This window comes from Amia ocellicauda, chromosome 3 (assembly GCF_036373705.1).
Source record: "Amia ocellicauda isolate fAmiCal2 chromosome 3, fAmiCal2.hap1, whole genome shotgun sequence".
Lineage (NCBI taxonomy): Eukaryota > Metazoa > Chordata > Actinopteri > Amiiformes > Amiidae > Amia > Amia ocellicauda.
The window spans coordinates 39959302-40103480 of record NC_089852.1 but is presented as its reverse complement, the minus strand read 5'-3'; the positions used below and the strand labels follow the sequence as shown (position 1 = coordinate 40103480).

The 144179-nt window shown below is 37.8% G+C and overlaps 1 protein-coding gene across 1 annotated transcript; it reads left to right on the top strand.

Annotated features, from left to right (window-relative positions):
• The first annotated feature begins 52936 nt into the window (after positions 1–52936).
• On the top strand, positions 52937–143847 carry cntn5 (contactin 5). The gene is made up of 22 exons (XM_066699414.1): positions 52937–53063; positions 62763–62886; positions 63348–63523; positions 75218–75313; positions 85072–85275; positions 90383–90485; positions 96634–96815; positions 99697–99833; positions 100112–100241; positions 102909–103059; positions 114873–115000; positions 115191–115366; positions 121793–121913; positions 123255–123413; positions 125688–125837; positions 128181–128251; positions 136365–136599; positions 137032–137141; positions 137547–137733; positions 137935–138047; positions 138541–138709; positions 139927–143847. The coding sequence occupies exons 2-22, from the start codon at positions 62768–62770 to the stop codon at positions 140028–140030; spliced, it is 3021 nt and encodes a 1006-aa protein (XP_066555511.1). The 5' UTR covers positions 52937–53063; positions 62763–62767; the 3' UTR covers positions 140031–143847.
• The last annotated feature ends 332 nt before the right edge of the window (positions 143848–144179 follow it).

The following is a 144179-nucleotide window of genomic DNA, read 5'->3' as shown; positions in this document are numbered from 1 at the left end:
TTGATTATTACATTTTGCATTTATGTTACATTTATAATCTCTACATTTATGCTTCAGCACTAATCCCCAATGCCTCTAACTTTTATATTTTGTCCAACAAAATGAATGTGAAAGTTTTTTCCTTATTTACATGTATATTATATTAATAAATAATTATTTAGCCTAGCTGTTGAGCTACAACCAGATGTGCATGGAATGAAAAGTTAATCAAGCCTTGGGGAGGAAAGCTGTTATGTATCCATTATGCATGTCCTGTTACCTAATGAACAAATTTCAAATAATACAGTTTTATTTCAAATATTGTAGTGAACTGTGATAAATAGTTTTTAATGTGAGAATGTTCTTCAGAGCAGCTTTTAATTACATTAAATTATGCAGAATAATTCATTGTGTCCCAACTGCTTACACAAAAGTTGACTCCTGTTACACTTCATCACATTGTTTTTTATTCGTATTATTACATTGTAAATTACATAATTAACTATCTATTATACAAGGGGATATTTCATTATAATCAGTGCTTATACAAAATCAGTGACAGGAAAGTGTGGCTGTGTTTTTGTTGTTGTTACATAGATATGAAGTTAGGGACATTTTTGTATGGCCCCCAATATGGCTTACTGGTTACTGGAGTGTAGAACCATTTTTCAAGTGTCAGGTTATGAAATAAATAATACTCTCTCAGGAGTGACACTAAAGGACATTCACTGTTTCAGTTGCTGTTTTGGGAATTATTAAATAAATAAGGAAGCAGGAGAGAGAGAAAGTATGTGTAATTTGCTTTTGATACCTCTCTGAATCCTCCTAAAAACCCAATCAATTTGGAAAGTTTCAGTTTTCATTCCATCCAATTTCAGGGCTTTGTTTTAGTTGGCGACTATAGAAATGTATTTTGATTTATTTATTTTACAGGAATTGCACTGTCTTACACATGGAGTGCCTTGTCAGTTTCATTGGAAGTGGATTCAGATATAGTAAAGAGCTTCTCTTACGGAAACAAATAAACACACATTCAAAAAAGGCAGATGGTCCGATTACAGTAGCAGCAGCACTTGCTAGTGATACAAATGAAGGCTTGACCTACATTCACTCTCAGCTCAGCTTTCAGCAGGCGACTGAGGCACTTTGGGCAGCAGTTCACTGTGAATGCGCGGGCAACAGACCGGAGATGCTTCTGCAGATCAATAATGGGGTTTAACCCATCTTGACCAAACAAAGTGTGTAGGCAGGAGATTTTCTACTGTAGCAATTATCATTAAACTTACATTAGCCTCTGTGTGCAGTCACACCGGTTTATTAGGTTTACACTATTTACTTTGCAGATTCGTGGTGAGATTTTTTATGCAATTTTATGTTCTTGTTTCCCTGCAGTTGATTTTGCAACAGAAAAAAACTGTCCAGAAACCTGTTGAAGACTCAAAGGAAGCTACTTTTTGATGATAAAATACTGTCTTACCTGCCAGAATATAACTGGCCTTCTCCATGGACAATTGCATGCCGGCCTTTTTGAAATGTTTGATCTGCTATAACATAGTTTAGTCTTGAAGCAGTGATGTGTGCTCCATATGGGCCTGGTCAGCACTGGGAGAGAAACGGAGGCGTTTATCTGCTGAGTCACTTGTGGGCCCTTGTTTTTTGTTAACTCCCAAACTTAAAATGCTGATTTGAGTTGATCTGGTGCTGGTGGGTAACCAAATACTTGATTTGTTTTACTTCGGCATCCAGAGAATCTTCCAGAGTGCCGTCTGCCAGGCCCATTCATGGATGGCACATCTCTGTTCACTGAAGACATGTCCATGCAGGGCCTTACTGAGCAATCACTGCTATGCCCCAGTAAATGGGCAAATCACACAGTAACGTTGTTTGGGATCGTATTTTTCCATTTTGTCTTTCTTCTCCTCCCAGCTCGATACAAACATGTTAACTGTGCCGCAACTGCTATAGGAAGCCTACAAGCTCTCCCAGCCCCCTTCCTTTTCCAAGTGCTAGTGCTTTTTTAATATGCTGCCTTGGATGGGGACAGATAGATAAGCATTTCATTCACAGATTTCATGCGCATTTCTTCATCACAGCTGTGCTCCCTCGCCACACTTATAATTTGACCACGGTGAATGCTGCCATGCTCTATTCAGGTGTGTTCAATCTCGGTGTGATGGGGATAATTGCCTGCTGCCCTCGCCTGGGTAATTGTCTTTTGATTGAGGTCATCAGGACAATCAAGGCAGTGAGGGGTGAAAAATCAATGGCAGCGACCGAAACATCAACAAGAAAGGGGGGAGGAAAAAATTGAAAAATATCAGTGAACGCGGCAGACTCTGGAGACTGGAGCCCGAGTTTCATGTCGTGAAGTTAAGACTTTATTTACCACAGCAGAGGCGGGAAACTTTCTTTGTGCTGACGATTGAACCCAGCTGGTAAAGCAAGTCACAACACTAGCAATTCCTCTGCTGAAAGAGCTATCGGTACGATTCTATCCTGAGATTTACCACACTGTCGCAGTAATCAGGGACTTTAAGAAGAACTTGGTTCCAAGAGACCTTTCAAGGCCCTAATGGTTAAAAAAATGTAAAATCAATAAAACAAATCCTCCCATTTGTGAAATTTGTGCAGTATTACGGTTATACTATGTAGCTACAGACTCGAGCGATACAAATAAACAGGATGCTTTGCTTTCTAATTAGTTTGCATCAATATAAATGCTCACAGGAAGGGGAGGACATATGAATAGGCACAATTGTGTAGAATTTTGTTGTCAATAACTTTATGAACTTGTTAGGTGTCTTCCTCCATGATCCACTGCTTAGTCTGTTCCTTCATCATGTGCTATATTTTTAGCACCGAATCCTTCATCAGGCATAAAAAGCTTCAGACTCCCTCTCAAAAGTAGTTTCTATATTATGCCAAGTCAATTATTTTACTTTGAAGTATTGAAATCACAAAACGTTGCTGTATAATCAAGGAAATGATGATAATGTTCCCTATTGATATTGAAATATAAAAATCAATCACATGTAAGATAAAAATGACACATGAAACCCATTTCCTGATGTCTGCAATCAGAGGGTGGGGAATACGCAGAATTAAAAATGACAGCATGCATTAAATATTTTGACATCATCCGTCTCTTAAGTGCTGGCAATTTTAATTTTAACAGAAGTGCAGGGTGCTGACAGAAAGCAGACTATTATCCTACTGCCAGGACTATAATAAGACACAGTAGAGGAATTGTAACAAGGGGATTTCATGGGAAGATTCTGAAGGAAAATCAGGCCTCACAAATCCTTCTTTTTTCAGATTCCCTTGTTGGTGGTCCTTTTGAATTCTCCTTTTGTAAGATGATTATTTGTAAGATACGAAACCTGAAAGATGTACGTTTCTATAGCCTACGGGATCCACAGAGAGTATCACGGCACCGAGCCGGAGGATTTGCACATGCAGATGTAGTCCTTGTATACTAGATTATTTTTCTACAGTAAGCTACTTTCACCCTATAGCTTTGTTTATGATAGAAATGATATACCATTCAAATCTATCAGAAATATTACATTTACATAGGCATTGAGCACCAATGAAAATTAACTCAGAGGTTCATGTGCATCGATAGAAATGTGTTTTCTTGGTAACTGGGAGAAAAAGACTTTTACTAATGCCTGGAAAACTTACTTGTATTTGTAAGAAATAAGATAGCACTTTTGACTGACTGACTTTTTTGTAATCTTTTATTTATTTATTTATTTTTATTATTGCAAAAGATTGATTTAAAACACAGGCTAGGTATCTATGATTTATTGTGTTTCAGAACTTTTTAAGATCTTCCTGCAAGCCTGATTCAAGGACTGATTTTATTATTTTTTTATTATTTTTATTTCTTGGTGAAATACAACATAAGTGCAAAACAAAGTACAAAGATTTTAGCACATTATGTAATTATCATTTGGATTAGCATTTGTTTTTATTTAACTATATTTATTATATATTAAAGTATGTGTTATACTGACTGTGTGTGTGTCTGTGTATGTATGTGGGTATTTGAAATTTGCTTCCAAGCTAGCTGAGGAGAAAATAATTGTTGTGTTATACATCGCCGACTGAGTCTTCTCAGAAGTAAATTAATTCTTATATTCTTTCCTGCGAGAGCACTTTGAAGTTTCTGCAGTTTCTAATTGTGACTTATCTCGGCAGGCGTGCATTGAACTGAATTGTTATATTGGAAAGAACAAAGACTCTGTCCTTGTGGTCCCAGAGTAGAGAAGTTTACCCTCAGTTATCTGCTCACAGGTTGACTTCAATGTGCTGAAGGAGGATCAAAAAACATTTTGATGCCTTTGGTTTAATGCTAGGGGTTGATCAGGAGAGCGTGCTAATGAGTGACACCAGGCCATGTGTACGATATGATGCACATCGATGGTTTCCTTTGTTTTTGTTGTGCTCGGTTGATTTAACTGTGTTTCGAAGACAAGAATCCCTAACAAAATTACAGGACAAGCCTCCCTGTACCACTGATAAGTTGTACAACACATTGTGTATTATGTAAGCTGCTTGATCCAGTATATTTTGTGCTAATGTTCAGAATCTTCTGAACTGTGTTACTATATTGCAGTAGCTGAAGACTTGACTCTAATCCATTGCATTACCCTGATAAAACACCTAGCCCTGTAATAGCCCTGAGCATAGCCAGAAGCCCTGCCCATACGGAGAATATTTTAGTCTTACGTATAGTTCCGCTGCACAGAAATATCCTCTGGGTGGCAGTTCATTTGTCCCAAGGTATTTTCAATTTATTGTCATACGTTCTCTTGTAATGTTTCTGGCAGTGAACATGACATCATTAGAGTTAATGAATGGTATTAAAAGAAGCTGTTTGCTTTTGCCACTGGGCCTTTTTCTCATTACAGCCTGGCGATATCAATAGCATTATCTTCCTGTAATCAATAATACCATCTGCAAAATTGCAGTACTCGCCCACAAAGATCTTGCTTTCTGTCACAAGCCACACCCACCCTCCTGTCAAGGCAGCTGGCCTTATAAAAAGCAACAACTGCTGACATTATTTAATTTCTCAAATTCTAATGGATCGTAATACACATAACAGACCTTGTCCTGCTATTTAATATACATATATGATTACTGTAAGATAATGCTGGCATTTGGCATTAAGGTTTCAGTCCTGATTTAACAAAACCATACCATTTACATATCTATACGGTAATACATCAGTCAGTGGCTCATTTCTGCCAAGTTTGATCTAATACAGGTTTAAGTTTTCTGGTGTCTGGTTTTCAGTGCATCCATATTCTCTGAGGAAAACTTTGCCTGACTGAACACTAAAATAATCTTGAAAAGAAGCCCATATTAGCATAGCGTTTGTTTGCTTCTGTTAAGGTTGAACAAGTGATAAGCGGTATTGAGTGTAATCCTGGGTTTATCACGTTTCCAAGTTTATCCCTTGGAGCACTTGGATTAATTCTTCCAGTTTGTGTAACACAAAATCATCTTAAAGAGCTTAACAGCATACAAAATATTTCAAAGACTTGGGAGAATAATTTAGCATGAATAAGCAATGTTTGTCCTTCTGATTTTCAGTATTCCCCTAAAAAATTAAGGTAATGTGTGTTTTGATTGTTTTTATTTTATTTTTCCCTCCATAGGGGGATCATTTGTTGTTTTGAGGCATAAGAGGCAGGGAGTTTTTTAGATTTAAAAGGACAAAAAAAGAATCACAACTTTAATGAGTAATTTAAAAATACCCAACATTGATGTAAAGTGAAATTTATTTTAATCCCAGGAGATCCCCTATACTACTACTACAACTTTATTTATGTATTTATTTAACTAAAAACATACACAATAATCTGGTCTTTAACATTAGATTTCCTTTTTCCTATTTGCCCCTTGCTGGATCACAGGAAACAGGCACCCCTTGCTGGGCTACAAACAATCCACGAAAGCTGTGCCGCTACACCCTCCAAACACCTGCATGTAGCATTTATCACATCTGCTTCTAGCTAAGGAAATAAATATTAAAATGCAATGTCACATTATTATTTTTTAATTGAAAAATTGTAGGTGAAAGAATATTTTACAAACAGTAGCATTTCGGGTAATACTGTGGGATTAAGGCAAAGTAATTATGTGCCATAGTACATTTTGGCTGACACACAGAACACACCTTCCACAGTGAAGCATAGACTTTTGGCTAATTAGCATTTTGCTCAAAATCTTATCCTTAATTAAAATGAGATTAATGCTCAAGAGAAAAAAAGCACTACCAGGAAATCAAACTCATTTCAAAAGTTCAGTGTATCAGCAAGCTGCAGAATATCATTTCTTTTGTTATACTTTTAACTGTTAACACTCTTAGATTTAAGCATTCGTGAAACACAATCAACACACCTGTCGTTGGAGAGAGTAGAGTTCACACACACACACATACACACACACACACACACACACACACACACCTAATAATAAAAATGTTGGTTGCTCTGAGTGTTAGGGATTTGTAGTCATTAGACATTCCTTTTTTTATTAAAGTAAGATATACTTTGAAAGGATTTTTACAAGCTTTCTGACCTGTGTTGAGGGTGAAATTGATTGATGTTACCACTGGGGAAAGGTTTTAACTTTATGCCACAAAGAGCTTGGAAATGTCTGACTCTGTATAATATTACCCATGTACAGGATTAAAGTGGGCTGTAGATTGCTTTGGATTTAGTAACAGATGCTGACCTTTTTGTAATTTAAAGATATCCAGCTGTCCTCAGTGCTGAGCCCCTGCACCTTATATGAGCTATAAATTATGACGTTGGAAAGCAGAGAATAATGCAGGGCCACACTTATATTTTTGTGAGAACATTTTAGTCTGTTGCTATTACCATCTTTAAATGCTTAAATATTGAAAAGGGGGTATGTAGGCTCAGTTATAGGAACAGTTAAAAGAAGAGCAGAAATGATCAAACTAGAAACAATACCAGAAATGTGAGTATTACTGATGCACAAGGACACACATTACTGTTTATTGTTCTAAAAAAAAAAACAGTTGGTGCATCTCTCCAGAACAAAACTGAGTGCATTGAGAAGTGCGGCACAGCAAACATTTTTTTTTATACCAAAGCATGTTGAGTACATTAGTTAGGTACAAAACACTATTTATTTTCTTTATTTACTTTATTTTGTCATTGCATGAGGTTGCTTTGTTAGTGGGCAATTATATGGATAATAAAAGACATACATTACAGTATTCATGCCCTTACAGCATGCGTCCAGAATAATTACATGCTGTTCCAAGAAACAACGAGTAATTGAGTCTACATGCATATTGTCAAACACCATTAGATGATACTGATAGATATCAAAGTGAAAGTTCATCTTAAACAGCATGGTCGAACCAGCTGATAGAGAAAGTGGAATTAAGGGCTTAATATAATCACACAGCATTTTCCGAATGAGAGCAGTGTGTTAAAAAAAAATAAAAAAAATACTGGCAACAAACCGCATTGGCATATGGTCTTGGTGTAAATGCCAAAGCAGGCAAGTTGAGATCTTTTAAGCCTGGTTGCCTTGTGAACACTAAAAACACCAATGTGGAACAAAGGCAAAATAAATCCTTGTAAAAATGTCAGATAAAACCTTAAGTTACTTTGGAGGCTAACAGAGGTGAAAAATAGGGAAAAATACAGACGTGGAAAGAATGTCTGTAGTTCTACCCACTGAGTTGAATGACAATTATCTTGCAGTTTTTTTGGACAGCATCTTTTGCTTCAAATGTTGTATTTCAAGCTTGACAAAAAATAAGAAATTGCCTTTACAGCCACAGATTAGTACTACTCTCCCAAGATAATACAGCTGCGTGCAGAACACTTATTTGGAGCAGGTGTTTTTATTGTGGGGAATGGGAGGACAAAAGAGTTTATATGATGGAGTTTGTGTGCAGGTTACTATTAGGTATACTGACACATGCAATCTAGTAAGCAAAATCTATGCATATTTGCAAAGATACTGAATCCAATTCCATGTTTCCATACAGAAGAGATTCTTTCTTCTGGCCATAATTAAACTAAAAAGTTAAATATCTTTCATATGCTTTATACTTTTTTCAAATTCTTTATGTAGTTATACTGTACCATCAATTCATTTCCTAATGGTATTGCCAAGGTGGTGAGAATATGACTAATAGAGTGCATTGAGTCTGCTTTGATTTGGTGAAATTAAAGTGCTACTTTGTTATGGCTGTATGAATAAATCAATACGACAAGCAAAATCAAAATCAAAGGTCTTCAAGTTCAGGTAAGCCATACATTTTAATGTAGGTGAGAAGTTCAGTTTTGTAATTCACAACTGACTGATTTTTTATGTCTACACAAGGATGTTGTACCGTTTCCACAAAACAGCATTGATTAACTCCTGGAGGTTTCATTTTATATTCAGTTTTGAGCTGTTTAATACAGAATTTATTGCTGTTGTTCACAATGGAGAACTAATCACAGACTTGCAATGCTGGGATTTTTTTTTCTTTCATATACTGACTTTGCATTACAATCTCCTTGATCTCCCATATGTAAAATGACTGAAATTCAAATACAATGCTAATAGACTGTAAAGGAAGGACACCACATGTACCCCACTACAAGGAAACCTAGATATGTTTATAGCCCTCTATTTGCCCAATTAATGGTCACTGCTTACACCCCAGTACACAAACTCCAGACTCATGTATTGGCCAGTAAAATATCATTATTGAATCCTTGGAGACAAACAAAACATGACTGATTCAAGCACAGTAAGACACAGGAATGCATAATACAGGAATTATAGACTTGTAAATTCAGTGTCCACTCTGCATACAAACAAGCCTATTTTTCCATCTCCCAAGGTAATTAGTTTACTAATAACATTTTCTCAGGGGGTTAGGGCTAGCTAATTTGGGACTAAAGGGAATGCCATTCGAATGATCTCCCCAGTGTGAAGACAGGCATTTGCAAGTGTCGCTTAAGACCCATTAAGCTCTTGCCATAGTTAAGTTCTAGTGTGGAAATGGCATTAGAGGAAGGCAGCATTGGGTGCAGGGCAACGGCATATATTCACGCTGCTTGCAACACAAGAAAACAAACAGTGATTATAACAAGATAGCACCTGCAGGGTAGATGGAAACACTGCTGTGCAACCGTAGTAGTCTAAGAGCTATTTATTATCTGAGCAGCACAGACAAAGAATGCTGGGCTTCACTGCCTACACAAGGACCTTTTTTATGTATAAATAAGAAAAACATTTAATCATCCCACCCCCCAATGGAAATGGGCAAAAATGTTACCTGAAATAGACCAGGCATCCACAACCCTGGTGCTGGAGAGACGTAATCTTTTAGTTATTAGTAATTGCAAAAGTCAGCAAAGTACCGACCTGAAAAATACAGTGACCTGTTCTGCTTAAGCACGTAATTGGTCCAATTAAGTAATTCACAGCTCACCTCCAACAAAAAGCCCAAGACAATGCATACAGACCCCTGACCTAGACACTAGTGATCTTTCTTGACACAGTCAGGAACAAATTAAATTGAGGGAAATGGTTATTTTGACCAGTTAGATCATTAGATCAGTGAAGCAATTTAAATTTGGAAGTCGCTGTGTCCTGTTTTTCACCTCTGTTAGACCTAAACTGCAAATATACTGTGGAACATATGTATGTAAATATCTCTTTCCATTCAGTTAATGATGGTGAATGTTAGAGTATTTTAGTTTATAAAGGCAAAGTGGTCAAGAGCAAAGCCATTGTTTTTGTGGCCGAAAGTCGTATTTTAAGATTATAGCGATTTAAATACATTTGAGTCCTTCAGACTTTTCGTTATATTTCAGCTTTTGACATTTTATGTTGTTCAGAAAATGTCCACACATACCATGACATCTCGGAGCATTCAGGTTTTCCATTGAGATTAAAATGGAAAAAGAGAGAAGTTGTTTGTCAGAATGAACCAGTCTGTGCCTTTCATCTGCATGCTGTGTCAGAGTGTGCTCAACCTTAGCAACTAACTTGGTATCAGATGTATTTGTATAGATTTTGTATAGGGCAGCGGTGTGGAGTCGTGGTTAGGGCTCTGGATTCTGGAGCCGAAGGTTGTGAGTTCAGTTTCAGGTCGGGGACACTGCTCTTGCAACCTTGAGCAAGTCCCAGCTGTATAAATGGTTAATTCAACATACAACATTTTCATAATACGAATGTGATGTATTGTAACAATTGGAAATCGCCCTGGATAAGGGTGTCTGCTAAGAAATATAATACATCATCACAGCACCCATACATTAGACCCTCGTGTACATATTTAAGTTGTGAATGTCCCAACCTGTGTTAGGTTACAACTTGTTCAAAAGTCTTTTGCCTTCCCAGAGGTACGTAGAATTAGAAGACATCTACTTTGGAGGTCATTTTAATACATTTCAGAGTGTACATAAGAAAGTATCATAATACATCTTAGTGACTTCTTTTTCCATTTGTGATAAATCTATCTTACTGTCAATTACTTTTCTCATTAGTTGAAGACTGATCTTCACTTAAATACAAGGTAAATAGTGAATGAATTATATCACAAACATTTGAAAACGTAATAACTTTAACTCCTAGACCTATATGAAAGCTCATTTTCATTGCAATCAAAACTGGGCTGGCTGGTGTTCAGACATAAGATGTGTGTTTTTTTTCCTTTTCTTTTCAGAACTAGCATTCTAAGAATTGGCTACATCATTGATTTCAAGTGAAGCAGATGTCACTGTATGGCTGAGGAGACGTATCACTTTGTGTCTGTGTGATCGCTTCAAGTTAATCAAGACGCTCCACATAGCCAAGCTTTTAGTATATCTACCCAAACAGTTGGCAAGAACATGTTTCTTTAACGTGTAATAAGGTTGCGGTTTGCAAGAAAATTGTTCTATAATTAACCTTGTTTGTGTAAATGAATGGAGTCATTATGCCTTCGATGAGCCATTATGCTGCTGGTATGTTCGTCAATATTAATTATTGCCAGGGTAATGCCCTCTTTGCTTTAAACCCATCAGCCTGAAACTCACACTCATCTGTGTATCTGTAACTATGTAATGGAATTTAAAGGGATACTTTAAAATGTGCCATTGTAGCAGTTGAGTGCATTGTAACTGTACATCAAAACAAATCAACCTGCTTTTGAAAGATGTGTATTCATTCTGACTAGATATGAAGAGTTGTCAGCATATTTATTTATTTTTCTGTGTTATGCCAGATTTTTTCCCCTCAACGTTTGTGATACAGTTTAGTATTTTTAGCCCCAGAGACCTTGTATTACAAAATAGAAAACGGATATCGTTTCTGATGATGTAAGCGAATGTTAATAATGTATATACAATTGACTATATCATTTTATATTTCTTTAAGAAAAGCACTGGACTGTAGCACTGGACAAACCTTCCATTTTATTACTTACAATGAACTTGAATCTCTTGAACTTTTTATTTGGCTCATTTACAGATTTATTTGAATGGTCCACAAGGACATGACATTACAAGCAATGCCTCAATAGCCATGTCTTCTAATAATGAATTTAATGAAGAGTAAATCACAGTTATGTATATTGTATACTGACTATGTATGAACAAAATGCATTTCAATTGTTTCCATGACAAGCACCTGATTGAATTATTCTGCTTGGATCCCTATTTGTTCTCATTTGTTTCATTGTTCCTAGTTGCCACAGAATGTGTTAATGTATCTGAGTAGCACTTTTTGCTAAAAACGCAGGGTATAGCTTGGCTTTTTGTTTCTTTAATGTGATTATGACAATAACCTTAAGCTAGAAAATAAAGCAAATTTGCTTTTGCCCTGGGCTCTCCACAGACTCATAACTCCACCAAGGAATTTATTTTCAGAGGAACGCTACATTTTGTACAGTTTCTCTTAAAATGAAAATTACATTTTGTGTGTGTGATTAGTTTTGACTGTGCTCAAAGCTCTGACCCAGGCTTACACCCCGTGGAATCTGTATCGCTCTTCAAAGGCCCTTGTGTGCAACTCCACACTATTTTACATTATTATTTATTGATATGAAACAAATAAATACAAGATGAACCCCCAAATAATGGCATAATTCTGTATGTTTGTAACATGTCTTTGCTCTGTAAGAACAAAGTTCAAAATAGTATATAGAAGAAATCCCATTTAAGTTTGACTTTTGATTTGGTAATTATTTATAGAAATGTACTTTGTTCTGCTTGATTTAATGAGTTTCTTTTATTCTAGATGTGTTTCTATTCATAATACCTGGGAATAGAGAAAGGGCTTTTAGCTAGAGGACCTATTTTCTTTTACGCTGAGAGCTGGGAATAATCAATTGATATACTATTGTATTTGAATACACAGACAGACAATTTAGTAAATGTAGCAGAGCTTCGAACTATATATTCAATAAGAGGTGAAGCTATTCATTCCCTTCCTGCTCTGTATCTGTTTCTACCGTACATATTTCCATTCTCACATTCAGAAACAAGGTGAAGAAAATGATTTACTGACAACTCACTAGGACATGTCCCGTAGGGTTTATTATTAAAACAAAAATCAATCCCCATAATTAGAATTATTGCACTGCAGTCCAGGATTATGTTGGAAGCCCTACCTTGTCTGTTAAGCATCATAAAGCTTAACAAAATTCAAGTTGTAATGGCAGCTTAATAAGAATTTGATTGATTTCAATTTATTTAGACAGGATGATTTAATATCTTACACTAAGTGATGTGGCCTCCGTTTCAGGGTGCAGCAATGGCTGAAGATGTCTACATTTTACCATTACAATTTTTTAATTAAATATATTAATAACTTGATCAAAAGTCCCATACATAGAAACATGGAAACTTGTGTACACAGTATGTTAAGAGTTTAAATTACTATTACACACCTTATTAGGAGCATTTGCACTGAAGTGGGATTTGTAAAATGTATAGAAATGTATTGAAATCTCTCGACAGTCTTGAATGGACGTGTGCAAAATGAATGGTCTCTTCTTCCTGAAGATTCACGCTTTTTGTTACAAAAGACCGTGTGCACAGATTCCGTAATTAAGTGAAACCTCAGAGATGTAAAAGCTCATGCAGTCCCAACATTGACAATAGCTCTCCCAGTCCTCCGTGTGTGGGCAGACTCTCTTGAGTAGTGCTATGAGAAAGCAATTGTCCTTTCTTAAAAGGCAGGGAATACATTTGCGAGTCTCATATGTAATGTCTGCACATGCTCTGAAGAATGCGTTTGGGTTCTATTTAAATTTGTTGATCTGTTTTATTTTTAAAGAATATTCTGAATTCCCTCACCCTCACATGAAGCAGTTTGCATAAATCAGTGGGAAAATGCCTCGCGATTCAAAGGTAGTAACCCTGAAGGTACATAGTTGCCCATTACACAGTATATGCTGCATCATAGCAGTTATGATGTTTATTTCCACCAGAATTTTACAGGTAATTACAATTACTGTAAGCTCCATCTTGAGGCCATTATAGAAGGATTTTTGACAGCTCTGAGTTTTGCTGACACTAAAGCCACCCACCGTAAGCTCACTTATGGAAGTGATCTCTGCTCTACCTGAAGTGTATACTGTACACAGACAGAAGCCTCATCCAATGCATTAATCCAGTGCTTAGTTGTTTTAATGTATAGATTGAAAAATGTGTATACTGTTATTTCTTGCATTTACTGAACTATAGTTTCTGAAATGTTAATTATGTCTGAAAGTCACACTAAGGACTTATAATAAAGAAATACATATTAGAATTAGAGATTTCTACTGTTTATAGATTTTCTTTATTTAAATGTAATTATATTTAGAAAGCCTGTGTATTTACAAATATGCTTTACTAAATAGGATCACTGACTGTGTTGCAGACTCCAGATGTTGTCCTATAATCAGTCTCAATCTTCCGTGGAGAAATGAACAGCATTACAAAATCGATGCTTGTTTTTTCTCCCTGTAATTAATTATATTAATTAATTTGAATGCAGAACTTCTACAGTTATTGTATAGGTTTGGTAAAATTTCAACCATAGGGGATCTACAGTTATTATGGTTGCATCATTTCAGAGAAAGTTTTCTTCACCAGATGTACCTTGCAGCTTTTGGCTGTTGGCCAGAAATCAAAGCATTATGAGTCACTCTTTAACAAGGTGAAAATGCTCTTAACAGACATGATAAAAGAGTGAGGTCGAATATGATACATGGCTTTCATGTGATGTGACCCAGACTTCCAGATACTGTAGAAGGTAAAGTGCATAATTGAAAACATTGCAACTTTTTGCACATATTTAACATTGCTTTTACTATGAAGTCACCAGAGGTTGCTTTGCCATTTTTTAGACTTCAGTAAGGGCATGGAGTGGACTTTAATGATCACTGTGCTTGTCACTCCAGGTCTCACAAAAGATTCCTATGTGATCTTCATTGTGTTGGTACAACCTGAGATGCATTTATTTTCAATACCTGTATTATAGTACGATATGCTTACACTTTATCTCTGCATTGGTCCCAGAGGATCCTGAGCAGCTGTCTGGAGTACCATTGATAACAATCTCGCTAATTTTCCTAAGAGATCTCCCAGACAAGCCCTACATAAGATTAATTATCAGATTACTAACAGTGTGTGCCCAATCAGGCTTTTTTTACACAGTATATCAGTATTGTATATGTGTTTAACCCATGTATTAAAAATAGTTATTTCTAAATACACAATGTTCAAATGTATTCATACACTGTGAAATATGTAAAAACTGCACATTTAAATCTGCCACACCTTTCACTAAACTTCAGGAAGAAGCCTATTCTTGCTAAATCCACTTCTGGTTACACTTAATCAGGGATAGGATTACATTTGGAGGCTACTGTACTACAGCAGGAGGACAGCAGATGAACACTTATTTAGATTGTGTATTTGTGTAGAATTTCTCCTTCGTTTATTATTATTTGCACGAGCAGCGCAGTAGAAAGACACCGGGTGAAGTGGGGACAGTCCTTGGGATGATCATTAGCAAACTTAATCGGTATCTCTGCCGTACAGCTGAGGCAGAGCCGTGTTTCTATGTGCATAGACAGTGAACGATAAGCGATTCAGCCTTGCCATGCCTCCTGTAGGATCAGGACATTACACGAGAGAAACCGAATCCCCAGGAGAGGGGAGCGTTTGAAGGTTTGTTCACCCTGTCTGTTGTTCTTGACAACAGCGGTGATTGGTGAGCACTCTGGGGTAGCTGAAGCCAACATTATTGATCTCTATTCGTATTGGAAGCCCTTCTGGATCTCACAGTGGCTTACGCTGTGTTCCTATTCCCCAGAGGTCATTACCTCAGTCTTGTCTCCAGTGCAGACCATATTAATCTCTGCCCCTTTGGGAGAGATTGCATTTGATCTGATTTTTTCCTCTCCTTAATTTAGAAAGCAATCAAACAAGAACTGGCTGCAAATGCCAACTAATAATATAGACTTCTCTTAAGAAGTTAACTACATACATTTTATTTGGCATTTGTAATATTTATCAGCCAATAGTCTAGTTGTGCACATCTACTATTCTTATGTAGAATGGCAGCTTTAACCTGCATGGCGTGAAAAAATCGAACTCTGCTGAAGCTGCTCAAAGACTTTTTGTTTAGCCTGAGCTGTGCCCATTTCTTAACGCTTCAAATCAAAGGTTTCCAAGGTTATCACAGCATGTAAGCCAACCAAAGTGGCTGTCACCTCTCCATCGGTTTCAATTTGAATGCTTCAGGGCCAATATAACTGGAACGTCAAGCCCATCTCCTGCGGCATGCTTTGAATCCATAATACTGAAGCTATAAAACATGCAAACTTCTCATTTGAAATTGCCCGTGCTTTCTGTTATTTTGGGAAATATCCATTACATTATCAAAATTGTGGTGACCCTTACTTATATTATGTCATTCTAGGCAGAACAGCAATGAAGCTTTTCCCATTGTATCAGAGGCAAATTACAGGGCTGGTGCGAGTGTAAACCCCGCAGTTTCTAATTGCAGTGTTGTGTGGCGGGATTCATATTACAAAAGGTGTTTTCAGGTAAAGTCGCATCTGTGTCAATCTGAAAACCTCCATACACGTATTTCCTCTTTTCTGTCCATCTACTTTTCAAATTAGTCCATTTAAACAGAAGATAAAGAACTAAATGAGGTTAAAAGGTGTGCTATTCAGTGATGGTGCTCGGGGATTAATGGATGTATTTACTCATTACATTTATGCTGTACTGAAAAGCAACAGGTCTGTTGGAACAGTGCAGGCGGACAATTGTAAAGTTGTCTTTTACATGCATGTTTATATATAATATAGGAATGTAGCTCATATCAATACAAAATAAATGACGTACTATTTCTTAAGATTCTAAATATCTCTTTGATTACATAACTGGTCTTTATGTCTCTCACGCATTACTTCTGTGAACAACAGAAATGTTATTTTCTTATTGTAAATCTGAAGCTGGAAAATATTGGAGACAGCCTGTCTGTGAATGACTCATTGATCTAATTAAACTTCTTCAAAAACCCTCTTTGGCTTTCACAGAGAATCACTTCATCTTCACAGAATAAAATACAATTCAACATTCGGCTGGATTTGGACATAAAAGGCTACATACCCCCTTTTATGATTAGTTCCATTTAAGATTTGTATTTTCTTTCTTTCTGTTTTTTTTTTTTTTTTACTTCCTTTCTAACTGTGGAATTTCAGCATCGAAATGAGTGGCTTCAGGCGGTTTGAGTTGACAGGTCTGGCAGTTGGGCGTGCTGATTGGGAGTAGTCAAGTGAGATGAATGGTAGCTGGACTGACTGGAGACCTGATTTAGCATTACTGCCGGTTTGGCGACTGAATATCAGGGCAGTTTGAGAAATTGTAAAGAAAAAATAGAACAAAACAAATCTTCAATTAACTAGGAGACAGAGACAGCTATTGAACTTATTGATTGGAAGTGCAAAAAGTAATCAAATTAAGCTTCCTTGACACAAAACGTGTTTTCACAGGCTGTTATTTCATCCAATGGGAGAAAATAAACAGGGGAATCATCAGCATGATCTTGTCTAATGCTACGGCTTCATACTGTTTCCATCTGTTGCCAAATGAATGCATTACTACGTTTTCGTCATGTTGTTTAGAGTGATCACATGCAACGTGAGAAATGAGAATAAAAGATGATTTCACCACTATCTGGAGATAATTAGTAAGACATGCATGAAGACAAACTTCCATTTCCTCATCCCTGTAGTGCAAAACAAATCTGTACGGATATTTTTTAGCCATAGTTATGTTTTTATTATTATATATTGCACAACTCAAATCCTTTTAAATATCTGATGTTTGAGTGATATTGTGCCCTTTCACTGTTAACTAACTGATGACATAAATGAAAGGTGGTGTCCCCAGCTGGTGCACTTTTCATCCCCCCCCCCACAATCGCTTTTGTGTGGCTCCTATTAATACAGCTCCATTGCTGAAAATACCCCCAGTATGTTAAATGTTAAATTCTTTGTGTTGTTCAGTGCCTGAGTATACCATTGAAAGTAGCGTGGCATTTAAGTCTTGCTTGTATCCTTCAAATTGTTGGAGAAGGTTGCCAGGCTAGAGGTAACAAGGATGAACTCATCTTAAAAGCAGTGAATACTACTGGGAAATGTGAAGGAGGCAGAAATGAAACCCCTTAGGAGGAGAAAGTGACTTTGAGGGCTTTTGTAAATGTATCAGAAGCAAAGGAGGTGGGCAGGAGAGAGAGGTATTTGAGATTACAATATGGTGAGATGCCAACTGAGGAATTGTTATGCTTCAATATCCTATTAAGGTCAAACAAATTAACCATAAAGTAGTGGATGTCCAGACAACCAGTAGCATGTTGACAATTAAAAGGTTTCAATAATCTTGGATTAAAGACATGACTGCAGGAGACTGCTGTCAATTAAATAGATACACCCTTTTATTTGGAAATGTCACCATGACACAGTAACAATTTAGTCAAGATAAAGAGCTGTCTTCAAGTTTCCTTGCTTTTTAATACCAACCCATCTAGTAAAAGTCCCATAGCATTATATCCATCTGTTAAATGCATTTTTGAGCTTCACACACTGTCTTGCAAATATGTATTTGATGTTTCCAAGGGGAAATAAAGGAACTGACAGTAAAACAGTATATGCGTCTCCTCTCAACCTCTTTTTAATATTCTAAAAATCTGAGGTATTTTGCCTTTTTGTCTGAAGGCTAAGGAAGCGATGTGTCGTTTGTTTTGTTCATACACAATACATTATTTTTATGATTAGTAAGTGCCTGCTTCAACCTAGGAGGGAAACAATGTTTCCTGCCTTCAATATTTATGATTCAGATGCAATTTTAATTCTTAATAATACTGGTCTCACTTCAGGTGGAGAACAGAGCTCTCTCTTATCAACAGTGTACTAGATGTGGTGGCACACATTAGTATTCAAAATAATAATAAATTAAATAAAACCTGTTGTTGTGATGGAAAGAAAAAAATTAAAATTTCATTAAAGCTGCCCTTAGGAAAATAACAAGCTCCTGGCAAATGTATGAATACACCCCTGGCAAGATATTATTTGTAGTAGGTTGCTTCTGTTCTTCTTATACCCAGATAGGTGTTGTTTTCATGTTTTACTTTGCTTCACCCATCATGGGGAGTACGTGTATTATTCTAAATGTACTTTATGTATAGTTTATTTAAAGTAACCTTGTACTTGTAAAAACAAACCCCAAAAAATCAGCCCAATCAACCAGTACCGCACAGAAGACATTAAAAGGGCAGGGGCCAGACTGAGGGGGGTGCAGTGCCACTGTCAGATATTATTTAAATTCCATATGTATTATACACCACATATGTGCATGCCTGACTGATTGAACATACTTAGGTCACAACCTTAAAACCTTAGGGGGAGGGGAAAAAAAGAAAGAAGAATGAACATACTGCAGCATTACCTAACCAGTATTTGTGAACTCTGGCTGCATTAAATGATGCGGTAAGAAGCCAAAACACTTTCAAAAGGAACATTTTGAAACAGGCACAGAAGAGACATTATTCTAAGCAATAGATGACATCTGCTACCTCATACACAGAATTTAATGTGGTCTACGCCACTTAAGCCTTCTTATTTTCCTTTCCATTTTCATGGATGACTAGAAGTACGACTGATCTTTCCAATTAAACTTAGTTTGTCTACAAATCTAAATAGATAGATTAATTGCTTAAATTGTAATGCATCCCCTTGACTGCAAAGAGAGATGTCAGGAGAACTGTCTGAAATTACTTATCAGCCTCCTCATGCCCATGTGCTCACCGGCACACGCACACCGCAGGAAGCTGATACCTTATTGCTTTTCTCCCCGGTGTTACAGCTCTGTCTTAGTGTTCTCTCAATGCAGATGTCTGCCGGGGAAACAGACCGTAAAATGTTTAGAATTTCTTGAACTTATCTTGGTCTTAAGGGGGTCCTGCCATCATCGTGGAAAATTATAAAGAATTGAACGGGGATTGCACTGCTTTAATTGGAATCTTTGATATACTGAGGCACATCATATTAGGTTTAGTGTGCTTTACTTATATTAGCCTATTTTAGAGTTAGGCACCAGTTTTGGCACCGTTGAATGGTTTTGGTGACAGAAGGGAAAAGTGGGGAGGGATATTTGTTTGCACCCTTTACAATTAATACTCTAAAGTCTTATTTCCCCGAGGAGATCATGTCTGTAAAGCTATGTATCTAAAAACAATCAAATAAATACAAAAATAAAAGAAGATATTCCTTCAATGAAGTCTTCGAGTCAAACACTGAGTCAAACACTGAGCACCGAATGGAGAACGACTCTTCTAACCTGGAGGTTAGTAGCTCAGACCAGGCGATGCCATCCACCAGCTGCAGACAGGTGCTCCCAGTGGTACACTCTTGTGTGAACGCTGCCAGGTCGGAGAGTGTTGCAGTTGGCTTGGGGACATTGGCTTAGTGTGCTCCCGTGTAATGTGCCAGGCTTCTGTCACCTCACATTCTTAGGGAAGCACCAGTGATTGCATTCCAGGGTTGCGGTGTAAAGAAAATGGTAAGCCATGCAGAGATCTTGAAGGACACAGCGGCCTTTGCCTTCCTCTGACCCGCTGTGATACGAGTGATAGTGGTCGCCCAGGTTTAATACTTGTTAGCAGCTCTTCCAATAGAATCATTCAAATAATTGAAAAATTGGTTCACTTTAAATGTATCATCTGAAAGGTAAATAATAATAACAACCTGCTTATACCAGATTTGTTTTTTTTTTTGTTTTTTTTTAATTAGGAATTGGGATGCAAGAAGAACTGGCAGTGCAGCAAAATATTTGATCACAGATTTGAGGGCTGTGTTTGTGGTGCACAGTCTCTGTTACTCCTCTCACTTTTTAATTGAGTCCAGTCAGTTAGAAGTGTTGTAATACAGCCTGTTCCAGACGTTGTGTGATCCATTTGCCATGTCAGTACAGTGTAGTTTTACTCCAATTCTCAGATGTGTGTGTAACATCCACCTCTTTTGTGTATGTATTCTTCCTGTCCGCTGCAGATGTTGCAACACACCGTTATCCTCTGCCTCTTTAATGGTCATCAATATTTTGTGCTGTGTTGAAAGGAAGCTTTAGAGATCCTTTCATTGTTAGGGGAAAGAAATCCAGTGAATCATAACCTTCAGTGTTATAATGATATGATTCTGGGACAAAAGAGATCAATATTCATGGCAGGGAATGTTGTGCCAAGATAACGGGAGCGACATGGGAATGCAGAATATCAGCGAGGTGAAGAAAAGGCAAGTGTCATTAATAATGAATACAAAGAGATTCCCCGTAGATCGCCGGACATGCTGTTTACCGTCCCTGACCACCCCCAGCTGCGGTTCTGCTTTCTTTCACAGAAGCACACGGCACTTCACTAACCCGTTTCATCATAAATTAATTTCAATTTTACCTTTCTACATGCATGGATAAAAGCCATACCTTTGGACGAAAAAGGGAATGAATGAATGAGTTTGTGCAATTAAATATGAGGCTATTATATGTCTATGTGTAGATTATTGGATTAAACTACACCTTTCAAATGCAGAGCAGATATGCAAGAAAAAAAAAGATATATCTAATGATATGTAACAAAACAACAACCTAGTAATGGCAGACAAGTTCAGAAAGTGTCCATGGTTCAGAAGAGGTTTTAAAGAAACAGACCAGATAGCTCCAGATAGTTGCTTGCAGCCGTAAACAGTCACCTTGAATGAATCCCATCTCTAATAATTACTCTTTGCTGTAACTTTTATTTTTGTGAAAGTGAAGAAACTAAAGTTTTCTGGAAGCTACTCTCTTTTCAAGGTGTCAGCTTTCAGTTTATATCAGCACCTCAGCTGTTCTCCTTATCTGCCTCCGGGATCAAGAGGCAGTCCTCCAAAAAAATGCCCATCTGATTATAGCCAAATGCTTGCTCTGACTGGGACCTGTGCTGTGTGTTTCCTAGGCTCAGCTTTAATGAAGAAGCGCCAGACCTGCTAACAGTCTCACCAAAGGGGACACGGTACCCTCAAGACCAAGCATGGGATCGCCATGGAAACCACTTCTCTTTCTGTCAGTCATCGGTGGCCTTACAGGTAGGAGACCTTTCCGTTCATATTTTGGGGGGTGGCTACAGATTTTTCAGAGCCCTTTTTTAGAAACATTGATCCTTTTTACAATAAAACTACCGCAGTGGGGTGATGGTACTACCTAAGCACAACTATACTATGTTGTAGTATTGTATAAACATGTATAAGTCTGTATTTCTTTGGTTTTAAAAAACTGGATTGGTTCAGGGCACTGGATATTTTTCAGCTTGCTTTTCAAGTACATATTTGCCTGCAGATGTGAGTTACCCATTATTTTCCCTTTTGTGTATTTAAATTTAGCAATAATTAAACACTTAATTATTATTATTATTATTATTATTATTATTATTATTATTATTATTATTATTATTATTATTATTATTATTATTATTAAATAATTGTAGCATATTAATGACAAAGTTCTACTCATTCATGCATTAACTCTTAATTGAACGCTGGACATTTTAGGGTGTGTTGGTCCAATCTTTCCATAGCAAACTATTATTATTATTATTATTATTATTATTATTATTATTATTATTATTATTATTATTATTATTTTTATTTATTTATTTATTTATTTATTTATTTATTTATTAGCAGACGCCCTTATCAGGGGCGACTTACAAAAAATAAGCACAATACAAAGTACAAAAATACAGTGCAAATTACAAATTCCAATTTACATATTACAGTGCAATTCAAATCATATACATTTTGCAAATTCCAATTTACACAAGTGTATACAATATATGAGGTCTTACATCCTGGATTGTAAAAGCTGAGTGCAGACAAGATGTTAGGTCACAGTCAAGGGCCAAGGGAAAGGGAGCAGAGGGGAAATCCCTAGTACTATTAACACAAGGCAATTAGTATGATAAAGCATTGTAAAGTGTAATCTTACAGCAGAATGAATGACTAAATAACAAGTACTGTCTGGAAAGATGTGTCTTGAGTAATCGCTGGAAGGAGGTCAGGGACTCTTCTGTTTGGACTTCAGTGGGCAGGTCGTTCCACCACTTAGGGGCCAAGCATGAGAAGGAGCAGCTCTGGAGGAAGGGGAGTGGAGAGGAGGCAGGGTTAGTCTCCTGGCGCCGGAAGACCGCAGTGGTCTGGAGGGGATGTATGGAGAGACGAGGGTCTGCAGGTGACTCGGTGCGGTCTGTTCTAGACAGCGGTAGGTGAGAGTCAGTATCTAAATGTGTGCCGGTATCGGGAACCAGTGGAGGGAGCGGAGCAGTGGAGTAGCATGTGCAAATCGGGGCAGAGAGACAACAGACGAGCTGCAGAATTCTGGATGAGCTGGAGCGGCGGGTAGTAGATGCAGGCAGGCCGGCCAGGAGGGAGTTGCAGTAGTGCAGCCGGGAGAGGACCAGTGACTGCACGAGCAGCTGAGTCGAGTAGTTGGTGAGGAAGGCTTGGATTCGGCGTATGTTGCTCAGGAAGAATCTGCAGGTGTGTGTCAGCATGGTGATGTGCTGGGTGTAGGAGAGCGCAGGATCGAGGGTGACTCCTAGATTTTTAGAGGAAGAAGAGGGAGAGAGTGTCTTAGATTCCAAGGGGATTGAGATGGGGAGGTCAGCAGCATGTGAGGAAGACGGGGGAAAAAGAGGAGATCTGATTTGGAGAGGTTGAGCTTGAGGTGGTGTGAGTGCATCTAGGCAGAGATATCAGACAAGCAGGAAGAGATGCGAGAGGGGATGAGAGGGTCCGATGAGGGAAAAGACAGGAAGATCTGGGAATCATCTGAGTAGAAATGGTAAGAGAAACCATGGGATGCGATGAGGGGGCCCGGGGAGCGAGTGTAGAGAGAGAACAGGAGGGGGCCCAGGACAGAGCTTGGGGTACGCCTGTGAGGAGAGGTTGGGGGGTGGATGAGGAACCTCGCCATGTCACTTGGTAGGACCGGTCGCTGAGGTATGAGGAGAACCAGATGAGAACAGTTCCAGAGATTCCAAGGTCAGCGAGGCAGGAGAGGAGGATGGAGTGATTGACAGTGTCAAATGCTGCAGAGAGATCGAGGAGGATGAGGACTGAGGAGAGGGAGGCCGCCCGAGCACAGCTGAGGGAGTCAGTGACTGCCAGGAGAGTCGTCTCAGTGGAGTGAGCTGTGCGGAAGCCGTATTGCAGAGGATCAAGGAGTGAATGATGGGAAAGAAATGCAGAGAGCTGACGGTGGACAGCACGCTCAAGGGTCTTTGAAAGGAAGGGGAGTAGGGAGACAGGGCAGTAGTTCTGAGGAGAGGTGGGGTCAAGGGTAGGTTTCTTGAGGAGTGGGATGACAGCAGCTTGTTTAAATGCAGAGGGGAAACAGCCAGAGAAGAATGAGGAGTTGAGTAGTGAGGAGATGAAGGGGAGTAGATCAGCAGCGGTCGTTTGGAGAAGGCGAGTGGAGAGAGGGTCCAGGGAACACGTTGTAGGTTTGTGACCTAGGAGGAGAGAGGAAAGTTCAGAGTCCGAGAGAGGTGAGAATGAAGAAAAGGAAGCTTGGTCGGTGGGCAATGGGCGGGATGGGACAGGAGGGGGGACTGTTGAAGAGCTTGCTGATGTCTGTGATCTTGGAGGAGATGAAGGAGGCCAAGGCATCTACAGTGAGAGACGAGTGAGGAGGAGCGGGAGTGGGGGCAAAGAGGGAGGATAAGGTGGAGTAGAGTCTGCGAGGGTTGTTGATAGAGGATTCAAAGAGTGATTGGAAGTACGACTTCTTGGCTGAGGTGAGTGAGGAGGAGAATGTGGACAGTAGTGAGCGTTAGAGTTCGAGGGCAGCTGAGAGTTTGGACCTCTTCCACTTCTGTTCAGCGGCATGCAGACCGGATCGGGTTGAGTGGAGAACAGAAGACATCCAAGGCTGAGGAGGGGAGGGACAGACAGGACGAGACGTGAGAGGACAGAGATAATCAACGGAGGAGAACAAAGAGGAGGTAGCACAGTTGACAGACAGATGGGAAAAACAGTCAATGGAAGGTAAGAGAGTGAAAGCAGTGGAGACAAGAGTGTAGGGAGAGAGAGCGGAGATTATGGCGGAAGGTGACAGAGGGAGTGGGTGGGGTGGGGAAGGAGGGGAGAGAAAGGGAGAAGGAGATGAAGTGGTGGTCTGAGATGTCCAGGGGTGTCACGGAGAGTGTCGAAGGGGAGCAGCCTCTAGAGAAGATGAGGTCTAGCTGGCGGCCAGCCCTGTGAGTGGGGGGAGAGGGGATTGAAGGAGAGGAAGAAATCCAGCAGAGTGGGAGGGGTTGGAGAGGTGGATGTTGAAGTCTTCCAGGAAGTTTCTTTTCTCCTGTGGAGTGGACCGGGAGGACGGTAGAGAACTAGAAGGAAGAGGTGAGAGGGAGAGGTGAGTTTCCACTGCGTGGAATTCAAAACTGTTAGTCGTGATAGAGGAGAGAAAGGGGAGACAGAGAAGAGGACAGAAGGGGAGAGCAGGGAGGTTAGAGGGACTATGGAAGCAATGGTGTGCAGGTGCACGACGAGAGGAAGGAGAGAGCAGGACTGGAATCGGAGAGATCGTCATGGCTGCCTGTTGTTGCTGTGTGGTGTCTCCTCACAGTCTTCTCCTCGCTGGAGACCTGCAACTCGAGTCACTGCCCTTTGTAAGCGTGGCCCTTGTGAGTCTCACAGCTAGAGTCCCTGCCCTTTGTAAGGGTGGCCCTTCAGAAGGGGGGCACTGAGGCTGCTGGCGTGGAGGACTGTGGGGGGTGCTGTTAAATAGCCAATCTATAAATAATTAGCAGAGAGCACACCTGAATTGTGTTGGATTACACTGCTCTGTCCAGATCTCACAAGTCACACCCTAGTACAGCGTCGGCCGAACTTAGTGCTTGAAATGTCTGGAATGCTAAACTCTACGTAACTGCCTGTTCTGATTGCAGAAAAGGCGAAGCTAAGCACAGAACAACACTGTACAATCTCTCTCTACAATAGTATATGCAATGCAGCCATTTCTGGTTACAGAAACATCAGTATATAGTTCAAACTGTGCTAAGTAAGTAACCAACAGTAGCAGCCCTTACAAGTATATGTGCCGTAAGAATACAATTAAATAAAGTAAAGTAAACAACCAGTTTGGCAGTGCTTGGTTGTTACGTCCACGGGTCCGTGTCTGCCTGCTGGGGAGAACAAGTCAACAACACAAGTGCAAAACAAGGAGAGCAGGCACTCAATTTAAACAGGACAATTAAAACACTGCTCTGTCCAGATCTCGCAACCTGCTTTAGGTAGTATTCTCTATTCGAAAGGTAACCATTTTGTGTCTATATACAGTTTAATTAAAGTCTTGTTTTAGAAACCTGAGCACATTATACTTCAAAATGGTTGCTACAACAGTTTCCGTTTCATTTCCATCACAGATTCGGCACCCCTTTGTGTTAATTGCCAAAATATAATCTAACTAGCTATTTCAAATGCTATAAGATTAAAAATGCAATCTGGATATATTAAATGTGCAACATAAATGGTTTGGGTGTATGTTTGTTCTTTTAATCTCATTGTTTGTATTGCAGTATATGCATCTGTACTGCAGGGTCCCTTCCAAATAAACCTAAAAGTATTACAAAATAAATGAACGTGTTATATTACATATTTCTTTACTGGATGAATTGTCCCCAGAGCTCCTTGCATAATCGTGTATTGTTCTTTTTTCTCACTAGCTGCAAACTATCCTAATTTGATATTTAAGTACATATTTGCCTTTGTTCAGGTGCACACAAGCTGAAAAGTGTGGGTCTGTCATAATATCTTGCCTCCAGTCAGCTGTTATCAAGCACTTTCTTCCAACTCCATGCTCCATGTGCAATTAATCAGAGTGAAATTTAATCTTCATCCATCTGCAGGGGGTCACCATTTTTTTTTTCCTTCCGCTTCCTTTTTTTTTGTCATCATTTGAATAAATAACGGAAGAAGGTGGTGGAAATTGGATGTTACCATCTGAGACTCCTGGCGAGATTTAAAATTAAACTGTCAGTTGGGCTGAGAGAGATAGTTGACTGCCCTGGGAGAATTCTCCCAGCCTGTGAGTTCACAATATGTTCAGAGTTAGAGAAAGTGCCAAAGACATCCGAGCGAAAGGTATCCCTGTACGCATGTGGTATTCACAATACAGCAGAAAGTCTGGATTCTGCAGCGGCAGCATTTGCAATGTTGTTGAAACCAGAAAAAAAGAATGTAAGGAATAAATATAATATGGTATACACATTTTTAAATAATACTCATAACATTAACTATAACATGTAAATAAACATAACATTACTTAAACAAATGTCCAAAATGATTAAATTATCAACAGAATTACTAGGCTACTGATGCAGTTGTTACTAACACTAATGTACACATTACAAAGTGAAACACGATCTGTTTATGGAAAAAACCTAAACTAATCCACCAAACAGTCTAGCATAAGAATAATGCATATGCTTTTAGCACTCTCCCTTGCAAATCTAAAGAAACATCAACTTTTCTCTGTCTCTCTCACTCTCTTTCTCTCTCTCTCTCAAACAACATACTTTAACCTTCTGACACAGATACTCCCACATGTGCCCATAGCTCTGTACATTAACACAAGGTACTGACCAGAATCAACATTTTTGACCTAATTTCTCCAATTCATTTATTTTCGTTTCACTGGAAGAGTATTGCTGAGCAAAGCTGTGATTAATAATAATAATGCACTGTATACCTGGAATAAGAATGACCTCCCCATTTCAATTGCACATGATAAACAGGAGTCAGAGGTGAAATCACAAACTGCAACTCCAGGTGCCATCTTAAACAACTTCTGTAACAATTTGTTCTTCCGCAGCTTCTTCCAAAGGCACAGCTTTAAAACATAGTGTGATATACGATTATAGAGTTACAATTTTTCAAACCCCAGAACTGCAATTCACTGTAAAGTAAATGTAGTCTTCAAAGCTCACTAGTGCAGGTTTCTACCCTGCTATGCACATTAGAAGGCATCAACTAAGATTATTGACCACCGTGCATCAGGATCTCTCTTTACCACTTTTCATATATCTTGTGCTGTCTGATTTGGGTGTTTTCTTCCTTTCTTCATCACCACACCATTTATATGGTGCATGAGTAGATTTCACTCTTCCAAATTAATGGCCAGGGTGAGCTGCTATGGCTCCATTTAGCTGGTAAGATTGACTGTCACTCTTGATTTCATGTGGTCACCTAGTAATAGTGAATCTCATTGCTGAAGAGCAAATTCATTAGAAGCTTTTACAGACCAGAAAACAAACTTAATTTATGGGCCTTTGACAATTCTGTATGCTACAGTTGTGCCTCGGATGCCCTTGATCCCCAATGACAAGATCACAGTAACTTACAGCCTGTGTTTAAAAATAAAAACAGCTTGACTGTTTTAATGGAATCTACACTTGAATGCCAGTATAATTGAATAGATTGCTTTGTTTCTACACTGTTTGATATTTAATGTAACACCCTCACACTCATTTGAAGTACACAGAGAAGGGATTTTTAATTAAGTTTATCCATAAAGCATGCACCAGGTAATGTTTATAACATTTTATGTGAATATCTTTCAAAAGAAAATCTTGGGCAGGAAAAAGCATTCATATCTCCCTTGTGTTGCCTAGTCAGAATCCTGACAGTTTTGTTTTATTGGGTTTTATTTCCAGTAAAGGTTTGAAATCTGGCACTTGCTTTAAGATGTTTCCTGTCATATAGTGTTCTGGCTTTTCTGCTTCCTGGGTTGTTATTGCTGTGTTGCCAGTTCGAGGATGTGTGCAATAATAATCAGCCAAAGCCTTCCTGCAAATACATAGCATGACCGGAGATGAAAATGGGGAATGATATATCAAGCTTTTACAGTAACATAAATAAATAAATAAAAATGTCAAGATCCTAACTATGGAAAGACAAAGTAGTGGCATGTTGCTTGTAAGAAGAGCCTCTGCTTTGATCTTTAATGCACAGCAAGTAAAGGTTGAATGGCCTTTTTAGGAGGGTTCAGAAATTAGCCTGTTGTCTCTGAACCACAGCTATATTATTAATGCTATAATTCATGAGGCTGTAAGGAACGTTCTTTCTTGGCTTGATGACTCTGAATGTATGTTGATGATGTAATAAATTGTGACGCACACACACAGGAACAGCACACATGTTATGGCATGAGTGTAATCTTCCTGCATCTCTCCCATGTATGTACAAGAGTCATAACACTGAGCTGAGTTGATTAACAGGTGAATGCATATTGGTGGTGTATTGTGCCCAGGGATTGGCATTGCAGTGTATTTTCCTGATATAAATTTGTTCTATTTATTAAAGGCTAAGGCTGACAGACGATGCCTTGCGAGTTGTTTGTTTGCTGTAGTTTGCTTATTAATTTCTATGTTTAATTAGTCAGTAATGCAGAAAAAAAACAGCAGTGTTAGATTAGATGGTGAATTTGCTGCAAAGAGTTATGCCAGTACCTTGGGGGGAATGTTCCTCCAGTTCGTGGCTTGTTTCTGAGATTGCACTGCAAAGGTGTCAGGCAGCACACTTGTCTCCTGGCTTAGATAAACTGTCACTACAACCAAATTCATCTTTTGTAGCTTATTTTGTTGCTGCCTTGGTACACATACAGCAGTTTGGGGAAATGGACCATCAGAATCAGAAAGAATAGAGACAGGCTTAGAGAACCGCACTGCAGGGGGAACACTGGCTCCTAAGACAGCTGTTATAATAGCGGCCATGAATATGGAACAATGTTTAAAAGAAACAAGTACCCATGAAAATAGAATGTAAAATTACCTACCCTTTCAATTGATGGATTTGAGTGAGCCAAGGGCACAACCCGAATCTGAATTTATGCTCAGTCTTCTAAAGGTTAGCGCATTGAGCTCACGGTATCTAGTTTTTGACAAGCTAATTTTAATTGCAGTGTTGCCATGTAAACAGAGAGAATGACTCAGGTTTACAATTTAATTTGAATTATTATTGGTTTTGTTTATATCCTCAAACACACAACATTAAACATGTGTTTACTTATATTAAGCCCTTCATTTAGAAGGGGGGAAATAAAACCACTAGCATGCTGTGGAGGTGCTTTTACCCTGGAAGGTAATCCCTGTAAAATGATTACTCTGAATTCATTTGAGCTTTTTAAAGGGATTTGTGTTTATATATTTATGCATGCTGATATTGTATTAGCATCTTGTGTGATCTGCAGGAAATGCTTTTCCTGTTTTGCATTTGCACGGGCTACCTTCGCATGAGAGTCTCAAGACAGGAAACAAGGACACAGATGATGATTGATTCTACTACTACTGCAAGTTTTATAAAAAAAAAAAAAAGAAATCTTACTGAAATCCCGACTTTTTGTTTTTCTGCCCATATTCCGTTGCTGTGTTTATTGCAGCTTGTGGAATACCATCATATTTTGTATTTTCTCTGGCAAATCTAAGCAAGCCCAGGACTGATTGACTACTTGTATTTGGAACCCTATGAATAATTTAACTCCCTTGCATTGAGATATGCCTTTTTTTTCATCTCTTAATGATAAACCTAGAGGAAAAAATGATGAAACACAATCAAATACATACAGCGAAGGACAAGAGGTTCATTTAAAAAATGAAAAAGAAAATGTTTTATTGTCTGGAGTCTAATCTTCATTTAGCATGACCTTGCTGTTTCAGAGTACCTGTCTGCCTTTGAATTATTCTGAAACCCACACGTTAACATTCAACAACTCTTTGGAGATCAGTTATCCCTGTTTTTAACTGTGTCAAATCCTCTTGTACATACAAGATATGGATTGTAGCATGGTCTCTCATTTCCTACAATTCTTATTCATGCTCCAAGACCATATTCCTTAAAAAAATGAAATGATGGAAAACGTGCGTGTGTGTGTGTGTGTTTATGTGTATATGTATCGGGAATATATATTTATATACTATTAGGCTTTCTTCAACATGCATGACAAATAATTCTTCAGCATGCAAGATGTTTTATTATTTGGAGCCATATTTGAAGAAAACTGTTTTTATTTTTAAAGCACTGTATCTTTCTACTCCAATTTCTATTTCCGAAAAGCCTCATACTGTAATAAATTGTGAAGGCAGATGTGCTGTGCATGGATATAGCGTAATCACACTGAAGAGCTCTGTGATATTGTCTTTAACCGGTTCTGCCTTGAAAAGGAAACCTGAGTAATTTTGTCTGATCAATGCCTTGAGTTTTTTTCCAGTCTGATTAATGCCTGCACACAACTGTAATAAAAAAACAACAACTTCTGTTTGGGAGTTTAATGCTAAGCTCATAGAAAGTAAGGCTTATTATCAACAGGGCCTTTGACAATGTATTCCACTACTTTGTTGGTAAATTTAAATATATGGAGTAAACGAGAACAGACAGTAAAAAACACAACAGGAAGTGCAGTGCAGTGTTCAATGGGCAGCGTTGTGGAGTAGTGGAGGATTGTGGGTTTAATCCCAGGTGGGGACACTGCTGTTGTACTCTTGAGCATTGTACCAAGATTGCACCAGTAGAAACACAGCTGTATAAATGGGTGATTGTATGGAAAAATAATGTGATATACACTCACCTAAAGGATTATTAGGAACACCTGTTCAATTTCTCATTAATGCAATTATCTAACCAACCAATCACATGGCAGTTGCTTCAATGCATTTAGGGGTGTGGTCCTGGTCAAGACAATCTCCTGAACTCCAAACTGAATGTCTGAATGGGAAAGAAAGGTGATTTAAGCAATTTTGAGCGTGGCATGGTCTGAGTATTTCACAATCTGCTCAGTTACTGGGATTTTCACGCACAACCATTTCTAGGGTTTACAAAGAATGGTGTGAAAAGGGAAAAACATCCAGTATGCGGCAGTCCTGTGGGCGAAAATGCCTTGTTGATGCTAGAGGTCAGAGGAGAATGGGCCGACTGATTCAAGCTGATAGAAGAGCAACTTTGACTGAAATAACCACTCGTTACAACCGAGGTATGCAGCAAAGCATTTGTGAAGCCACAACACGTACAACCTTGAGGCGGATGGGCTACAACAGCAGAAGACCCCACCGGGTACCACTCATCTCCACTACAAATAGGAAAAAGAGGCTACAATTTGCACAAGCTCACCAAAATTGGACAGTTGAAGACTGGAAAAATGTTGCCTGTTCTGATGAGTCTCGATTTCTGTTGAGACATTCAGATGGTAGAGTCAGAATTTGGCGTAAACAGAATGAGAACATGGATCCATCATGCCTTGTTACCACTGTGCAGGCTGGTGGTGGTGGTGTAATGGTGTGGGGGATGTTTTCTTGGCACACTTTAGGCCCCTTAGTGCCAATTGGGCATCGTTTAAATGCCACGGCCTACCTGAGCATTGTTTCTGACCATGTCCATCCCTTTATGACCACCATGTACCCATCCTCTGATGGCTACTTCCAGCAGGATAATGCACCATGTCACAAAGGTCGAATCATTTCAAATTGGTTTCTTGAACATGACAATGAGTTCACTGTACTAAACTGGCCCCCACAGTCACCAGATCTCAACCCAATAGAGCATCTTTGGGATGTGGTGGAACGGGAGCTTCGTGCCCTGGATGTACATCCCACAAATCTCCATCAACTGCAAGATGCTATCCTATCAATATGGGCCAACATTTCTAAAGAATGCTTTCAGCACCTTGTTGAATCAATGCCACGTAGAATTAAGGCAGTTCTGAAGGCGAAAGGGGGTCAAACACAGTATTAGTATGGTGTTCCTAATAATCCTTTAGGTGAGTGTATATGTCACCCTGAATAAGGTTGTCTGCTACAAAATATAATAATACAAATGCTTAGCTATATATACTAAAGAAGTATTATTAATAATAAAAAAGGGTTATAGAATAATGTCAGAAAAAAGGTATATTTTACAGGAAAATGTAAGTTAGAGTAATTACATATTTTCATATAAAAGGTACTTTATGAAAAATGTGTATTTGTTTTAATGACCTTCAGGCTCTTTCTTTGACACATGACATATGCTGTAACATGGTGCCAGATTGCTTGAACAATGTTTGTAAGCAGAGAGTTGTTGTACCTCTGCTCTTGTGTTCATATGGCACTTTGTGCTGCAAATGTTGGAAAACCATGCTGACGTTCATAGCATTTCACCTTTGTAGTATTACTTAAGACACACCCCTCCAGAGTCATTCCAATGTAATATTGTAAGTTGTGTAACATCTTCTCTTGATTTCCATGTGGCTTGTTTAGGTGAACTTTAAGTATTCCTCACTTTTGTTCCTACTCATGCTGAGTTTGTGGTGTTCACCATAAAGCAGGCTTGTGAGAGAAATAAAAATCCACAGTATTGACTAACTTAACTTGGCTAAACTTACTCTTTTATTGTAGAAGCCATAGCAACCAGAGTCTGCTTTGACATTTAACACACTTATTTACTTCTGAAATGTTTGACTAGCAGTACACTGACAGTTAAAAGAAACGCAAACAGAAACATTTACGTGAGGATTCAACAAAGAAATGTAAAAGATGCAACGCTGAATATTGCATTGTATTTGGGAGTTCGGTTGAAATGACAGTCAATCATCATAAAAGAAACAGATACTGCACATCTATACATATATGCAAAATATCGTGCTTGGCGACAGGAACAACCAAGTCAGAAAACCAGTTTAATTAAAACAATTTTATTCTCCAGCTGTGCTAATTTTATGAACCACATGATGCCTGTCAGTGTCTTGCTGCCAGAAGGTTATCAAAAAGGTTATCAGTTGATTGTAATAGCAGAACATTCAATAGTCTTCTGAAATCAATATAAAAATTAACGTTTAATTTACATACTTTTCAGGAAATAATATTGCAGTTCACATCTGGCATTCATAATTTATTTTAAGTGACAAAGCTTGTACTATCAAGGTCACTATACGCTTTCACAGACAACTCAGGCTATAGTCTATATGCTTTGCAGTTTAAATAAAAAAGTATTCTCTGATATGAATCTTCCTTTATTTCCAACAGCTGTGTTAATATATTTATTTGAGCACTGTGTTGAACTGCAGATTACACTTTTAACTTTGTTTTATTTGAGATTTGTAAATCCTCCAGGACGCCAGAAGTCTGAGAACAGATTTGTTAAGACTGAATTGTCAGGATTGAAATACAGAATGTAGCACTGTCTCACACCCTCTTCATATTGTGTCACTCAGGAATGCTAACCTAGATCAATCATATCGCATTATAATGTATTTCTATGCCTCACAAAAGTGAATTTCTTTTAGCAATTTCCTTTTTGAGGGGAGATGTTTTATCGGTAAGAGATGGATGACCCAAGAGAACCCGATCATAGGAGATATAGAGGATATAGGTTGCACTGTGAACACCAGGAGACCTTAGTAGCCCAAACCACAGACACCTACCTCTACCAGACCCAGGCATTCATAAGCTGTTCATGTTATTTAATAACCGCTGTGGATTAAAGGTAGAGAAGCAAGGAAATTACTTGAAAGTAAATCTTACAGGGGCGCTTATCATTTAAAAGCATAGAATTAACCAAAAACATCTCTTGGCTGTTTAGTTTTCTCTTGAGATAGAAATAATGTACTTGTAACCAATCTATTTATGGATCTGATAAATGTATATGCAAATTGGAAAACATGAGAGAAACCTTAGACAATGTGTTGCAAGGTTGGATTGCTAAATACATGACTTTCCCGTGTGTTTTTGCTTGGGAATTGAATATTTCTTTCTTATTACCTTTTTCACAATTAGAAATATGCTGCTTGAATAAAATAAAATGGGTGAACTTCCCCTCTGGCAGTGATGCTCTCATAATTAGCCTGAAGTTTCGCAATGTTAGTGATGCTCTGCATAGGTAATTAGGGAATTAGCAAAGTAAATAAAAAAGTAATGACAGTCAAGTGCAGTATTGACTGAACTGTGAATTTTTCAAATTAACTGTCTTTTTATGTGCTTCATACAAATTATAAGAAAAAATAAAAGCTGAAAAGCTGGTGTCTAGCTGTAATTGGTGGTTAAAAAAAAAGATTTATTATGGGTGTTCAGATTGGCAGCTCATTAGTGTCTATTTCTAAATATTCATGGCACACAAAGTAGGTTAAAATATAATTTTTATTACAGTCAAATAAAACAAAAGAAACTTTAAAGATGCTAATGCATTTATTTCTCATGAATAGATCGCTTTATAGTTGCACATATAATTCAGCAATACAATAATTACATTATATATATATATATATATATATATATATATATATATAATGTAAAGTAAGAGAAAGTCATTAACATAGGTAAACACATAAATACATAATTGGTTTAACAACATTTCATGGGTTTTCTAAAACAGCTCTCATTATAGATTTTATGGTGGCTTTCAACATACTTTAGTTATTAATTAACATGCCTCAATTTTTTGGGGCACAACAACAGATTTATGCTGTTTCACGTATAATTAGATTGTGTTTACATAACATCCTCGCTTCTTCAGAATTGGAATACCCTTCAGACAAAGGAGATCACACATGTTCATAGCATCGAGTACGCTCGGTCTCGGTGCTGAGGAAAGAGGCAGAAATGCAGCAGGTGCTTTAATTATGTCGTGGAATGCACTTTGCTACCTTTGAAATCTGACAGGTATGGCCGAGTCACATTTGCATTCTTGTTTTGTCAGTCAGGTTAATTTTAGATGAGCCTCTATCCACATTTTCAGCTGGTTACTAAGCAACAAGAGATCATTTTGAGCTAGACTGGACATTTCAAAGGAGAAGGAACATGGGAAAGCAAGGAAGATGTACAGTCATCTGTGTATGGCCATCTACAAAATTACTTTTTTGTGTGTGTTAACGACCAATTTAGATTGGCAGTAGGTGGTTAATTGGCACCACCTGAGTCCACTGTCTGGTTGTTGAGATTGCTGATCTGTCCCTGATTCTTTTAAGGCACACACTCACTTTGTGGGGCGATCTTGACCCATTTACGAGATGACAGGGGAGACGTATTAAGCTGCTTGAGTAATAAAAAGAAATCGTACTCAGTGCACTGCAATCAGCCTTGTGCTTTTTCTGAAAAGCATGTGTGCTTTTGAAGTCTGACATTTGGATTTCAAGTCTACAATTTCCTTATCAACAACTAGCCAACTGGAGTCCTCGTACCATAGCAGTGCCTGATTATCCGCTAGATCTGTAAAACAATCAAGTAAATGAGCTTTGTCTTTCATTTCCCACTGAAATGTGACTTATTTTCGTTTTGACAGTTCTTAATGTCCCCAGGTCTCATTAGAGACTGTTAGGAGCTGATCTTGTGTTTAATGTTTGAGCTCATTTTCATATGCAATCCATGTTTCTTACTCAACCGTTAAAGGATCATGTAAGAACATATGTATGGTTGGTGTAGTGATGGTTTGCTTTTTAATTCCTTTTATATCAATCTATCCATCTTTCTGTCTATGACAATAATGTTATGACTTTTTTCTTTTACATGCTGTGCCTTTAAATATTGTATAAACACAATGTGATAACTTAAATTATTGTATGAATGTCATGCTTTGGGGCACCATCAATAATCTGTTGACTCCCAAAGAGATGCATATAGTAGTGAAGGAAAAAGCTGGTTCCCAAATAAAATAAGTACTTATCTGTTCATTAATTCATTTATTCATTCAGTGTTATACATTCCTTTGGTATTCCTACAACGACTCAGTGACCATGTCCACTGACAAGAAGATAATTGCTTCTGTTTGTTTGTGTAATTCAATCAGAACTCCGTATATGAAGTCAGAAGCGTCCATTAGTGTGATTCAGACATTACCAAAGCACTCTGCAGACGCCTCTATTCCATCTGTACAGGAGCTCACAGCTATCATACATTTTGATAGTCAGGATGTTATGGAATATGTCTGCAAATGTCAAGGGTGATTTCATTAAGAACAACCGAATGCACAGTCAAGTCTTTAAAGTCTGGAAAACTCTGAAGATGTGTTCCATTGTAAGTGTTCTGAAACCAGCATTGCAAATGTCTAGTCAATCTTCAGTATTTGACAGCTACTGCTATATTAAGCTTCACTGCACAACTGTAAGAAAAGCTAGAGATGACAAAAAGTCACTCATAATTCCTGTGGAGTCTGCGGGGGCCACACTGCACTGCCTTTGGTTGCAAGTCTTTTCCAAATTGGCATTCAGCTGAAATCCACCTAATTAATAAATCGAAGTATTTTTTACGTCTCCAGACAATTGAGCTGCTGTGTTATATTTTAGATTAACTTTTTTGACAGTAATTTTAATAACCACAATTGATTAATGATGCAGCAGCCTCAACAAGTGTAATGTTTAACAGTAGGAAGCTGATTGCATAATAAGGTTTGCAGGTTCCGAAAAAGCTAATTACAATTGCATTGCGTTTCATAGTAAGCCGTTAACTAGCATTACAGTAATTTACTTACACTTAATGGCATTCTGTCCTGAAATATATTGTACTAAATCAAATTTCCCAAATGGAAATGTTCACGATAATGATTACAGGAAACAACTAGTCAAATTCACCTTGGAAACATTCATTGTACAAGGTGTTCCTCTTAAGTTTAATTATGTAAGTGTTTTCATACAATCTCATTCCTTTCAAAATGAATTTCATGTGTTTTCAAATAATCTGTTTTCATAAGGTTTTGGCTCAGAAAACAATAATGATAATTGGAATGGAAATTCTAATATTAGGGACAGACAGTTCCTGCAGGTATTATAAGGGCAATGACCTGAAAAAAAGGTTAATGTGACCAATTATGTAAATAATGAGTTCAATTAAGTAGTTCTGATGTGGACGAATGACCAAATGCTCTTATGGGCCCATAGTGCTGGAATCACCCGTTCCAGCATAAGATGAATAAATAGATTGAGACTAAAATGCAAACATAAGGGATGTTCCAGTCATGCACACAGCCCTAATGCTTGAAATGTGTTTGTTCTTGTGCTTGTTTGTTTGTTTGTTTGTTTGTTTGTTTGTCAGTTATTTTGTTTGGTTTTATTTTTTTCTCCTGTGTGATTTGATCAAGAGTAAACAGAGAACACCGAACACTCGGAGAACTGCAGAGGTCACGCTTTAATGGTGATGAAATGAAGTGATTGGTAAATGCACTTATATCGATCATGTCACGACTGCACTCGTGCGCAACAAAACGCACACAGAGCTGAAGTGCAATCAAGTGGTGCAGGCTGCAAACGTTACACATAGTGGCTTAATCGGGAAGATGCATTGAAAAACATGTGGCATTAGTTACAGTTAAGGCTGCAGATATATGGCTTTGAGAGAGATAAAACAGTCTTGCTACACATGTGTGCTGAACCAGTATAGAAACCAAAAGGTTGTCCTACTTCAATACAGACTGTAAACTGGTTTAGTAGAGCATTGGTCAGTGGAGTACTGTGTCACTGCACAATGCTTATCAACCACTTGAGACACTGAGCATGAAATGCATGTGTAGCAAATTTCACTGTTTTACAGGACAGAGCGCTCCTGCATAAACAGTTGGTTTGGGATGAAATCAGCCCTCTCATCTCACAAAGGCAAGTCTCGCTCAGACTTTTAATTTGCCAAGGTTATCAAGAAAAGCAGCATTGCATGAGGTAGCGCTCGGCATTAATGCATTTTTTAATCTCTCCTTCTGTAACTCATGACCTTCTAATTGTAGAAACCTATCCCTGATACACTCTTTTATCTGTGGGAATTAAAAACGAATAAGTTATCTGCAAGCTGATAAGGTCTTCCTGCAGTGTTTCTTCTCCCCTCATTAATAATAAAAGCCCTTGGAAATCCCATAATAGCGGTGAGAATGATTAGGGCCAAGAGCACACCCGTAGCAAACACAACATACACAATCTGCTCCACAAGGGATCCTCCGCTCTGCCCCTCAGTGATTTCAAGTGTTGAACTAAATGTCAAACCTGCTAGGAGTAAATTTTGCCTTTCAATCAATCTTCAAGTCCACATGAATTTCCAAATGCCTGGATTGCTGGAAGAGCTTGTCAAACATCCTTTTGTTTATAAAAGAGAATGCTAAAACAAAATCTATACCAGGGATGGATTTATACAGTGCCGTGCGAAGAATAATATTCAAATGCCACCTTTATTTATTTGATATAATATAAAGGTGTTGCTTCAAGTACACTTCATGTTTTTATGATCACATTACCCTTAGTCAAAGAGGAATGCCTCTGTTTCTCAGCATCAAACAAATACTCCATAACTTTTCTCACCTACTTAGGTTTTATCATCTTCTGTTTCAGCATGGCCACATCGATGTCATGCTTTTTTCTACTTCTCCTCTCACTGCACTGCACAGCTCTCGTAAAAGATTTGTTCTGTTTAGCATAACTGTTTAACGAACGGAACATTATAGTGCAACCAACAAAAAAATAACATAAGAGGGAATGTGCTCCATAAAAGCTGCCTCACTGATTATCAGAACCTCAAGGGCATCACACAGCTTGCAATAGGAAAATTAGGCAAACAAATATCAAGCTGGGCTGTAAATTACTTTAAAATGTTGTTTAGTAATAAAATAATTTACGTCACATTGGAGCTCATGCACATGGCTCGTAAGCATCCCCAGATAGCGGTGCAATTTAGGTCTATGCTATGAAATGCAATTGTATTCACAAGACGTAATTGACTAGTAGCGTTTGATGAAGGTGTTGGTCCTAGGACAGAAAGACTAGAGCTGGGGACTTTTGCTCAATTCAAAATCTTGTTCCATGTTTCATCTCTGATATGAACAATGGTAAAGTCAAGGGAGTCTTTTTTGATTCACAGAGTTAATTAGGCAAGAAATTAACTTATTTTAACCATATCAAGACACCCTACACATAAAAACTTAAATTATCTATTAAATAAGTAATATAAGTAATGAAAACATTATAGAGTATGACCCAATAGATGCCCCCAGAGATGCAATATTGTTTATTAGTTACTGTATTTGTTTGATTGATAGTTGATCATTACATTTTTGTTGGGGTGTGTGTGTACATCTGTAAGGTCATTTGTTTATTTATATTTTCAGCCCTTAGGCAAGTTTACAAGGCAGGTCTGAGTTGCGGTACAGTTCATTTGTTTTTGCTGAGTCCATTTCTTGGTATTGATTTTTGATGTGGGCAATCCATTGCCAGGAGCCTCGGTTATTTGCAGCTGACAGCATTTGCTTTTGTTTGTTTATTCCAGTGAGCTGTTCGTGTCTCTCTCCTCTTTTCTCTCTCTTACTCTCTCTCCCTTTTGCCTCAAAACTTAGAGCTGTGATAAGGCTGGTAGTTCAAGAGATTATTTTTTTCAGATGATCTGGCTTGATTTTCTTTCTCCTGACTGTCAGGCCCTTCAGGTTGGTATAAACACGATTGGTCTCCTGACCCCTGTGGTTCAGCTGTCTTCTCTAACCTCCATTCCCAATGGATTAGCCCTCTAGTTGTGATGATATTGGTCACTGATGCAGTCTTCTAATGAAAGAAGATGTATCTACAGGAAATCTTCCCCCTGTGGAAGCAGAGCCAGCACATCAGCGCTTTTTCTGGTTTAATAACCAACTTTATCTGTACATGTCAAGTGCAGTACCTGTTGGAACGGTGCAGTATTTCAACTCTGAAATATCATATTATAGAATATTTAGCCACTGTTCTAGAATTGCTAGGTTCCTCTTAAGTCTGACCTTAATTTAGGTATTATGAAGCTTTGTTGAAACATAAAAGATGTAATATAATTAGATTAATTGGCATGAGTGGATATTTCTCTCTATTTCTCTCAATATACTGTACACATAGATATTAAATCAATGAAAGCCTTAAGATATAGTTCACAAAGCAGATGTAAAATGGTCATGTCCAAATTATTCTTCAATAGTCAGTTTATAGGAAACGTTTATGCACTGTTCATATATTCAGATTAAGACAAATAAAGTCAAGAATGGTTCATGCACATTCGCATATATGTAACTGTATCTCATGAATGTTCTCGGGTAATGATTTGCAACAACAACCCAATTTTACATTCCCAATGTTTAGAATTCCCATCTAAAATGATACTGTTCTCCCTCTGTAATTCATGTTAAGAGCTTATATGTTCGGCAGTTATATGCCTCTCATATTGAAAACACTGATTTGTCTGACTCACGGTTTGATTGCAACTGTTATCTTAGCAGTCTGTGGTTATTTTAATATGAAAGACTCTTTGTGAAGTCCTTTAAAGAGTGGACCAAAATAGAACATATTAAACTAAAGGGTGGAAAATAGTTACTTTAACAGATTACTTATTTCACTTTGCAAATTAATGGAAATTAATGCAGTCTCTTATTTGACTTTTGAAGACTGTTATTTGCTAAATAATTTGTTTTAAATGTTTTGTTTACAAACCAATATCAAAATAATGTGTAAATACAAAACAGATAGTGTCGTGATTAGGTTTATATGAAGCATAATTCATTTAGTCACAAGGTTAATCAGCCAGCAACAGAAAATGTATAGATGGTTAAACTACAGGTTAATGCTTCCAGGTTATCTATTTTCTATTTTAATACTACCAATTTTCTTTCTTATTTTGTGAAGTGTCAGAAAATTGATTTATGACACGTTACCTTTTACATACAACTTTAAAGATCATAGTCCATAAAAAAAAAAAAATAGAGGTGATACTGCCAACCTCTTTCGTTCATCCTATACAAAAACATCTGTGTGCCCTATTGTTAGTTACAATTTCATAGTCTACTTGTACAGTGAGATGTGACTGACATTTTTGTATGTACAGTAGGCTGATACTGACAGCATTTCACTTGTTTAGCCTCCTGTTCCTTTGACACTGGAAACAGATTTCTCTAGAAATAGACACTCCCTAAAGCTCACTTGGCTAATTTTAGAAGGGTGCATTTCAGAATGCTTTATCGGATCACTGCATGGGTTTCGATTTTCAACCATCACTCAAACATCAACAATTTCATGCCACATTATTAATCTGGGATGGCCCAAATTAAATGTCAGATGTAGCTTGCAGTAGGGTATGCGTCTGTATCCACTTTTAATGAGTACGGGCCTGTGGCTAAAATAGATGAATTATACCTCCAGAAGAGAGCTACAATCCGAACGCTGTTATAAATCATTAAATGCCTCTTAACCTATCAAATGATGGGTCTTTTAGATTTCTGGACTATTTTTATTTGGTAAACTGGTAAGTGCATGTTTTGGTGAGGATGGAACAGTAGTCTGTCACAGTGAGTTTTATTCAAGAATAATTTCACAACCTGTAGAATAGCATCCAAGTCGTGGGCAGATCTTTTGATGTGGTGATAAAAATAAGCATCTAAGGGTTGAACAGCTGATTTATCCATTTACTTTGTGCTGCAGAACCGTGCCTGTTGTGTAATTCAGTGGGTCAGAAACCTGCTTAAGTGTAGTCACATGACAGTAGATATGGGATTACAGGGGGAACCTTCAGGCTAAAATATAGCACAGTTCTACCAAGAAAAAGTAAATGATTTTATTTATTTATACAAAAGGGAAGCCCCAGGGAATTAAAAAATAACAATAATAATGAAAGAACACAACTGGATCTATATTCTTGGCAACCACCCAGGATGGCATGAAAACATTGCCACCCAACTATTTTTGCATCTATATATGCTTTAATATTTAACACAAACTCCCAGTGAATTAGTTTGCCACTTGACTTTGATTTGGCTTGAATTTTGTTTTGCCATTTTCCTTTAGGTATACAGAAAATGAATCATTATCATTAAAGAGCAAAACATAAGCAGCACTGTGTTATCTTTGATTGTCTATGTGTTCATTCATTAGGTAGGAAACAAAAGTCAGAATATGGTTTGAAAAAGTGTCCCTCTCATTAAGTCACAGGGAACACAAAGAGCATGGGAATGTATCACAGAAAATGCCCTCCCATTAGCAATGGGTCCCCATGACATTATATCCCAATTACTTAGTGGAGATTATTTAAGAATTATGTATGTACTGTATACCTATTATACTTTAAACTAATTATTTTTTTCTTTGTTTTTATGGGACAAATTGTCATGATGTCTGAAACATCATGGGAGAGAATTTTCCCAGAGATGCATTATCTATTATGTCTTTACGAGCAAGACACCCTTACCAGAGTGACCATTGTGTTTTAATAAATAATTATTAAACAATTAGAGATGGAAGTGCAACTAATAGACGAAAATGGACATGAATGCAAAGGAATCAATTTCTGTGAAAATGTTGTCTGCTTAACTAGAATGATTTTGAATGACTGACATCATATACAAATCTGCCTGAAAACCATTAGGAATTTAGATTTGCTTTTAAACTAGACTTGAATCAGAGAACGATTCACAGTGTACACAAATGTAATAATGGATAGGTCTTAGTAGATGTTCTGTGACCTATAAAGTATATGTAGCACTGAGTGACAGAAAAGAATTTAAAAAAAAAAGAAATCTCTTCACTAGACTTTGACAAGGTCATTGATGATGGAACTTCATAACTTCATAAATGTCTGTCGGGAGACTAGACTGATGTGACAAAAGATAAAATACTTTAAACTGACTGCAGCTGTATGTATATTTATAGCTCCACCGCAGAGTATATGTATATATCATTACAAGCTTTAACCTCTAGGGTATATATTTTTCTGTTTCTCCATTAGGCTATAGCTTTTAATTAATGTTGTGATTCACAAAAATAATGCTTGTTGCACATTAAGGTATTCAACTTAGTCTGTTTGGAAGGATATATTTTAAAATGTAAATATGGTATAAGTTAATGTACTGTAGAATGAAATGTACTTTGCTGTGTTATTTTCTCCTTATTTGTCTATGATATGTGTATGAAGTATGAATTAAGACATTAATTAGAGCATATTTTAATACCTGAGACATGTCTGTAGCTTATAACAGAGTTTGGTCCTTTTGTTTTAAACATTGACGTCTACTGTATGTGACTCGAATTATTAGATTCTATTTGGGGGTTTTTTGGTTTGGTTTTTACAGGAAAGTGTTGGAAAAGTTGGGACCAGCTGAAACATCACTACTCATTGTAATAAAACTTCTGTTTATCTTCTCATGGACTTTTTCCATCAATATTTATGATGACTTGTGATAGTGAAAATAGTGTGGGATCCCACTGTGTTGATTCAGCAAACTACTTTCATTGTAAGAAAAAACAGTAATCATCAAAGCACCGGATATTATTATTATCTTTGGCAAAGGTTATTTTAGGTCTCATCTGTTGAACAGCTTTGCAATTTGATGCATCAAATTATAATTCACCTTGTGTCTGGCCCAACTCTTATTTAACATGCCCCGTGTTTTATGTATGTTGTGGGGGACATAAATATGGGGTGGAGGATGAGTGATGCATTAAATCATTTTTCAACAAGGGCAAAGGAGTCATGCACTAGAGATGGTGTTGTGATCATGCATGCATTTAGGGATAAAAAAGAAAAGACATCTATTGACATGTGCTGGCATCTGTAATGCATTCTGTGAATACAACTAATTACGTTTTTGTTTTGTTTTGGATTGTAGCTGGTACATTAGAATGTCATTTTTGGAATAATTCAAGCAGCAGCATCTGTCACCGTTTTCAGATCAGGATATTGTACCTGAAGAAAAAGAAACGCATCCCTTTTTCACAATTCCAGCCATGCTGTTAAAGGGAAACACATCGCCCATGCCAAACACATTATGATGTTACAAAACAACAGCCAAGGTTATTGCTGGTCTAGTTTTAGAACGTGCATTGCCGTGGACAAAATAGATAAGCATGTTGAACAGACATGACAACATGACTTCTGTTCGGGACATCAAGGTGAGTTTAAGGTTCCTTCCTGTTGTTCTAAAGTGCAAGTGATTGTAAAACCAGGCCTGGGTTAAGTAAGATATTGTCATCTCTACAGAGTGCACATATGATTTATGGATTTGTGTATCCATAAAGAAATAGTATTAAATAACCAGTCTCTTGCATAATCAGCCTCACTCGAAGTAATCTTCTTCTGTAGATCTTCATTAATCTTACAGACAGTGGCTAATCACGTTCCTGTACCAGAACTTGCCTGCATATTTCACCTTGCTCAGATTATTAAAATCCATTTTTCACATTAACAGCCATGTGTGTGAGCTTAGGTTCAATCCACTGGCTGTACATTCCCTGAACCCGTCATTTTCAAAAGCACCATATCTGTCAAGAATCAAATGGCAAGCCACCTGAGTTTGACTGCCTGTATCACATACCATCCACACTGACGTGTTTAAAGAATATGAAGGATGGGAGAGAGTGACACTCAACATTTTTAGCAATTATAAACGTATTATCCCACATGCTAAGGTGATAAGGTCCCAGAGCATATACTGGTTGCGATTTTCTGTTTCATTCTTCTCTCTGGCATCACTTCAATGGGGTTGAGATCAGCAGATGGACGATACGAGGGCTTCAAATGAAAAACCTGTCAATCTTCTCTGATTTGAGCCTTTATGTCTTGTTTAGTCTGGCAGTGTGTGTTTAGGGTAATTTCAATGTTGGAAAACAAACCCTTCACCCACAAGTCATCTTTCTTGAAGGATCCTTGATATGGCGCCATTAGATGGAATGATATGACATCTTTACAAATGCGCCCTTTTGTTTATACAGATGAATGTAAACCAAATGAATGCAAAACATGTCCTTTATTTTGTCCTCCTTTTGAAAACATGAATACATGCTTATACAAGACAAATGTTTATGATTATTTCTGAGTTTTCTTTATGTAAGAGTCTCCCTTTTGCTTTATGACAATCTGTGTGCTCATATATTCCTTTGCCTGCTGCATGTCATCCAGACGTGTTTTCCATGGTTAACATAGTCAGTATTTCCTTGCATTGTGTAGTTAATGAAAACAATAATACTAGTATCAGGGAAGTACAATAAATAAAAAATGGACTTAGTGCTCAACACAAAGCAAAACTGTCCGGTGATCATTATAATAGTTGTTAATTAATCTGTCTGAAACATTTGGACCCTGATTTAAAAAAATTCCTTGTCTTGACCAGTCTGTCTTCAATAAGGACCATAGACTTTGGTCAGTGTTTTAAATAAACCCCAGGGGGCTTTACATTAAGTTGTATATGTATATGTTGAATGGCTTGTTTGAAATGTATGGATTGAAAACATTACCATAAGAAGACAACTGGAATTAATCTTCTGATTTGTACAAGATGTGTATTTATTAAATTCTCTACAGACATCTGATCACTCACGAAAGCTGAAACTGAACAGCAGCATCCCAAAGGACTACATAAAAGGTCTCGTTTTATTTTTGTAATGCTCTGCTTTGAAGTGATCCATAAGTGACATTAAAAACAAACAAAAACAAACACAAAACATTAGAATCTGACTCTTTTTTTTCCCACTTGCTCCTGCTAGATGGAAAACCAAGAATGCTCTACTTGATTTTTTTGTGTAACCCCATGTGATCATTGCAACATTTTCATTGCTTTTAAAACACAAAGATATGCATGAAATAAACTGCAATCCATAGTATAAACTGTGAATTTGTTAAAATAATATTTTTGCTGGACAAATGGCAAAAGCAGCAGCACCAGAATGGATTATTATATTTGATTCCCAGGCCTTTATTGAGTGAGTACGGCTGTCATTTGTGGTACATTCCTTTTATAAATAAGGAGAATGGTGGAGGGCTGATAAATATTTGCAATTTAAATACTACTAATACATGGATTCAGTCGGGTGTTGCTGAGATTGTTTAACTGTGTTTTTATTGGATGGCTGAACTTCCTCAGAAAATCATCTATCACCTCCCCACCTCCCAAAAAAACCCACTATCCAGAGGTCATTTTGTGAATGAGAACATTCACAAGAATCCCTGTTTTCCACATGGATTAGGTTGCTTTGATTTTTCCACCAAAGAGTACACGATCTAAAAGCAGTGGACCAAATCACTATCCAGATCTAATTTACAGTATACCGGGCCGGTAATACATTTACATCAGCCTTCCTGACCGGTCAAATGTTCAGCCAAGGCTTGATAGTGAGGTGAAGAAAATCTAGTTACACGTAATTTTCTGAAGATATCCAGATCCCACACCTGCTGCTGTTGTTTAAATGAGGGTGTAAGCCAGGAAGCTTTTAAAGAAGAATTAATGATCTTGTACTACTCTCTCTCTCTCTCTCTCTCTCCAACCCTCCCTTCCTCTCTCTCTCTGTCTCTCTCTCTTGCTCATTAAAGCTCTTCTGGCACACAGAAATACCCATTCTATATTTTATTAAGCCTTACAACAATTAAAAATAAGTAAATTAACAGCCTTCTTTACATTAATAGCTTTTTTTTTTCTCTGTGGTGACTGCCAGAGGTAGGTATTTCCCTAAAGGATCTCAATTATATCCTGGATTTTGTTATTCTTTATTTTATTAAGCTGTATCACACAGTTAGAAACAAACACATGGGAACCCCTGGGTTTGGACTTGAAGGTTTCATCAGATTTAGTTTTTCCATCCCTCTCAGCCTTAATTGCTTTCCGTGTTAGTTCCTATTCAGTTTTCTGTGATGTTTGCTTATCTAAACAATGCAATCAAAACATTTGCAGTTGCTGCCTGGATGTGCCACTTCTGCAGGTTATGTGCAAATCAACTGTTATAAATAATAATACTATGAAAGCATGCATTATAAATGATTGTATACTGTACATCTGTATGTATGTACATAGAAACCCAGAGGTGATCTGTTTGCCTATTGATGCACTATATATGGTGACATGTTTGGTATTCATAATCCTAAAGATGTTTTTCTTATGAGTTAATAACCTCAGTATCTTTATTTTTTATGTATTGCTCTAACCACTGTTTAACCTATAGTAAAATATCTATAGGGACCATACATAACACAATCAAAACAAACGTATGATTTACACTGTAGCAAAAGGCTGCACTTGTTTTATAAATCAACTTGAGATTAGTCATTTTGATCTGCACTCTTGTAGCTCCTACCTGGTACAGAATCTGAGTGCTGGATTGTGGGATTACTGGAACACTTTCAAAGGCATTGCTGGAAGATATCCAACCCTCAGACACAAAAGGTCTTGCCTGGTCAGTGTCCTGGGGCTTTTTCCTTTTGACCAAAATGGTTGATCTCATCTCACTATGCAGAGGCAGGTTGGCACTATGCAAAGCCCTTTCCCACTCATGTAGTGACGAAGTTGTGTACGGTTTCAGAATAAACAAGTACTCTTTCTGAACTGCTGTCTATTTACTTGTATTTAGTCTCTGTATGTGTGTTGTCTGTCAATTAGTTCGTATGTATTTTATTTTTTTAAATGAAGAAAGTAGTTAAGTCAGTTTTGGAATTTTGTATTATGAATGACGTTGATTTATTTGTAGGGAACTTCAAGCGGAGTGGAGAATGATAAATGAGATGCTGGTGCCGAAATAGAATTGTGTCCATAGTGCTCAGGAAATCATATTTCAAACTTGTTTTCAGATGCCATCATGTGAAAAGCATCTGACACACTTTTCTCCGTAGCGTATTATTTTTATATACTTGGATAAAAATTACCACGGTTTGAAACTTCTTTGCGAGTTTTATTTCTTTATTTCTTTATTTATTTACTGATCTATCTACTTACTTATGTATTCAGTTTCGACCTTTACACATTCCTATCCTTAAAAGACAGGGGTCAATAACTGAATTTGAATGTCTTTTGCTTTGGACGTATTCTGAAAGTCAAGAGAAATTACAGTTGATCAAGTTATGCAATGAAGTGTAATGAAGTATTTTCACGTTGGAACACAATGTAGAGAACGGGACTCATCATAGATATTAACTCAACTGTGGGGAAAAAATATAATGTTTGTCCTGAGTAACTTTGGTATTGTGTGCCAGCAGATGTTATGTAGGAACTCATCTTAAACAATAATAAGAACATCTTTGTTTAACATCATGCATTGCTAATACATATTACCTACTCTTGTCTCTTGAATGTGTAGAACTGAAACCATTGCCTCCCATATACGAGTGGAATAATTCTTTTTTTACACATTGCTTTTACCCTATCTCCATGAACCTTTATTGTGTACCATCTAATATGGATAGAAGCTTCAAACGCTCTACACTTAATTGGATCAGACATGGGAAATATGTCTTTAAAAGGAAATTTGAAGAAACACTGTAGATCTGAAGGAAAAGAGACGCACATTCATAGTAAAGAGAGCTTGCTATTAGGCTTTGCTTAAGGCTCTGCTTACTATTTCATCTGCCTTAGTGTTTATTTTTATCTGTAAGTAATGTATGTAATAGAGAGTATGTAACAGTCCCACCATTATTCTTGTACTAGCACACAAAGAACTATATACTGTACAACATATTTTGGAACAGTTGTTTCCCCAGACTTCCCAAAAATCCCAACGCATCACAGATGGTGCTCATAGGTTTAGGTTAATGATATTTTTCTCTTTTTGTTGGCCTAAAAAGCACTATTAGCTAAGCCTCTGCATGGCACACTGATCCCTTGCTCTTTTATAATATGTCTTTCCCCGCTGTGTTAAATACACACAGACAGCTGTGAATCAGGATCACAATCGACAGCGGTGACAGAGAAGTCTCACTATCGCTGCAGACGTCAACATTTCATATTTAGTGTGTCAAGCATCTGTATTTATTAATTTTATATTAATGTTTATGTCCAGGCATTAGTACAGGGAGTTAATGTCTGCACAGTTGGAAAGACATCACAGACAGATTTATTGTAGGTCCTTTTTACTGAGCTTTCATTACTTATAATGATCATAATACTAAATACATAAAAAAGCATGAATGAAAACAAATCACACACGAGATTTCAAACATTTGCATATATCTGTAACTTCAAGAACAAACCACACACACACCTTTTATTGTCTTTGTTAAGAACATGTGCTGTGCAGCTGGTTCATAATCAGTTCTTTGTTCAGTGTGCAACTTACCAAGAATGAGAGGCGGAGAGAAGAGAAGGAAGTGGTTGTCCTTTTGAAAAAGGCTGAATTAAGCCTTTTCTGTTGATAGTTTTGTTCTACATCACTTGGTACATGTCCCTCTATCATTATTGTGATTGATTCCCAGCAGCAGTGGATTGGTTTAAAAGATTGATTTGTTGCAGATGGAAATCTGCAGGGTTTCGGTTTGACACATCAGCACACTGTCCTCATTAAACGCAGCTATTGACAGCCTAAGAATGGTTGATTTTGCCCAAAGCAGCTGAATCCTGCTGTGAGGTAGTGGGAGAATACAGTTGTTAATGGAGGGTAGATAAAAACATGAAAATTAAAACCAGCAATGAAAAAGCAATATACAGCAAGATAAGAAATAAAATACAACAACAAAAACAAGCTGTCTAATGGCATGTATGTAATTGCAGAAACAGGAATATAAATGTTGCATAATTTTCCTCCGTCTTAGCTTTATCATTAGTATCATCTCCATAATAATTTAAGAAAAGCTTTTTTTTGGTCCATTCCCAGCCTTTCCTTTTGTATTTTTGCACTATTGTCTCCTAAATCAAAGCAATGGCAAAGAGCTGTGCTAGCCTTTATGTATATACAGACTAATTATTTTTTACTCTTCTGCATATTTTTAATCACAAAGTATTTAGTGTTCCTTCGGATCTTACCAATTTTTTTTTATAATATAAGTTAAACAGAAAAGTTATTTAGAATTTGGGAGTACAGTAAGAAACCAGCAGGATATAAAGCAGTTTTTTTTTCCTTGATAGCAATAACACTGGAGAGCAATTGAATCATCTCTTCGTATGGATTGTTTAGCACCTGGAAGGTTTGTCTCCAGAAATTAATTGAGCTGGCACATGAAAAAGGGCCTTTCCCTGGAGTAACCTTTAGTGGAATTCATGCAAAATCTGAATTGTCCTGAAGCACAAATGGAATGAAAAGGATTGTTTTACTGGCTTGTGTGTTAAGAGACCGCTGGAACATTTACTCAGTCTTGAGCAAATTTCAAAAGCTGATGCAAACAAATGCGCATTTGAAAGGGCCTACATATTCTTTTTTATATATATATATATATATATATATAACAATGCTTTACACTTTTATGGATCCACAAACAATGTCCAGCCTGCCCTGAGAGGCACATCTTAGAACAAATTATAGTAAATATGGAGCAATGTATCAATTAATTGGTAATTGTTTTTAATTGTTTTTGGCTTTACGTTTCCCGAAGACAGATCATTATAGATCATGACCCAAAATCATAAAATATCAAGGGGATGGGATCAAACATTTCTCAGGGCAGCAATACCGCTTCCACCAGTTGACCACCTGTTAAATTAGAGCATAGAATTGCAAGACTGGCACATCCGTGTGTTTTGAAGTATTTACATCAGACAGAAATGGAAGGGGAATTACATAACAGAAGGGAATCCTGGAGGGTAATGTTACTTTGCTGTTGTATACGTGACCAAAATGTAACTGTGCAAGACAAGCATGCATCTTTATTTACTTATTTATGTATGTATTTATGTATTTTACTACTTTACTTCTCCCTCTGTCTCTGTGTCTCTCTCTCTCTCTCTCTCCTGGAATGTGCTGAACTTCGTGTTCTGAACTTCGTGTTCTGAACAAGCTTGTGAAATTTGCATCTCTGAGATGTTGTTTCCCTGAGAGTTTTTCGTTATTAAAATTAATAAGGGCATTTGCATACAGTTTTTCTCAAAGTTAGAGGACTACAAAGTGTGCGGAAGGGGTTTAGAATTCCAAACAATGTGGTAAATATTTAATGTGTAGCAATACTATTGAAACACTTGGAAACGAATTACCATCAAGACTTCTTTTAATGACATTTTCCCTAAACATGCAAGGGCTAGCAGAAAATACACAAGTGAAGGTCACATTTGCAAGTATTATAAGGTAGCTTTTAATTAGGATCTTGTAAATGTCAATGAACCTTTTCAACTGACCCAAGTGCTAGACTGGAAAATGAAAAGAAAAGGAAAAATGTATGCAGCCTAGAAATTGATCCCCATTTAGCAGAGGTTAGCCTTTTCCCCTCCTTAAAGCCAAAATATAAATTATGTTGTGTGATGAACTGAAGAAAGTATTAATATGTCATGTGGCATGCGTTTGCCGAGTGGTGTATTAAATACTAGTCATCTGAGGATTTGCTGGGCCAACTTGTTTGATACAACATAATCTGAAGCTGTTAAAATGTATCCTTGAGAAACTGAGGTACCAGTGGCTAAGACACCCAATATACACTACCGGTCCAAAGTTTTAGAACACCTCCAATTTACACAGTTTAATGTCTCATTGTACTCTGAAATTAAAGCATAGAACAAATAAACAATTGCAGATAAAAATAAATCATGGAATCGTTCTGAAAATGAAACCCCTTAAGCTGACAAACCCCTTTGGGACCCTTAAAATGGCACCAAATCCGTGTGCTTCTCTTTAATCCCATGTGTACTCGTCACTGTTGTGCTGTTTGCCAAGTGTTTGCCAAGTGGAGACTCTCAGCTTTCTAACGATGTGAAGCATTCTCTGATGTGAAAAATGTGTGGGGAGGTGTGGGGATACTTGGTCTGAGTAGGAATCAGTAGAAAATAGTAGTAGAAAATATTGACAATTATGACATATTCTGGCTCCAGACAGTCTACTGATCAAAACAAGACCATCCATGTCTTGGTAGAAGCAACACACCCCTGTAGAGAGCTCAAAATGTCAAGATGGAAAACTGTTTACAGTGCACTAATACACACTGATTTTACATAATTGGATTTGAACTTCTCAGTGTTTGATAGAACATCAAATAATATATACTGGATTAATTCCCCCCGGCACGAAAACTGTAAATCGGATGTGATTGAGAATGAAATGCGCTGGTAGCCAAGAGAATAAGCTTTCAATTGTAAGAACACAGTGTAACTTCTATGCACAGGAGCTGTGCTTAACACTGCCAAATAATGCTTAAGAGGGTGTAGTAACACAGCATGGAATGTACATTATTTTTCAGTTTTTGGTAACCTAAACTTTTTTTTTTTAACCTCTGGCAGTTTACCGCTTGCCTTTGTACCATTTCAGGTTATTCACTGGACTTGAACTGCTTACATTTCAATACAAACTGGAAAAATGGGGGTGTTCTAAAACTTTTGACCGGTAGTGTATGTAAAGGGCTTTTCTTTTAAAGACAAATTGTGTCCTTTTGGGGAAAACAACAACAACATCGTCTTTATTTTGTGTTCTTAGAGTTTTCCAAAGCCATTGCTGGACGGCCGGCTTCGTACGCTGCTCTCCTCAGAATTAAGCCGGAGAGCTCATCCTCGTCCCTGCTCAGTTCTAAGATCAGGCCCCGCTACGGTCAGTCCTCATCCGGGTCCTCTTCATCGCACGAATGGCCGTACTTCTCCAGCCAGCAACTGTCATCTCGCAGTATAGTCAACTCAGCTGCGAGCTTCAGAAAAGATGGTAAGAGTTGTTTTACTTTACATATAGTATTGAAGTATTTAGACCTGTATGTATGTATTTCCATATTTATTTAATACGTTGTTGGGTTTCTTTTTCCAACTTTGAGACACTTTGTTGTACACCTCAACCTCATTTGCAAGAATCATCAATTTCTGCAGCCCAACAAATCGCAAAACACATTCCTTAAAACAAACAAAAGAAAACACTCTACTCTATGCCTCACTTTTCAGATTACTGCATCTGTAATTACATTCAGAGCCTTCTTGACACTAGCAGGAACTGTACTGTCTCTTTGTGAACAATGATAGCTGTTTTAAAATGGTGCATTAATTGAGACCTGTGCAAGTATGTGTGTGCATATATACACTCACCTAAAGGATTATTAGGAACACCATACTAATACTGTGTTTGACCCCCTTTCGCCTTCAGAACTGCCTTAATTCTACGTGGCATTGATTCAACAAGGTGCTGAAAGCATTCTTTAGAAATGTTGGCCCATATTGATAGGATAGCATCTTGCAGTTGATGGAGATTAGTGGGATGCACATCCAGGGCACGAAGCTCCCGTTCCACCACATCCCAAAGATGCTCTATTGGGTTGAGATCTGGTGACTGTGGGGGCCAGTTTAGTACAGTGAACTCATTGTCATGTTCAAGAAACCAATTTGAAATGATTCGACCTTTGTGACATGGTGCATTATCCTGCTGGAAGTAGCCATCAGAGGATGGGTACATGGTGGTCATAAAGGGATGGACATGGTCAGAAACAATGCTCAGGTAGGCCGTGGCATTTAAACGATGCCCAATTGGCACTAAGGGGCCTAAAGTGTGCCAAGAAAACATCCCCCACACCATTACACCACCACCACCAGCCTGCACAGTGGTAACAAGGCATGATGGATCCATGTTCTCATTCTGTTTACGCCAAATTCTGACTCTACCATCTGAATGTCTCAACAGAAATCGAGACTCGTCAGACCAGGCAACATTTTTCCAGTCTTCAACTGTCCAATTTTGGTGAGCTTGTGCAAATTGTAGCCTCTTTTTCCTATTTGTAGTGGAGATGAGTGGTACCCGGTGGGGTCTTCTGCTGTTGTAGCCCATCCGCCTCAAGGTTGTACGTGTTGTGGCTTCACAAATGCTTTGCTGCATACCTCGGTTGTAACGAGTGGTTATTTCAGTCAAAGTTGCTCTTCTATCAGCTTGAATCAGTCGGCCCATTCTCCTCTGACCTCTAGCATCAACAAGGCATTTTCGCCCACAGGACTGCCGCATACTGGATGTTTTTCCCTTTTCACACCATTCTTTGTCAACCCTAGAAATGGTTGTGCGTGAAAATCCTAGTAACTGAGCAGATTGTGAAATACTCAGACCGGCCCGTCTGGCACCAACAACCATGCCACACTCAAAATTGCTTAAATCACCTTTCTTTCCCATTCAGACATTCAGTTTGGAGTTCAGGAGATTGTCTTGACCAGGACCACACCCCTAAATGCATTGAAGCAACTGCCATGTGATTGGTTGATTAGAAAATTGCATTAATGAGAAATTGAACAGGTGTTCCTAATAATCCTTTAGGTGAGTGTATATATATATATATATATATATATATATATATATATATATATATACATATAAATATTTAGTTTGTGAATTGCTTACATCATGGAAATGAATGGTAACAAAGATTTCATTAACCTCTTCACTTAATCGATAGCCAAAGTGTTCAGCGATGCACCCTGGGGTCAAATTCTTTAGAGATGTCTGTTACCTTAATTATATAGGGCTTCAGCTTAAATGAGATCAAGAATCCAGCAAAGCTATTAGACTGTGATAAAGTGTCTTTTGTGCTCCTCAAAATAGTCTCTGACACTGTGATCAATAGATGAGGGAATTTCCTAGTACCACAGGGAGCAGAACAACACAGTTATGGATTCTGGTTTAATATTTGGGTGCAGCACATTTATAAAAGCTTCTTGCTACGTTATCATATTTGTTGCCTTCACTACTGATTCACTCTCATCGACCACACTAGGACTATTTGCTTTAGTTGGGCTATTGATATTATTGAATCAGGACTTTATGCACACTCAAGTCTCACTTCCTCTCACTAGCTCATGAGTGTCTCTAATAGAGGCATTACACTCCAACCTCTTCTTAATGAGGTGAGCATGATTGTGGGATTGCGTATAGCTTTGGCAACCTTTTAAATTGGAAAAGGCTGGAATGTTTTGTTACATTGTAAAACAAGGCTTTGGAGAATTATTATTATGTATCTAATTATTTGCTTAAATTAACAAAGATATATATATATATATATATATATATATATATATATATATATATCTTTAGATAGACAGACAGCATAGGTTTTTATCTTCATTGTTCAATCCCCTGGCTCTTGTCAATACAAGAACAAGAGTTTTAATGGATATGTTTGACGGAAGAAAGGAGACTCATTTTCCCAGCCCAGCAGGGAAGCAGAAAATGACTACTACTCTTATTAATAAATCATATCATAGAATGGCCAGTGTTTGTCAGAGCTGGTCCCCTACCAGCATTAATGTGCTTTCTGAATGACGAGATGAAATGTGAAACCAGTGGTAGTCATTTAAGAATCTGGCTTAGATGGTATTGTATGACCTCTGGGGAAAGGAGTCTTTAAGTGCTGTTAAAGCTGCATGTGTCCAAAGCGAAAGCTTAGTTACTCACGACAGTGTTGATTTGCACATTTAAAGGACTGATCTGCACTGATTAACTTGTAGATCTCCTGCTGGAAGGCCCCGTTTCAAAGACGTTCAATGGTGCCATTGCAGAAAACCTTGTAACAGCAGTTGATTTCAGTGTCCCATTACTATCCCAACCCTGTCCTTCTGTCGGATTTATGCAGGCAGGGCATACTGTCAAGCTGCTGTAATCTGGACATCACAGATTACAATTGTCTTTCAACTGGGCCAACCAATCTCAGACATGTCTTTATACAGCTGGAGATAAAAGTTCAAATGTAAACTGGTCATCCCAGGCAAGAAGATTCACTCTTTTGGGATTCAAAGCAAGAAATATCCCCCATGATATTATGCCACCCACAAATAAAATGTATTTCAATTTTAAATGGGTGGCGCTCAATAAAGTAATTTGCTAGGGTCAACTGAACATGTAAATCCAAATACAATTATAGCTATATAGCAGAGATTTAAATTACAGAATCTTCAAGTGTATAGAAAAATGTATACCTCTGTACAATTAACTAAAGAATGTTTCCACTGCTACACAGTTCATTTGATATATATATATATATATATATATATATATATATATATATTAGAGATTGTTGCTCTCCCCTGCCTAGTATATATTTGCAAGCAACAGAAATGTAAATCCATGTAATATAGCATCCATTTGAATAGCCTGCATAATTCATGACGAAAATTGATTTTTTTTTCCCAGTTATTTTGCTGCTTGAGTACAGGGGGCCATTATAGCAGAGTGGAGTGGAGTGTGTTCTTGTGCCCTGTAACAATAAATCCCAGTGATTTTTTTCTTCACTCTTTTTAGTTATCCCTCTAGTAAAAATGCATGTTGCTGTGAACCTTTCTCATTGAAGTCTGTGCAACCTTGATGTCCTGCCAGAAACATTGTTGCACATGAAATATTTTTTTATTTTTGTTTTCAAGGAAAGTTATGGCCAAGGCTCACAGAGTAGCGACTGTGTACCCTTGCTTTATTGTATTTACATTTTGAACATACAATCTGTGTATAATTGCACAGATCATTCTGGGGAAAACATAATATATTGTCTTTGGTTGTTTAAAGATTGTAATGCAAAATTGGTGTTGTATAGTTGTTGTATGACGTTACATTCCAGTAGGTGTAAAGAAAGACTATAAACGTGTTTGCTGCAATCCCAATGTACTGTTCAGTGATATGTATCTTTCATAAAGTCTGTTGTATTCTACTCAAAATTCATTATCACTACCAAGCACTAGACCCTCCGTTTGGCAGGTCATATTGGCAGCAGTTGAAGTCAAACATTTCAAAGAAACATTCATCACAAATACTGATGAAATTAGTGCAATAACTGTTCATATCTTGATAAGAGCAAGAAAGAAGGGATTTGTCTTTAAAAAATGCTGAGCATTGGGAGTTAAAGTGACATGGTAGCCTAATGCTGGTTCTCATTAGGGATAATTAGTTAAGTCCACCTTACTCCAGTCCACCCAGCTAGTATCTGGGAGGCTAACTAGCAATACTCCTTTCAAGATGGGTCCACAGAATCCAATTTGTTGAATTGAATGTAAATATTGTGTAACTTGTCCTTTGCTTCCATTTCCTTTGATTGTACTGGTACTAGTGAAGTGCATTGTGGATATGGAGAATGTGACAAAAGCATTTTAGATAAAAGAAATGACTTGGTGGAGTCCTAATTTTCTGTAGAATTGTTCTTAACAAGGTTTAATACAGGCATTCATCGCTAGCCAGAGAATATGAAATGTCCAGTGGCCACAGGGCAGGTAGCTGCTGATTCAGTTCCTTCAGTAAGCCTGGCAAATTGCAGTGTTACCGTCAGATAAATTATTAAAGTGACATTATTAAACTATAAAAATCTTAAAATATAAACCAATGCCACATGCTGATAATGCAGAGTGTGCCTTGGAATTTACAACCGTAATATAGTACATATAAAGAACAGGCTCCATCTGAACTGACAGCTCCAAAGAGCATTTATTTATTTTCTTTTTTTTCTTCAGCTTTTGATGTCTTTACTGAAAATCACTGGGCTACAGCACTCCATATTGAAAACAGCAGATTTAACCATGGGGTGTTCTGATTATTGCGAATATTCCAAGGCAGTAGATAGGGACTGTTTTGTTTAATATCGTAAAAATACCATGCCCATTATGAAAGCCATTATAGTACAATTCAAAGGAGAGAGAGAATTAAATTGTAGTTATAAATGTGCCGTAGCTTTCTAAAATGTATTGGTATGGGTTATAAATGTGTTTATACGTGGTCTTAAACCACTCTCTGGGTCCCTCTTCCTATTAATATATTATTATTGTAATAATTATTATGATGATGATAATAATAATACAAAATATTTAATTTAGGTGAGAACCTTATCCTAAGCAGCTTAAAGTGAACCAGTGCATTGTATCTGGAATCAATGTGATAAATTATGTATTTATTGAATTCTTCTTTCAACATGTATATGTATATATAGGCTGCCAGCTTAACATCCCTAAGGACAGACAGCCAGTTCATATGCTAAATGGTTCTGACTGAGGCTGCAAGGCATGCTGGTTTTTGCCTCCCTGCTCTGTTGTTTCAATTATCGTATTGCAGGGTTGGTGATTCCATGCTGCTTTCTCCCTAACGCTCAGATAGAGCCAGCTGAGCTTATGCCAGTCAAACAGACCCCTTAACAACATGGCAAACTAAAGAAAAAATAGAAAGAACAAACTTTAAAAAATAATTCCTTAATAAGTGACAACCCCTCAGTGTCCTTTTGGTCTCTAGTGACACATGCTAATGTAAAACACACATATCCGTGTCACAGTGATGGAGCAGGTCTGAATTGGGATCCACCTGGGTGTAAAACCTAACCTAGATACATATCGGAGTGTGGTTGTGTGAAATAAAGTTAAGAGCAATTTGCCTGTCAACGCATTAGTCAATCGGGGGGCCCTTCCACCCTGGTAGGGATAGGGCAGAAAGGTGAAGCCTTTGGCACAACACCTGCATTCTTTCCCCAGTGAATTTTAGTTTTTTTACTATCAAACCCATCTTTGTTTGGCCTTTGCAGAGTTGCCACAGAGTGCTGTACACACTGAAATCACACTTGCTTGTGTTAGTAATATAAACGGTAAAATAAACTAGTAGGCACAGAGGAGAGAAAACTAAATCTCCTACGGGATATCAGACTTACAGGACAGAGTAAATCTCTAAGGGTTCACGGTTTAAGGCCAAGGCATAATGGTTGCCTCCCCTCCAGGTAGTGCAAAAAAGACCAGAAAATCCAGTCCTTTGGGGGGTGTCTCATCATCCCTCTCGGGTTGGGGTTGTGTTATGGTTGTGGTTTCACAATGTTTATTGCACTTTCCGATCTCAAGCCTAATTTACTTTAGCAAATGCTTTGACTGCAGGGTGCTTCATAAAATATACTTGACTTACAGTGTGTGGTCTATAATTCTGAATTCCATCACTTCTTTCAGTAAAACCCCAGAATAAAAAGAGGAATTAATCGTTGCACAGTGAAGAACCATCCCCTTGTTATCACTTCCTTTCCAATAAAAACATGGATATGCTTTTCAATAAGCTCATAGTTATGTGGGAGACCTTCATAAAAATTTTGCCTCTAAATTCAATAAACAGCCTAGGAGATTTGTTATTTTATTTTGTTATATTATATTTGTCTTAATCATCGTCTTTTTAAACACGACTCAGTTAACCTTCTGGATGAAAGCAGTTCTTCAAATGCTGGATATGATATAACTACACACAACTTGCTTTGCTGTATTTTGAGTGATTTAGGAAGCAGGGAGACGAGATTATTCTTATTCCTTTTTGCTCTTAACTTGTGATTTATGTATAATACTACAAAGCATTTTATTTCCCTGTGGAGCCGTATTTTGCTGACAAGAAGCTGCTGAGATTACAAGAGTGTGCACAGCCAGAGGTAGCAAGGCCTTTCTTGTCATCGGGTCATTTTTAAATGGTGAAGAATAACGCTGGCTTCATCAGTAACCGGTGTGCTTTATTATTACTGTTATTCTCCCTGAGGTGAGGAAGGATTTCGGATTTAAAAGTATTTTTTTATTGCTGCTATAATAGCAGATTGAATTTTTTTCATGCCATTGACAAAGAATGCTTTCAGAACAGTTTTCAGTGATATGAATTTTCATTTGCTAGTTGCCAAGCTTTTTTTTTTTTATCCAGTCTTTATTTATTCTTCTGAACATGATGATGGGCTTTAATCGTTTTTATTGCTACCTTGATTGCCACTGAACAAACAACTAATTTACATTTGAAAATGCTTGGTGTGATTAATTTGATCGGTATCAGAAAGACGTAGACCTCTGAATTGTGCCTGCTCGTACTTCCCCTTCTTCTGTACTACGATATAGGCCGTTATAAGTGTGGAAAAATACTGAGGGTAACACAATGCTTCCTAGGGAGGCTTGTGTTGTAGATGTATCTAAGCACTCCTCTGAAGCAATAAAATTGACAGTAGACTTGGGACAACCTAAAAAAAAGACTTGCAACACAGCAGTATATATGCAAATAATCAAACATACACAATCTATTTAAAGTATTACATACATTCATAAACTACTTTTGTTTTTTTAAATGTTTAGTTTTTTCTGATGGCGATACAGCCCATTAACGCACATCCCGAAAGCAAAGCGTTGCACATCGCTGTCTGGAGGAAACCCTGGGCTTAGATGTGTTCCATTCGTACTTGAAAGAAACTCCAAAATGACATAAAGAGTGTAAATTATTCACATAGAAAGGAAGGGGATTGTAACTGTAACCACCAGGGAGAAGGAAGCACGCTAGTAAGCATATGGATATGTGGGAGTATTTGTGTAGAGGAAAGTTCTTTAATTTCAGAAGGTGGAGGCCTGAGGTTTCATTGACAATTCGGCAGATTTCTGCATTGCTCCGTTACAGGCAGCGATACTGTGACCCTTTCAAGCCATGCCATCGCCTGGTTCTGTTCCATCAATGTTGGACTAGTGAAACCTCGCCAATTAACACCACGAAACCAAGAACTAATAATACATTTAGGAATGGATATAAATGTCCTTCAGCTTCTGCATAAAGGTTATCCATCTACTTACCTCACTTACACACCTGTAACACCCACCAGCCTTATTCGTACTTCTGCTGCACCCTGACAAGATGCCTGGAGGCACAGTGTCTGTCCTGTACATGCTCCTTTGCACTGAAAGACTGTGGTTCCTATATGCACACACTGTAGTACAAGTGGAATTGCTATGACAGCTTTACCGAACAGAAAGGAAAGAGGTGAGAAAGCAGGGCTTTACATGCAATTAATTATGGATGCAGAACACTATAAATAAAAGAATGCTATTGTAGATTTCTAAGTTTTGTTACTCTCAAAAAGTCTGAAATAGACAGAGGGCAATTTACAGTGCATCCTTTGCATACCCCAGGGAGCACAGCGCCTGCTGGAGTTATAGTAAGTGCATCTGTCTCTTTCTTCAATTTTAAATGTAAATGGAGCTGAGGCTTTTGAGGTCAAGGGAATAGAAATATAAGCAAGAAAGCAAATGTGTCTCTTTATTATGAGAGCAGCAATTCCGGCATACTGTTTTACAATTCAAAATCAGGAACCATTACGCTTTACTTCAGGGTTTGCAAACTCTCACTTGACTTATTGCAGTGTTTATTATTTTGCACCCATAACAGAATGCAGTTGTTATAAAGCATCAAGATGCCTAATTTAGCTATTATAGTGTTTTTAATCTGCTTTTTGTCTTTCACGTTTTGTGTAAATTGTAACACTTCACGTTCGCTGTAGTTTCATTGTTGTTGATCTTAAACCAGACACAGTACATCTTCCTATAAACGTAAACATGTAAGACATATTTGTAAGCCATAAATGGTGCATATCTACTACAGACTTGACTGTATTGCTCTTGCCACATATTAAAACGTCTTGGATCCTTCCACCAGACCCCTGTGGAGCTACATGCATGCCACATAATTTGCAGTTTCCTTCAGAGACTGATTATCTTGGCACAATTAGCAGGAACTACTTTCTAAAATACACGTTCTAGCTTTAGGTAATTCCAGGAATATGTACGGATATAACCACACATTAATAAGTGCAATTGAACACATGACCCACCCCACTAGAGCACGTACGCATTTTTCTTGTCTTTCAAATTCATAAATGTACCTAAATATTAGAGATAAAAGTGGAAAGTCTCAGTATTGCCAATTCAAGTCTGTATTTATTCTTGTATTGCCCCCCCCCTTCTTTCTAGAAAGCATTAACCCTCAATATATTATATTTCAGGGTGACTTATATTGTAAGTCGCCCTGGATAAGGGCGTCTGCCAAGAAATACAAATTATAATAATCAGGTTTACTTTACTGCATCTACAGTTTGAGAATCAGCAAAGAGGACGGCCTCATTACAATACTAATTGGACTGATTCACACTGACTCTGTAGTGAAATGCCAGATAACATGGCTTGCGGGCTAAAACATGGCTGCGGTGGAACGAATGACATTGCTGATGTGAACAGTCAGGGAGAATTTGAAATGCAGATGCCCTGGTATGCTGTATCCATGGCAGATGGGGCTCTCATCCTGCACATTTACACATTCAGAATATTAGAATAGCTCCAACAAGTCCAAACAATTTGTTCATTACAGAGAGAAGCAACAGCTTAAATGTATTAAACGCATGCAATCTCATAGAATTATCAATTAGAACCTGTTTTCTACTATTATAAAAAGTCAGATATGGACAATAATGTATAGTAACAACAACAACAACAATAATAATAATAATAATAATAATAATAATAATAATAATAATAATAATAATAATAATTCAAATAGCACTCTAATAATTGTCCATGATGGTGCATTCATTATGAGGTTATTTTTTGGTTTGATGCTGATTGGTATTCATAATTGTTTTTTTGGCTTTTCATTCTTTAGAAAGTATGGAATTTGGGCCTGAATTTCTCCAGGAGCCGGATGATGCTATATTTGCCCTGGACTCTGATGAGAAGAAAGTGACACTGAACTGTGAAGCCAGAGGGAACCCCACACCCTCTTACAGGTGTGACTTTGCATGTCATTATGTCACACCAAATCATTTCACATATAACCAAAATAGAGCTGAATGAGTATCAGTTATGCATTATGGTGGCAACGTTTGTACTTCAGGCATACCCATGTCAACTGTGAAAGATGTTATTCAGAAGTGAAAGTCAACATGAATTTCTGAAACACTGTCTGAGAGCTAGAGCCAGAAGACCCCAGGCCTACCAAAATCTGCTAATAAATAAATAAATAAATATCAAAACAAAAAAAGGAATTGTGAAATGTTCTCAATTACTATTTAGTGGACAGTGTTAGTAAGAGGGGCAGCACTGTATGGGTTAAGCTTGGATCTACAGGATATAAACACCAGATCCATCCATGTATACATTAACCCGTGGATATTTCCTTACTGTCCTATGGTTTTTGGTCACACTGGGTGGACACATACATACATGGTTTCTGTTGTTGCATTTCTAGATGGCTGTTCAATGGAACAGAAATAGATGTCAGCACTGATTACCGTTACAGCATCATAGATGGCAGCTTGATTATTACCAATCCCAGTGAAGCAAAGGATTTTGGGAGGTACCAGTGCCTGACAGCCAACAGTTTCGGCACCATTATCAGCAGGGATGCTCTTCTACAATTCGCATGTAAGTATTGCTTAGCCCTCTTTGTCATAATATTGATTGATTGCTCTTGAAGGCCACGTCTGGTTGTTGGCTATAAAAATGTGATCATGATTTAATTTATCCGTCCAACTCAACAAAGTGCTATAAGATTGAATTCTGTGTGTTCATTATTAGTATGTTTTTAACTTTTATTATGTCTGCCTCTAACAGGAACAACAAAAGGTATTTGTGGTATTGCTGTAATAAGGGTGTTTGAATTTGGTACTTTATGCATTTTCTTAGAGAGCCCCAAGCCAGAAGCTTTTACAGATTTCCCTTGAATCATCAATGTGTAAAGGCTTTAAAAACATTTAATCCCTCTGAACTCAGCTGGTGTTTATGTAGGTGTTTAGTAATGTAGATATAATTTGGAACAGACAGCTGAAAGCCATCTCAAGGACCAGAGTTCACCCAATCGAACAAGTGACTTATTTAATTCATCAATAACTCACACGTGTTCCCTGTCTTTAGAAACTGGTTATTTAAGGTGACCACAGGGTGGATTAGGATTGTCCAGGACCATGGCTGGGGACGCCAGATGTAAGGTGTTACCACAGTCTGTGGACTGCAATTATATGTAGACTTATTAATGTGTTGTTAATGATTAGTTATAACTCAATTATAGCAATACATGGAATGGCCACGAAGTTGAACAGGTAGCTAAAAAGTGTCCCTCTTCACTACTGCTTTGACACATTTCTAAAAAATTATTTTACACTTTTGGATTATTAATGGTTTATAAGAGAGACACTGTTTAACTACCTGTTCAACTTTGTGGACAGTCAATGTGTTGCTATTATTGAGCTATAACTAATTTATAATGTATTATTAATGCTTTATAAATGATATATTAATCATATATTAAACATTTACAAATTGTTAATAACATATGTATATGCAGACCATTATTCTACAGTGTTACGCATTTCTCTATAGATGCAAACTTAGCTACATGGAGAACAAACCCATCCCAGCAAGTCCAGCTGGTGAGCTGTGGTGAAATCCTTTCCTTAGGTGTGCCATGAATCAGGAAAGCACTGAGACCAGCTCTGAGTGGATTCTTAGAAATCCAATGTTACTCCTCTATTATCTCCTGGCCTGATGCCAATGCATCATCCCAAGCTAAAGAAGCATATAGAAAGGCCAGCGGCAGCACAGCTGGTGGAAAATGTATTGTTGGTTTTGCTTACAGTTTTCCTTGAAGCAGTGACTATAACACCCCCAGTGCCTTGACTGCAGGGGGAATATGCAGTGATTCTTCAAGGATAAATACTTTTCTGGTCTGTTTCCAGAAAAAAAAAATGGAATAAATTAAACTTATGGCATAGTTAATATCATACCAATTGCTAAGCTGTTAATCTATTGGTAAATACTGGGACATTACATATTTATACTTTCTGTACAAAAAGAAAAAAGTACAAAGCAACTTAGTGGTTCATACATTTCCAGGTTATTATTACATATATATGCAAATCGTTGATGTAGTCTATCCTGCTATTAAGTATCCATATATATATATATATATATATATATAATATTGTTTATTCCTCCCAGGCGGCCTTACCTTGATAAAGAAAATATCTAAATAGAAACGTGATGTGACAGGCTGTGCTCTGAGATCAACAGATGCTGGTGCCTGCTCAAGTGAGGCGATGGGTGGCTCGTTCTTTAATCAGACTATGTGACTGCACTATAAAACCCCATTCCGGGGCACTTTGTGTGATAGAGAGAGAGACACTTTACCAATACTAGAAGTCAAAGTCATGAGTACATTTTTTAAGCCCATTCTTAGTATGTCTATTAGGTTTCTCAACGTCAGCTCAAAGTTTTTCATTTTTTTCCCTTCAGTGTGCATTCCCAGAGCACTTTACGGTCATGCATGTCACACACATCTCCACACTGGGACCTGCCATTACTCTGACAGTTTTGTGTTCTTTAATGCAGTGCCATGACTGCGCTTTGGAAAAAAAGCTACACAGCAACAGGCATCTGATTGCAGTGGCTTTTCTCTCTGTCTCTATACAATGAAGACCTCTCACTTATCCCTGCATGCTTTTAGTCTTCCCACAGTACCCGTATACATTTTCATATGTATGATCAGGCAAAGCTACTTTACCATTTTTAATAGTTTTCATTGAAATTTGTATGACTGTTTCCTTCATAAATTATTATTATTATTATTTATTCCTTATCAGGTGCCCTTACAAAATATAAGCTCAATACCAAGTGCAATAATACAGTGTAATTCAAGGCACAATACATTTTACAAATTCACAATTTACACGTCACCATTTGTTCCAATCTTATCTTATACAGTTAGCCGAGAACCTTGTTTAATGGCCTTGTTATGAACCAAAGCAGCAGCTGTCTGAAATGTGTATGTAATTAAAAATACATAAATAAATTGCAGTAGGCTTTAATATTTATTTGGCAGTGTGATTTTAGTATGTGGAGCCTGCATAATCTATTTTTCTTGCTTTGTTCTCATTATCTGGAGGGAGGAAAACCTAACTTCCAGAGCAATAATGTATTCCAGTTTACACAATCAGAATTTTAGTCAATTTGCAGGCCAGCATTTTGTCACCTTCATTAAGTGTGAACAAATAATGAGATAAAAATAACTGTTAGCAATCTATGGGAGAAATGTAATCTCTTTCTTTCATGAGCCTGAAGACTTCCCTATAGCCGCAACCTCCTGGGTGTCTGTGACAAGACATCTGGGTTCTTGTGTTTTTTTTATTTCCCATTCCAGTATGTGTTCTCACCCTTGATTTGATTCTGTATCCAGTCTTCTTCCCCCCAAAAATCCCAAACTCATAGAGATAAGAACCATAGTAGCCCAAGGCCAATTGTTATCAATGTACATTAGTGCTGTATAGCCATGTTGTTGCCAGACTACAGCAGAAACTGCTGTCATTTTTCTACAAACGACCCAGTTTTAAGCTATGTGAGCACAGATATCAAACTCACCTTCAAACCCACACAGACAATGTATTCTTGGTCTATTTTCCTTGAAGTCTGAATTCAGTGCTGCAACCGACACTTGCAAGGCTGAAGGCAGATGAGTTTTCTCTGATCTCCCTACCCAGCCAGATTCCTCTCTGAAAATCTAATAAGCAGATGTTGCTGAGCTGTTAATCTGAGCTCAACCTCAGCCATCACATCCCACCTGTGTCTCTTGGGGGATTCCTACCCCTCGACGTCACAGGAGGATGACGAGGCCAGTCAAACCCACACAGTTTTGCTTCTCAGCCTCTTGGGGGTGCAGATTTGGTTCCACTCATGATTTCGTATCCAATATCAGCAACACCCAGCCTTGCACCACTACAGAGCAGTGTTGATTAATGTGATGGTAGAGAACATATGTCATTGATAGACTGCTATTGTTATGCTGTCTCACTCAAGCTTTACAGGTTTATATAACCCTGTTCAGATTCGCACCTCAAAACCTATGACTCCCCATCATGTACCAAGTCTCTAACGATGCATTTTGTCAGGCAAGAGATTTAAGAAGAAGGATTATTTCCAAACCAGAGCCATAGCTGTGAAAGCATAGCCTGATGCATCAACCTCCAGTGAATGCGATGATAATCCATATCACTCAATCCTCAAGAGTGTAGGTTCCAGGGTGGTTTTCTAAATCAAGGCAGTTTACACCCAGTGGAGAAAATAGTATTTTTCAGTCTCCAAGGTAGCATGATAGTATGTCTCCTGTGGCTGTTTTATTTCATTTATATATTTTGTCCATTAACCAGAGCCATATACACTCACCTAAAGGATTATTAGGAACACCTGTTCAATTTCTCATTAATGCAATTATCTAACCAACCAATCACATGGCAGTTGCTTCAATACATTTAGGGGTGTGGTCCTGGTCAAGACAATCTCCTGAACTCCAAACTGAATGTCTGAATGGGAAAGAAAGGTGATTTAAGCAATTTTGAGCGTGGCATGGTTGTTGGTGCCAGACGGGCCGGTCTGAGTATTTCACAATCTGCTCAGTTACTGGGATTTTCACGCACAACCATTTCTAGGGTTTACAAAGAATGGTGTGAAAAGGGAAAAACATCCAGTATGCGGCAGTCCTGTGGGCGAAAATGCCTTGTTGATGCTAGAGGTCAGAGGAGAATGGGCCGACTGATTCAAGCTGATAGAAGAGCAACTTTGACTGAAATAACCACTCGTTACAACCGAGGTATGCAGCAAAGCATTTGTGAAGCCACAACACGTACAACCTTGAGGCGGATGGGCTACAACAGCAGAAGACCCCACCGGGTACCACTCATCTCCACTACAAATAGGAAAAAGAGGCTACAATTTGCACAAGCTCACCAAAATTGGACAGTTGAAGACTGGAAAAATGTTGCCTGGTCTGACGAGTCTCGATTTCTGTTGAGACATTCAGATGGTAGAGTCAGAATTTGGCGTAAACAGAATGAGAACATGGATCCATCATGCCTTGTTACCACTGTGCAGGCTGGTGGTGGTGGTGTAATGGTGTGGGGGATGTTTTCTTGGCACACTTTAGGCCCCTTAGTGCCAATTGGGCATCGTTTAAATGCCACGGCCTACCTGAGCATTGTTTCTGACCATGTCCATCCCTTTATGACCACCATGTACCCATCCTCTGATGGCTACTTCCAGCAGGATAATGCACCATGTCACAAAGGTCGAATCATTTCAAATTGGTTTCTTGAACATGACAATGAGTTCACTGTACTAAACTGGCCCCCGCAGTCACCAGATCTCAACCCAATAGAGCATCTTTGGGATGTGGTGGAACGGGAGCTTCGTACCCTGGATGTGCATCCCACAAATCTCCATCAACTGCAAGATGCTATCCTATCAATATCAACATTTCTAAAGAATGCTTTCAGCACCTTGTTGAATCAATGCCACGTAGAATTAAGGCAGTTCTGAAGGCGAAAGGGGGTCAAACACAGTATTAGTATGGTGTTCCTAATAATCCTTTAGTTGAGTGTATGTCAAGCAGTAACCATTAATGTGATGCCTCAGGTGGTTCCAGGTTTGTTTTTTGTTTCTTCTGAAAGAGTGAACCTCTTATCAATGTACACTCCCATAAGACAACACTCCAACAGCCCCGTCTCTTTTCTTCTGAACCAGGGGGATTGGTACTCAGAAGTATTTTCATTTAGGTGGAGTGATGCTGTATTGAAGACAGGAAACAATAAGATGCAAAAGTTCTTGCCTGATACAATAACTGTCTTCTAGGATGTCACTCTCCTGTTGACACATATTTGATAAAATATGTAGTGCCCTAAAGCATATTATATTTGAAAGATAGGATATTATTTATCTGGTACTTTTTAGCCTAGAACATTGTGTCTGATATTTTGTGGAGGCAGAAGGAAACTTAATATGGAAAATCTATCTGCACACAGAGTGGATTTCAAATCTCAGAGGGGTTCTTAAAATGAAAGTTTTGTAGATTGTGATATTAAAAGACATGATTTTCTTTTCAGGGAAATTGATTTAAATTGCATTTTATTACAAAATGCTTGAATAATAAGGCCCCTGATGTTGTTTGAAGCTGTTTCTGTAAAACACTTTTTATCTAAGCTGTTCATTTCCTCTTTGTATTTCTTCAAAAAGTGTGTGTTGCTGAATATTTCTCTCTCAACTGCAGGAAAATAAAAGTTTCCAAGTGAAGCAATTTCCATCTTAATTTCTCAACAATCCTAGTTTAATCATTTATTAAACAAGCTTTTGTATTAGTTTTTTATACATAATTAAAATAAAAGAAAAACACTCTTCCCATAAGAATAACATTACAAAGTCATCTGGTTCCAACTTTCTAGTTCCCTGCACTTACACCTGACATCCTTACTGTTTCTATTTTTATGGCATAGCCCTCCGCCAAATCTACCGCTGCTTCATCCAGACACCACTATAAATTACTCCTGTTTTTACTAGTGCCGTCTGTCTCTGCAATTTACAACCCCATCCCAAAAAACAACCTCAGCCACCCTCTCAAAGCAATTTCGAAATCCAGGATGTCAGATGGCATTTTATTTATTTATATTATTTATATATTTTTTTCCTCTGTATGAAAAAAAAAAACTGAAGAAAATCTATTTTCTCATTTAGACTACAGGGGGATGTATTGATTAGCTATAATTCATATGTCTTCTTTGAATTGACGAGTGGCTGTGGTAAGATGCTGACATAGAGAACAAGGAGGCAGCAGCGACAGGGACTGATAAATCAATACCTGTCTCGGTGACAATGTGTTTACTGGGCGTTCCATCATGGCACACTTCTGACAGCTCGTTAGGGTCGGATCACCTTCCTCGCGCTGGGCTTAATGAGCCAGGCTTTCTCCCTTATGATGGGCTTGTCTAACGAAAATATGACCTAGCCCGGTCTATATTTTCTCGAAAAAAAAAAAAAAAATCATAAAAATAGTTTTGTTGCGTTTTGTTTTTCTTTTTTCTTTTTTCCTGGGGCCTGTGCTAGATGGGGACATCCAATCCTAAGTTGTCATTTGTCATCAATAAATCGGACTCATCTTAACCCCTTACACTAAAGCCACGTCCGTATTCTTGTTGATATGGAAATGTACTGAAAAATTCAAGCCAGGGATACATTCTTGACCATCTAAAAAATATATCTGTAGTCTCTCTCTATGCATCTATCTGTGTATCTTTCTTTGTCTGTTCTCTGCGTGTGCGTGGACACAACACTGTGAATGCATTGAATCAAGCATGTGAAGTGTAGCCCCTCTGCACTGCACACACCTCTGTTGTGTCACACATGAACATAACATAGCTGCTTTGAGTCTTCACTGATGTGTCTAGTGTGCTAACAATGCTGGTCTTCACTGAAGCAGCCATTGACATGCTGCATATCATCCGAGCACTTGAAAGAATTTAGATGTCATCAAAATTTCATAACATTGTATATCACTTCTAATATTGTCTAGTTAAGGCTGTTAAAATCCTCCGTGAGCTTAAGTGGCTCATAGAGCTGGAGCTTATCTTGGAGACCAACTGTTATTACACATGAATTCTGCCCTTCAGTGATGCATGGTTACCAGATGTAGTGAGGGCGAGAATGACGCCACAGTCTCTGTGCTTTACAAGAGGTGTTCCCGGGGAGTTTTTATACAGAGATGTGTATTTTTACATCTGTCAGCCTCAGAAGTGAGTTCCGAAATACCTGGCAAAAGGAAGCGAATGAAACATGATATAAAAACAAATGAGTGATTGTGGATGTTATTTCTTATGTATGTATTTCTTTCTTTCTTTCTTTGGCTGGTGTTGGGGAGAGCAGTGAAATTATTTATTTTGCTGTAACCATTTGAATCACTTTTCTCACTACCCTTGTGATCGTAACTGCTCATTTTAATTTTACTGCTCAGAGTGATACTAATAAATGTTCCAAAAAACGTTTATTAACTGAAAACTCCTTTGCCCGTACCATTTGAAAACAAAGACTTGAACTCTGGTCTTATCTCAGTAGGCCTATAACTCAAGAAGAAAGCTCCTAAATGCTGTGAGGTATAATTATCAAGCATTCCCAAGAAATGAAATATACTGCTGTCAGAGTGATAGAATAAAACTGCGCCGCACACAAAAACCGGCCCCAGGTTGACGTTTTGTCATTCCTTTCCCATTGTTGTGTGAAGCTGCAGTTGGAAATTAAAACAGCCCTTAATAACTTGAAAAGGGGGTAATCAGTGGTATTTGGATTTATTCCAAAAATAGGCTGCAATGGAGAACTCTCACAGCAACTGTTCAAAAGAAAGAGCTGCGTGTTAATTCCTGCAGTTCACATTTTAAATCAGTAATTATGGAAGACTAATTTGTAGAGTTTGCTCTGTAAACTTATTTACATATCCTAACGTTGGTGTTTCTGTCACAGTTTGTTCTATTCAACATGAGAATGTGATGTTCTAGTAATTCTGGCCCAGGCATGTTTACACCCAGACACACTTTGGTTTCTTATCATGTTATACACTGAAAGGGAGCATTTTTCATCATGGACTAAAATTATTTTTTCAATTTTTTTTCATGCTCTCAGATTAGTCAAACATTCATACAAACCTTGAGTGACACATATACAGTCAGTCGTTAATATAGTCAGGAGCTTCGAGGAGGATTTTTTTTTTTTCTTGAAGAAAATATTTAATAATGGATGAAAGTAGATTGTTCTCCCCAGAGACCTGAACGAGTCCAACAGTGATCGAGAACCAGGGTTTTGGAGATCGCTGTTATTACAGCAGCACAGGCTGAAGTGCGTATATACATCTGTCTCCCATGCCATAAAGCATTTGTAAAGGGTATACGCTTCAGAGAGGAATGGTGCCCTTTTAGTGTTATAGCAATTATGAACCCTTTGACTGGATTCGTCGATTTTGCTATTTACATATGCATTCCTGTGCTAATGACACAGTGCTGCCAAAAGCACTCCTTTTCCATGGCATTTCTCTTTCTTAGCGTTTTGACTGCTGCAGCGACATTAGACCTACATGATCATTTGCATTACAATGCCATAAATTGCAGCGTACCTTAGGTCAGGTTCAACCAGCACCTGACATTTGCCTTTTTTGTTTTGTTTGTTGATTTCTTGAATGCAGAAATGTATTTTATATGCAGTGTAAACATTGTCAATTTTACAACAGCAACAACCAAAATAATAACAAGTTAAAGTTTGAGAAACCCTGTCTAAGGTGAGCATGATGGTTCAATGTTAATGCACTTCCACCTAAATACAGATGAGCTTGATCTATAACACATTGTTCAATATAGTTCTAACTGCCCGGGTCGTGGCAGACAAGTGCAGAGACCTATTGAAGTCTGAGGTGTCTGCTGCACACGGAGGACAAGGCGACACACAGGACTACTTAGCAATTCAAGGTCACATGCTACTGTATTCCTATATCCATTGCTTTGTATATCCGATTGCATAGTGAGTACTTTGTATTTGTATAAATGCCTTCACTGAAAAATTATCTGATCTGCGGAATGAACATTTATAGAGCATTATATTCTTAAAAAAATATTTTTTGGATATACCTATTGCTATTTAGACAAGTTTAGACAAGTATAAGCCATGTTATCATTATATTTCTGTGCAGACACCCTCACCCAGGGCAACTTATCACATTATTTTTATATACAATTACCCATTTATACAGCTGGGTTTTTACTGGAGCAGTCTCGCTACAGTACCTTGCTCAAGGGCACAGCAGCAGTGTCCCCCACCTGACCACGACTCCAAACTACTGCCCTTGCTGTTAACTATAAACATTAAACAAGCATTTGTAATGACTTACAATACACAACAAAGGAGCCAAACCTAGTGAAGTAAATCTGTTTACTCGAGTCATATTTTATGGCCCAGCAGTCTGGTTACTGGACCTTCTCAGGAGATTCAGTTTTATAATCTCATTAAAAAGGGGTTGGCTTGACTGAGTGAAATTTAATTAAAAAAAAAAAAATACATATGGCTTTCAAATAACCATTTACAATAAGCGTTTGTTCTTGCGTAGTGTGACAGCTCTGGTGCTGCTCTTGATTTGTGTAATGCAGTATTATTTCATGCACTAAAAGAGCTTCAGTTCACCAATCTTAGAAAATGCTCCTACCAAGTGTATCATTAGATGATACAATCGGAATTGGGTTCAGATAGTTAATGGACCAGGTTAAGGTTTAGAGTTAGTACTAGGAAGATTCAGACTGTGAGATAAAGGTGGTAAAATAAAGAGCAAAAGCTTACAGTCTGAATTTGGTGTTAGGTTTGAAATTAAGAAGTCATACAATTACCCAGAAACAACCTAAAGGTTGAACAGGTGTGCCACTGAATTTTTGAAAGATCACACGAGAAAAAAATGTATATTAATAATAATAGTGACTACTGCTACTACTACTACCACCACCATCTATGTATTATCTCATTAAATTAAACCTATTCCTGGCAGAAATAAGCAATGATTTATTGTATTACATATGTTACCTGTACACCTTAAAATCTTAATTTAATTCAAGTATAAAAAGTAATGAATCTAACACTAAAATATTGGAATGTTTCTATGTTTCAATGTTTTTTTTTTCTTTAACATCCAAATCATTTCATACAAATAATAAAGTAGGCTAATTAATAAAGTAATCTATTAAACAATCATAATTTGTATGCTGGACTTTGATACTGCATAGCAAGGGAAATACTTTTCAAAAACCCATTGTAGTGTATCAGTTGGTATCCTCTGAATTTTAAGGCAAAATGACAGCCTGAACCCCAACTCTAGCCAACACCAGAATATCAAGCTAGTCCCATAAATATCTCCACCCAATTCATTTATCGCTAACCTTAACAAAGGCCTAGGTTTACTGTTGGTTCTTACCTTCACCCTTGCCTGGACCAAAATCACAAATTGAAAACTTAATTTTACTGCAACATTTAGCAACATAATGTTCTCTAAACAGCCTAACTGTAACAGTAAGACTAATCCTACCTTCATCTGTATCACTGATTTTAAGGTCAGGTTTTCTAGTCTTGGATTTTCATTTTTATTTTGTTTTACTTCACTTGTGAAGAGCTGTAATAAAAATGTATATTTCAAATATCTTGACATGCTTATTGTAGATGTCTCTTAGGATTCAAAGTTAATCCACTTTTATTTACTAATATATGTAAAAACAAAATTGTAATCTCAAAAATCATATATTTGTATTGGTCTTTGAGTCTCTTATTGGTATGGAAGTTATGTTTTATTCTGTGTCGCTTGCTTTTGTGCAATTACCATTATCATCGGCAACTAAGGAATTATGGTGCTGGTAACTTCATTTTTTTTTTCTCATTTCCAAGATACGTTCAATAATTCCCTCAAAATTAAATGTAAAAGTCTTCCATAGTCTGTTTCATATCTTAGATATTGACCAATTTCCACTGATAATACTTTCATATCCTGCATTCCTGCACTTTCATACAACCATTGGGCTTTTGTTTCTATATGCCTTCAGGACTCTGTCTCATAACTGTCAGTTCGCTGTAGCAGAGTTTGGGCCTCCTACATGATATGTAATGTTTATTATTAATCTAAGCCAATTCCACTTTAAACACTTGTAAAGCTTAGAGTAGAGGCCCAGTCAGAGATGCAGTACAATCAAATTCACTATCTCTCTCTCTGACTTTGGCTTGATATTGACAATAAAAATAGCTACACTGAACATCAACAAGAAAAAATTAAATCCAGGAATATCACTTTATATCTTGATTTGTTTGAGTGCGTCAAGCCTCACATTCGGTTTCGTATTTAACTTCTGTATATAAAATCAATTTTTACTGTCCATTTTATTTTTGGAATGCACACTGATGTTCCTAAGTGTTAAAGCGACAACAGTACTGTGAATTCAGGGTCAACGAAGTTACTGTAGGTTCTCCTCAGTGCACTGAAATATAAAATAAACGAAATGAATAAAACTCCCAATTTCATTGCATGGATTGTATTTTTTTATTCTTGAAGGTTAAGAAAGTTGCTGCAACAGGGCTCTTTTCACCTTGTCTTGTATCAGCTTACGTTGAGATACTTCAATACCCTAACAAGCACTTAAAAATGTCACGCGTCAATCGGGAAAAGGGATACACAGGAAGGAGTTTTGAGTCCCACGCACTCCACATGCACTGAGCTCTGATTTCCACGTCTCGTTGCAGATCTGGGTAACTTCAGCGGGCGGACGAGGGGAGCAGTGTCAGTGCGGGAAGGACAAGGCGTGGTCCTCATGTGTTCTCCACCACCCCACTCTCCAGGTACGTCACTTCTATTTTAATCAAGGCAGCATCCCACCTGCTCTCACCATATGTTTCATAAATCAAGCCGCAGTTATGTGAAATGTGCCGAATATAATCATTTATTTTTACAGATAGTTTAATCCTGTGACGATCTTTCATTTTGTTCACTGATTAAGGGCTTTGGTACTTCTCTACTGCATGATTCATTCCAATGAGCAACATCCCAGAATTTATTTTATTTTTTCTTTTTTACAAGTGAAATCACACAGCATATCTCGTGGGCTTTAATTGAGGTATTGCTTTGAGGAAGAGAAGCTGAGACTTGAGAATGCAAAGCAGTCATACAAAGAATTCAAAACTGTACAAAACTTTTTTTTCCCAAATGTCAGCAGAGACCAGACTAAAATAGACAATACTCTTTTAAATATCTGCCTCATTTTTTCTTGGAATTTGAATGTAATACATTGGATGCCATGATAGTATAGATTGAATTTTCTCCTTAGTCAATACCTCGTATTATAGTGCAATTATTTTATAGTTTAAAGAATTGTGTTTTTGCTGAGTCAGCCCCACTCTGTCTACTGTATGCTATCTGATAATCATAATCCATAATTATATTGCTTAGTTTCTCTGTATAGTAATTGTTTGATTGATTTCTTTCTGGGGGATGCAGTCTTTAAAGTATCATATACATACAATTTAAATTTCAGCAGATAATTTACATAGGATTGTGATTTTTATTAGTTATCTATTATTTTGACAGTGTAAAAAAATACGTCTTTTGAAATCTGAAATTAGAAGACATAAATGAGTTGCAACAGAGACTTTGTGTACATTGACCACCATCAGCAAATACTCCAACTAAGGCTGAGTCAATATCTTATAAACAACTATTTTTAAATTAGCTGTTTCTGATGTAATGGATTATACACATTTTGTTTATCTGTTTTATTCTCTACTGCTATACTGTTCCCTGGGGACTGTCTATAAATGTTCAGATGGCTCTCTTCATCTGAAGGACCCCCCACTGTTACTTTGTAGAGCAAATAAGCCGCTGATAGCCAAGTAATAATGTGTTCATAATAAACTGTTACAATGGTACCAAACACCAAAAAAGGATATATATATTTATATAAGATACAGACGGGTGACAAATTAAAGGAAAAAACAGCATAAAGTGTCTCAGTAAGGTGTTGCGCACCACAAGCCGCCAGAACAGCTTCAGTGCTCTTGGCACAAATTCTACGAGTCTCTGGACTCTACTGGAGGGATGGACACCATTCTTCCAAAAGATATTCCCTCATTTGGTGTTTTGATGATGGTGGTGGAGAGCGCTGTCTAAAACGTCGGTCCAAAATCTCCCATAGGTGTTCAGTGGGGTTGAGATCTGGAGACTGTAAAGGCCAGAGCATATGATTCACATCATTTTCATTCTCATCAAACCATTCAGTGAGCCCTCGTGCCCTGTGGATGGGGGCATTGTCATCCTGGAAGAGACCACTCCCATCAGGATAGAAATGTTTCACAATAGGATAAAGGTCAGGAAAATGCCCCCCACAGTATAACAGAGCCTCCGGACCCCTTCACTGTAGTGATCAAGCTGTCAGGTCTGTACTGTTCTCTTGGTGTCCCACACGTGCACTCACCCACTTGTCGAGAATATGCTGAAGGGTGGCTCATCTGACCAGACCACTTTTTCCACATCTCTGTAGAGCAGTGCCTATGGTTTTTGCACAAAATGCAAAATAACTCTCAAATGTGCATTTGTCTTTGTAATGAGGTGTTTATGCACTGCCATCTTGATCCAAAATCAAGGTCAGCTGGGCCTGCTCAGCATTTTTATACATGCCACAGAGCATGATAGGATATTAATTGCTTAATTGTGTCGTGCAGTACACCTGTTTGGAGGCGTCTGCATTCGTTATGTTCCTCCTCTCATTTAATCAGGTTTTTCCTGTAATTCGTCACCCGTCTGTGTGTGTATATATGTATTTATATATATATATATATATATATATATATATATATACAGTGGGGGAAAAAAGTATTTGATCCCCTGCTGATTTTGTACGTTTGCCCACTGACAAAGAAATGATCGGTCTATCATTTTAATGGTAGGTGTATTTTAACAGTGAGAGACAGAATAACAACAAAAAAATCCAGAAAAATGCATTTAAAAAAAGTTATAAATTGATTTGCATGATAATGAGGGAAATAAGTATTTGACCCCTTCGACTTAGTACTTGGTGGCAAAACCCTTGTTGGCAATCACAGAGGTCAGACGTTTCTTGTAGTTGGCCACCAGCTTTGCACACATCTCAGGAGGGATTTTGTCCCACTCCTCTTTGCAGATCCTCTCCAAGTCATTAAGGTTTCGAGGCTGATGTTTGGCAACTCGAACCTTCAGCTCCCTCCACAGATTTTCTGTGGGATTAAGGTCTGGAGACTGGCTAGGCCACTCCAGGACCTTAATGCTTCTTCTTGAGCCACTCCTTTGTTGCCTTGGCTGTGTGTTTTGGGTCATTGTCATGCTGGAATACCCATCCACGACCCATTTTCAATGCCCTGGCTGAGGGAAGGAGGTTCTCACCCAAGATTTGATGGTACATGGCCCCGTCCATCATCCCTTTGATGCGGTGCAGTTGTCCTGTCCCCTTAGCAGAAAAACACCCCCAAAGCATAATGTTTCCACCTCCATGTTTGACGGTGGGGATGGTGTTCTTGGGGTCATTCCTCCTCCACCAAACACGGCGAGTTGAGTTGATGCCAAAGAGCTCGATTTTGGTCTCATCTGACCACAACACTTTCACCCAGTTCTCCTCTGAATCATTCAGATGTTCATTGGCAAACTTCAGACGGGCCTGTACATGTGCTTTCTTGAGCAGGGGGGCCTTGCGGGCGCTGCAGGATTTCAGTCCTTCACGGCGTAGTGTGTTACCAATTGTTTTCTTGGTGACTATGGTCCCAGCTGCCTTGAGATCATTAACAAGATCCTCCTGTGTAGTTCTGGGCTGATTCCTCACCGTTCTCATGATCATTGAAACTCCACGAGGTGAGATCTTGCATGGAGCCCCAGAGCGAGGGAGACTGACAGTTATTTTGTGTTTCTTCCATTTGCGAATAATCGCACCAACTGTTGTCACCTTCTCACCAAGCTGCTTGGCGATGGTCTTGTAGCCCATTCCAGCCTTGTGTAGGTCTACAATCTTGTCCCTGACATCCTTGGACAGCTCTTTGGTCTTGGCCATGGTGGAGAGTTTGGAATCTGATTGATTGATTGCTTCTGTGGACAGGTGTCTTTTATACAGGTAATGAGCTGAGATTAGGAGCACTCCCTTTAAGAGAGTGCTCCTAATCTCAGCTCGTTACCTGTATAAAAGACACCTGGGAGCCAGAAATCTTACTGATTGATAGGGGATCAAATACTTATTTCCCTCATTAACATGCAAATCAATTTATAACTTTTTGAAATGCGTTTTTCTGGATTTTTTTGTTGTTATTCTGTCATTAAAATTACAAACTGATCATTTCTTTGTCAGTGGGCAAACGTACAAAATCAGCAGGGGATCAAATATTTTTTCCCCTCACTGTATATATATATATGATTTGTTAGACTTATATATATATATATATATATATATATATATATATATATATATATAAAGAAGTCTAACAAATCCTCTTGTATAGTCCTGCTAAGTTAGTTTGCTTCTGATAAATTGTCTGACATCTGATTGCCAGGATATATACAAAGGAGCAATGATACAATTCAATGTGAATATTAAAAAAAAAAATCTAAACAATTGATCATTACATTGGGAAGTTTGGTAAAACAGTATAATAGAAAGATTGCTCTAGAAGACGCACAACGGTCAACTGAACAAATGGGTGAAGGTGAAAGAGGTGCAATATTCTCTGAAACAATATGGCAGTACAATGAATATGTAATCCTATAATGAAGTAGATATAGCATTTGTATGCTGCTTTTATAAGATGTTCAGTTATAATTAGATAATAAATGACCTCCATTAAATACTTGCGAAGGAACTAATGAGTATTTGGAAATAATGACAGGAGAAAAAGCAACATGAAAAATTATACAGGTAATGGATAAGTGACTCTGGGTTGTATTAATCTTTTATTTGTGTAATCTGCGGTAGGAGGGTTTAGCCACATTAATATGGACTGTATTGGGGTATAAAACTGAATCGTTAAAATGGCAGGGTAATTGGAAACACTTTAAAGGCATTGAGATGTAACCAGGATATTATTTTCATGTATAATTCTGCCCTAAGTGAAAACAATTAAAGAGATGGTTTACAGCCACCCATATGTATCAAGGCATCATATACTTAATTCAATTTGTGGTATCACTCCATTGTAGCATAATCCAGATATACTATTAAGTTTATATTTGGAGACGACGTTTAAGGAATCACACACACTGTTATTCTGACAAACAGCTTCTGATGAATGCAAAAACTCTGTCATATCTGTTTAAATGTAGTGAAGTAATATTTGCATGTTGGTGCTGTCCGGAGAAACACCTTTGAACAAATGCAATGATCTGTCTTTTATTTGTGAAATGCTGAAATTCTAAAAAAAAAATTAAATGCATCCTGCACTGCTGCCGTCTGCTCAGAAATAAACAATAAGAGTGGAAAGTATTCAAACCCTTCATTTGAAACACACTATCCCGTGATCCATTTAGTTCAATACACTTTGTTCATCAGACTGCACTTATGTATCAACAATATGTATTCAGAGTTTCGTTACGAATTCATCTTAATAGAGGGAAAGCAATGGGGTGGCAGTCAAATGGTTTACACCCCCTCTCTTAACTCAGTTCAATCAACTGGAACTCTTTACACCTCTCCTGGCTTAATCGATGCACAGCACAACCTGAAAGGATATCATGGATTAGTAAGAATATATTTTATAACAATATATACAAACTGAAATGAATCCCCAAATAACATTGTTCCAAATGAAGTCTGTGAATACTTGTGACTGCAGCTGTATGTATTCAATTCAAACTTGTGACATTTAATGGAATTACTTCTCACACTGACTTGCACTGACAGAACAGCCTACCTTTCTTATCAGTTTATTTTAATTAGGCAGTGTGTCCAGAAGGTTTAATTGATTGGCATGACAAACTAACTACCCAGTTAGTGGAGTTGGTTTCCTTAGGGGAGAACCGAGGAAGTACCTACAATAAAAAAAACATCCCCCAGTGACCTAAGTTTCCAGTTCTATTTCTGTCACATAGACTAAATATGAATTTTGAATGCTGTAAATATTTGAAAAGGCCTTTACACCAGATGAAGCATTTTACTGCAGACTAATTTAACACTGATTTCTGAAACATAGAAAAATGTCCTCTAATATTACAAAAATGCCACTGTGAATGAATAATTTAGTAAAAGGGACACTGAGCTGTCAAAAATAATTTTTCACAGTGGCAGTTTTTTTCCTCTGCTCTCTGCTTTTAGAATAAACCTGCTCTGAGCTTTGGCGAATAAGGTGCTTTTACTTTGGTGCACACATGCATCAAAACATCAGGGCGAGATCTGAATCCCATCAGGAGATCACTTTCAGACGTTTGGAAACCTATTTTGCTATTCAATATCCATCCTGGTTATTAATAGACCTGATGTGTTAAAGTAGATCCCGGGGGACCCCCTGTTTAAACAATAAAGGGACAACACTAGAAAGACACTTTAGTAATTAATATCTTCTGACAGTTAATTAGGAGCATCCCCAAACAAGAGCAACAAAGGGATTTTTGTTTATAAGATAAATATTCATAGTTTACCCCCAGACAACTAAGCTCACTGCTTGACAAATGGGGCTGGAAGCTATCAAAAACGGTATCCTGGTGTAATCTGTCTACATAATTATGCCTTCATCTAGAAGTTAAATATACTGTAGATAGAACATAAAACAAGAACATTATTATTTTAAGATGACTGGATGATACAAATAGTACCAAGAGCCAAAGATTATGTGAAAGGGTCCGATAATGTGTACAAATTGTTCCACATACATAGAAAGTTCATAGTTATTATATAGTTTACTTATCGCAAGAACCATGTAATGCATACACTGATGCCCAGTGTCTCCTAACCCTATAATAACATAATTAATTTCCAGAGGTGTAAAAATTATTCAGAAGTCATACTTCATTAAAACTTACTGCAGTAAAAGTGAACAATCTCCCATTCAAACAGTGCTTGAGTAAAAGTAAAAAAGTAGCTAATTTCAAGAGTACTTAAGTACCAAAAGTAAAAGTAAAATTTGGTAAAAGTGATTTTAGTAAGAAAGTGAATGTGCATGTGTTTGTGTGTGAGCCTTATAAAGGGGCACACAAGAGATTCATTTAATGTTTTAGTCCAACGTTTTATTTTTAGGTATTTAACATGTATTTTAAGGTATTTTTATGGTTCCTCAATTTTATCTTGAAGAAAGCAAAAATAAATTTTATTTAGGCACATATCTGGATATTTCTTTCATGTGTATTCAGTATGAACAAAGGGTAAAATTGGGGATTCATAGCCTATTTTGAGTTTTCTTAGCAAACTCACTGTTTACACACACACACACACACACGCACGCACACACATATACATATATCCCAAAGAGTTGTATAATGAAACACAAAACAAAATAAACAATAATCAAATATGTACCCCTGTAGTGAACACATTTGTTATAATGTAATCTATTGCACTGTGGTGCAGGAGAGGTTTGAATCTCAAAACTCCCCAGGATGTTACTAAATATATCTGAATATAACTTAAAAGCATCCGTGTACTGCAGCATCTTCACTCCCATGAGGTGCTGGCCCAAATAAGGCAAAAATATAGAATGAAACATTGATTTTGTAGCCGCCCTCACTTATTAGATATTTAGACAGGACTCTTGTATTACAAAAGTTTAATTTTATTGAATAACAATGCCTTTCGACACTACTGACTTAATCAGGGCTATACATACCTAGTAAGTGAGAGTGTTAATTTTATATATAATACATGTAAAATTTGATGTTGTCATTATGCACGCCTTAAAACCTTTTGTTTTATATAAAGTGTAAACATCACCATGGACATGATTTCATTACCTTTTCTTATATACAACTGTATTATTATAATCATAAAGTGAATAATAAAGTTAATATGTCAAATAAAAATCTAATTTAATTATTATGTATTAATACTGTATCTTTTATGCACAGCTGTCATTAAAGCAGAGCTGCTGTGATGTTCAGCACGCATTGTCTTGTGAAAGGATGTGTTTAATGTGCAGTGACGCAGTGTTGGATTTTGTTGAGTCATTAATTAACTTCTCGTTTCCACGCGTGTATACTGTGCATGTTCCCACGTGGGGTGATGTCACTTCTGATTGGTCAGATTCTTTCCAGTCGAGGTGCGATAATCAAGAAAGCACACAGTTTATATCTCACCATGCTAACTTTCCTTAAAGCAGTGTGGAGCTCCTACTGAAATAAAGGCAGTTCTACCTTATTTGCCCGCGTCCAGTGTGAACCACCAACACACTTTATATTCATGTGTGACGCAGGACGAGCCATTAGAAGGATGCAATTCTTGCTAATTTTATGAAACTGTTAAGGTCGGAGACATGAACCAACTTAGGGAGAGTGTAGGCTAATCTCTTTCAAACCCCCAAAGCAGCCTCTGAATGCTCAAAAACAGCCTTTGTTGATGAGTGCATTTTATTATCAGAACAATCACTCTGCTGCGACCTTCTGAAAAGGTTATAACGTGTGTCGCTCAGTGCGGAGTATCAAATGCGGCTGCAGGTTCGAGTCCATCTTTGATCAGGAAAAGAAAGAGCGATGACAGTGCTTAATGCAGGAGAGAGGGAGTGTGCCATGGATCCGGCTCACTGATTGGCTCACTACAGCGCTGCTCATTGTGCTACAGTGTGATTGGTCAAAAGTATCCAGCCAACTTGAAACATGTTAATTCCACATAGATGTATAATTCCTCTCTCCAATTATAATAACAGTAACAGAGTCGTGTGGGGAATGTAGTAGAGTAAAAAGTACATTATTTTGTTCATAAATGTAGTGGAGTAAAAGTAGCCACAAATAAAAAATACTTTAATAAAGTACAAATACTCGAAAAACGTACTTAAGTACAGGAACGATTCACCCCTGTTAATTTCATAGCTTATCCTGCCTTAGGAATCTAAGTAATTCAGTGTGAATATAAAATATTTTTTTTCACCTCCTGTGTTCAGCTGTGGTTACTGTAGAATTGCATTGTTAAAATCACACATTTATATAACCCAGTGTGACATGAAGAAGTGTAGTTTATTTATAAGCACATCTGTGTCGCAAATCCTCATGGTAGCTTCTGCTGGTGAAAGACCGTTTATTTTATTTTCTGTTTATCATCCATAACTTAACAGAGAACCTGCTTTAGCGTTAACAGCTGATTTATTCTTGAGTGCAAATGAAATGCATGACTTGAGATTGTATCATGGTGAGCAGTAATATATCCACAGCATCGATGCCTGGTGTTCGTGGATTCTTCAGCCGCCCCTGTGCAACTTTTATGAAAGTTTACCCCTGTAAATGTGCACTATATAAATGCCTTGGCTTTTATGTTTATTATGCTTCCAATGTACTGTACATAGATAGACCACAGTAAAGCTTTGTTAGAGAAAGGAGTAGGTCGTATTAGGTTGGATTGGGTATGTCTTTTAAAATGGAACCCATTTTCTCACCCCTTGTCTCTTCCCTTGAAAATTCTGTTTTAGAATTAAGCTAAACAAACTGAAAAACTTGGAAGTTACTTCTGGTGAATGCTGTTTACATTTAAGAGTCAAAATGCAGCTCCATTCATCCATTCAAAATTCTTAGGTTGACACTTGGGTCCCTTGTTCTTCAATGAGGAGTTGATTTGAATTGTGTGCTTTATTACCAGCCCTGTATATTGAAGCTGATGTCCACAGCGATGTTTTCCTCTGCTCTTTAATCTTTCAAGGACTCCTTAGGCAGTCTAGCTTTGAAGACTGTCTGTTATTTTATATTGCTGGCAGTTTTCTTAATTTTATATCTAATGAAAACCTGGAACACTTGACAGATGACATGTAAGTGCTGTAGGACTTAATTTTCTTCACCTGAAATTCTATTGACATATTTTTGTTATTCATAATATTGTGATCTGTCTCCAGGCAAGTTGACTTATGTTTGGAGTTAAACAGACAAAAAATATATATAATTTGTTTCTGTTGTTTTTTTGTTCTTGTTGTCAAAATGTCATTTTCTGAATCAACTGGGCTTGACATTCCATTTCTGCTGTACTATATGCTAGAACGGAGAAACCAAACATGTTATTTGCCCCGGGCGAATGTATTTAGCCAAGACATTCCTAAACCCAAACCTGTCTTTTATGGCGGCATCAACTCCAAATGTCTAAAAATATATAATTAATTAATATTTGCAGGTTTAATAATTGTTTATTTGATTGCGAAGACGAGCTCCAAGAGTCTTGGCAATGATAACTCTAGTGAATATTTATATATCATATATTATAAGTATTTTAAAATGTTTCTTTTTTATAGTATGTTGTATATTTTCTTGTTTTTAATAAAATGTATTAAAAAAATATTAACATGCATTAGCAACAACTGCTTAAAATAACTGCAATAAACCTGCAAAATGTAAATATAACTTCTGGTACTTCTGGTATTTGAAAAACAATAATGTTATCGGTTCTTGTTTTTGTTCTTTTGGATTCTTGCAGAGATTACATATAGCTGGGTTTTTAATGAGTTCCCCTCGTTTGTGGCTGAGGATAGCAGGCGCTTCATCTCTCAGCAAACTGGGAATCTTTACATCTCCAAAGTTCAGCCCTCGGATGTTGGCAGCTACATCTGTCTGGTGAAGAACACGGTGACGAATGCCAGGGTCCTGAGTCCGCCCACACCGTTGACACTAAAAACTGATGGTGAGAATCCAGCACATTTGGGAACCTTTGTTTTGTTTCTTACTAGTACAAATTCTCATAGAGGAGAAACAGAGTGGAATGATTGGGAAGGTCTGGATTTTGTCCCACCTGGAATATCTCCTAACAAGCACTTTGTTATTATATTATCTAGTCTGTGGTTCAAATGTATTTTTGTTGTATGCTTTCAAGAAAGATAATCTGGTTTGTTGAACATGTACTGGTCCCATTACAGTTGTGAACAAAAGCAGAACTTTAATTTAATGGTGCCACAAGTTTTTTATTTGAAAGTTTCTTCTCCTCATGCTGAACATTTTTCTGTGCCAAGATCTCTATGCTATCAGTCCTGCGATTCCAGTGAAACACCTTCCTCACTCTCTAACTGTTCTGTTCGTCTTCCCTGAGGACACAGCTGACGTACATTACTGTGCTTCCTTTCATGATGCCAAAAACACTATCACATTAATGATGCAAAAAAATAAAAAATAAACATTAAAGGGAGTGAAAACAAAAGAGCTGATTTTTTTCAAACAGATTGTGTGAACAAGCCAGCCTGCTGTAGGTGCACAGGATGCACCGACATCAAAGGTAGATGTCGACAGAACTTATTCCCTTTTTGGGAGGAAGACCGTTGAGAAGGAACTGGGAAGTGTAAGACTCAAACCAAGCAACTAAACAGAGTAATCTCAAAATCAAGAAACACAGAATGTGGGAATGGGTGCAGCTGTCCATATCATTGGCAAGTATAGAATAAACTGAAGTCTAAATGGGCTTCTTTTTTATTTTTTATAAACAACATCTTCTCAGCGTTTAGTCAGTGAGGTTGACATGCAAGTTTTTACCTCAGGGCTTTTCGTCTGACTACACAGAGTATCGTCTGCTATCAATCTTGCAGGTGCTTGTCAATGGCCATGTTAAGAAACCCTATAAATGGCATCCCCAATGCATTTGTGAAATAAACCGCAACCACTGCCACCCGCTACCCGCTCTCTGCTATCCAGATACCTTAACCATATCCTCTCACAGATTTCTGCTTGCGTTGACTGCAAAAATGTCCCCTCCAGCATTCTATTCTGTTCCTCACGATTTGTATAAACACTCTCCCACCGCAAGAAGCACTCCTCTGGGAGGCACGATTGGTAAAAGACATTACCATATAGAATTGTGTTGTGTCATTCATTAGCAAACACTCTAAATGAATACACAATTTAACAAGCCTCTGCCCGTGATCAAAGACAGGCAGGTACTGGAAAAAATCTTGGATTCAGTGAAGCAGGTGTTGTAGAGAGAGATTCGACTATCGCAAATGTTCTATATCGTGAAAACAGGAGGCTTTGAGTATGTAAATAGCAAAATATCCTAGCAAATCTTCAGAGGTTATTTCTTCTTGTCACGTTTCACTTGCATTCAGATTGTACAGATTCTCACTTTGCATTAGCGATGTGTGGAGCCTAGAACACTCATTTGTATCCTGAATTAGACTCAGTTGATCAAAGTCAGTTGTACATAGGGGCATGGACTGACAATGAGGTTGTTTGAGGACACATAAAGTAATATTTCCATTATACACAATGCCTTTGGCTGTGGAAGAAAGTGTATTTTCCTCCTTATCGGTTGGCAAGACTTGAACATAGTTATCACTGTGCTCTGAGGTATTGTTCCTAAAAAACATCGCCTCTGTGCTCTATTGTGAAATGCTCCCATCCTAATGTTGCCCAGGTGAGGCTGAGAGCTGGTCCAGATCAGTTGTGCCCTCCTAGGGATGCCATTAGAATTCCAGCGATGCAGCCAGGCACAGATTGTAAAAGTTTATTAGCCCATCAGTGAGAAATTGCCAATAATTTATTTCTAAAATTATGCCATTCTAATTTGCCTGCATTATAATTAGCTCAAACTGAAGGGCATACAAGTTTACAGTTAACACAGATTGTTACATCAGCCTTAATGTGCAGAATGCCAACACAACTGTTTGTTTTTATGAATCTGCAGCGATTCCGCATGGGTATTTTTACCGACTTTAGACTCAATTATTTGGAGTAAAATATTAAGGAGGTGTTACACCAGTAGGTTATGCAAGTATTTTACCATAATGAAGAACATGCTTCACATAGTGTCCTTTTTGTCTTTTTTTCTATTGCATGCAGTTATTTCATGTATTACCTGGCTAACTTTATTTGAAAATGTGTAACTTCTTAAGTTGCGTGAAAAACAAACACAGAAGAGCCACCCAATATAAATACAATGGCATTGTCACTTATTAGAAACTATGATAAACTCCTTTATTAAACCTAAAAGGAAGGAAAAAAAGTTATGTTCAATACAGAAGTGTCTGCCATGCTATGAAAATTATATTCCAAAAATAAGAAAACCATTTCAATAGTTCATTTTCTTCTGGGGACCTCTATTACCATTTAATTCCAGGATTTGCTTTAAAAAGTACACATTAAAAAGCAACCTTTGGCTGCCAATATAAAATGTATTTCAATCTCCTTGAGCCATTAGAAAGCTGATGTGAGAACCGCAAACAGGAAATAATGGATATTTTCACCAACATTTGAGTTTAAAAGCTTTTCTTGTTAATTCGTGTGTTCATCTGAGACACATTCTGAATACTAAAAAAAAGGACATGCATGCACAAGATCCTTAAAGTAACAGCCTTGAGTGAATAGCAGGTATGAATGAATGAGTTGCATTCACTTTCATAAAAAATGCATGTAGCTGTGAGAATGTGTGGGAATTAAGACATTTCCTGTGCTTTATGCTTGTGTTCAAATATTGCTTTGGAAGATGCAGTTTTGGATCAAATCCTATTTTGTGGATACTGATCTTTCTTGTCTTTTGTTTTTCACTGGTGAGTTGTTTTTCTGTCACCCACAACCTAGTTTCATCACCACCATTATATTTTAGGATCAACTATTAACATAGCTATGTTTAAAACTATCAAATGTATGAGGTAATTTGATGAGAAAGACTCATAAATGCATATCTGAGAAAAGAGGAGTACATTAAAGGAATATTATTAAGATTTTTTTTGTTTTAATGGAAGAAGCTGTGTGCATTTTGGAATTGCTTATACCCTAGATGTTTATTTTCACACCACTCTGAATCATTAATGACCACCATCATTTGTGACAGACCTAACAATCAAAATGTACCAAGATAAGAAATTGTGAGGTCGGTCAGTTCATATCCTGCGTTCAAAACTGCAGATGAGGTCTCAGAATATTCCGCTGTTTTTTGAGACAGAGAAATGTCAGTGTCGACCAACAGAATAGTATTTATTAAGGGGGGGAAAAGACAAATATATTTTTAAAATATACATTAAAAAGCTTCGATGGCCAGGTTGATAAATGTGTGCTCTGTGACACGGACAGGAACAAAGTCATTAACAAGAGAGGGGAGATCATGAATCTAAGAATGTTTTGCTTAAATATATATTTGCCTGTCAAGCCAGCAGATATTTCTTTTTTTTTTAAATTTAATCTTGGAGAAACACTTGTGCCTTTTGTATAAATCAGGTCACAGTGTCAGATACTATGATATGTTCTATGTATGATATTTTATCATCATCAAATTCTTCATCATGTGGACTAAGTGGGAGAAAGGCGGCTCCCAGTGGATTTTTTTCCCTGTGGTACTGCTTTTGCACAGTGGCAACATAATGACTTGCTTCAAAATTAATACCAATGGGTCCTTCTAATTTAGCATAATACTCAAACACAATGGAAACATATCCTCCAGCTAATGCTTACAGAACGGCACCACTGACATTGACTTTTTTCTTTCTCAGGACTGTATTTTAGGGGTCAATTAGGTTCTTTCGAGCTGCGTGTTCTTTCTATGTAAAATATGTTATTCTCTTCCAATCCATTATGGTTTCCCTAGTCTAATTATAAAATGATTTCAGAGAGGGGACTGGCTAGCATGTCATTCTGCGGATGTGAAACATGCATTTTTGTAAGCCTCATTAAAACTGAACGTTGATACCTCAGCACCAGCATCCGTTTTCATATCCCACGCTGCATAGCAGTGAATTAATGTAAGTGTCCGACAGATTAGTGAAGAAGGGGAACGCTGCTGCCTTTGGGTTATCTGAGTTGTTTATCAGTTGGAAATGACAAGTGGAGACTGCAGTTAACCATAATAGGCTGTGATGAGAGGCTGATTTTAGAAGCGCCGCAGTCAAAATCTTTTGCAAAGCCTTTTGGGATCTTATAACATTTTCTAATTGTTTAAATATATTTCTGCAGATATACCATATTCCAGTATTTAGTCGCTTCATATTGTACCATTTGTATCTGTTGAATAGCAACATGTTTTCAAAACGTTATATCTACGTGTCAGTTTTCTGTGGCACAAATGATACTTGGTGAGTGTTGTTCCAGTAAAGGAGGCAATTGATACGTTGACATTTAAAAATGTGCAAACATTCCCTCTCCAGAAATAAGCTAATTCTTTCTGTCAGAGCCGGGATTGCCTTGGATCCGTTACAGCAAACTGTGGAAAGTGAGAATTTCAGGAATATGGAAATGAACAGAGTATTATTCAATGTGTAATTCTTAACTATTTTGAGCTCCTTAAAACACAACTGGATTCCTTGAGTGAAAAGAAAAGCCTTAAACAGAAATAAGCTCAGCTGATTTTGGTTCCCGAAGAGTCAATTCCCTGATCTAAACGTTCGAGAACATTATTAATGAGTCCTTGTTATCCCGAGCCAATGGGAAGACAACAAGTTGGAAAGCTCATAGTCAGCAGATGCATAGTGTGAATAATAGGCAGGCCCATTAACAGCATGATTTAGTGAGATGTATCTGCAAGGAGAGTTTTGCCTGTGTAGACTTTTTGAGGCCACAGCTTCCAAGGTGCAGCATAATGTAACCGCATCCTAGTGGAGTTGGCGTTCCACATTATCAGCCAATAGCTACGATGCTATCTTTGGAGGTGTGCAATTATGCAGAATCAAGCTTTTATTTACCAATGCACGACTGGCTAGCTGCTGTGGAGCTCTTCATTAATCACCTGCTAAAGGAAATATGTAATCTGTATGTGCTCCAACCTGTACTTCAAGGGTTGTTTGTTGTAATGTAATTTATTATCCTTTTATTTTCAGGTATAATGGGAGAGTACGAACCAAAGATTGAGGTGCATTTTCCTCTATTGGTAACGGCTGCCAAAGGAGTAACTGTGAAACTGGAGTGCTTTGCATTGGGAAAGTAAGTATACAGAAAAATACATGTTGCTGTAAAATACAAAAAAAGGAAAAAAAATCACCTGGGGTGAGATTTGACAAAACAAGACAACGCCAGCAGGAGCAGGCACAAAACAAGCTCTTACCATTTAATAATAAAGATGTTTGCCCCAGCAACACCATATCATTATCTACTTTAAATTGATGTGTTTTGTTGTTGTTTTTTTCCATCTGGGAAATTTCTGCAGGAGAGAATAAGGCAATTTTATTATGTCATGTTGATTTGTATTGTGCTGGTATTAAATGAACTTCTAAAGGCACTGTAACAAGTTTGACGACAGTATTTGTGCTTCCAGGGAAGGAATAACAAAAAAATTGATTCGGTACTTGAGAACTGGACAGTCTTTTAAAAGGGGCACGGATATCAAAGCAGTCACAGATTAGCATTAGTCTTTGATTTCTCTGTCACTTCTAATTTGGTTTAGGTCTCAATATAGTCACATTTGATAGAGTTTGCTTGTTTCAGTATAGCCCCCAGAAAGACAAACTCCACACCACAACAAAACTGAGATGTTATGTTTTTTTTCACAGTAAAATCCATTCCACCCTCTCTTGCCGGAGTGCTGCACTGACAAGAACTTAATAAATAAACAGTCCATTTAGTAACAACACAATGTTTCAAACAGTGTTTAAAATGCACCCAAATGTCTTAGAATATTGTCCTTTAAAATGGTGATAGTCCCAGAGAAAACAACATTTACATTTTATGCAAAAGGGAGTGTGTCATGGAGGTTGCAGTTACACAAAATGCTTGATATGTTATCTTTGTGTGGCAGTATCTTAAACACAACTACAAAAATAAGTCTATTTAACATGCACCATTTAAATTATTCACAGAATGAAAAATAAAACATCAGACTGCATTTACACTGGCTTTTTGTTAATTTATATGAAGTGCTTTTCTTATCTTTTTTATGGTAGAAGAGCTCAATTATTAATTATAGAACATGCTCTATATAACAGATGAGGAAGATTAAACTCATAAACGGAAATTTTATGGATGATAATCTTCATGAACTGCATGATGGGAGAAAAAAAACAAAAGTGCATGATTGTGAAAATATTTATGAGAACTTAATGTTATTTTTGCATAGCTTTGGCTATGATTTTTTTTATATATATATAATCTGTTTATATTTATTTTTGCCACAAGACAAACCAGTCTGCAATGTGTGATAAACTAAACTGTGAAGGCAATGTTGAGAGCGATTGGTAGTCTATTGGACCTAAGGCTACAGAAGATATTTCAACTGTGCAATAATGGCAGTAATAACTATTTCTTGCACTTGGATTCTTTGGTAAACCTTAGGTCATGGACTGCCAATATAGCCCTGCAGCTAAGTCGTCATTTGTACAAAATGTCTCCTGTTAGTTGAAGCCTCCACACTCTCTTTATGGTTGTATGGAATTTGCAGCATCGCTGAGTTTTTTTTAAATACATTTCTGTTTGACCATTTTATTGTTTGGTATCTGAATGTATCTTCCTAAGGCAAGCACAAATTATTTGAGTTCTTCCTCAGTTGTGTTTAACATAAAGATCTGAGTGCATAAAGCCAGAACATAATGTTTGGAGGGAACTATTATGCATCTAAGACATGGTGCTGGAAGAAAATCTGAGCATCACCATGCAGATGAAGTAAATAGCGAGCGGGTTTTCAGAAGTTTCTTTTACTTGAATATCGGCATGATATTCAAGTGGTTGTTCTCTTAATTAGTGATAATTAATGCAAAACAGAAGTGGGTCTTCTATGTGTTGTGTTGCCACTTCTGCTGGACACATGTCACACATCACATATCTTTTTATCATCAAAAGAAAATTATATATATAGATCCTAAGAAATGATGAAAGACCTAGAAGAAGATCACATTGAATAGTGCAGAAGGTGGGAAGATGAAATCAGATGTTTTGCTGGGAAAGAGGCACACTGTACAGTGAAACAAGTGGATACATCTTGGGAAGGACTTTGTCTAGCAGTGGATCAATAAAGGCTGCTGCTGATATATATATATATATATATATATATATATATACACACACACACACACACAGTGCCTATAGAAAGTCTACACCCCCTTGAAAATGTCCACCTTTTATTGCGTAATAGCCTGGAATTAAAATGCATTAACTGGTTGTTGTTGATTTTCCCATTTATACATTTATACATTTATAGGCCCCCATTGTAGTGATCCACCTGCTTTCAGGATAAATTCAGCAGTTCCTATATGTTCCCTCTGCTGAATAGTGCATTTCAAAGCAAAGATTCAACCATGGTAATGGAATGGGAAATGTAAAATTAACAAGCTGTTTACATTTTTACAATGTATTAAAAAGTTTAGTTTAAATGCTTATTATATTTGTCATATGCTAGCCTGCAAATAATATATTATTTAGGCAATTCTGGTTGCACCTTAGGGCATTAAGCAAGTCTACTATATCTTTATAAAACGTTTTTAAGTATTTCAATATATAAGAAATCAAATAACACATTTTAATTGAAGATTAAATTCACAGTATTACATTTATTTTTTATTTCTCCTCCATATTAACACTTAAAAAAGGACTTGCTATATATGCAATCTAATCCATTTTTCAAAATTAATTATTCAGAAATAAGTTTTGTCTTTCAAATGCGTTGCAGCTTTTTTTCTTCGAAGGAATGTGTAATTGTTTACCTTGAGTCCAAACCGGCCCTCGTTACAACAAATGTAATTTACAATTAATTATCCTCATTAGAATAATGAGTAATTACTTACATTTATAGACATAATACTGAATATTCATTCCCCTTCTTATTAAATTAAACAGAAAATAGTTGGATGCCCAACAAACACACAAATTGGTACAGATCGCACTCTTTCCCATCCAAGCAGAACTGAGAATCGTACCTTTGAGATTGTAGTCTAGCCGTGGTATTGGCTGCTGTTCCTTGCTGAGTCCCCTCTTTACTCGCAAATTAATGATGTATTAATACACCTTATTAGGAAATGTCAGTCTCTATAAGTACTGAGAATGAAGATTGAATTAGGGTCATTCTCCACCTGTCTATCAATCTGAATGACTATCCTCTACACTCACTCGGGACTGACAGCTCTTTGTTAAAGGAAAGATGCTGAAGCACTTATTCTGCATGAAGAACACAAGAGCCATGAAATCTTTGCTATAATCTATCATTCTGAAGTTTAACCTCCACATCCTTTAGCCTTCGGTAGTTATACAATACACACCATTGCCATGGAACCTTAAAACACTACTGTGAGTAAAATCCCTGTCTGGTATGAAATTTAAACGCACTGTTTGAATAGTGTAAACACAAAAGATCTGCATCTGATACCTTTATATTCAATGGAATTGTTAAGTAATGCAGTGGATACTGTATACTTTATTCTGTTAAAGAGTGTCTCCCCTGTATGTCACCTCATGGAATAAATTGCATTATTTTTTGTGACACCAAATGTACATGTTTTTGTAAACTAAATGAGAAATTGAGAGCCCCCAGGGAAATCAGGGAAACTTTGATCCAGTGTTTCCTACAGGTTGCAGGATGGTGCTGGACTACTATGTATTAACGGTTACCTATTCAAAGAGATGCGCTTCTCAGATGTTTCCCTACCAACTTAAGGATGTGGGGTAAAGTGCATTGGGAGTGCTTGGTGTGTTTAAATATACATGAAGGGCTTGCTGCACTACTTCAAATATGCAATTGGCATAAATAGAAGAGCATTTACACATATTTATAACAGAATGATAGTTTATTTGAGGACATGTTGTGAGAGTTAAATTGTTTTCCTTTTTTAAAATTGAGGCAGCATGGGACCATTTCTGTAATACTGTAGCTCATGTAGTTCGAACAGTCATGCCAGATAGGGGCAGAATGCAGAATGCTTATTGGGAAGATAGTTAGGGAAATGGGCAGAGGCTGTTTTTTCAAACCCTTTTATCCCTGCTCTGCAGTTTACTGTAGTTTATACTTAAATGAGCAGTGCCTTCAAGCTGACACAACACCTAGAACCAAAATTGAGCAGACCCAAACACAACAGTGCATGGCCGTGTAGACTTGGAAATGACCGCTAATATTTTATTCCCCTCAGGGGTAGAGCTAAATATATCTGATGTGAATTTTAGGAGGGAGTTCAGGTGATGGGGATTTGCAAGTGTCTGTGACGGCAGTGAGAATGTGCCTCATAAACAGATTTGTATTTTTTTTTCGGTGTGATTACTGAATTGAGAAAAAAAATTATCTAAAGTTAAATAAGGATGGATAATAATCTGAGAAATTGGGTTAATGTCACATCTTCATCTTCTGTCTAATGGGACTGTGTCAGTCTACATGCAACATACAGATAGATAGCATATTTTGTGGCTAGAATAGATGTAGCCGTTAGAATGAAATTACCGTCATTGTATCCTTAAATAAAGAGATAAATATGAGAGTAGAGGCAAAGGAATAACACCATAATGCGCATTAGCAACATATTTCATTTTCCCTTTGGCTGATAGGAATACATACACTGCTAAATATGTAATAGTGCATTTTAAACCTATTGCTTTCAAACATGGCATACTGTGTTGCACAGTTGGAGGTCCTCTTTCACTCTGAAGCAGTAGAAATCCTTAATCATTATGTTCCCAAAAGACCAGGTTTGCATAGAATCTGATGCTAATGTTATTTTGTTATCCTGTCAAGGTGACATTAAAAAGTGCCTGTTTTATCTCTGGGTTGCAGATGCACAACAGATCCACTGTTCCCTGCTTCCTTGTGTATTGCAGTTAAACTGAATTATCCACTTCCATATTTAAGAAAGTGGTGGGGCTAGGAGATATTTATTCACACTTATTTGTAATGTTTATTTTCTTCTATTCTTCAAATGGTCTCCGAAGTTTTTAAACTCTGTCTTCTTGTGTCCTTAAAGAAGACCTTTCGTGGTTACAGTGATGTACTGTCAATTTGACTTTGTTTTACAGTTGTTTATTTTAATCAGATAGGACTCGCATAAATGAAGAGCTTCAGCTTCGAGGCTCTCCTTTTTTCAAAATGTGATATTGTTTAGAATTCTGCTGTCAATGGGCACATTAAACTGCCATTTCTGATCCAGATCAAATGCATCGGTATCATGTGATCCTGCTAAAAAATGGCAGTGTAAACGCTCAGCAATCGGATCAAATGTACTTCTCAGGGAGATGGTGCATATCCGGATCAAATGCATCTGTGGCATTTGATCCTGGCAGTGTGGACGCTTGACCGACTCAAGTTCCGGCATGCACTGCGGTGTTAGTTTTAAAGGCAGGCGGCAGACAAACACCCTTAGCATCAGTGGAGCAGATAAGAGAACACTTCCCTACTGCCTGTATTATGAATAAAATATTGTTAAAAATAACCCTAAATGGCTCGTTATTTTATGTTAGCGAAGAAATATATAATTGTTTGTATTTAAAATGCTTTGGTTGCGAAAAGTAAATGGCTTATTTTATGTGAGCAAAATATATAATTGTATTTTTATTTAAAATGCTTCTGTTTGCGAAAAAAATATGCAAGTGTGTTGGTTTTACTTGTTAGAATAATCTCTAATGGGATAAAATGACAGTTTTTGATATAGCTCTGTATTCTAAAGGAGTAATGTAATATATACATATAATTAAGTTTGGACTTGTAGGGAAGACCCCTGGGGCGGCTGAAAGTTGATCTGGATCAGAAATGGCAGTGTAAAATCACCTATTGTTTTTTTCCCCACCAGTTCTGAATAAAACCTGTTATGCAGGCAGTGCTTGCTGGCAAATTTCTGTAGTGGTCCCCCTCACAATCTGTCTTGTGGTGCAAGTATTTCACACATTTAATGTTAATCTAGTAGAGAGTTAAGAATTATTCTAAGCAGTAGCAAACATTATAGGACTCAAGTCTTCAATTATTTAGTTACATTTTTATTTTTAGCTGAATATGTAAAACTGGTGGTGATGACATACTGCAAAATGTATTATTTAGATTAATTACTAGATTTAAATGTAACTGCCTGCACTGTGTGCATTAAAGTAAATGGAATCAATGATGCCTTACACTGGTTGATGATACTGCATATAGCAGAAAAATAACCTGTTACACTGTGGCTTTTTTCCCCAGTCCAGTCCCCACAATAACATGGAGAAAACTGCACGGGAACATCCCCAAAAAGGCCCGGCTCCGCAAATCCCAGGCGGTTCTGGAAATCCCCAACATTCAGGTGGAGGATTCTGGGACATATGAGTGCAAAGCAGAAAACTCCCGAGGAGGGAACGCTTTCCGGGGGCAACTCCAAGTGTACAGTAAGTGTCCCAGGATGGCTGTGTGATACCTTTCAGCTTTGTGATATGTTTTTTCAGGAATGAGGCACAAACAAATATTTCGGTAATACAATTTTTCCAGCATATCGATGTTGTTGTTGCTATTGTATGTGTTTACTTCCCCAAAAAATTATTCCTTCCTTCCTTTTTCCTTCCTACCAATTATTGGTTTCAACTGTTTTTGTTGTGACTGTTGGAGTATTGACTCATTGCTGTCCCCTGCTCTTAAGCAAGGAACGCTGTTATAGATGCACTGTTTTGGCATCTTGTTGTCTACCCACCCAAATACATTGATCAGCAGGTGTTGTCTTGCTTTTGTGCACAGAAATGGGAAATTTCAGTCTGTCCAGTTTGTTGCTCAATGGAACAACATCAGCCTGACCTGGTTTTCACCACCACGGAAGTTCATGAGGTGCAATAATTTAGATAAGACTTTAATCTGTCTCTGGGACACAGTTTAGCTATGGCAGGAATGGCATTTGCTGAACTGAGCCACTGGGTACCGTGTAAACATTTCCCCCTGGATTCCTATTTTTTCCTGCCCTTTTCTTACTGCTACCTCTGCTACACAGTATCATGTCTGAGGCTGTTATCAGTTCTCCTGTTAAGGACAGTGTCACCTGTTGGGAAGAAGCATGTATTGTGAACAGAATATACCTTGTTTTTATGAAGAGCTCAGGGGAGAACATGGAACAAGGTTCAAAAGGATTTGAGATCACCAGTAAAGAATTGTGCTGAATGGTGGAAAGAATCTTTGTTTTCTCTTCGAAATTTAATGAGGGAAATCCCCAATCTATTACACATTGTTTGTCAGCTCTTGTTTTTACACCAGCTATGCTGTGAAATTACTTATGGGCCTTGGTTTTTTAATGAAACAATTTTTCCCTGTAGGGTAGATCAACACAAATATATTTTTTTATGACAGAACGACATTGTGAAACAGTGTTTCGGTCATGCCTTATTTCAGGTTGTTTTATTTGGTTGTAAAAGTGGTTATACATATATATTTGGAAATAAACTGTCTAATGATTAAATTTCACATATCCGTTCATACAATAAAGCATTATTTTCTTTATTTTCATTGTAAACACACAGCCTCTGGGCCTATATCTCAAAGATAATACACTGAATAGATAATACTATCAATCCCCCACCAAGTTCCTCCTCCCTGGAGTTTTATTCTTTCTTATCAACTGAACTCACTAAATCTACTCATGTCCCCAAAGAATTCAGATGTGTGTCTATAAACATTTTGCCTAGGCTTGCAATCCCTATGCGAAGAAAGAGATTTGACGTCTTGTAATTGGAAACGCAATGCTAAATCAGACAAGAGAGAGTTAGCAGAAAGCCCGGTGAAAATTATAAATTGTTTAACTAATCTAGGGGAAAATGTCATCCAACAGTCAACTGACAATAGTTGATCAGGATCTGGATTGCAGCATGTTTGAAATGTTTACGGCACTTTCTCCCATTTCTTGTTCTCGTTTTTTTCTTGTGCATGCAATGCTCGTATCTCTTCCCTGATTGCATAAGCCACCTCCACTATAATGATTCCTCTGTACAGTTTGGTTGTAGTTTGATTGAGTGATTACGGTCAGGAAGGTCTTTTTCATAATGAAAGTTCACAGACCACAGTGACCCATATAAATTACATTCTGCAGAGGCCTTGCTATAAATATGTCTTTCCCCCCACCCCGTTTCTTTTTGGTCCAGACAGAGTGAAACCTGATTTAGGTTGCATAGCCACTGTGGACTCCCTATCCAAGGCCACGCATGTTCATTATTTCACTGGTTCACAGGTGACCTGGGACACCAGGTTTGGCAAATAGTCAAGCACTGTGTTTTATTACAGGCAGGGGCAATAACTCAAATAGGCACTGTCTTTGCTAAAGGTTAGCTCAGTCATGCCTCTCCTTGCAAAGCAGGCAGCAGGAACCTGGGGCACAACTGGATAAAAAATAAAAAATAAAAAACAACATAATCTAAAACATTAGGTTCAATATGAATCCCAGAATAAGTAAAATAAGCAGTTTTCCTGAATCGTAGTATCACTCTTAGTTAATTCACCCAAAACAGCATTTCCACAGGGAATAAGAACTGGATGTTTGATTCCATGTGCACTATTATAGGTAAATAAAAGCATCCTCAAACTTTTCTTTATTAAGAAAAGAAAACACAAAATAACAATAATACATTTTTGTATTTATTTTTTTAACACAGACAGACATCTGGATGGTTAATGCCATTTCAAGCTGTGATGGATTTCCATTACTATCCCCAAAGAGGTTCTTAACTGAGCTACTGTAATAAAATATTTGGTCCATCAAGTAATGTTCTGCTATTACTGATAAAGGTGACCTCTGTGCAATGGAGATGTCAATGCAATACGAGCTTCACAGCTGCTGTTTCAGCCTGTTGTTAAGTATGGGTTTGCCAGTTAATGCCTGTCTCTACCTGTTACTCTGGAACAGAGAGTTTAGATTTAAAGTTTTATTTTGAAAATATAAAATTAAGCATGGCTGTTAATAATGAAAAAAAAGTGATATAGCTATGTCTGCACAAATTATTTACATACGTTAAATATTTAGAAAGAATACTACAAGCAATACCAAACATACAGATCTGAAGTAAAAATTACTGCCCTACATGCTGCGAAGAGCAAAGTAAAAGAACATTTAAAACGGTCCGGCCATTTTGTTTCTGAAGCCACGCCAAGAGAGTGCAGTCATGTATCGTGTCTCAGGAACAGACATTTCATATAAATCATAAACCTCTTTTTAAAATCCAAGGCCCCAGCCAGGTGAGTTTAAGTGGTGTGTGTGACCTCAGCTGATAAAGGACCCTTATTGGTTTTCTTTCCCAGCGTACCCACAGTGGGTTCGGATGATTAATGACACCCAGCTGGACAGCGGAGAACATCTCCAATGGGAGTGCAAGGCCACCGGGAAGCCAAGACCCACATACCGCTGGCTGCACAACGGCGCTTCACTGTCCACACAGGTACACTGGGCTCTTTGACTTACAACACCTCAACACTTTACTGAGGCCACAATCGTGTTCTTCAGACAGACGCACATGGTGAAAGCCAAAGATTCATATTGCATGTTTGCATATATTAGCATCCTGTTTTAGACAGTAAAAGTGAGCGACAACAGCAACACAGAAATGCTTTCTTCAAACTCACCTGCTGCAAACGACAACAGACAAATGAACAGAACTGAATCAATCCCTGCGATTGAGTGTCTTGAATGACAGGTGCAGTTGTTTTGTTGTTACAGAGTAGAATGGAGATGGTTAATGGAGAATTGTCAATCCGGAGTGTTCATCAGTCGGACGCGGGGATGTACCAGTGCATCGCGGAGAATAAATACGGAGCTGTTTATTCCAGCGCAGAGTTGAAGATTTTAGGTATTTTTTAATCTTTAAAAACTGACATGGTATTGTTTTTTTATTCTTTTCAAATGCAGCAGACATTTAATTGGACAATAAATAGTATGTACCAAAAATATACTGTGAGGTTGATGAATCTGAGTACAAAACATTGAAATGTGTCGATTCTGTGATTGATAATTTCTAGTTTCAAACAAAGCACATCTGCCTGAGGCTGCCAGAGTAAAAGTATAATCATTGTCTGGCTGTGTGGGGCATCCTGGGCTGGAGACAGTCTGGGGTTTTGGCCATAGCTGCACATGAAGGGCAGAACAGAACAGGTTACAAATGGTGGGCAAGTTCATATGGAAAGGAACTGAAGATTGACAACTAAAGCAGAGCAGGCTTTCTAAAGCCACCGTGTAGGAGACTAATTAGAACAACAATGACAACAAATATAGATGTTTTGTGAGTCCAGGGAGTCCTGTGGGTCCTCATCTGATGAGCAAAGCTTAAAGAGCTGAGCTTAAGAGACCACGCTGTAGACATCCCTTCCAGAAACACAAAGCACTGCTGATAGCCTCTTCATTTCTCTCCATGTCATTTTCATTTTTCTGACGCATCTTTTAGCCAATATAGTTGTCTTTGTCCTTGATTTGTTTTTTATATGTTGCTGCTGTTGTTTGTTTCCTGTATGTCTCATTGACACTGTTTCATACTGATATGTGTTGTATAAACTTCACTGTGCTGTAAAGAGGTCTTTATATAGAAAATCAATAATACAAAAAAAAAAACATACAACAAATCCAAAGATCAAAGTACAATCTTTCATTCGGGATTTTGTACTCTTTACACAATCAGTGCCTTCTGTGTTATTAACAAGTTAGTTAAACAGATTCCTTGTATTAATTCAATATCTTTAATATCCTCTAGTAATAACTAATAATGTGAACAATTAATTGTTACTCTTCAGCATTTGCTATGTCCAGATTAAATTAAATGCAGATGCCTTATTTATTCACTCAGCTTTAGGCCATCGAATTACTGCGGCTTCAACAAAAAGCTTTTTTTTTTTTTCTTTTAAAAGCAGAAATGTTACACATTTCTTTCACATTTAGATATATGGCATCACTATATTCCTGCACATGCACATATAACCCTGCCCTAGAGGGAGCAATCTTTCTCAGTGTCTATCAATTCCTGACCTCTGCAATATCTAGAATGTCTACAAGGGTGTAATATCTTCTCAAATCACATGGTTGTTTTTATGCTTTAGTCATATATTCACCAGAGGCTAAATGGAGACCTCCAGCCTCTCTCTCCTGTGACCTCAGTGCCACTTTAAGCCAGCCGTCCAGAGCAGAAACACTAGTACATTTGCCTGTGGAGAACTACCTCAGCTTTACACATTTTTTGTTTTCTGTATTAGCATTGCTCCCCTAAACACATAGCCATACAGCTATTTACTTCACTACAGCAATTGGTCAATTGGCTAATTGTGTTCAGCAGGATCTGTTCCCAGTGTGATCATTTAGTCCTTTCATAAATTACACACAAATGCAACGTGTCTATATTAACAAACTATTTAATGGATAAAAATATATCCAGTGATCATGATTGCATGCATTTTTCTAGAGCTTTGGTTAATGCTTGTTCAGGGTGGATGTCGGACACTGCTGTTTAGAAAATGTAGTAATTGGTAATGACACCAGGAAAACATCACTCGGATTTGACTAACCAGTACTGACGAAGCCTTGTGGCACATCTCAGGCCTCCAAGTGTCCTCTGCTTTACTTGCACAGCTCCCTTTCTGTTAACTCTATGCCATGGATTATTTGGAGATAGCCAATGCATATTTTGTTCAAATAGTTGCCTCTGAACACAGATCATTTTTTGTGTTTAGGAATGTTTACTGGACTGGAAAGTCCATTTTGATCAGGCTTGAGCTAACTGACAGAGCACCAGATGTTTTGGCAAAATGATCCAGGTATATTTTGAAATCCATCTGTACCTCAATGCTAACAGGAGCTCCAGGAACAGGAGTTTTAAAACCATTTGTCATGAATCACGGCATTTATATGATCCTGTCTGTACATTGCAAAGTTAAAAGACCAAAGATGCTATGACAAAAGAATATATATACATATTTTTATTGTCTTCCTGCATTCATCAGCAAATCTCGTTATTGTAACCTAGAGAATGCAGTTGAAATACAATATAATTTCAGAGTTCTGCTTCAGTTCCTTTTTGACAAAGTTTCTTACTGGCAAGTCACTCTGGGAAGCTTGGTAAGACATTGTTCCCTGTAAAATACTCAGTCTCCTGTTACAGTATCTAAAAAAAGGTATGTGACACCGTAGACTGAAAATCCTTGACTTCCTGAGGACCTTTAGACAACTTACTACTTTATTATGGCTTCATTTGTGGGGAATCAATTAACCTTTTAGGGAAGATCTTCACCTTTTTTTTTTTTTTGGTCACATTCATTTCTGTCTCTTTTACAAAGACAAAGGTCATAAGATATCTGTAGCTCATCATAAAGTGGTGGAGGAAGAGTGTCCCTGCAAACCCGTAACCTGCTGCGAGACTGTTTGAGATGAAAAACATGATATAGGTTCAAGGCCTTATTATGTATATATGCAGTATATTTACTAAAGGGTTGCCAGATATAAAAATAGAAAATAACCCTGTGTTTTCTTTCAACAGCTGCAGCTCCTAGCTTCCAGCCAAGCCCTGGGAAGCAGACAGTTATTGCCACTGTAGGTAAAGAGCTCTTGCTGGAGTGTAAACCGCGAGCGTCTCCCAAACCGAGCATCACATGGAAGAAAGGAGACCGGAAGGTTATGCCAAACAAGAGGTATGCCCAATACAATAACGATGTACCGGCATCATTATCCTCAGAAGTGTGGTATAAACTCTCTTAAAGCTACTGGGGCTGAGCATTGCTGATAAATCTGTGAAGTATTTTTATTGTACTTCCAAACAGTGGCATGGAAGGTGTAAGACTTCTGTGAGAAATCACTCTGCTACTAAATGGTTTTGGACCTTACGCTTCACAAGGAATTGCATTATCATCTGCATGGTGGTAGTGTTTTGGGATTGCCCTGAATCCCTTAAGTAAATTCATTTTGTGTTGAGTCCATTTTATTAGACAGGGATGAGATGATTGGTGTTCGCCGGTTTTGAACCCTAAGGAAGCTCATTTAACAACTTTATTTAAAATAAATTAGGGGTTTATTGATTGGCATACAAGGTACAAAATTGTGTACATCAAACTCAGCACAGAGGGCTTTGCCACCTGTGGCATATTATATAATTTCTAATTTTCTATAAACGGAAAAACCAGCTGAGACCCTGTGAGAGAATTGTGCCCAATTGTCTTAATGATGCATGAAGTGTTTGTAATGCAAGAAAACATATTCAGCATTCATTGTTCTGGAATGAGTTTGCATGCTGTGCATCTTTCAATCACTATGAGGTATGGGGCCTCACTTACCAAAATAGCAACAATCAACTTTTAATGTACTTATTTATAGAGTAGTTAAGAACAACAAAAATCATCGGGTTATCAGTAGAGATTCAGTTCTTCAGCAACAAGCGAACACACTCAATAATCAATGACTCTGATTTTATCAGATATCCCCAGTAAATATGCACATAAAACCTTTTTATCAATAAAATGAAGTGATAACCCTTACCACCACAAGCAGAGAAAAAACAAATGCAAAGAATTTATGTCAATAACTTTGGTGGCCATTGATTGCAAGTTTAATCAGGTTCACCTTCACTTTACCTAAAAACAACTTTGTGCGTTTTAGGACATTAACAAGAGAGACAAGCCTGGCTGCTGTAATCTCTTTTCTATATCTTGGGTCTACAATCATAGTTTGTTCAGAAGGTGGTGAAATCTGTATGCTGCACAAATGTTGTTGATAGTGATGCGATCCCTGAATACTTTCCATAATCTGTTTCAAGAGACTTATTTTACATTTGTGTCATGGGCACTTAGGTTGTTAATCAGCTCAAGTGGGGATTTGACGTTCAGAGTTAAGAGGTTATCTTTAGTGTTCTTACTTTAACAAGTGGAATTTGTTTTAATTTTGGAGATTGTGACCAGTTAGTCACCAAGGTTATTGCGGAGCTCAGAGAAGTTTAGAGGGGGTGAGTGTAACAGGGCTCATAGTATGTGAGATGAGCCTGTAGCGGTGACATCACTCCCCCTTGGTTGAGTATCCATACCGCTCATGTCAGGGGCATCTTTTGGTACAGTGGGATTTTAACTATACTGGGGTTGTGTGGACGAGGCAAACTGGGTCTGACCACACAGACTATATTAAACTGGTAGTGTTTCGAGTTTATCGTAGGTATTTATTTTTTTATGTATAGCCTATATAACTACAGACAGTATTATAATATAATAATAATAATAATAATAATAATAATAATAATAATAATAATAATAATAAACTGTATAAAATATGCATTTTACATTTCCAGATAATAGCAGTTATCCAGTGATGGTGTTGGTTTGAGTAATTTCATCAGTAATAAACACTTGTGTGTTTTTGTGCTGACACCTCCATGCTTGAAAATGAACCCTTGCCTGTCTTTGCACTCAATTTTGTGTTTTGTCTAATTCTGATTTCACACTTCACTTGCTTTTGAACAATCCGTGTCTCTGTGCTGATCATGTACTAATTTAGCTCTGACAAGGCTGTAATGGAAATTTGAATGCTTATTACGATTTTCGGCGAAAAAAAAAATGCGCACTTGAGGGGCTGCAGCCTTGTTCTAAAACTGTGCTCATTTTGCCCGTCTAAATAATTTCCAGTACCACACAATCACACAGTCTCATGTCAAACACAGAAGAATAAATGGCGAGTGAATGAGGATGTTTGAGAAGATTGCAAGAGCAGAGGCAGTATAATGCATGTTTAAGCTCCAGACCGATTGCAGAGAAGTCTTTTCTTTTAAGAAGAAAAAACATACTGTAATTAGAATCATGTGCCTATTTGAACCTTAACAGGAAAAATAATGTCAATCCAATTTTCTATCCTTCATCACCGTATATATATTTCTATGCTTGGCAGATCTTTATTTCCATCTATTCATTCTTTATTACTTTTAATATATTCCCTCTGGAGTGAGGGAAGAATCTGAACTGTTCAAGGATTCATTCTGTCTTAATAAGACATCCTTGTTGCTACAATCTAATATCAAATAAGGTATCCAACCATTATGGAAAGAAACGCAAGTATTAAAGGAGAGCTGCAATGATACTGTGTGTGTTCTTGTCGTATTGTGTGTTTGTGGTGCTAGCTGATGTATACAGATTGATTCTGGACTGTCACAGGCTGCCAGATGAGATAATGGACAATCCATACCACTGACAGAGGGTAACACAAATAAATAAATACATAAATTGCCATCTTTCCCTCACCCCCAATGATAAGAATAAAAGTTGATGGACATTAGTGTAGCCATAGGGATGTAGGCAAGAATGAAAGCAAATTGTCGGGCTGTTAGCCAAGGTAGAAGGACCATATGAATTAAAGCAAACCTTGGCAGACAGCTAGGAGAGCTGGCACTTAATTAGAATGTATTGTTGACAAACAGGTGTTTCCTGCTTGTTTGTTTTTCTTGTTTTGATTTCTTGTTGTTGTTTGTTTTGGGAGGGTAATTATGGGCCAGACCCAGTTGACACTTTGACCCACCCACAGAGTGATAAACACATCTCTGCCCTAACACAGGTCAATGTATTATCACAAGACAATTTCCACAACTTAAAATCAAAATGATAAATAAATCTTATGTCCCAGAAAATCATGGATATGAACCTCTTGGATTAACATGAAGGTGCTCACTGTTTTTGTTTTTCTTTCCAAACATTTTCTGTATTGCATTACCATATCCTTGGTGTGTACATTATAATATAAGCTGTGAAGTTCACAAAGGAAGTTCAATATCCAGTGTAACTAGGATAGCTTACTATTTGCTGTTGTTTTATAATGTTGTAGTATTGACTCTATTGCACGTTTTGATCTCTATAACTTTGCAGTTAACGAACTGAAAGAACATCTGTCACATTTTAAAATGAACATGTTCGGCACCTAACTAGAGCATGAGGGAATCAAAAAAGCACACGTTGCCTTGTGCATAAATCTAATACAAATCATTTGAGATGTGGACTGAAACTGTGACCCCAAAACTGCCGCTCTGTCAATGTTCCTGATTCGGCTACTGATTTCAACTTGAACCTCAGTCAAGACTCATAAAATGGCCCCCGGCAGGGAGTGAAAAAAGAGTGCCTTGTTTAAATTAATCTGGGACACACGTCGGGTTAGGAAGCTATTGTTTAGCTGGTAAAATGTGTTTCAGCCATCATAAGTTTATGTGTAGGTACCATGACATCCATATTCCCAGAACTACTTGTTATTTATCACTGGCAATGCCTGAAAATGGACGCACTGAAATAATTCACAGCGTTTTCTGCTTACTCTGCAGGTACTACATTGTAGGCAATTTATTTTGAAAAATAACCATTGAGATTTCGTTGAGGTGTCAGAGCTAAATGGTAATGTATAAACAAGACCAAAAGCACTGATCGGTCACACATCTGGCAGGGCTTCGAATCAGACCTGAGATTTATCCTAACAGTGCACTCTTATAATAATATGAATATAATAATATGAATGTATTGAACAGTGCTGGGGAAAAACATAGTTATCTTCCATTCCATGGCAAATGTTACAGAGTGTTACAGAGAGAAAAGTATTTTTGATTGAACAAAAATAGAAGGTATAGCAGGGTAAAACAAATACAAATCAAGTTGTTTCTGATTTTAAAAGATTCAACGTATATGAAGATTTATGCAATGTAAATTAATAATGAAGTCAATCCAAATCCCCTTCTTCCTGAGACAGCACCCACTGTGACAGAAATGAACACTGGACTCAGTTTCCCTCTCGTTGCACAAATTCTATCCTGAAACACTTTATTTTTACAATAAATATGTGAAACTAGTTTCACATCAGAAACACAGCCATCCTCTGGATCATTTATAAAGTTGAACTTAGATTTAATCTTCTCCTGTGTAGTACAGTTTGTGATTTATGTGTGTTTATAAATAGTGGCTTAAAGCAATACATACTTAATTAAATGTCAGATGTCTAATCCCTAGCCTTTAGTAGATCTTTGGAGTCTCTGATTGATGGAGAGAAGAAACTGTCCAGAGAGCCACTCCATATGAGAAAATGGTGATGAATGAACAAGCTGCCACTTTAATCTGATATATTTCATTACATATTTTCATAGATCTACATTGAGTTTCCTCTCTTTCTGCTTCAGGTGCTCCCACTAACAGCCTTTCCACCCAACTTCTTTCCTGATCTCAACGTATTTCCTTATTGACATACACTACTGGTCAAAAGTTTTAGAACACCTCAATTTTTCCAGGTTTTATTGAAATTTACACAGTTCAATGTCTCATTGTACTCAGAAGCACATAAGAAATAAACAATTGAAGATTAAAAATAAATCATGGAATCATTTTGTTTAATCTCAAACCAGCTAAATGGGGTTTAAGTCTGGAGACTGTGCTGGCCATTCCATGATTTGAAGCCTACCATCTTGTTCTTTTCTTCTAAGGTAGTTCTGATATGGCCTGGAGGTATGTTTTGGGTCAATATCTTGTTGTAGGATGAACCCATGACCAACTAGGTGTATACCAGAGGGTATACGCCTGGCGCTGTAAAATGCTGTGGTAACCGTTTTGGTTCAGGGTGCCACTCACTCTGTGCAAGTCATTGTCTCTGGATCCAGTAAAAGAGCCCCAGACCATCACGCTTCCTCCTCCATGTTTGACAGTTGGTGTCACACACTGAGGAACCATCCTTTCACCTACTCACCGGCGTATAAAAACCAAGCGTGATGAACCGAAGATTTCAAATTTTGATTAATCGGTCCATAAGACCTTCTTCCAGTCTTCAGTAGTCCGCTGGCGGTGCTTCATGGCCCAGGCCAGCCTCTTTTTCTTATTTTGGCATCTTAGCAATGGCTTTCTTACTATCACTCGACCTGTCAAACCTGCAGCTCAAAGTCTTCTCTTCACAGTTGAAACTGAGACTTGCTTACTTCGACCAGTGTGAAGCTGTTGTCCTGTGAGCCGCCTCTCACGCAAGCTGTTGACTCTCAGAAACTTGTCTTCTGATTGTGTTGTGGCTTTGGTTCTGCCAGCCCTCTTCCTGTCAGGGTTTCCTCCAGTTTCCAAGTGCCTTTTGATGGTGTAGGAAACTGTACTCACTGACAGCTTGGCTTTCTTTGTAATTTCTCTAAAGGAAAGACTTACAATTTTAAGGGTTCTGTCTGTCTGTTAATTGCCTTTTTCTCACCATTATGATAGCAATATACTACTTTCTGCAGTACAATACTGTCCAAATAATGCTTAAGAGGGTGTAATAAACAGTCTGTTCCAACACTGTTTTTATACAGACAGAAGGTGTGTAAATAATCAACAAAGGCTGGGACACCTGTAGGAATATGTTAGCATCAACTTTCAAGGCTTAATTTACTTCCATTGCTACAGAACAGCTGTAAGTTGTTAACCCATTACTTCTTCCCTGAAAAAGGCCTTTTTTTATAACTCTAAAATGTACATTATTTTTCAGTTTTTGATAACCTAGCCTTTTTTTTTTTTAACCTCTGGCAGTTTTCTGCTTACCTTTGTACCATTTCAGGTTATTCACTGGACTTTCTTTTTCTATAAAAACTGGAAAAATTGGGGTGTTCTAAAACTTTTGACTGGTAGTATGTATATATACATGTATATACTTCCATTCAGATAGTTGATTCTTCTTCTTCTGGGGAGCTAATATGAATGAACATTCAGTCAGTAGACATAATAAAAATACAGGGTAGCAGAGTAATAAATAGCTTTAATCTTCCAAGGCCTATTACATTGTGTACAATAGGAAATAAAAATGTTTTACCAAGTTGGTATTATCAGTGGAAATAGCCATTTCTATATTTTTTTTATTCTCATTTTCTTTGGAGGCTGTTGAAATAATTGGATGTGTATATGTGTGACTCATTAGACTTGATTTCAAATGGTTCACTTCTTATTAAACATACATTAGATCTCCTCACAATGCCCATTTGTGCCTGATTTGCTTTGATGTCACATTAAGCAGGTACTAACTTTGTAGCCCTTCAAAGCGGGCTAAATTTGAAGCAGAAAAGTAGAACAGAAGGATCTGACAGGTAAAGCCTAGTCCCTGACACAGTCTTAGTCTGAGGATGTTTGGGCAGATGATGTTTCATATGGTACCCTTCCTGGTAGCCATGGTGACTTTTCAAGTGCACAGATTTTCAGACATTCGGAGTTGCCAAGAAAGTCCCTTCTAAATTAGAAGAAGTTCAATAACTGGAAGAGCAGGGACTGGATCGAAACCTTGCTCCGCATAGCCTTTTATCTGACATTGACAGCTGTGCTGAGTTAATGAAGGTTTGTAATTAACATGGATTTCAGCTAATGTTCAGGGCTTTTGTTTTCTAAATGGAAAGTATTAATCCCATTAGTTTTAGACAACACAGCAGCCTGAATTGAAACCCAAAAGCTTTCTTCCCTAATGATGAGCAAAACTTAAGGACGGTGTAGAATGTAAACCACCATTTTCGTACTTGTTTGCTTTAGTCCGATCTTTTTTTAGTTTTGTTTGACTATACTACACTATAATTCATCGTCTAGATATGCTTATAGTTACATTTCAGGTTTGGTATGCAGATCAAAGTTTGATATGCATAATCCAGATTGCGGTAAGAAAAAATGTACCTCTGTAAAATCCCATAAAGAGACTCTTAAGGGGGTTTAACCTACTGCAATCAACAATATGCATGTTTTCTTTCCACTAATGTGTATCCATTTTGGCATGTGCTTTAATTCACAAATTGTAAGAATATCCTTTGGTCCTGGTCTGTGTTTGAAGTTTCAAGATGTGAGTGGGCTTTGTCAGCCTTTGGAAATTCTAAGAACTCCTGCCTTTGCCTAAAGGGGTACAGCTCTGTAAACATCTGCACTGCACATCTTATATGGTTTAGCTTATGTGCCCTGAAGAATAAAACTAGAGTGTGTGTTCAGCCTTTTCAAAAACAAAACAAGATTTGTAACTGAACCATCATTCTATACTAAGACTTGTACAATATGTTGACGTTTTCTGTTTCGGGTTCTTAAAACTATTACTTGTGTTTGACTGAAATCAATTGACAGGATTGAACCATTCATCAATTAAACAATGAAAAAAAAACACTTAGGTTCACTGATTAAGTGACAATAAAAATAATCAAAGGACTCGACCCATATCTGTCTGCTATATAAATTTGTTACAGTGTCTGAAATAATAAGATTATTTTTATTAAAAATGTTTTATTAATTATTTCCTTCTTCTGGAAGTCTGACAAGCTCCATGATGCAAGCACCATGTGTTGAAGATTTGAATTCAAATGTGGAGCACTGAGCATTCAAAATACATTCCTGCTGTTTCAGGAAAAAACATTTCTGGGATTTGCCATTAATCGCAACAAAATGTTTAGATTTTGTTCTGCCTATTTTCTAAGATATGCTTTAGTGCTGAGGGATGTAAAGATTTCTTAGCAACGATTTCTTAGATCTTAAGTAATCTCGTGTCCCTTATAGAAATTATTTGTGAGTCACATTGCTGCTTCTTGTCCCCCGGCTGATGATTTGCCAAATCTCCTCCAAATTACAGTGTACCCACTACTTCAGTCACCACTACAGATAAACATATTGTTACTAAATGAAAAGAGATTCATTATTTGATATTTGCTGTTTCACACAGCTCCTTTAATTTCAGACATTGTCATCTGCTTGACTTTTTTATCAGGGTATAAGTGCTAATCCTCCTTAATATCTGTAAGGTCTTTTAAGACCAAGGTAATTAGCCTATGCACAGAGGTCAGTCAATGCACATACCAAAAGTGTTTGCAATTTGAATACATGAATAGATCAAAAATCTTTGAATAGCACCTCTAGTTCAATGCAGGTCATCACCTTCAATATCAGAGCATTTATTCTTGCTGTAATAGAATTAAAAACACAGGTGAACAAATGCTTTTCCTGTGGAAACTACCTAAGCATCTTGATTGTGTTGTAGGTATAGCAAGTCCATTTTGGATGCTTGTTGAATGTGACTGTGGGTCATTCAATGCCAATCAAAACAATATGAGAACCTTGAGGTGCATCACTGTTCTCTTGGTGTTGCCGTTTTGTTTGTAACTAACTGGTTACTCATACTATAACTAATTAAGCAATGGAGACTATTGACTGTAGTTAAGCATCTAAGCCAAAGGCAAGAGTGCTATGAGAAAACAATTTATGTGTTTATTTTTGTATTTAATTAACTTAAAAACCTTTATTTACCTTGATAGTCTGATATTTTGTCCGGTAAGCTTCCACTGAGAAAAATAGTTACCAGCACAATTTGAATGGAAAAACCAACATACACATATCCTTATTCATTTTCATATTTTCATTCTATTGTGTCGTTAGTCTTTCCTATACTTGATCTGGACATTGCCAGAGAAAGTAATGGTAAAGTTACTGAACAGTCCCTGTAGTATTCTGTCGGAACTTGTTGCTGGGGACGGGGCTTCATTCAAGCTGGCAGGGAGGGGATTGGCTGGAGCTGAAACAGTGCAGCATTTTGACAGGCTGGTTTTGAGGCACAGTGATGCATTCTCTCTCTCTATAGATATGAATATAAATATATATATATATATATATATATATATATATACATATATACATTGGGTGAAAAAAATATTTGATCCCCTGCTGATTTTGTACGTTTGCCCACTGACAAAGAAATGATCGGTCTATCATTTTAATGGTAGGTGTATTTTAACAGTGAGAGACAGAATAACAACAAAAAAATTCAGAAAGATGCATTTCAAAAAAGTTGATTTGCATGTTAATGAGGGAAATAAGTATTTGACCCCTTCGACTTAGTACTTGATGGCAAAACCCTTGTTGGCAATCACAGAGGTCAGACGTTTCTTGTAGTTGTCCACCAGGTTTGCACACATCTCAGGAGGGATTTTGTCCCACTCCTCTTTGCACATCCTCTCCAAGTCATTAAGGTTTCAAGGCTGACGTTTGGCAACTCGAACCTTCAGCTCCCTCCACAGATTTTCTATGGGATTAAGGTCTGGAGACTGGCTAGGCCACTCCAGGACCTTAATGTGCTTCTTCTTGAGCCACTCCTTTGTTGCCTTGGCTGTGTGTTTTGGGTCATTGTCATGCTGGAATACCATCCACGACCCATTTTCAATGCCCTGGCTGAGGGAAGGAGGTTCTCACCCAAGATTTGATGGTACATGGCCCCGTCCATCGTCCCTTTGATGCGGTGCAGTTGTCCTGTCCCCTTAGCAGAAAAACACCCCCAAAGCATAATGTTTCCACCTCCATGTTTGACGGTGGGGATGGTGTTCTTGGGGTCATTCCTTCTCCTCCAAACACGGCGAGTTGAGTTGATGCCAAAGAGCTCGATTTTGGTCTCATCTGACCACAACACTTTCACCCAGTTCTCCTCTGAATCATTCAGATGTTGGCAAACTTCAGACGGGCCTGTACATGTGCTTTCTTGAGCAGGGGGACCTTGCAGGCGCTGCAGGATTTCAGTCCTTCACGGCGTAGTGTGTTACCAATTGTTTTCTTGGTGACTATGGTCCCAGCTGCCTTGAGATAATTAACAAGATCCTCCCGTGTAGTTCTGGGCTGATTCCTCACCGTTCTCATGATCATTGAAACTCCACGAGGTGAGATCTTGCATGGAGCCCCAGACCGAGTGAGACTAACAGTTATTTTGTGTTTCTTCCATTTGCGAATAATCGCACCAACTGTTGTCACCTTCTCACCGAGCTGCTTGGCGATGGTCTTGTAGCCCATTCCAGCCTTGTGTAGGTCTACAATCTTGTCCCTGACATCCTTGGACAGCTCTTTGGTCTTGGCCATGGTGGAGAGTTTGGAATCTGATTGATTGATTGCATCTGTGGACAGGTGTCTTTTATACAGGTAACGAGCTGAGATTAGGAGAGTCCCTTTAAGAGAGTGCTCCTAATCTCAGCTCGTTACCTGTATAAAAGACACCTGGGAGCCAGAAATCTTGCTGATTGATAGGGGATCAAATACTTATTTCCCTCATTAACATGCAAATCAATTTATAACTTTTTTGAAATGCGTTTTTCTGGATTTTTTTGTTGTTATTCTGTCTCTCACTGTTAAAATACACCTACCATTAAAATGATAGACCGATCATTTCTTTGTCAGTGGGCAAACGTACAAAATCAGCCGGGGATCAAATACTTTTTTCCCCTCACTGTATATTCATACGTGTGTGTATGTATATATATGTATAAATATATTATTATTTGTATTACTTATTATTTTCAACATTGTGTTTGTACATAATTTAAGGAACATAAACATTTTCTAATTATATATTTCCTCAGGTGTCGTCTTTAGCCCAGATAAGAGCAATATCTTCAAATAACCAGAAATATTGGAAAACTGATAAGGAGTTGCTATTTATTTTTGTAAGCCTTTTCTTAATGAGACAATATTGACCCAGAGCTTCTTTACTCAACTTCTTTCTCCTTACGTGATTTTGCGAGACCTGATAAAGTCTGGAAAACAGAAGGGAAAGAAGAACCAAACAATGAAAAAAAAGACAAGGTGAAAGATACAATAACTGCACTGTCAAGGTTTTGTTTTTGTTTTTACACCATCAGAAACAAGGAAGACAATTGCAGGCTGGCTGACTTGTCTACTTGTGTGATTGGATAGCTCAATTTACTTTGAACAACACTAAATGAGCCTGCTGGCACCTCAGCACCTTCTGTATGATGTAATGAGATTCTATTACTATATTGACATAATCCCATTACTTTTATAGGCACAACAGAAGCTATTCTGCCAGTCTAGTAAATACAATAAATAGGTATTTTCCAAACAGCTGACAGAGTGTCATTTATTCTGAAGGACATACTAAAGCACACTAGCTTGGAGACAAAACAACAAATATTCTTCCTTACATCTTGGCTTGTAAGCTGTCCTTTTCTTCATCGTAGATTATAATAAAGTATTCAAATTAGTTGCTTTACAAAATCTGGATTTTGAGAGAATAGGCTATAGTGTAGAAGAAAAAAAAGACCATTTTGCATGAGGACATTTTTATACTTTCTTTGCTTTGTAATAATAATATGTATGACCATTATACTGTTACATATGTAAAAGGTACCTACCCATGCCTTTATTTACAAAGAGGCATGTATTAACATTTATAAACATGGAGAATCTAGTTATAACACATCTATTACACAGCTTCCACACAGATATACTATTCTTTTGCTCTTGTTCCTTAATTTCTTGCTGAAAGGTGTTTGAACTGAAAGCTTACATTCAGGTGGTGTTGCTCTGAAATCCCTTTTTCCACAGATTGATATTGTGTATCCAATTCCTTGAAGATCAGTTACCTAGAATAAAGGAAATAATCATAATAACAAATGTTATGAAGCCAAACACAAGTCATTCATTATTTACTGTATTTATAAATACATTTATTTTTTGGACCTTGATTATTGATTATTTTTCCAAAGGGTTACCTTGCTGCAGAATAACACTCTCAGGATTGCAAACACTACAAAATCTGACGAAGGCAGCTATGTATGTCGCGCTGAGAATCAGTTTGGTTCTGCTGAAATGACGACGACTGTGTTGGTCAAAGGTATGTAAACCAGACATTTTTTCTTATTGTCTGTTGCATTTATGCATTTCGGCAACAATAAAGCAAGAGACAGTTGTATAGTCCTGTCATTATTTGGTTTCTCTTCATTAATTTGTCACTGAACATAAGCAAGCAGCTATGAGAGTGTGAGAGCCCTACCCTGTCTGAGTTGAGCTTTATTTACCTTCAGAGGCCATGCGCCTGGAGCTGAGCCCAGCCAGAGTGGAGGTGACGGTGGGAGAAAGCGTTGTTCTCAGCTGCAAGGCCCTCCACGACCCTACTTTGGAAGTGTCCTTTTTGTGGTTATTGAACAGGCAGCCCCTCAACTTTAAACAAGAAGGCGGACATTTTGAATACATCAGAACAGTAAGTATTGTACTGTACTTTATTATAGCCTTACATGAAAGGAAAGAGGACAGGAGAACCCATGGTATGTTCTCCAAACCCTAGACAACAAAAAGCGTTCCATTAATATACAGTGAGGGAAAAAAGTATTTAATCCCCTGCTGATTTTGTACGTTTGCCCACTGACAAAGAAATGATCAGTCTATAATTTTAATGGTAGGTGTATTTTAACAGTGAGAGACAGAATAACAACAAAAAAATCCAGAAGAACGCATTTCAAAAAAATTATGAATTAATTTGCATGTTAATGAGGGAAATAAGTATTTGACCCCTTCGACTTAGTACTTGGTGGCAAAACCCTTGTTGGCAATCACAGAGGTCAGACGTTTCTTGTAGTTGGCCACCAGGTTTGCACACATCTCAGGAGGGATTTTGTCCCACTCCTCTTTGCAGATCCTCTCCAAGTTATTAAGGTTTCGAGGCTGACGTTTGGCAACTCGAACCTTCAGCTCCCGCCACAGATTTTCTATGGGATTAAGGTCTGGAGACTGGCTAGGCCACTCCAGGACCTTAATGTGCTTCTTCTTGAGCCACTCCTTTGTTGCCTTGGCTGTGTGTTTTGGGTCATTGTCATGCTAGAATACCCATCCACGACCGATTTTCAATGCCCTGGCTGAGGGAAGGAGGTTCTCACCCAAGATTTGATGGTACATGGCCCCGTCCATCGTCCCTTTGATGTGGTGCAGTTGTCCTGTCCCCTTAGCAGAAAAACACCCCCAAAGCATAATGTTTCCACCTCCATGTTTGACGGTGGGGATGGTGTTCTTGGGGTCATTCCTCCTCCTCCAAACATGGCGAGTTGAGTTGATGCCAAAGAGCTCGATTTTGGTCTCATCTGACCACAACACTTTCACCCAGTTCTCCTCTGAATCATTCAGATGTTCATTGGCAAACTTCAGACGGGCCTGTACATGTGCTTTCTTGAGCAGGGGGACCTTGCGGGCGCTGCAGGATTTCAGTCCTTCACGGCATAGTGTGTTACCAATTGTTTTCTTGGTGACTATGGTCCCAGCTGCCTTGAGATCATTAACAAGATCCTCCCGTGTAGTTCTGGGCTGATTCCTCACCGTTCACATGATCATTGAAACTCCACGAGGTGAGATCTTGCATGGAGCCCCAGAGCGAGGGAGACTAACAGTTATTTTGTGTTTCTTCCATTTGCGAATAATCGCACCAACTGTTGTCACCTTCTCACCAAGCTGCTTGGCGATGGTCTTGTAGCCCATTCCAGCCTTGTGTAGGTCTACAATCTTGTCCCTGACATCCTTGGACAGCTCTTTGGTCTTGGCCATGGTGGAGAGTTTGGAATCTGATTGATTGATTGCTTCTGTGGACAGGTGTCTTTCATACAGGTAACGAGCTGAGATTAGGAGCACTCCCTTTAAGAGAGTGCTCCTAATCTCAGCTCGTTACCTGTATAAAAGAAACCTGGGAGCCAGAAATCTTGCTGATTGATAGGGGATCAAATACTTATTTCCCTCATTAACATGCAAATCAATTTATAACTTTTTTGAAATGCGTTTTTCTGGATTTCTTTGTTGTTATTCTGTCTCTCACTGTTAAAATACACCTACCATTAAAATTATAGACTGATCATTTCTTTGTCAGTGGGCAAACGTACAAAATCAGCAGGGGATCAAATACTTTTTTCCCTCACTGTATTGTGGCTTGGTCATGTGACTGTTTTAATAAACATCACAGGACTTAGATAAAAGAAACACATGATTAAAGTGATAAATAGCATCTAGATGTATAGAGTTTCTGATCAAATAAAACACATGAATTTGTCAAGTACAGAAGCCAGTACTAACTGTAAAATTACATTTTCTAGACTGTTTGATTTATTTTGTATAGCATTTCTTAGATTATATACATCCATGAATGTCTGAGAATATGATAAATTAAATTGATGGAGTGAATCTTGGCATCTAGAGAATCGCTGAATGCCAGTATGAATATCACACTCATGTAAGACATGCATTTTATGAATAACACATTTTTGGAAAACACTTGTGGAATTTTAATAAGAAGTTCTCTGCAGGCCCAGCCGACCCCAGGTGTCCCTGGAATAAGAGACGCTTGGAATTGTGTTTATCAAGGTCTGCAGGCATGGCTACACCAAAGCCTTTGGAAGATGCGTTTTTCCTCTTACTTCCCACAAACCTCTATCATGTTTGCCCACACTGACCAAGATATAACAGCTTTAGGAAGGAATAGTTTGACTTCATATGCATGTGTGTGTATATATATATGTAATATTCCAATTAAGTACAGTCTACTTTAAAAATGACCTATTTCCTTGTAAGCAAGATCCATAAACCTACCTCCTACCAATCTATTAATACAGCTTGCTTTATTCTAATAATGTCCTGGCAGTATGTTACAGACCTGGAGTGACACTGATTCAGTTCAGGCACTAAGCAGCTTATGCTGATGTGAACTATTTTTCAAGCCTTTGATGACAGTCCAATTGCCTGGGTTGTAAATGAGCGGCTGTCAAAAGGTGGAATGCTCTGCATTTAAAGAGCAATTCAAAAGGACTAAAATCTGCCCCCACCCCACCCCCCCACCAACCAGTAGTATGTACCTCATATTCTTTTAAATCTGTAATTAGACTTAAGCAGGTTAAGGTAAAGAGTATATAATTTATACCTTCTGTCAAATCCAGTTCAGAAAAAAATGACCTTCCACCTAACTTGGTTTAAATGTCATTTATTTATATCTCAGTATTGAAGCATTCAGGTAAAAAAGAAAAAGAAAAAGAGCTCTGGCTGTTGTCTATTGGATGTAATAGATTGTTTGGTAATCCCATCAGACAAGATCTATGATACTTTTTATTCAACACAAATCTAAGTAGCAGTCACTAAGCAGTGATAATTGGTAGTCCAAAAGAAGTTTAAAATACGCCAAATGATTTTAGGTTCATAGACTGTATTAACCCTGGCGCACTTAATTATTCTGAGGGAGACACAAGTGATACGAATTTAAATCGTGTGCAAGTGCAGTGTTGTATGAATGAAGATACTGGAGGTATAGAGGGTAAAATCATTAGGAAGAAAACTCACAATTGATTTGAAATGATACGTGTTCATGTCGCCTCAGTAAACTGCAGTCCTTCACAGTTCAGGGGACAGCGCCTAGTGAGAATGGATGTATTGAGCTACTTTTTAAAAATATATATGATGCATAACAAAGTGTAATTCAATCAAAAATCCCGATGATAAATTCACAGCACAGACGCAGTGTTGACAGGGTAATCAGCAAGGGTGTCGACAGACAACACAAACCATTAAAAAGGATTCTATAGTCGTCTTTACTACATCTACTACAGTGCACAGCTCATTAAACTCCAATGGATTCAACTTAAGTAAGCGTCTACAATGCATTCAAATCCATACAATTATGTATGGTGTGATGATGAGGCAGTGGTGCACCATTTATTTATTTAAACACTCCCACATTACACTGATATACTACACAGAATAGGTGTATGTCAGTTGTACAACTTCAGATACAAAACCTGCTCAAAACAGTAGGAGTTACTGACAGGGTAGTTAATAAATAATACAAAATAAAGCAGTCTTCAAGACATTTTGTCCTGGTCTAAGGCCTTCTCCTATACGACAAGAATTATACTGAGGTTCCATGGTTACTAATCCTTTTTAAAGCTCTTAAACATACTGGAAATATATTTTGCGGACTTGGCAGTCGGCACGCTACACACTTTTGCCCCACGTTCGCACAGCAGGATTGTGTGCCAGACTAAATGTTTTTGTTCAGATGCCTTGTTAAGCAAGTAAATAGAGATGAAAATATAATCTCTTTTTATGTTAAATACTCAAAAAAGACATGTGAAAACAGTCTGTAGGAGAGAAAGACAGAGGGAGGAATGGGAACAAATTGACCACCTTAAGTAGAAAGTTCAGGTTTTATGGTGAAGGAGTAATGTGGATCTTTGGTCTCAGTGCTTTTTTTTCTGTCCTGCGGAACATATAATTTGATTGGCTAAGATAATTGTTGAAGTTTAACATGTTAAATAATGTATTTAAAAAAGCTGAACCTAAGAAATATTAACTTTAGTTTCAGCTTCTTCAAAGAGGTCATGTAGTCTGAATGTCCATAAGGTTAATTGTGCAGCCAGAGATTAAAATAACTTTTGAAGTTTTTTTCCTTGTGGTTTTTTAGAAACTGTTTTAGAAACTGTAATCCATTTGGATGACTGAAAATTATAATGTATTATATACTGTATGTAATATATATATATATTCTATAAACTACTAATAACAAAACCGTCATGGAATATCACAACTTTCGCTTTTAGCATTTTGATCCCTGGTACATCTGAATAAATTCAATTAGTATAATCCCTTAAGAACATTGATTTATTTTTGCCCCTTAAATCCGTCAAACAGACATTTGAAAGCATAATTACATATACATATTTTTTTTTCTTTCTGTTACACAAAGGTTAGCATTACAAACATTTAATCTTAAGCCATTCGTCGTCTTTAATTGAGCTCTGCTAACAAGTAAGCACAAGGCAACATGACCTTAGGATATTTATCCACTTAGAAGCTATACTTCATTTCTTCATTACTAACAAGCATTTGAAAACATACAGAAAGCAAGCAAGCAGTCCTGAAAAAAGATCAGGGAGATTAGTTATGAAAAATTGATAGCGCAATACGCCGAGCAAAGAATTAGATGTAATATCACTATAAGCCCTATTGTATCCAATATTTGATTTTTACAATCACTACTGTGCATTTCTGAACTCAGGGCCTGGCAGACCTCCACTAGTGTGTATCCCCCAGCTAGAACCTAATCATGTAATTTTGAAATCTACACTGCTGTGCACAGCATACAAAAGATATTGATGCTTTAAATAGCTTTTCATATTCACGTACAGGAAAACAGCATTGGGCTTATAATTCCTCCACAGTGAACTCAATACTTGGGTGCTTTCAATAATGCATTTATTTGTTTATTTGAATTTGAATATCCAGTATGTATATCTGGGCAAATATGGATGTATGTTCCTGCAGCTGATAAACCAAGATAACCAGCTCAGAATAAACATAGGTTTCCAGCAGAGAGGTATAGCTACTAAACCTTCCACCCAGGGCATCGGATAATTGCACTATTACAGTACGGCGAGTTTGACTATAGCAGCACGCATGAAAAAAAGAAAAAACGGTGACTCTCTCAGATTGATGTGCCCGTCCCTGTCTCGTGCACAGAAATCATAATTGTTCCACGAGGACGATGCCTGATCCGTGTCCTTGAAGCACATGTCCTACAGTGTGCTGTGCTCACTGGCGTATGACTAGCCTATAAGTCATGCACTTGTTAGCGTACCCTATACAGCTTGACCCCAGTTGCATTGCTCTGTCACTTAGTGCCTCCGCTGCACAGCCAAACCAGCATCACACCCACAACGCCAAAACACTCGCCTCTGAACAAGTGTGCACTTAGTATCCACTAAGCCCTGTGTCATTAGGCTTCCGGCCTCTCAATGCTGGGAGAATGGGGGACACAAAATGGATAGTAGGTGTCATCCTAGTCTAATGATTCACAATTCGTAATCCTGCCACCTCTGATGATTCCTAGATGCTGCTAGGGCGTGGCTGTAAAACGTATTGCGAACCGAGGGTGGAGATTTCTTACCAGAAAATCGAATCCCCAAATCACTTCAAATTGAAATGTCTGTAAAAATAACTCAGTCAGTGTCAGTGAATACATCTCAAATGCTGTAGTCTATTTACACATCAAAATGTTAATGATGATTAAAACACTTTAAATTATTTTGTGTGCTGTCATATATATATATATATATATATATATATTTATTTTTAATGTAATACTTTAAGGAAATAGACCTATATATATATATATAAATAATTATCTACACCTAACCCTCATAAAACACCCACAAATATCCCTGTAGCGTTGATTTTGTAATTTGTTCATGCAGGCCTATTTTTTTAATTGATAATTAAACTGCCATTTTAATTACTGCAGCATGAATAAAGCCACCTAAAAACAGATCCCCAGCATATATCCCAATTTTTTAATTTCCTGAAAATTATTCATTTCTCAGACACTGCAGTGCTGACGTAAGATCACAGACAGACATAGGCAGACAGACACTGATTCGTGTATTTTAATTTTAATCTTCTGCTGTGCTTAACAGCTGCCTGTAGACCTTGAGTTATTCCCCTTAAAGCCTGAGGCATTTCTTATTAGAAAGGAAAAAAAAAAGTACTAGCAGATGCACAGGCTTCCTTAGTCTGTACAAGCCTTTAAATGGTAGGTTTCTAAATATTGTATTCCTCCGAAGACAAGGTCTCAGAAGTTGCCTTGTTTTTCCTTTCTCTTGTCTTGTAGCAAGCTTCCACAGCGGATCTAATGATTAGGAATATCCTCCTGAAGCATGCTGGGAAGTACGGCTGCCAGGCTCAAACCAGTGCTGATACCTTGTATACAGAGGCTGAACTGCTTGTAAGAGGTGAGCTTGTTATCCGTGTTTTGCACCAACTGAGCACTTTAATATTACCTCACTGGACCCTGTTTGACATGGTTTGTTGGTGGTTTCCTTTCATGCCACCCCTGAAGGACTTTGTAGTTAAATGCCTGAATGGTCACATCAGATTAATTTGAAACTACAGCCTAATGACGGAGTGCGGCTCCTTTGAAGAGTGAATGTACAACTGCCCTTCTGGGAATTCATATCGTTATATTTTTCCATAAGTTTGCTGGAATGGAAGTAAACAAAACAGGCCCTTGTACACAGCTGGTTTCTGGACAAATAATAGGCTGACAAATGAGACAGTGGAAATCATTGGGTTGTACAAAATTAATGATTTATTCTTGTTATTTTTAAGTGCTGTTTTGATTTTGTATATTTTGTGAAACCCATAACCCATTTCTCTTTCCTTGAATTTGTTGAGAAATGTTATCTGAGTGATGCTGGTGGGTGCTGTTTTAGACATAAGCTCTGAGCCAAGTTTTATCTGCCACTTCTGTTCCTTTAGAAACAGATTATACAAGATAGGTCATCATGTTTTGAGACTTATCACTCAGAGCTTAAGGGCATCCTCTCCTGTTTCTGTGGTTATATTCAACAGATATTAATGTAGGTTAATGGAAGTGTAGCCCAAATGTACAGTACCTTTGCAGTGGTCACACAGCATTGGTTTTCATTAGGTATACCAGCTGTCTGCCTCTCATTTACAGCTGTTTCCTCTAGAGTCATTACACATTTGCAGTAGTAACAGATTTCTAAGGGTTCATTTATTTCAGATGGCTGAAATAAACATATGTTACCCTGCTTTAAATAGTGTGAGGTCTGCCATAGTATTTTGGATCACGCTCAACATAGCTGGCATCCTGCCTCTTCAAAAAAAGAGAAGACAAATGAATCCGAAAGGTTATTTGCTTCCTTTATATAAGTTCTGTCAGTTTTAATTTTTGTTTGAGTTCAGACTGTATTAATCCAAAGTGCCGAAGCCTACTGCAAAGTTCATTTTGAATTAAATAAATATATTAAACACTGCCTTGCTCAGTTAATTACAGTTTATATTTTAGTTTCAAAAGCTTAAATTAATAAGCTTGGTACATCAAGTCCTGCAATCAAGGCCTTTGAGGTGATTCAGTTTGGATGTGCTGTGTACATCACAGCCATGCTTGCAAATTCAAAGAAAAGTCTAAAAATATTTTTGGATTACAGAAAAGGATTTAGGTTTTCTCTCTTCACAACAAGCCCCTGATTAAGTAACAGCGACAGTTGAGAATACAAAAATTAGGATTGCTTCACTTTGTCCATCTTTTTTTTTTTTTTTACTTTTAGGTCCTCCGGGGCCTCCAGGGATTGTGATAGTGGAGGAAATTACTGATACCACGGCAACGCTGTCCTGGAGTCGTGGAGTGGATAATCACAGTCCAATCAGCACCTATAATTTGCAGGCGAGGAGCCCATTTTCATTAGGATGGCAGACTGTGAAAACAGGTAATCAATAAAGAGAAACATACCCTTCAGATACACACAGCTTAGGTGGCAGAGGGGAAATGTCCTTGTTTAGACAACTGGCCTCTTAGTGTCCATTCAGGTCTCCAACTGTAAGGTTGCTAAAAATTCTTCTGGGCCTGATTTTGGGTTCATGTTAAGGTCACCCATTTGATTAGGCGGATTCAGACAACCACCAGTGAACATTATAACCAGGTCTGACAACTCGTATCATATAATTTTCACAATGGTGTTCTGCCTCCCATAGTGCGGTCGTTTAGATTGTATTTAAAATTCCTATTAGATTTAGAAGGGCTCAATTAAAGTGCTCTAGATATTGCATGAAATGTCAAGGACTTTACATTTCTTGCAAAATTCACCAAGTCTTTTCCTAAATTAGTTTATTTTCCTTATTAGAATTAGAAAAGGCTTTTTTTGTCTTGAAAATAAGGTGTAAGTTGTGTCTTTTCCAGCGGAGGCTTTATTGGCCTATCAGAAGGTTAATAACTTTATTTGTGTGTGCCGTGACAGTAATGCTATCCATTTTGTGCATTTAATGTCAGGGGACAATGGCCTGTTAAGCGTATGTAATTTGTTTAAATGGTGGTAGTGCGATAAGTGTAATTGCAGAGTTTGGGGCTTAATAATGATTCATTTCTTTGGATGAATGATTCACCTTCCTCATTTTTCCTCACTTAAACTGCACTACTTTGTGACATAAAAGTTGATAAAATACAAATTAGGTTCAGATGCCATATGCTATGACAAGCATCTGAAGGAGTTTAGCATATGGAAAGTAAGTACAAAATGATAGCATTTTAGCCAAGTGTCTGCAAACACTGTTATCAGTTTATATTTCAATAGCTGACAGACTGAGAGCGCCTTTATAAGATTTAATTAAGGTGTTGCCATTTTTTCCTATTCTCCACATCAAACACAGAACATGGTGAAATAAACAGGCAGATGTCAAAAGTTTCTCCGTGTAGGACTGATATAACGTAGGAAAATTATGTTTGACTATTTCCCATTGGACTTCATAGTTCTGTTTTTTTTGTTTTGTTTTACATTCTATTGCACATTATGTCAGAATTGGAGTATCACATTTTTTAATATATTTCTTTTTAATTATTTAGGTTTAGAGAAAAAAATCAGAAACGGGGTTTTGCCTTTTTTTAAATACAGGTTTTTACATTGTGTGATACAAGGTATTTCATGAGAGAAATATGTTTCCAATTTTATTCCACATGGTTAACCACTAAGAAACTGCTATTTAAAGTAATTTGCATATGGTTGACTTACTCTGAATTGCCTACTGCCATCTCTTAAAGTGTTCCTCCACTGTGAGACAATAAATAAAATGCCGATATAAAATAGATTCCGTCGCGATTTTGACACTAGTTAATTGCCTGAATGATATAGCCTTAATCGACACCATTATTTCAAACCGTGTTAAAGGAAAGACACTGATAGTGCTTGTTATTTCGTGCTGCTGCCATGCATTGCGTCGGCCCTGGGTTCTTGTGATGCTCCGGTTCAAGCTGTATGGCTTGACTCTTTCAAGGACTAAGCTTTCAGCTCTCAGACATCAGTAAGGGGAACTTGTTTCCAGTTCTCCAATTATCTCTCTCTATGCCATATGGAAAACATTGAATCAAATAAAGCAAATAAAGCTGAGTGCCATCCGTTTGTATTTAATGTATTCAGTTTCTTGGGCCTTGCCTAAATATCTGCACAAATGGCACAGTGACTGTCCAGAGTTGCGCCCTTGCTAAACAAGGCCCTTCTCTCAAAAGTAAATAAAATAAATAAAACCATGCAAATAAATGTTTTAAGGGAATCTCCAGCAAGCACATCTCAGGTTAGATAAGTATTTTAATAATTCTGGAAGTGCACCCTTTGGTTCTTTCAGATAAGAAAATAATGCAAAATGTATATATATTGTGGTTTGGGTTTGGGTGGCTTGTGGCTTTGACTTACAATGGGGCAAAATCGTTTCAGAGGATTATTCAGGGTCCCAGTGGGAGTTCGTCAGACAGAAATGGGTCGTATGCCCAGTGATCAGTTCCATTCTCTCTCTTCTCTCCTCTCATTTAGTTTTAGCTCTCCTATGTGCCCCCCTCACATTTCTCCTCAGGTACTTTGCCATGAGCTTTTACGTCAGTACGTGACATAGGGGTGGTGTGTGTGCTTGTCAAGAGTCCAGCAGGTGCGTGAATTGAGCGTAAATTGCTTTAAATCGTGTAAGTATGTTTATCGGTGCCTCTTTTTATATCACAGATCCAGACCCCGTGACTGGTGCCATGGAGTCTGCCATGGCGGTGCAGCTGAACCCGTGGGTAGAGTACGAATTCCGGGTGGTAGCTACCAACAGCATCGGAACAGGAGACCCCAGTGCCGCCTCTAGGGTGGTCCGGACTAAAGAAGCAGGTATTATCCACAGCCTGTTTACACGGTTCTGAGCTCTGATCCTCAGGGGAACGTCTATAGTCTATTGCAAAATATATAAATGACTATGCAATTGTGTTTACATCAGTTACTAGTGTTATACACAGAACACACAATGGACAGCCACAAATCGAAATGCAACATTGTCACCAAGGGCACTGTAATTATGCAGAATGAAATAGCTGTAATGACCTTATTAATGCAGCGGCATAAGAAACATGGTTATGCAACACTATTACCTGTGGAAATATTCTGAGAGCAGGACTTTCCGGAATGACAGTTTAAAGTTAGTTGGGCTTAGATTTCATTTAGGCATGCAACTGAAATCTTTGAGGACATTGTTTAAAGGTGATTACTGTTTTACACATTCCACTTCAGGTATGGGTTAATAAACAGATACGTATGAAATAATTTTGAATAAATGCATGTCAACACAAAAGCAAACGAGCTGACACTGATATTTTACAGACATTACACTACTTGGTTCGTATTAATATTTAACATCTGCCTAGTTTAATTTAAATAATGATCACTGAATAGATGTTCCCTGAGACACCACATTGTCACATGCTATCAAAGATGCATCCTGCATTTATTGTGCTCTGTCTACAGCTTTTCTTCATACAATGGCCCATTTATTGTTAGCATATTTTAGGTTTGCTGTCAACTTATTTTTTTAGTTGTCACTCAGTCAGTGTCACTGTAGAATACCAAAGGAAATAGTTTAGCTCAACTTTTGGTCAACCTTAGAATTCGTATTAATTGCTTATCTTTAGTAGAATGCTATAAGTTACACATAATGGTGTAAGAATGAGTATATGATTAATTTGTCTAAGATTAGATTGTTTTTCAGTAATTAGAGAAAGAAATAGATACAGCCAAGCTGTGTCCATGCTGTGCCTGTGAAATACAGCACTTACAGAAAGTGACTGAAGTTTGAACATATGTGCATAGATGTGTTATTTTTCTATGAAATATTATGTATAGATACAGTATATAATTTCTGGTACACCACACAGAGAAGTAGTCAAAGAAAATGGTTAACAATCTCAATAAGACATCTAGAAAACCATCCTAAACCTATTGCCAAAATACAATGGGCTCCAAAACTTTCCTAGGCTTTTGGAGTCGTGTTTTTTGTAAAAAAACATTTTTTTTTTTATTGAGGACACAGCTTTTTTCTTGTTAGCATAAACGTTTTGAGAGAGGAAGACATCAATTTTCTTTATTCCCCTACATTCATAAGATTTTACCACTTTTCAGAGTAAGATATATATACATTGCCATTGCAACAGGAGTGGGAATGTAAAAATGCAGTCTTTGTGAGAAAGTGCTCTGCTATTTTTTTTTTTTTTTTTCAGATATTCTTCTGATGTTTTGCTTGTTTAGCTTATGGAGTGTTTAAAATACTTACAGTTCTATACAGACAGGCAGACCTCGGTCCAGCAGTGGATTGACAGAGGCTGATAATTATGACAAGGAGACATATGTATCGTATGTATCATTATATATTTTAGAGTTTTACAGGGTGATAAGAAGCAAAGCTTTCAAACAGCTTTTTTCCCTTCTTATTACAATGGAGCAAGTTACAAGTCCTGCTCTGCCACTCTGCATTCACATGTTACCCCAGTTGTCAACCCCTATTACATTTTTAATTGGTTGAGAAGATGAAAATGAGCTGGTAACATGAATTTAAACATGTTGAGTGTTTGAGTTAAGGCAGCCAGGCATCTTTTGCCCCGAGGCTTAGAACCAGCTACATTATCTATTCATGGAGAACACTTTCCCAGCTCGGCACTGCATTGAATCAAATTCATGCACAAAAAAATGAATAACTCATTTACCTGCTGCAGCCGAGAGATTCTGGCACTTAAAAGTGACAAAATTGTCAAAGACCATTTTGGAAGAGAGTGCCATATTGCTAATTTTTCAGCATCTAATTTTCTAAGTTTATTTAGAAAAATTACACCTGTTCTACTCTGCCACATATTTAATACTGACAAATGTATGCTTTTATTCCTCCCTCTACCTCTCTTATTTTTTAATTGTAAAGGTCTGCTCAGGATAATTGTCTGATTTGCTTTCTTGGGGGAAATAATGTGCATTGCCAATTCTCCAGTTTTGCATTTGTTATTTTGAATAAATGAAGTAACAGAAGACTGTGTGCTTTTTACAGTAAGTTCAGTGCCGTGACCTGCAGACATTGTTTTCTTGTTCTAATAATGCCATCAGCAGTAAATTAATAGGATGTGAGTGCTAAAGGCAAGAGCACATATGAGAGACATGATGGGGGATCTCAGCGTGTTCCTTCTGTTTTCCCTGCAGTCCCATCAGTGGCTCCAGCCAACGTGAGCGGAGGGAGCGGTCGACGGCATGAGCTGGTCATATCTTGGGAGGTAGGATATTCTGCATAACTTGCTTATAAGACCTAATTGAAGGCTAGTCTGACAATTAGGCAAATGATAAGCAGTAGTGTGTTACACTAAAAGTATTGTTGACGCTGTTTCATGGTCCTGTATGCGTCCATATTAGTCAGTTCTGCTTCAGTTTCAGTTAGTACAAGAAACATTTTTTTTGGTTGCATTTTGTTTTTTCTTATGGTTTTCTTCTTCAGCAGAATTTATTACCATGTCTTTGGAAATGAATGACTAGGAAAGGTACTGAAATGATATCATGCAGCACCTAGACATTCACATTGCCACTTGATTTAGGTTCAGGTTGCAAAACTTTAGTTTTAAAACTCATAAAAATGAAAATGCACAGGCCTGTCAGGTAAATAAATAATGCTTGAACAAAATTGTAATATTCTACCAAGATAATGGAAAGGGAGAAAGTGCTTTTCTCGTCCTAAGGATTACGGTATTTTACCTCTTACGACGGCCTTCAAAGCTAAATTACAGGGTACTAAAAATCTGGTTCATTGCATCAATGCATAACACTAAAAGGATCAATACAAAATGAGCTGGTTTTCTCATGGAAGTTGAAAAATTTCACACATGCCTGTGCCCAATCTGTCTAAAGGGAACTGTAAAAAAAAATGAAGTGGTTCACATTTTTCACTTGCATAATTCCAGGAGGCTACCCGGCCACAGCAGCACTGTCATGTTTTTATGTACTCAGTCAAACAGAAAAGAGATAGTTTGCCACTGGAAACCCAGTCAACCTGCAGGGGCCGAAGCCAGAGCCCTGGATTCCTGCAGAGCTTTGCCTGCAAAATATCACAGAGGATAACACATTGTGGGGTCTAAGCTGCGGGAAATTCAAAACCGTATGTTATTCTTTTTAACAGTGTATAAACAACTCTCTTTGTTGGAATATGAGGCAGAACCTTAGGGAATTTTAGGGCTTTACCAGTGTGTTAGTCTGTTTTGTTTGCATTTGGTACTCTGCCCTCTCCATGTACAGTATATTGTTTAGAGAAGAGTGACTTTTGTATTTCTCTATCTTGGACTGAATATTTATGGTCTATTGTAGTGCAGGCTACTGCAGCTCAACCTGATCCGAATTGTGTGATGATGAATGGCAAAGAGAAGCGCAGGATGCAACGTATTGCCTGCAGATCGCCAGTTGGGGTTTCCAGTGGTAACAGTCTAATTGGCTGAGCGATGACAGGATTGGGCCAGGCTGAAGCAGCTGCAGGATGCTCGCTCTGTTGTACAGGTGTTGCTGTCCAGACCAGGTGTTTTTGGTTGTGACACAAAGCGGACAGCTGGACGGCACGTGTCTCAGAGGGCATGTAAGCTCTTTTGCTTGTTCCCATGCTGGTGTGAGCCCACAGTGATGAGTCGATTAGCAAAAACATGCTAAAAGCACACACGGGGACATTGTTATTCAGTAATAAATTGTTGCTGTAAATTTCTAAAAATAGGGATGTGCATTTACAGACATAAGTAGGGGGAGAGAGTATGACTGTCAATAATGACTAAAAAGTCAACAGATCATCGAATCCTGTCCATTCAGATTAATGTTGTTTATAGGATGCCTTTTCCCTTTTGTCTGTGAGTAGGTTTCTGTCCTCTACTCTTGTAATCTTTCATCTTCATTCTTGATTATTTGTGTGATTATACTCAGCAGAGGTCTGCCAATTTTGCTTTTTCTATAGCATTTAGCGCAGTGGTTTAATTCTTCTTCCATATCAATCACCCGTTAATGTAACACCTTTCATCTCATCCAAGGAACCAAAAAGACTTTTAAAATGTTACCCCAGCGAAAACACAATTACACGTTGTGGAAAAGAATCACCTTAATCTGGAAAGTGTTACTATGAGACAAAGTAAAATGGCCTAAGCAGAAGAAGAGCTACTACAGGTATAAGAATGGAAAGATAAAATGTAGAATATAAATCAGGAATTCTGGAGAGGAGGCTGCGATAGATGTGTTGTTGGTTTTTTTGGTATTTGGCAGCATTATCATTAGACACTCCATTCCCTGTAATAAATTGCACACACCTCCTCACTGGGGAGGTGTGAATAATAATAAAGTGTCAGTCTTCAAGTGATCCTCGTAAACTGAGAAATATTTAAAAACATCTGTTCATGATCCCGACCTTTACGATGTTTTTGAAATATTCAATCAATCTTACCCCCTGGATATTGAAGTGAACGATGTTTTGCCTAAGGAGAAAACATCTTTGACTTTGTACATTGTTTCGGAGAAAGCTTCATGCAAATATATACAGTAAATTAACAAAGCCTGAGGATTTCAAATGAGGAGCAGTTAAAGGTGCTATTAGCTTGGGAAGGGAGAACAGATGTGGATATTACTGATGGTTATTTTTGCACATATTAACTGCAGAGGTCCAACTGTCACCAGGAAAATAACCTTCATCTAAAGTGAACTGCACCTTAGTGTGGCATTACAGGAGAAGAAAAGTGTGTTCCAGATGGGGTTAACGCCAGCCTTGTTGGTCTGTGCTGTTCATTAAAACAAGAGAGAGTCATTACTGTAAGTATGGAATAACCATAATTTTAATAGATTCCGTATTCACAGTGACAGTTCAATTATAAGGAGCTGTAAAGGCTTGTTCAACAAGTAATAGTGTATCAAATAGTGTCTATTAAACAGTGTTGCAGCAAGGTACCGAATTTGCAGTCAATTATGTTGGAGGCAATGTGCAATGCTGGGTAGTGCGGTCTCATTTCTTCCATTCTGTTGACTCAGCTATTTTGTGCATTTTTATATAGTTTTATACTGTATGCATCTTTGTTTACAGACTTGTTAGGATGATACTTTTTTAAAGATTGAGGCTGTATGATTTGGAAGTTGCAGAGGCTGAATACTGATATGAAAGGCAGTGGAGTTTGTGAATTTTAGGTCTTTGCAAGACAAGCTTATTGTCTGATGCTTCGATTCACTGATGCTACATCTAAAGTGCTGCTTGAAGAATCAATTATCTTTGCAAATTGTGATCAAAGCCGAAATAATGATAGGGAACGATAACCACAAATTAAATTGGAACTCAAGGAAGGTCAGTAAGCAAATGCCCTTTTTGGAATATAAATGTCTTTTAAGTTCTTACAGAATTATAGTTCTTAGAAATTAAATGGGGGTTTAAAAGAAGACTCAATGAGTGTTACAAAAACAACAACATTACCAAATCAGCCAATCCTGGAATTACATTACAAAAACATAACCTGATCCTGGAAGACCTCAGTCTGTCTGCTTTTATAGGTGGCTGAAATCAATGGCTAATGTGTAATCAAAACAATAATTATTTTGTTTTGTTTGCATTGAAATGTAAATTCTGTTGCTTCCCTGCTGTCAGACCATGCTTTGAAACGAAGTATAAAAGGTACTTTAAGGTATAATATTAAAGTATAGCCTATACTTCTATACGGGTTCGGATTACTGCATAAGCAATGCTTTAATTAAACATTTTCTATGTAGCGATCCATGCTCTTATAAACGTATGTACAGATTAAAAAAATGACAAGAAGTACACACTTGATTCAGCCAAGAGTATGTCTTACAAATAACGGCTGTGGGGCAAGAAAAGGGTCAGTTTTCTAGACTTTTTATAATTCAGCCATGTGTTTGTAGTATTCTTGCATGATCTGAACCATAGCTTTCAGTGGTCTGTAACCAATAAATACTGTACATGCAGATGTGACCCCTCCCTTTCCTAATGGTAACAGGCCCTACTCAATAAATAAATCCTAAATCAGTGAGCAATGGAGATGAATATTGACACAGACTGCAGGAATTCACCTTCGTTAGTAGTATGGACATGTAGATAGGTAACTGCAGCCTGTGCAATCTCTGGATGGTTATCAAAATGGTCTGCATTAGTTGGGGCTCATTATTAAGTAGGATGAATGACTGAACAGTCTGTGCAGATCCACTTGCCTAGCTCATTAATGGCACTGATGAGTGACTGTTCTCAGTCTGAGCCAATGAGCACATTATTAAACTAGCCATACTACAGCTGTGTAGTTGAACAGGTTGGTTTGGGTCTTTGGGGAATTCTGTTCTTAGGCATGACTGCTGTTACCCATGGTTCCCTTTTCCGAAATAAATAAATAAATCTGTAAAACGTACAGGTTCCACTCCATTTTGCAGCTTAACTAGCTGTACTGGCTGCAACATTTTAACTGCACGGTCTACAGGCTTTTAAAAAATCCCAGCCAACTTGAATAATGAGAAAGAGATGGAAAGTCATTTATTTTGCAGGGAACACACTCATGAGTTAATTAGATGGTTGTGGTAATTTATCCTATGAGTTTGATCTAAACTACAATTTGGTCTACTACGACTGTGTGTTACAACAGGCTAATTTGGGTGCCTTCTGGAAGGAATGGTTATTATTTTGATGTCCATTCAAGTCACTGAATTGCTTTCTGACAAAAGAGGTGGATGTACAGGTGTTCCTGATTTAGTCAATTTGAACAAGATTTAATACCTGCTGCACATATTGTAATTCAATTTCTGCCTTCCCTAATAAATTGGATGCAGATCCATTCAATCTGAAACAGGTGCTGAAGGCAGACCCCCTTCTTCAGCTTTATGAGCAGAGACCAAACATGCCATGCCAACAGCCCAATCCCAAAGGGCCGGGCAGGACAATGCCCCCAAGTTATAAATCTGCCCAGTAATTTGTGATGGGCAGAACAGTTGTGGATTTTAACTGAAGAGAAGAATCAAACGTACCAGGCAATACTAAGAAAGGTCACCCCCGTTCATTGATATCTGTTTAAATACCATTGCAGGTCCTACACAGTTACAGAATTATTTTAAATTATGGGTAATAAATACAGCAGGGTTTAGGGGTTAAGGAGGACACAAACACGCTGTTATGTACTTACGTGCTTTTTAAACTTTTCAACAAGTCTCTGACTTTGAGACCACATTTTATTTTAAGACTATTAAGATTTGTATTATCATTGTGGCTGCATTCATACCCATTTAAAGTAGACCTTAATATGCCACGATGTTCTTACTGCTGTCATGCAAACTGAGCCCAGCAGCACATACAGGGTTAAGGTTCATGTTGATGCCATATAAAATAATCCTCACCAAACTGACAAGACTTTGACCTCTAGTGTAGTACTGTAGGCTATTGGAGAGATATACTATGCTTTAAGACAACCATGCTATGATTGTTATTGCCAAAGTGTAGATGCACTCCAACAAAATGTTTCATAAAGTCTAGCATTTCCTCAAAATGGATTAAAGATAATATTTTGGGGAGAGCAAATACAACAACGTTAAGATACCAAAGTGAATCATATCAATTGATCTCATACTTCATGAATGTTTTCATTACCAGCGGTATGATTTGGCTTGGAGGGAATCATGCTCATGTTTTTTTTTTTTTCTTAAGTTAAAACTGAATGTGCGTTTTGTGACCAAGTCCTGGTATAAGGAACAATTCAACCATTGTTATGCGTTCCCTGTCATTTAATGTGCTTTTCCCTGGAAAGGATCAAGGCATATTGCTATAGATACTGATGCAAAACCATATACATGTAATTTCCAGAAGCTGTGCTATTCAAAATATCCTTGCCTCGAGTGTGTGCCTTTTAATTGAAAAAGAAAAGATGGTGGTTTAATAACACGGTTAGGCTATTAATATCTACTGTGAAGAAAATGAGTCATCTCATTGCAAAATGGGCATTTCTGCAATAGAAAAATATTCCTCTGTGTGTAATCAGTATTTGATAAGCAGAAATGGGATGAATGGTGCTTTTATGAATTAAACAGATAGGTTGCGGTTGGTTTCAGGGTTCCTAATTGTACAAAATGTTAAATAACAGCACTGCATCAGTAAACATTGCACTAATAACGCCCAAAGAGCCGTGCTGTGGGGGGTCTTTCATGTGAGATCGGTCTTTACTTATTATTAGTCATCATTAGTTCAATTCTTTCTTCTTCCTTTATTTTTTTATGCCTTCTGATGATCATTTAGCTTTCTCAGCAAAGGTCCAGATTTTTTTTCTGTTTCTTTTCCCTAGCCAAATCATTTTCAGTCAGTGAATTAAATGGGAGCCATTTTCAGTTTGAAAAGAAATGTGTAAGATTGTGTGCAGTGAGATCTTATTTTTCTTAGAGCTGGTAGAGATCCAGCTGAATTATTTGAGAAAGTTATTCAAAGTGTAAAATTGATATATTCATTCACTGGCATTTACTTTTAGTACACCACAGGAAATATCAAAAATACAGATGTGATGTTCCCTGTTTAAACTGAGGATAAGGATAACTGCAGCATTTTGGATTTAACATGACTCTTGGCTGCACATACAGTGAGGGAATAAAGTATTTGATCCCCTGCTGATTTTGTACGTTTGCCCACTGACAAAGAAATGATCAGTCTATAATTTTAATGGTAGGTGTATTTTAACAGTGAGAGACAGAATAACAACAAAAAAATCTAGAAAAATGCATTTCAAAAAAGTTATACATTGATTTGCATGTTAATGAGGGAAATAAGTATTTGATCCCCTATCAATCAGCAAGATTTCTGGCTCCCAGGTGTCTTTTATACAGGTAACAAGCTGAGATTAGGAGCACTCTCTTAAAGGGAGCGCTCCTAAACTCAGCTCGTTACCTGTATAAAAGACACCTGTCCACAGAAGCAATCAATCAATCAGATTCCAAACACTCCACCATGGCCAAGACCAAAGAGCTGTCCAAGGATGTCAGGGACAAGATTGTAGACCTACACAAGGCTGGAATGGGCTACAAGACCATCGCCAAGCAGCTTGGTGAGAAGGTGACAACAGTTGGTGCGATTATTCACAAATGGAAGAAACACAACATAACTGTCAGTCTCCCTCGGTCTGGGGCTCCATGCAAGATCTCACCTCGTGGAGTTTTAATGATCATGAGAACGGTGAGGAATCAGCCCAGAACTACACAGGAGGATCTTGTTAATGATCTCAAGGTAGCTGGGACCATAATCACCAAGAAAACAATTGGTAACACACTATGCCGTGAAGGACTGAAATCCTGCAGCGCCCGCAAGGTCCCCCTGCTCAAGAAAGCACATGTACAGGCCCGTCTGAAGTTTGCCAATGAACATCTGAATGATTCAGAGGAGAACTGGGTGGAAGTGTTGTGGTCAGATGAGACCAAAATCGAGCTCTTTGGCATCAACTCAACTCACCGTGTTTGGAGGAGGAGGAATGACCCCAAGAACACCATCCCCACCGTCAAACATGGAGGTGGAAACATTATGCTTTGGGGGTGTTTTTCTGCACCGCATCAAAGGGACGATGGACGGGGTCATGTACCGTCAAATCTTGGGTGAGAACCTCCTTCCCTCAGCCAGGGCATTGAAAATGGGTCGTGGATGGTATTCCAGCATGACAATGACCCAAAACACACAGCCAAGGCAACAAAGGAGTGGCTCAAGAAGAAGCACATTAAGGTCCTGGAGTGGCCTAGCCAGTCTCCAGACCTTAATCCCATAGAAAATCTGTGGAGGGATCTGAAGGTTTGAGTTGCCAAACGTCAGCCTCGAAACCTTAATGACTTGGAGAGGATGTGCAAAGAGGAGTGGGACAAAATCCCTCCTGAGATGTGTGCAAACCTGGTGGCCAACTACAAGAAACGTCTGACCTCTGTGATTGCCAACAAGGGTTTTGCCACCGTTGAATTGGTCAAATACTTATTTCACTCATTAACATGCAAATCAATTTATAACTTTTTTTAAATGCATTTTTCTGGATTTTTTGGTTGTTATTCTGTCTCTCACTGTTAAAATACACCTACCATTAAAATTATAGACTGATCATTTCTTTGTCAGTGGGCAAACATACAAAATCAGCAGGGGATCAAATACTTTTTCCCCCACTGTACTTACAGGTCCAAAACAGCCAGTATTAGTTCACCTGTTGTTCCCATTTGTAACTTGTCTACTCCCTGTGTCTTTACTCATACTTGATTATTGATTTTACATACATAAATTATGTTCTAAAGCCTGGGGTAAAAAAAAAAATACTAATCTGGTACCTAATCTTGTGAGGTGAAATGAAAGCACTTGGTGTTTAAAGTAACTCTTCTTCACTCCAGCCAGTGTCAGAAGAGTTCCAGAACGGCGAGGGCTTTGGCTACATTGTGGCTTTCAGGGCCAACGGGACTCGAGGCTGGAAAGAAAAAATGGTGACGTCTGCGGATTCCACAACATTCAAATACCGCGACGAGACCTTCCCCCCGCTGACCCCCTTCGAGGTGAAGGTGGGGGTCTACAACAACAAAGGGGACGGACCCTTCAGCAAGGTTGTCACAGTCTACTCCGCAGAAGGAGGTATGTGCTTCAGGATCGTTTTCCTATTCCTTGGAAGGCACAAGCTGATATTGACACAAAAAAAAGTTACACTGCAAACTCATTGTGTTAAACTTATTATCATCTTCCATGCGATAACATGTCATTGTCTGATCCTCCTGTCATTGCTACAGATATGATAAAAAAGAAAAGATTAAAAATGCAATTCCACCGAGTGAATCACTGTGTAAGATATTGGACAGAACTGTGTCACAGCTAGCATCAATTCAAATGGGACTTCCTGCCTATTCCCTTGCCAGACTGATTTAGTACCTGTAACCTAAGATATTTTTCTCATTAAAAGTTGACTACAGAAAGTTGACTCCTCCAAGCAAAAACACGGAATCCATCAGTTCAATGCTGACACCTGTGTCTCCTGTATTTGATGGATGATTATCCTTTTTTTCGATACAGAGCCCCGGGAGGCCCCCTCTGAGGTGAAAGCAGCTGGTGTGTCTTCCTCAGAGATCCAGGTAGTGTGGAGGCCACCTAATCCAGGTCCAGGGAGGCCCTGGGGATACGAGGTATATTGTTGGATCAGAGTAGGAGACGCCTGCATGTGTGTGTGTGACTGTGTGTGACTCTTGAGTATTGGCCATGGAATGCAATATTGTCTTTATAAATTATAATGCACAGCCCCAGTAAACTAGCAGGAATATGAATTTTAGCATTTCTTATGTTCTTACACCCTTAAATCACTAAACTCTAAAGTTTCTTCATTCAGCACTGCCTCTTATCTTTGTGAGATGGTACAGTTTCTGAATCACTCACAGCTCTTTTTTCTTTTGCATTCTATCCATTGCTTTTATTTTATTTATAGCCTTTTTTTTATGCATGCGGGATGGTTAGCAAGGTTAAGATTTTTGCACATTTTAGGCAACAAGTCTCAGGGCTAGGCTTCACTGGTGCACCTACAATGTCTCTGTCAGGTGAACTTCTGGAAGGATATGGAGCAGGAAGAATCTGGAGAGAAAATGAAAACTCCTGGCAATGAAACATCCATCTTACTAACGGGGTTGGAAGGAAACACTTTGTATCACATCACTGTGAAGGGCTACAACAACATTGGCCAAGGGCCCGCGAGCATAGCTGTCCGAGCGAAAACCAAGAAATCGCGTATGTTTGACACAACCGATCGTATTGATGCATGTTGAAATATACATTGGTTATGCATAAATACAAAGATGGGGTAAAACTCATCTAAATAACTAGAAATTGTTTGGTTTAGAACCTTAACAGTCAGTCTATTTTTCAATCAATTAATTCCATCTAACACTATGAAAAATAATGGCTCATCTGTGTGTGTTTTTTGTCTAGCCCCAAGTCAAGCACCCAGTAATCTCATGTGGATTCAAGATGGAGATAATGTCTCCTTAGGATGGGAGCCAGTCAGATCACTTGACAACGAATCAGATGTTATGGGGTACAAGGTCAGTCTTCCACTGTAATAGTGTTCATGTGAAACCTGTGATAGCAGTACCTATGGGAGGAGAAAACCAAGTCACTGACAAACAGCCTCACAAAGTCTCATATTGTATTCTTGTGAGGGCCTTTCTATCATGAACCCAATAGCCCTTAGATCATGACCTTACCTACCTGAGCAATTTCAATTACTTCTCTGTTCCGATTTCTTATTTTTACTGAGATAAGTCAATGGATGAATGTCATGTTTGAAACACAGTGGTTGCTGCAAAACTGACTGCTGTTCCATTTTTAGGGATCTTAAGTGTTAATCTGGTCTTTTCTTATGTTAATACTAAATGAGCTTAGTTCTGTACAGAAATATCAAATAAAATAACAAATAAACTCTGTCTGATACATTATGGCCCTGTTACAGCATGTTTGGAATGGTACTGATTACAGTGTCATGCGTGACTCACACGTTGCTCAATGTGCTGTGGCTCTGTGCATATTGTACGCCAGGTCCTACTTCGTCAGGAGGGCCGGAGCCACAGTGAAGTGATCGAGACAAACAGCCCGTCAGCTGTCCTGTCTCTAACAGAAGGGGGAACCTACATCATCGAGGTGCGAGCCGTCAGTGAAGGCGGGGAGGGCACGGCCAGCTCACAGATCAAAGTGCTCAAGTCTTCAGGTGAGAACAGGTTGAGTTCTGTTCAGGTCATAATGGTCCGACTTTCTTTCACACATTTAACTTCACTGATTGATTATAGCAGTGGTTCTCAATCCTGGTCCTGGCAGAACACTGACCCTGCTGGTTTTTGTTCCAACTGAGCTCTCAATTACTTAATTGAACCCTTAATTTAAGTATTTACATTTTAATCTTTAAATTGTGTAACTGATAAAAAGTTGGTTCCTTAATACAATAAGTATAAAATTGTATAAGGAAATGATTAACTTAAAACCCCTATGGTTAAAAATAATGAAAAGACTGATTTAGGAAATTACTTAAATTAAGGGTTCAATTAAGTAATTGAGAGCTCGATTGGAACAAAAACCAGCAGGGTAGGTGTTCCACCTGGACCAGGATTGAGAACCACTGGGTTATAGTATAGACAGAGGGGTATGATGTGCCTTTTAGAGTCCAAAACGATAAATCATCAAGGGTTTCACTTAAATGAATGTGCCTAAACAGGGAACTAAGGCGGTAGATACGATAAAAACTTTGATCTTGGTAGTGCACCTTTAGTACATGCACAAAAATAACTCTTGATGCAGTACTGATCATCAAGTCGTCACCTCTTGTTGCAGGGCTAATGACAAATTCACCAGCAGTTTTTTGTGTCATGTGGGTGGTACTAATTAAGTTACCACATCTGTCACACAAACCAGTTTGCCATAGCTTAATTCTCTTTTAATTACCACATTGGCACACACCTACATTGTTCCACAGCCAATTAAGTTTGCCACTGCCCTTGGATAACAAGATAAATTAAAAGTTTTCCATTGCAGCACTATCAGGCAATTTGCTAGTTATCACACATTAATGGTTTTCACAAAGCACAGACTCTACTGCACAGCTCAAGGGACACTAACCGTGTACCACATCAAGGGATAATTACATTATGTTTGAGCTGTATAATGGTGGCTAAGCATTAATACACATAAACTACACCATATATACTGCTGCAGTCTGGACCTTAGAGTCTCCCAAGGGGCAGGCATTCCAAAACAGCTACTTTCAAACAGGACACTTAGGATTAGTTGCACAGGTAACCCATCCAGCTGTAGGTCAGCTTTTATTTCTTTATTTTAAACTCTCTGACACCCCAGCTCCAACATTGTGGGCTGTGTTGTAGTCATGTCGCATGTAACTGGTTTTAGAATTCGTTGTTGTTGTTCTCCTCTTAGGTGTCAGAGCTAAAAACCACCAGAGATCCCTTCACCGCCTATCAACGTACTCCATGACAACAACGTTACTCCTAGCTTTAGTGCTCCCCTCGGCTCCATGGTGATACAGGAAGAAACGCTCCACCAGTCTTGGAGTTGGACTTCTCTTATCTGAAAGACTTACAGCTTGTCTGGCCTTATCCCTTTGACAGACCCACAGGCATGGATATAGGGCAACTCATCCCTAGAGAAAAAAAAAAAGAAAACTAAAAAGAAGGTTGAAAATATGCATTTTTATTTGATTTGTATTTATTTTTTTCTCCAGGTCTTTCCAATATCACTGTAGTATCGTACTGTACATTGTGCGAAAAACATTCATGCATTCCTCTAGACCAGCTATCAGGGTTTTCTGCATTACGTCTGCCATCTGACAAATTCATTAAATCTCATCAGTTCTGAAGCCGTGTGAAAAAGTGGACGGACCTTTAAGCTGCTGTGGCTGTTAACCTAGGGCTTCTTTAAATTGGTTCTCTCTGTCAGTCATTTCTATCACTTTTCCCCTTAGCTGCTAAATGGAGCAAGAGGAACTCCGTAGAAATAAGTGCATTGTTTTCTTATGGACAAAAAAAAAAAAAAAAAAAAAATGTTTTTTATAGTATCAGAGTCTTACTATTTCAAAATCTTTTTGTACTTTGTGTTACCTTTAGAACAAGTGACGTGTGTGTCGGCTATGTCAACGTTTTTGTTTTTCAATAGCCAGCGATGATGCTCAGTGAACATGGGGAGACCAATGTGCCAGGCTGATGGTGACAGGCTATTACCTGTAGTGCCCAAATAAATTATTAGAAGACAACAAAACTGAATCATGGTGATTGATATTAAAACAAATAAATGTGATGTATATTTTTTAATGGATAATGGCTTGTCTGTTCATTAAGAGGAAACGGAGGAAGACTGAAACAGCACAAACTACATGATCATTTGCCTTTTATCCATGATTGTTTACAGAAATCAGTTTCTGCTCAAGACCCATGCGGTTTGTGAAGGCTGGCTGCAATTCGAACCGTCACAATATTGTTTAATTGGGTCTCTAAGGTTGAGGGAACATTTTCTAAGTATGATGTTTTCCAGTGAAGCAACTAATACATTTAAGCTTGTAATACTTTACAGAATCGGTTGTGCTGCACTATCCCTTTAATCCAAATATGAACCGTCTTTATTGCTAAAATGTTAATATTGTACAGGAATATTAACAAGTCGTCAATTTTAAAGAGATTCATGTTATGGTACGCAACAAAGTTGTCTATAATCTCCGTGATGGTACCTAGCCCTGTTAATATTACATTAGTTCTCCTAAGCAGCCACCCTCCTGTGCAAAACCTGACCTGTGCTTCATTCGATTGCTCACGTAGCATGACAGAATCAATAATGACTGCTCTTATGAATATGGAAGCTATTGTTTTCAGAGGAAAGCTCAGCACGAATGTTGCCGGGTTACCGTTTGCTCTTTTCCTTTTTATTGCCTATGGCCCAGAACTTTGTCTCCCCCACTGGGATGAAGTCTAAATTAATTTGCTGCTAGTCTAATTAATGTCAGAATGGAGGTACTAAATAACCCCAGAGTAACTCCAGGATTGTCTTGGCTCAACACCACTCTAGATGGATAAATATCGTATAATAAATGTCTTTCTTATTTGTCCCAAATTTTAACTAGCTCCCCTGGTGCTTTCATGAAGTCGGCAGGAGCCCCTTCATTGCTCATGCAGTTTTAAATGGGACTGGAGACACAGCCACATTTCTAACATTTAATTAAAGAAACGCAGCCTCTGGTTTTCTGCTCGAATCAAACCAGCCTCCCTACTCAGCCCTGGGCCTACGGGTAAACATGTGCGACTCACTCAAAACAAACCGAAAACTCCTTGCCAAGCACAAACTTTCTAAAACAAACTCGCACTGAATTTCCCACTTTCTCTCTAGGTCAAGGGCATTGGTTCAGTGCCTGTTCATTTATCCGCAAACAAGTGCTAATGTTGTCATGTTTAATTATTCAGTCTTTTCCGTATAAGTTCATCTGAATTATGATAATAGCTTATGTAGCTTGCAGTGGGACCTATTTGGTTTAAAAAAGCCAGGAACCCTTCTGACAGCATTTCAAATAATACTGTCCTTCTTAGCTGATACCTAATGGAAGTGGGGGGGATGCTATCCTTCATCTGTCGTTATGCAGAATGAAATGTGTATCTATATTAAATAATGGATGGAGCTGTAAAGGTTCTTCCTAACAGCTGTAGTCCATTTGTAAAGAGGCTTCTGTGGTTGATTGCGTTTTGATGCAAATCTCACACCTTTCAATGGTAAGGACCCTGAAATGGTAGCTGAAGTGCTCTGGGGGCGAAGGGAGGGAGAGATAAACTTCATGCATTCATGGGCTGAAAGCAAAGCAGGTCCCTTATTAAAACGTACAAGGTTTCGGTAAGCACTCCAGCTGAACAGTAAATCATATCTACTGAAGAACTGTACATTGTAATAACATTCACAGACAGTGTCATCTTGCCAAATTCTCTCTACATGTAAAGCTCCGAAGAGATGAGACATGATGGGCAGGATTAGAAGGCGTCTCTTGGGTCATCCGAAGGCCTAGTCAGATTTTCTCAATCCTCTGTCTCATGATCATTCGTTCCGATTCATGGATTGCAAAAATTTATGTAGGTCGTGTACGGGGTTTAATTGTTCCCAGTTCGTATCCGATTGACTTTATGTGGATGTTCAATTAGAGAACAGATTGCAGAATTTAATTCAAACATCTTTGACCGCACATTAACCAGACACAATACCCGTGTGTGGTGCAAAATGACCCATCCATCAGTGCAGATATCTGACGCTTGTAATTAATGGCATGAAAAAAATCCAAACGCAGCACATTTTCTCTGGAAATCAGCTCCTGTCTTACTTTTCCCGGACAGATACTCACAAAAAGATTTGGCATAAGACTATTCTTAGGAAGGATAAAATGATAGAATGGATAATTAATTCTTCAGAAATTGGGGTGTATGTAGAATGTAGAAGGCAGTCTCCTCTCACCATTTTCCCCAAAAATTTTGTTTTAATTTCCTGCAGATATTTAGAAGATGTCTAGTCCCCCCAGGAATGAAATATATAAATAACAACAAACCAACCAAAAAGATGTGTACTTTTTTATCACACGAAGCCGTCTCCGCAGAAAACAAAAAAAAAAAAAAACGAGCATCCTAGCAGAACAAATTATTTATGCCATTTGAAAAGCTGCAGCGTTCCTTTCAGGTGCCACAGTAGATGCAGCTCGAGCTTTCTCTGTAGCACATTTAGAAGACATGGAAAATAAAAAGGAGTTTGCTGTTGTGCATGTAAATTCAACGTAGGCTCCCTACTGCACTGTGGTATAAGGTTACCTATCTCTGCTGCTTTTTGTTACATGAATAGGCAAAGGCAAAACATGACATGTCTAGAATCCACTATGACTGTACAGGTTCGAGTGTGTACATTACTGTTGTCAAAAAGAGTCCACCGGTTGTGCACTCTCTGAGCAGAGGCAGTTTGATTGTTACATTGTAACTTCTGTGGACTTGATTTTGTCGTTATGTGCAAAATGTGAAATGAATGTAAATATGAAGAGATTCTTATGGGCAATGAACTGTACAGGGATGTGCAAAGGAAGCAGAGCAGGGGACTGCTGACGAGTAGGTGTCTGCCTACTCCTTTACACAAGTTTCCTCTCCCAGCCAGCCCCCCTGCATGATGTGCACGGTACACGACTGCAATCCTCTGATCTGAAGGCTGAGGCAAACAAGGGTCTCACCCCCTTTTGTGTTATACTGTGTACAGTGTACATACTCTATATATATATTTGTATACTGTGTAGACAGCCGAGTAAATTACTAGTTGCTGTGTAATGTATATGTATAATTAGACCTTTTTAATAAATTATTAATTATTCTCTTTATACTGACAGTTGTTTTATACTTTTTAAATTGTTGTCAATGAATCACATCTTCCCTCGATTTAGTTTTTTCCTTCCTTTAAGAAATACCAAATAGTAACTTTTTTGTTTGAAGGTGTTTGATGTGTGGAAACACTGCTGTTTAATCTCTTAAACCAAGACCATTACTTATAACCATACATAATACATAATATATGTATTATCTTGGTAAAGAAATTGTACTGTTTAATTGGTTTTCCCAGTGTTTGTATTGTTACTGTTGTTATTTTTGTTTTGAAATTTGCACAGATTTGCATTT

Bases quoted from the DNA above. Each gene is read 5' to 3' on its own strand.
- cntn5 (XM_066699414.1), top strand. From the start codon at position 62,768: ATGGAATTTGGGCCTGAATTTCTCCAGGAGCCGGATGATGCTATATTT. The intron at 63,524-75,217 runs GTAAGTATTGCT...GTCTCGTTGCAG, and splicing joins TGCTCTTCTACAATTCGCAT to ATCTGGGTAACTTCAGCGGG. The intron at 128,252-136,364 runs GTAGGATATTCT...TCTTCACTCCAG, and splicing joins AGCTGGTCATATCTTGGGAG to CCAGTGTCAGAAGAGTTCCA.